The sequence below is a fragment of the Thunnus albacares genome, chromosome 4 (assembly GCF_914725855.1).
Source record: "Thunnus albacares chromosome 4, fThuAlb1.1, whole genome shotgun sequence".
Taxonomy (NCBI): Eukaryota; Metazoa; Chordata; class Actinopteri; order Scombriformes; family Scombridae; genus Thunnus; species Thunnus albacares.
The window spans coordinates 30879066-31023244 of record NC_058109.1 but is presented as its reverse complement, the minus strand read 5'-3'; the positions used below and the strand labels follow the sequence as shown (position 1 = coordinate 31023244).

At 39.4% G+C, this 144179-nt stretch overlaps 1 protein-coding gene and 3 long non-coding RNA genes across 7 annotated transcripts in view; all 4 read left to right on the top strand.

The window, feature by feature from the left end:
• The window catches only part of LOC122981312, a 15797-nt gene extending 1006 nt beyond the window's left edge, over positions 1-14791 (top strand). The window contains exons 2-4 of the long non-coding RNA XR_006403211.1: positions 3100-3141; positions 3262-3342; positions 14630-14791. This is a non-coding gene — a long non-coding RNA (uncharacterized LOC122981312). The remainder of the gene's footprint in view (positions 1-3099; positions 3142-3261; positions 3343-14629) is intronic.
• An 8032-nt stretch (positions 14792-22823) lies between these two features.
• Positions 22824-77869, top strand: cntn3b (contactin 3b). The gene is made up of 23 exons (XM_044350150.1): positions 22824-23226; positions 29695-29830; positions 32181-32316; positions 41526-41701; positions 45509-45607; positions 48208-48411; positions 52872-52974; positions 53299-53483; positions 53962-54098; positions 56673-56802; positions 57455-57605; positions 60595-60722; positions 62254-62429; positions 66139-66256; positions 67662-67820; positions 67947-68096; positions 69914-69984; positions 70380-70614; positions 71025-71134; positions 72429-72615; positions 73320-73432; positions 73533-73698; positions 74238-77869. The coding sequence occupies exons 2-23, from the start codon at positions 29776-29778 to the stop codon at positions 74327-74329; spliced, it is 3081 nt and encodes a 1026-aa protein (XP_044206085.1). The 5' UTR covers positions 22824-23226; positions 29695-29775; the 3' UTR covers positions 74330-77869.
• An 8302-nt stretch (positions 77870-86171) lies between these two features.
• Positions 86172-91290, top strand: LOC122980062. Its single transcript, XR_006402987.1, has 2 exons — positions 86172-90589; positions 90852-91290. It is a non-coding gene; the product is annotated as an uncharacterized LOC122980062 (long non-coding RNA).
• A 3392-nt stretch (positions 91291-94682) lies between these two features.
• Positions 94683-112312, top strand: LOC122980957. 4 transcript variants are annotated; one of them, XR_006403126.1, is made up of 7 exons: positions 94683-95370; positions 95497-95596; positions 104470-104517; positions 106341-106497; positions 108536-108625; positions 108820-110658; positions 111334-112312. It is a non-coding gene; the product is annotated as an uncharacterized LOC122980957 (long non-coding RNA). The 4 variants fall into 4 exon arrangements; XR_006403125.1 differs by having other exon boundaries at positions 95183-95370; positions 108788-112312; XR_006403124.1 differs by having other exon boundaries at positions 95185-95370; positions 108820-112312.
• The last annotated feature ends 31867 nt before the right edge of the window (positions 112313-144179 follow it).

The following is a 144179-nucleotide window of genomic DNA, read 5'->3' as shown; positions in this document are numbered from 1 at the left end:
TGTTTTCTGCTGATTTCCAACTTGCTGCTGCCAACAAACTTACTAACCATCCACCTGCCCCTCCTTCTCCTATATAGGAAAGATAAACTCATATAGATCACATGTGAACTACGTCACCTTAGAAATGTTGAGATGATAATATTTTGGAAATGTTGATATAATACGTTTTGTTGACATTTTGATATGATACGTATTGTTGACATGTTAATATGCAACGTATTTCATGTGTTGAAACATAGATATTCAACGTTTCTGTGGTTTGCAGAAACGTACAATGCCAAAATTTTATTCTGGCGACCAGGCTGGAACTCAACAATGAGCACTGGTGACATTGTTACCTTTGGAGGACGTAAGACTTTATTGATACACTTTATTTCTTTGAAACTATGTAACCTCAGAAACCACTGAGACACATGTTGTTCAGAAGCTAATTGAGGAGGTCTGAGGTTGCTCCAGAGTTGTGTTGAGAAGCTTGTTCTGGTTTTAATTAATACCGGTGGGCCTCCAAAAGCTTCTGAGTGAGAAGTCATGGATGACGGGTGCTTGATGAACCATAGAGTTTCAGAAGTCTGCAGACAAAAGCCAAGTGTATTGATATTTTGGTAGAATGGACTGCATAGTGGGAATATACTGTATTGATGTTTTGGTTGTTGTTGGTATTGTTTTTTTTTATTTAGCAATGTTACACTGCCCACTGTCAAACACCCATTATCTTTTGATGAATTGCGTAATTGAACACTCTCATTTCAGTAATTACAGCTGAGCCCAAAGCATTTAGCGTTTGAGCTCTGTCTTTGGTCCGTGTTGGTTCCATGTGGTTTCTTAACAGACAAATGTGCTGTTTCCAACACAGTCAGCCATTCCATTAGCCTACCATTATTGAGATTAATGTTGTTGTGATTGTTATTACCTGTAACATTGTTACGGGCTGAGAGTGGATCGGTGTGGTGGGGCAGTCTGGAGTGGAATGCCTGACTTCACTGTGAAGCCTGCGTGAAGTGTTAGAAGACATCTGTGATGGGACTGTTCACTTGTTAACCCTGATGGCTGACCCTGACACCCCACCAGCGAGCCAGGTTTCTACATTTCTACATCACTGGAAAAACCCATTGGCAGAAGAAATAATTAGTTAAATTCGTCATTTGTGTCCAGCTGTGCAATATTGTCTTAGCTGACTTTGGACTAGATCACTCAGCTTTGCTAGAGGAAAATGTTTGAGATGTCTGTCTGATCCGTTTCTCTTTTTCTCTCCTTCTTTGGTTGGACACCCAAATTGTACTTCTAATGGAATTTTTTTTTTCAGATTAAATTCTGATTAGAAACAAGATAATTTAATTGCCACCGCTTATAAGGCTGCCTACTGCTTCTGTATCCTATGTAGGAGAGTGATGTATTGGATTCTTGCAAGATACTCTTTGAATTCTTGTTTCTCAAACTTTCTTGCTGAAGCTACACATACCGAGCTGAGATCGTGGATAAATAGATACTCTCAGCTTACAGAGAGCACTGAGGCCCGGGGGTGCGAATGTGCCTTAATAGATGGGTGGTGATATACATAATATTTCAGTTTTGACAGCAAATCTGTTCTTAAGTTACTGTGACAGCCACTCAAATCTATGCCAGAAAGCTATCAAATGGAATAGATTATTCCCTGCATCCCCCGTCTACAAACCAGACTGAGTGGGGCATGACACAGTTCATCTGGCAGTGGTTTATGGGGTGGCATGCTGCCAGGGAACAAAGGCCCCAGCTTGGCAGGGCCATGTGATGGAACAACGGGAACATCTTCATAGCTCAACCTCAAACCTGCACAGGTAAAGAAAAACAGCTGTGCTCATTCACAGCCTCAGACGATCGCAGTCTCACTCCAACGTGAAAACACAGCTGCTTATTGTGCTCAGCGCTGGACTGAATCATACCAATTAATGTCCTCATGTTCCTTCCTTCCTGGCAAATTTAGATGAATGCTGCCATCGGTTCTCTCTTGGAATCGCTGAACGTCTCCGAATATCAGTATATCAACATCTGCAGAAAAGGCCATGTGTAATCACTGAGAGGCTCTTAGCTTCATGCACTATTTATATTTCTCCCTGAGAGGTCTCTGCTCTTCCTCACCATTCATGGAAATAAACATCCAGTTCATTCCTTTTGTACTGTAGTCATGATTTAACATGTCCTATCATTGCCTGTACAAGGCAGTTTCATTAACATATGACAAGACATGACAAAACTTCTGTTTCATTTGAATTCAGTCCGATTCAATCCAGCTAAAACTTAATTGGCCTCAAAAGAAATCTAGTTTGCAGACAGGGTTTCTGTAGAAGTAGGAAAAACACAGTATAAATAATAAAAAACATGGTCCAAATGCAAGTCAAATTAAACAAAATAACTAAAATTAATGAGAAATGCTGCATACTTAAACAAGCATGGGAAGCCACATCCCTGCATGTTCAAATGAAGCAGTCTACAAGAGCCAGACTGATTCTTTTAGTCCTCTGTTAACACCTACATTTGCACCCAAGAGCTTTCAGTGCAGAAGGGAAAAGCATTAGTTTTCTTCACCATCACCATACTCCTTGAAGACTTACTTACACCAAGTTCCCCAATCTGTTTATTACTGCCTCAGAGAGAAAGCAGCCAAAACATAAACAGGCTACTTATCAAATTCAGATAAAACTAATTTATCATTGTCCCTGTTCCTGCAGAACAGTAGGAATGAAAACATTAGACACAAATGTGATAAAATGTCTATCTAAATATCAAAATATGCAAGGATGTGGGAAGAGCAGAGCCCAAGGGGGAGAGTGAGTCGATGAAATGTGCCGCTATGAGGACACTACTGACCCAGATAGTGAAATGTGTCTGTAAGGAAGCCCAATATCCTGTTCATAACGGTCATATCTACTTGACATGTATCTGATTTATCATTTGAGATAACATCTGGTTTCTCATATACCGCAACTTAAACATTTTATTTATCCCTCAGAATTCGTTTCAGCTCTTGATAAAGTTTGCAAGTTAAAAGCTCTTTTCCAAACTTCACCGACATGTATTTTCTCTCTGCATTCCATCTTTACAATCTCCCTCCTCTAATTCCAGTGTCTGCCTGCAGTGAATTACTTTGTCGAAGGCTGCTTCAAGGTGTGTAACGGCTAATGTTTTCCAGCCAGTCTAATTTGTTCACATTTTATCTCCATCTTTATGCCTCCCTAACCTCCTAGCCCATTTCTCCCTACTTTCTACTCTTTTTGCATTTAATAGGGATGCAGCGTTTGATCAGCATGACTCTGCAGCACTTCTAAAGTTCAGTGGTCATAGAATGTCGCTGAAGTTCATGCACAGGTCAGTGAAGCAACAGTGTTCTTAAATGAGTTGAACACGACTGTACATAGCCTAGAGGCTGAGACAGAATAAACTCAATCCGTTTTGTTTTTTGTTTTTTTTGAGGAAATGTGAAATATCATGAATTATGCTTCCCTACAAAGGAAAAGTGCAGTGACATATTATTTTCACCACTTATCTGGCCAAAATTGAGTTCTTGCAGTGTTTTACTGTACGAAAAATGATGCCATAGAAATGAATAATTTTCATGAAGAAGTATGTAAAATGTGGAGTAACTTTAGCTAAAAAAAACAAGCCAATCTGCACTAAGTGCAGTATAGTGTAGTAACTGCATTCTGTCTTTTTATCGCTGCCCCCACTGCAGTTACTACATGTCTGGCATGGTATTCAATCTGTCACAGAGAGACAGTTGACAAGACAGCTAAAGCAGATGAAAGCTAGCTGTGAGCAGTGTTGCCAGCTTTGCAATTTTCTCACTCAATCAAAAATAACTAGCTTACTGCCGTCTGAGTTTTTTAACTCTAGGATTCATGTAATTTTGTGTAAAGTTTTGTAAATTATATATATTTAAGTGTGTTAAACTGTAGATTAATTTATTCAATTGAAGATTAACATAACTACACCATGAACTTTAAGTACAATCAAAGTTAAAATGGACAGGAAAGCTGAGAGAGAACATATTTTTTTGAGATACAGATTCTCTCCTTGAAGCTTATCCAAAGGCAGAGTGCAGTATCTGCATTTTTTAGGTATCATGTAGGTTCTACAGCTTTTTGGTAAAATAATCTGCCCTAAAAAGCTATAAAATTAACTTTCTATCTCTTATGCACTTTGACAGCCAGCCTGAAACCTTTAAAACCCTTTTTTCAACTTAACTTGCTCTGTAGTCGCTGCTCTCTGCCTTTGCAGGACATGATTTATAATGATTATAATTTGGTGATGCTACAATATTAATATATGGCTGAATAATATTTTGCCATAATAAGTGAGTGGCTGCTAATAACATACATTAAGCATCATGTAATAAAAAAAATAATGAGACTGTGTAATTAAAATAATTAATATATTGACTGCCTGGGGGCACCAGGCCTATGAATTCACTTTGTGTAAGTCCAATCAGTCAGTGCAGCTCCAGTATATAAGATATATAAAAGATATTTACTATATGTCCCCTTTTCAGAAAGTGTGTCTGATTCTGTAGCTGCATAGACTTTCATTCACTTCCTCTTCGTGCTGTATATAGATGTTCTGTATTCCCAAAGATAACTACTGTATTTTACACAATACTGAATTAAATTTTCATGACTACAACATGTTCCAGCATATATTGTGGCCAATTGTTGGCTTAGTAGTGATGAATAATTAATGACAATTAAGCTGTTTGCACAGTATAGTGTTATTTTACAGTTTGGCATCACCTGTTTTTCAAGATGATAAAGATGTGGTTGCTTGTCACATGATTCCCCCTTGTTTTGGCTTTTTCACATTTCTAACTGAGGTCATAATGAAAAAAAAATTGCCAGCAATAATCACATGATAAGCACTGGGGACTGTTGTGTCCCAGATATCCCGGTTGTTTCTATATTACAGGGTTGGAGGGTCATATGCCTCTATCAAAACAAAGTGTAACAATATACAGTAAAGCAGAGGTGATTCATAGCTTCAACTGCACAGATTAAATAATTCAGATGTACTCAAACAAATAAATATGAGGCAGTTCAGTGAGAACTATCAACACTCAACAAGGTTTAACTGAGAGTGGAAAAATACCATAGACACTGATTGCCCAACCACTGCAAACAAAAATGAAATAAAACACATATTCATACATTTTCAGATGCACATATTCACTGACAGAATTGGTTAGTCAATGCAGTATTTGGAAGCACGATGTGAGCATTCAGGCTATTGCAACACCAAACAGAGATTCAGTTTTCTACTAAAGGAAAAAAACCCAATGAGAGGCATTGCAGAATGTGACGGAACAGTTGTCAGACTGTTGTTTTGCACTGAAACAAGAGACTAGACATCACTCACAGCAATATTTCAGTATTTTAAATAGACATCCTGACCATTTTTGCTGCTTTACAGTATATTGCATGCAGTTAAGTGAGTACTTATAGACCAGACATCACAACACAAGACAGTGCTTACCAAATTTCCTCAAATAGTGGCCAGGGCCTTTATTTACTTCAACTACAGAGGGTACCAGGTCTTTATTGGAAGCAGGCTTATATTAGAGACAGGTCTTTATTTCTAATTCCCTCTGTTTGATAAGTATATTTGCTCATATTTTAGTACAAAACTTCCTTGTTTTCTGATTTGCTTCCGTTTGATCTGTTAAAGTTTTGTCACTGCATTACCAGTAATCCACTTACGTCAACATGCAGAACAATAATTCTAGCTCTTGAGTTCCACCCGGGATGTTTTGGCAGTGCGTCACTTAGCTGTTGTTAGCGGTATGTGGGTAGCATGCTCATGGATGTGTGCTTGCCAGCTTAGCCAAGTTACCATAGTTACCCTGATTACCCACGCTCATGTAGTGTCACTGCCGTCATTATTATTGAAGTGTGCCGTTATCACCGTATATAAACAATATCACCCCTCCTCCATCCCTGTCCCCCCTCCCTCTCTGTAACGATCAGCTTGAGCAGTGATTCTCAAAGTGGGGTCTGTGGTGCTCTGCCGGGGGTCTGTGGGTTTTTTTGGGGTTTTTTTTCTATAAAAGGCTTCATAGTTCAACATATAGTATTTTAATTTTTAAATCCGAAGTAGTGGCTGGCTGTGACCAGTGGTCAAAGGAGCGGCTGTAAAACGGCGGATAAACACATTTCATTTCCTATAAATTCTTCATAATAAAAGTCCTCTGTTATTTTGTTATTTAAAAGCTTTTAATATGAAGCAGCAAAAGTAGGAAATGTTGTATTTTCATCAGCAGTAACTTAACATGACACAAACAATAAATAGCACCGCTAACTAAGCAATAAACACCTTTCATTTCCTAAAGGTTCGCAGTAAAAGTCTTCCGTTAGTTTGTCGGTGGAGAGCTTTTAATATGAAGCAGCAGGCCCGACTCTGGAGATGGTCCATCTCGGGCGTAGTTTGGCGAGTTTAAACTGGTAACAGAAACGCAATTCAACACGGCATGGTTTGACTTGCAGCAGCCAAAATTGTCAATGGAAAAGCCCTATTATATGCCTGCAGTGTCTTGCCAATGAGGCAATGAAGTCTTTCAAATTGAAGAGACATCCTGATACCAAGCATCCAGATTACATAAAAAAAAGACTGGTCTTATTTTTTTGGGAGGAAGGGTGAGAACAACTGCCAGCAACAACGTCTGTTCCTGCTAAAGCACAGCGGGCCCCCTACCTGGTAGCACAGAGGATCGCTAAGGCTCAGAATCCCCACATGATAAGGGAGGAGCTGCTGTTCCCTGCTGTGGTGGAGACGTGTGATGTGATGGTGGGGAAAGATATGGCTGCCAAAATGAGACGTGTACCTCTGTCTAATGACACCATCAGATGACGATTTGAAGACATGTCTTCCGATATCAACTCACAACTCCTGGAAAGATTGAGAGTGTCTAAATTTGCGGTTCAATTGGATTCCACTGATGTCTCCAGTTCAGCTCAGCTCATTGAGCTGGTTTGTTACCCGTGGGAAGAAAGGATTCAGGAAGATATTTTATTTTGTCAAGAGCTGACAGGGTGAGCAATGGGTGAGGGGATTTTCAGTGTAATAGATATGTTCATGGAGACTGGCAATGTGAGTTGGGAGAATTGCATTGCAATTTGCACGGATGGGGCAACTGCCATGACTGGACGCAAGAGTGGGGTGGTTGCTTGGGCCAAGGAGCATAATCCAATGATGCTAGCTATCTGCTGCATGGTGCACAGGCAGGCTCTGGCGTCAAAATCATTGAGTCCTGAGCTACACTGTTCAGAACACCGTGGTGACTGTGGTCAACCACATCATATCTAAGCCACTGCAGTCCCGTTTATTCGGCCAGCTCTGCAGGGAGATGGGCAGAGGACAGGACACCCTGCTGTTCCACTCAGAGCTGAGCTGTTTCTCCCATACAAAAGTGCTACAGCAGGTGTACAAACTGCGCTCAGAGCTGTGTGAATTCATCCAGAATGACAAGCCTACTACTGCAGTGCTCTTCTCGGAACCCGAATGGATCGCACAGCTTGCCTGCCTCACAGATGTATTCAAATTCCTGAACAAACTCAATTTATTAATTCAAGACTGATATGCCTCTATCCTGGAGGTAAGCGACAATATCAAGGCAACCTGTGGCAAAACAGAGATCTGGAGAGGGCAAAATGGCATTAACTACATGCTCCCCCAACTCATGGAGTTTTTGGACACAAATCAAATACCAGCTGAGATTGTGAAAAATTTAATCGGTTCACATCTTGCCTCAGTGACTATTTCAATGACTATTTCACTGACGTTGATACAGGTGCCTGTGACTCGGTGCGTGACCCCTTCGTTGCCCGTATATCAGTGCGGAGTCTCAGTGGAAAAGCAGAGGAGGAGCTGCTGAACCTAGCATGTGACTGGACGTTAACAATCTAATTCAGCCTAGGGGCACATGTGGACTTTTGGCCTAGGGTTGAACGGGAGTATCCAGAACTCGTTGCTGTCGCCATGCAGATGTTGCTCCCCTTTCCACCCACATACCTGTGAGTCGTCATTCTCAGCGCTGACCACCATGAAGACCAAGTCCAGGGCTTGGATGGGAGTGGAGATCGACCTATGTGTATGCCTCTCATCTATTTCTCTATGGATGGAGAAGTTGTCGAGCGAGAGACAAGCCCATCCCTCACATTAATGGTAAGAGGGCGCTATCTCTGTCTTTGTCTCTCTTTCTCTCTCTCTGTCTCACTCTGTGTGTGTGTGGGGGGGGGGGGGGGGGGGGGGGGGGACTATGTGTGTGAGCAACAGAGATGTCACATATGTTGCATTTATTGATTTAGTTTGTTATGTGTGTCTTCACTTGCAGAGAGAAGCAATCAGCTTCATGGACAGTCTCTCATTACTTCAATAGTGTCCAGAGCTGGATGCCAAAACAAAATAGTGGTTTGGGATTGTAGAAATGTTGCAGATGTTTTGCAACTACTTGATACATATGTTGCAATGCAGGCATGTGTTCGGTTTGTTATAGCCTGTATTTACTGACTTTTATCATTCATTACTTATTTACACAAAACGATTTCCTCTCTACGAACAATTTCATAGGCCCACTGGCATAGGAATAGGGGGAACAACGAGACTTTTTGTCCCCCCACTTCCAGGTGTTATGGTAATAAAATGCTAACGTCTAAGCCAGGTATTACAGTCACAGCGATAACGTCGAAGCCTACTCCAACATGTTGGACCTTTAAATCCAATCATAATCACAACACGGAGGACCATGAGTAGCCTATTATGGCTGCCAGTTCAGACTAGTTTAAATCATTTGACCACCAAATACAACATTGTGCCCTATTTTTTCGTGATAGCGCAATGACGAGCTCAAGCAGCACACGGACAGTTTGGTATTGTGGTTCCCAGCGCTGCATGCACGGTGAACTGCCAGGAGGAGACGCGCAAATACGCAGCGCTAAGAGAGTTGTTCGTGTTTTTGTAGAAAATGGGTCTTAGAAGTTTCAGAATTACGTCTATTTCTGGAGCAAAGTCACTCCGCTGCCACTTTGTGATTTTATCAACACGAGCAAACTAAATACTTGCTATAAATGTGTCTGTACTGATCTGTAAATGAATGTGAGTGATTCTTACAGTATCTGCCGTCCACAATTGTTTATACTGTATGAAAAGCTTCTTCTTGAGTTCATTAAATCTCTGCAGCATCTGAAGGCAGCAGGACTGAAATGTTGAAAAATCTGCAGCTTCTGAGATGCTGCGTCAGAGCGCAGTGCCGTTACGCACAGCAGTTCACTGTATTTACCTTCATTAAATCGGCTGAAAACCCCCTGGTTTTCAGCCAGATGCATAAATGATGCATATCAACAAAAAACATGTATACACCATTTCCCACACATAAACTGGTATTTATAAAAGCAGAATGTACGGTGAGAATGTGCGCACCTCACACATTCTTCAGACCGTACACATGTTCTTCTGAAGCAATCGGAGGGTGATGTGATGAGGTGGAGAGGAAATATAAGCTGAGACAGAATCTTTTAGACAAACATTGTTTATGTTGATAACCAGCTGCACTGATTGTGTGATTGTTTTTGCGTTTACACTGAGATTTGTAAAATGCCAATCAAAGGCTCATTTATTAAGGTAACACGGATTAATTACTTTGTGTGAGTAATTTTATCATTCTTTTAATTTACCCAGGAGTCAACATTTTATTTTGCTGTTAATATTATTTTTATTTTATCCTTAGTTGTGACGCACCTTGTAAAGTCGGTTTAGAGATGAGCGCTGCAAACTATGATGAGATTGCTCAGATATCACCGATGAGTTAACTGTAAAGAGCCACACGGCTGTGCGTACTGGTCATGCGTAATGACAGCTGTTCCGCTGTTGGAGGACCTAAACTGCACTTTATTTCCAGTTAGTTTCACTGGCAGGTGTACAGACTGGTGGAGCAGGCATCATGTTGATATGAAAACAGCTGGTTCAGGGTGTATCTTCATCCATTTATGGCTCATTGTGGGGGTGGAAATCAGGCTCGTGCACGTGCGCCCAGTTCCCCAATGACTGAGTTTTATAAAACAGAACCATACGTGCGCACAGCTTTATAAATCTAGCTTTGTGCGTACAAACAGTTTTAGTCATAAATCTACACAGTTTTATGCATCTGGTCCCACGCTTCTGCAGAATAACCACACACACCTCTACACACATCAGCTTGGTCAGTTATAACTCATAACACTAACACTAACTGTTTATGAATGACACGTCAGGTTAGCAGCTCATCAGCCTCTTTTCCAACTTTCTTTTCAACAAAAGTAGCGTCTCATATTTTATTCAAACGCTGTTGTGTAACATTATTTGATAAACTATGTGACCATTTACGAGGTGAGATGGGCATCATCCAAAGCTGGATGTCCCCCCACTTCAAAACTCATTCTGGCGCTGCTGCATAGGCCTATCACATTCAAGTCCCAGGCTAGGCCAGTTATTGTTCTTTTTATGTCTTTATTGTTTTATACTATTTATATTTTATATATTTTATATTTTTTACTGCATATTATTTAAAATAGTCATAATCCACATTTTATCTAGTCTATGTATGCACAAAGAGTGAAAGACTTTGTCTTGTGTGTGTATGTTCTGAAATGCACTTCAAATGAACCCTTTCTCTTGATTTGCCTCTGACATTTTGTTTAGGTGCAGTGGTACTTGCAGCTAATTGATTGATTGTTTTATAGGTATTCTATGTTGAGATGGTACAAATATTTTTCTATATGTAATATCTTCGTAATATCTCTCTAATACATTTCTCCTGTGTTGTTCTGTCATATAACTAAGACTACAGAAGTGTAAAAAATAGTCTACATCAGATTAATCTAAGGGACTTACATGTCAAGTCAACCTTTATTTATATAGCCCAAAATCACAAATCAGAATATGCCTCGGGACTTCCATGAGGGGGTCCCTGGCATATTCTCTATCTTGTAAGGGGTCCTTGGCTGAAATGAGAATCCCTAGGCTAGAGGACTACACATGTACTCATAGTTACATCCAGGTAACTACTATTTATTCTTAACCGGCATGATCATGCAGGTGCCAGGAGGTCATCCACCCTTGCTTTTTCCCCGGCCTGTTTTTGGGGCTGGCCTTTATTTGTTTGTGTTGACCACGCCCCCAGTCATTATCAGAGACCTGGCTTTTAATTGACGACTGTCTTTTATTTGAGGAAATACAGTAATATAACATGTTAGAAAAGTTGTTGCGACAACACAAAGTTAGCAGTATATTGTGAGTGCCAAAGTGTTAATGAGGAGGATCGGGACAAATGCTGGTGGGTTTACTTACTGTGGGCTAACTAACATCATTGAGTCTGGCTGTAGCCTGAGTTGATAGAACTGTGCACTTGCAGTCTCTCTGTCTTCCCATACAAATACAAACATATAAGTAGGGGAGTTAATGAGCGGCTCTTCTCCAAAGTGGTTCAGTGCAACCTTGACCTGCATGACATTCCCAAAGTGGGTATCTAATCAAGTTTGGCAGCATTCAACACATCAAGCTGAAAATGGATCACTGGAATAAAAGAGGTGGCAAAAAAACAAAGAAGCAAGATGCAGACAATGATTGTGTTGGTTTTAACAATACTTGTCCACACAAAGAAAGAAAAGGGCACTCATACACACACTCAACGATTCAAAACCAACAGCTGTCAAACAACAACACTGTCTCTCACAGCACAAGTGAATAATCAAAGCAGTAAAAACTGTCCATTTTACGAATTAAATGACTCATTCTCAGTTTTAAATCATTTATATTATAACTTGGACTTCCAGAATTATGCTGCCATGCAACAAAAGAAAGGAACTGAATTAAAAACATTTTCTACCGAGTGTCAAAAGCTTAAACAAAGACAGAAAACTGTCCAGAGCAGCAAAGCAAAGAGGAAAGACCAGGGGCCACATGCATAAAACTCTGTGTAAATTCATGACTAAAACTGTGTGTATGCACAAAGCCAGAAATATGCATAGGCATTCTTTTCGTCAGAATTATAAAGCTGTACTTACACCCTGTTCTGTTTTATACATCTTAGTCATTGTGTAATTGTACGCACGTGCAGCCTGATTTCCACTCCCACTGTAAGCCATATATGGATGTAGACACTAGGGGTGTGCCAGAATACAAATACGTTATTCAGCAAAGCACAAATAGTGGGGTTTTTTTGTTGTTTTTTTTTACAAATATTTGTTTCATACAAATATTTTAAAAATGATTTGTTTTTGGGAAGAAAAAAAAACATGTTAAATACCAGCGCATAGGACGGTTACATCACTATGTCTGTCTCTCTCCTCTGCTCCACTGTTACATCTATCAGCAGGTCTCAATGAGGAGAGTCACATCCACCTGCTACATGACGCACATTTCCTAATTCTGACATCACTCCCAGAGTTGGGGGTGTTCCCCAGAGATAAAGCTGAACTACTGACACAAATGAAGTGCTCCCAAGGGAACACTTCATGAACACTTATTGTAACACTTTAATTTTCTAAAATTAAAAGCGTAATAAAAACAAAAACAAAAACAGGATTTTTAAACCTCTTTCCACTTTTATTCAAATACAAATACAAATAATTTTGCTGCTTCAACAAATACAGATACAAATACAAATACTGGGCCCTCTGCACATCCCTAGTAGACACTCCCTTAAGCAATCATTTGCATATAAAAATGCTGTTTGCGCCACAAGTTATCAGGCATGGCAATGAAAAGAACATCAAAGAAGTGACAGGGACCATCAGCTCTGTAAGTTCTGAGCAAAGAACCCTGGCAGAAGTAAAAAAAAAATGGTTGGATTATAAACAGGAGGCAAAAAAGCCCATCAGTCTACACAAAGAAAGCATGAGGGCAACAGGAGGAGGGCCAATGTTACAAATCAACTGGTTTTCCTGTTAACTTGTTATCTTTGTTTGAAAATGTTGGATGTTTCTCATGGCGACAGCAGATGTTCCAATCATGGAGAGGAAATGTTGCTGACCTTGCAAATGCTTGATTATGATATTATTATTATTATTACATTATTATATCACTCATTATTCCATAGACTAGGCTATCCATCTGATTAATTCAGCTTATTGATGGTTTATGGATCTACCAAAAATGTTTAACTTCAGAGGCACAACAAACTGGGCTTGTGTGGCTGCTATCATTGCAATAACAGTGGTCACAAGTTAATCTAGCAGAGGTACTTTAAAAGCCAAAGATAATATACGGTTGTTTTTGCTTCAAAATAGGCTGTGAGTTTGGGTATATTGGTAGTGCTCAGTGGTGTAGCACAATATACCGTAAGTTTTCCTTTAGATTTAACACCTGGTGTCGAAACCCGGGTGGGGAGTTTTTATTTTGAAGAAAATACATTAAAATATGGTTAAGAATATTTCTGATCCCACAGTTTCATTGAACTCCATTGACCATAAACTGAATTAATCAGATGGATAGTCTGCTGTTGCCATGAGAAACTCCCAAGGTAACCAGTTAACAGGAAAACCAGTTGATTTGTAACACCAGCAACCCCTGCTTTATCTAGTGTGGATAAACACATTGCTCCTAATTTGGGCCATTCAGCTTTGCATGGAATTGTTAATGACCAGGAGGGAGACACAGACACACAGATGGAACATGGTATGTTGGTTGTTTTATTAAGATGGTTAAATTAAGCTCGACAGAACTGTTTATTAAACAAAATGTTCCGCAGCTTCAGGCAATGACCATTAGGGATGGGTATCATTAGGATTTTATTGATACTGATATTGATGCTGATACTGCTTATCGATATTGCTACTTATCGATACTCTTGTTGATACTACTTTCCATAATTTGGTGCAAAAACAAAGACATGATATGAAAAGTTGTGAAGTTGTGAAAAGATTCAAGAGTAATTTTATTATTGCTTTTTTGCAGAAATAAGTTGAATTGTTTCCTGAGTTTCCTGTATGTATAATAACAAAGCTGTGGCTGCTGCTTGACTGATGTTGTCTATGGGATTATTTAGGAACATAAGAAGTGCATAAAACTGATGCTAACTGTGTCTTGATTTAATAACTAAAGACTTATTTTTATAACGATAGTGAGTGTTATCTTGAATTGACAAGGTTGAGACGGCCACATTTTTAGTTTGGCATATCCCATCAGCATCAGAGCCGGAAGGCTGCACTGAGGACGCAGGTGGAGCTGCTTTGCTAAAACAGTCAAACACGCTGCACTGCTTCAGATTTAAAGAAGTATGTGTTTCATAAAGTTTCTGATGTTATCCCCTTTACACGCAACGACCTTTTGCAGATATTGCATTTAGCTGCATTTTCATGAATTTGAGTAAAGTAATGACTGGAGAGCACGGAATGTAAACACACAGTTATGCAACGTCAAATGTAATCACCTGATGCCATCAGCTTTGTCATCATTAGGGGACTAGGGAATTTGAAAATGTCAGCTATGTTAGAATGAATCAATTTTACATAAATTCCACTAGCAGCACTGTTTGTCTGAGAGCTTATCAATATTTCAGTACTGACCAGTCAGGAACCAGTACCAATTTAGTACCGGTTCTTGATACTCATCTCTAATAACCACAGTGGCTCCCCAGGGACACAGGAGATGGAGGGTGAAGAGGCTGCATCTACGGCCGGTGCCAGTGCACATGGGGAGGCTGCTTCCACTGCTTATGCGCCATCTGTGCCATCGCATAACCCTGCAGGTCAGTCTTGGATGCGTGTCCTTCCAGATGCTGTGTTGGAGTAACAGAGAGACATTATAAATGCAATCGACAAGTTAAAGAATAAACTTTTTTATGAGTATTGGATGTTTTCTATATGCTTTGAATTACACACATGAAACTTTACTAACCTATTGTCAATGCATCACATTAAGACACATGTCAATAGGTGTTTGAGCTTGCTCATGTGGGATCCCATGATTCTGATGGTCATCAGGTCATGGGTGCTCAGGGGGGAAGGGAACACCATTCTTTTGTGCCACATTATGCAACACAGCAAAGGCCTGGATAATCTTGCACACCTTTTCTGGCTGATATAATAATCTACAGCTAGATGCATCCAGGCACAGCCACCTTCCCTTAAAAAGGCCAATGAAGCATTCTACAGCAGAGTGAGCACGGCTATGCACTATACTGTAGTGTGATTGTTGCGCCATCTGAGGATTACTAAAGGGGGTCAACAGCCAGGAATGCAGCGGGTAGCTGTTAACCCCCATAAAAGATAAGCACAACAGATTTTATATTGTAGACTGCCAAATCTCAATATTAAGCATGTATTTTCACTGGCACAAACCTTACCGAGAAGCTATCCATCCTTTACTGCACCAGCTTGCTGTTTTCTCCCAATTCTGCTCTGAGAGAGTATAAATGAGTCATGGGCAGGGCCTTGCCATTTAGCTACAGCGTTTGTTAGCACCATTTGCGCATCACATATTATCTGGACATTGACAGAATGAAAGTGCTTTCTGTTCACAAATACATATTCATCCTCCCGAGGTGCCCTTATAGCAACGTGTGTGCAGTCAATTGCTCTGATCACGTTTGGAAAACCGGACATCGCTGCAAATTGCATTTTGATGTCAGCCTGCCCACCCACATCATATGGGAATCTGATGTATCTCTGATTTAGATTAATAATGCCATCCCACACTGTGGGCTTGACACGGCTTAATGTTGACTGAGTTGTTATCCATCAGCTCCCTCTAAAATGTCCCTGTTGAAAGGAGTCCAAGCGCTGATAAAACCTGAAGACAGACAGGATTTGTGTGGTTTCTTTGGGTCTGGTGCTGTAGAGCTGGACCCAGTTCCTCACACAGCTCAAGGAGAACAGCCCTTGGAAGCCTAAAGAAGCACATGAGCCAATTATCATCATTATCCAGAAAATCTGAACAATCTCTAAATACTCGTTCTCATCTTATAGCCGCATTGGCAAGGTCCTCCAACAACACCAGAGCTGCCATCCTTGTCACGACCATTATGCTCGGTTGCAGCTATTTATAACACCCACAGTGTCATCCTCTGCAGTAAAGTCTTAATTATCAGCAAACTGAGCAATTATTAGTTAATTAAAATTGTATCGAAACAGTTTACTAAATGCCTCATAATAAAGGATTAGGATATAGGATAAAACAGTGCTAAAGGAAACAAAATAAGAAGAGGCCTGATCAAATTGAGCACACAAACAATTATTTACAATACAGTTTAAGAATTGAAGTTGGCTATTTTGTTATATGTTAAATTCTGTGTTGCCTTATTTAGCATTTTCACTTCACTGTAACACACTTGGCTTGCTTTAGAAAACCGTATGTATGCACGGTCTAAAGAAAGCATGAAGCGACTCATTCTCACCGTACATTCTGTTGAAATGGTGTATGCATGGTTTTTGTGCGTACACATCGTTTATGCATGTGGCCCCAGGTTGGTAGCTGAATCAAAGTGTTTTTCCTCTGTACATGGGCTATATTAGAACATTTCAGACTCAGCTTGTCAGACTCTGCTTTGCTGTATGAACAGTAGGTAGACTTTTATCAACTTCAGAGGTACTTTGTTAGGTGCAGGTGTTCTTACTGGGAATCCACATCAAAAGCGAGACGTGAGCAGCGTGTAAGTGCAATTGAAGCGTTCTGTCCATTCAATCAACACCATCTCCTAGCTGCGCTCAGCCGTCTCTGCCCACAGCTGTCTGTCAGCAGCAGCTCCTGAAGAGCTGAGAAGACAGCTGAGGGCCGAACCGTCTTCACCAGGCTGACTGGTTTTTATATAGGCTCCACGGGAAGAAATATGCAACGTTTGTATTCATTGATTCATATGTTTTATTTCCCTGCCCGCTGCAGTGAGCGAGGGGAATGTGCCTACTGTGAAACAAGCAAGCTCATAGGCAGACTGGGAATCTTGATCAAACAATATAGATACTGTTAATGGGTTCAGAATAGACTAGGACTTGAAAAACGTGGGGGTCCCGGAGTGACATGCATCCCACGTGTCTGTCTCTGAGTCAGTGTGGATTGTTACATTTGATACAATGTATCTGTCTCTGTGAGATGTGTGAGTGACAGATGTCAAAAACGCTTTTAAAAAAATGGTTTCTATGTGGATTAGGTTAAGCTGCGCTTTGTGCATAATTCTTATAATAGAATTCTGAATGTTAGCATGTTACAGATATGTTAACATATGTTGTGACATCAAGGTCTGCTTAGAAATGTACACATTTTAAAGTAAAAAGCATTTTAGTGGACTTTCAATATGTTTTTTGCCTTGCAATTGTGTCAAACACATGGTTTTCCTGTTAAAACCCAAACTTGTCATGTTGCAGAGAGAAAAACCCATATTTTCATATTGTATTTGATTACTGCATTCACAGATCCCACAAATACAGTATCCAGTCACTGCTCACACTACATGTTTCTCCATCTATTTAACAGCTCAATATTATGTATATATCTATATGTGCATCGATATATTTAAGCCATATTAATTATTTTACATTTTCTTCGTCTGAAACACTATCAACAAATAGTCAGACTAATATCATTCATGGCAAATGTTTCTCTTAAGTTGTTAAAGAAAAGGTCTTTAGCCAACTGTGTCTTTAGTACATTACAGTAATAATAGTTTTGCTATACGTATTACATTGTGATCACATTGTGTTTTATATACAGTATTTGGATTTTCTTCCTCAGCAACCTTTGCACTGTATAGGCACCATCATACAGTGTATAACAATGCGGCCTTCTTTTTCTTTGCATTTCCTTTCTTTTTTTAATCTTTCTACTTCTTCCACTTGTTCCACCTCTGACAAGTTCACTGTAAGGTGCAACCCACATCTCTTCTTTTTTTCTTTGCAACACATACCTAAAGTGCACCAATAAAACAAAGTGTTATTCTCGCCAGTGGATGTTGTTATACCCCTAACTTTAGAGAACTGGCAGTAACAACAATGAGAGCAGTACTGTATGCTGCCAAGCCCGGAGCTTAAAAAACTCTCACTGGGAATCACTGTACAGCTTCAGGTGAATTTCATCTTTCTGATCACTTTCCACTTGTTTTCTTTTCCTCTAACTTCTCTCCTCATGCAGTATCCTTTCATAAGAGCAAATTCAACTCAAAATATGAAAAGAGGGAGAAAGTGTAGAGCAGCATGATCCTTTAATAATTATACATATTTCATTTTCTTTCCATGTGCAGAAGAATGTCAGAGGAGCCAGTCAGTTACAGAGCAGCATGGGAGTCATATTTAAGAGCAGCAAGCTGGATGTTTTCCAGCCTTTTGACCTTAGCCAATTTTCAACTGATTTGCATATGTTTAAGCCAGCATATGGCTTCTTAAAGAATTCCCCAATTTAGTGCAACAGCCCTTATCAACCCAATAGTTTGTACAGCAGTTAGGAACACACGGAGTTAGTATTGGAAATGCACTGCAGAGGAACCACAGTGATGCAATTTGAGTCGAAAATCTCACAGCTTCTTCTCAGAGTCCGAACTGAAACCAAACAGAACACATGTCAATCAAATCAGTGTGACTCACTCTTTCCATCAGTCCCTGTTTCTCCATGTTTATCAAGGATAAGTGTCTGTTATCCTTATCTTAGAAAATCAAGACACTATGTAACTTTGATCTTTCCTCATCATAATCAAATATAGACTTTACTATCAAGTATCAAATATAAGCCAGAGGATTGTTGCACCTCCATGGTTGCATATAATTTAATACAATATTGATTCATCTTTAGGGTAAAAATTGAGGCTCGGGTATTGCCCACAGCTTACTCACTGGGTCTGTCCCAATTGCCACATGTGGTATTTGCCAGTGGGTGCCAGCGTGTTGCTGGTTGCTGCCAACAGTACCCAAGAGGTTTATGAGAGCAGCCTGGGACACGCTTGGGTAATGAGGCCATTCTGTCACTCACCAACATACAAACATGGCTCACTCAAAATTCAGATGCTGTGTTGGTTTCAAAAATTTCTGCACAGAGAAAAAAATAAGTCACATATACCATACAGTATGACATATGATGTGAAAAACACATGTTAAGGAGCTAATAAAGAGATTTAATTATCTAGAAGCATTTGTGTGTACTGTACATAAAATAGAATAATTGAAAAAAGTATTATATTTAATAATTATGTTGATAATATTGATATTCTTATCAGCCTCATCAAGTACAGTATATCTCGATATTACGTGAACCCATCTGGGAATGTTCTGCCCTAACTGTGTAGTGTTTGGACATGAGTAATAATATTTATACTAAATCCAGCATGACATAAACTTCACCTTCTTCATGTCCATTGATTCTCAGCTCTAAAATCAGCTCATAGATGCATCACTGTCAACAACTGGACTACTGTGGCAACAGTACACTAGCAACACATTTTTAAACTGTACTAAGTCATTCAATGTCCAAGAAGGATATGAAAAACTAACACTCGCTTCTATCCATTCATATGCACAGAAGTATTTTAGGTGAGTTTAGTTTTTTGTTTTGACTATTGTATAAATGTTTTTTTTCTTTTCATAAAAACTGCCTGATGATTGACACCAAATGGTTTTAGTAAAATTTCTCTCTTTTTCCTCACAGTTAACCCTGACCACAATCATCTCATAACCTTGTCCATGTGGTTACTATGGTAACCATGATGACAAAGATCTCTCAATCTTGAGGAAGTAATCACAAAGCGAGATCTTTTCCTAAAGCTAACCAAGTGTTTTTGTGCCTAAACCTAACAATACAGGAACTATAGCGTTATCACATCACAAACATTTTTATTTTTCAAGAGTGAATTGTAACAGTTAGTAAAATTTGTAACAGGCATAGACAAATGATGTCCTGGCACTGTTGATAGGGTGTTCAGATCAGAAAAAGCTTGTATGTGTCATTCTGGAGTGCATGTACCAAGGACGTATTCTGTCATTTCATTTGGAGGACTTTGTGATTTGGGGTCCGTTTTTTCTTGGAAGGACTCCTGTTTTCTGTCATTTTCAAATGCTGAAATTTGACATGAATAGGTTTAGAGACAAAATGTTCCCATACTCTTTTGGTATTTAGGTTCAGATTCAACTATAAAGGAGGTCTAGTTCTGGTTGGCCTTCAGCGTCTTTCTTCAGGACTCTGAAACTGGTGCTCACCTGTAATCAGAATGGTCTCATCACTTATTTCACCACTTTAATTACCCATGGATGCAGGTAGATTATTGGCAGTGGCGGTGAATGCAGTTGCCTCATATCTCTGCTGACTTTCAACTGTCATCTTTCCAAATACTCCCCTCCCCCCCTTCCCCCAACCCACCTCTCAACAACCAATAAGATACGAAATGACCTTAATTAATACCATTTCACCTGCTCTATATTTTCCGTCAGTCTCTCTTAAAACCCCTGTGGAGTTCTCCTGTGCCCAGAAACATTAAATATTCATATCTTCATCATTTTACTATTTAAGTCAATCAAATGGATTGCGTCAGATAAAACTAACAGCAATTATCTATGCAGTGATAGGGAGATTTATTTAGTGTGATGAGTGACAGTTGGTGAAACATGAGGCTGAATGTCTGCCGCTCTTCCTCTTCCTAGTGCTTATTTTTTATTTATTTATTGTCTCCTGTGCTTCTTTCAAGGCTCCCCTTAACTTGAAAGAGAATTGCTGTCACAGCTTATGAAGAGTTTTGAAAATGAAATATCCACTTTTAACAAAAAATTACACTTACTCTTTTATGGGGACTGACACTATAAGAATTACAAACTGTAGGGTCATCCATTGGACTGTTGTAGGATAAAATGACTGAAAGAGCCAAAGAGGCAGCTCTAGTTTTTATTGGGATTTAATGATAATGAGTCGCACATGTGTGATTCAACTAGTGCTCAGGTTATTTGGATACACATGCTTCATACACTGCACCAGATCAACCTGAATCCAGGCTATATTATTTCCATTTCTTATATATCAGAAATCAGAGATACAGTGGGTGATTTAATTGTTTGTGCCTCTCCTGCAAGAAGATGTTAGATCTCTCCATTGGGAGAAAATCTTGGTCAGTTTTGTCAATTGACCCCAAAATAAGAGACCTCAATCAATTATTCAGTACAGTGGTGAATTATATTGGTAGTCGGTATCAGATGTTTTTCAGTATTAATGCTGAAAGGTCTGGTTCACTTCCTTATGCATATAGTTCACAAATAAACACAAACATATGATGGATGAAATGAGAAAAGTAAATAATATATAATAATATATACTTCTTGAGGCCTCAATGTTAATGGAGATCATTTGGCAACAACTTTATACATTTCTAGATACACTCCAAAAAAGAAGGTATTATAAGTGGCAACATTGCTCTGAATCGGCTAGTATGACCTGTCTGTATGCTGCTGATTTAAAGCTTAGAAAGGATGTGAACAGGTTCAAAATAAGCCACAAGATACCTTTTAGGTGTAAATAAACTTGCCCTAAACGTGGTTGTGAAAGGCGACGTGCACAGCTTGGGTACCTTGTGAAGTGCATCGGGCTGTTTGTAGGAGCAGACTGTGGAACAGACTGGTTGCAATAAACTGCAGTAGACATGTGCAAGAAACTCCTCATGAGATTTCAAAAAGGACAGGAGGGTGTGAGGTGTATACATTTTTCAAACATGTGGTTGAAGCAAAAGTGAGTTTCATACTGAAAATGATGTGAAATCAAACAGTTTCTGTGTGATCAGCTGGGGTGCGGAATCTTACCACTACATTTGGAAACTGGAGTTTACAGTATCTAACAAGATTTTGTCCGTTATTTGATTTAAATTAGATAGAAAATTGAATGCACTTTGTTTTATATTGTCCTTTATGACATGATCTATAAAAGTTCATTCAGTCGAACTAAAGAAAGATTTGTTTTTGTTGGAAGACTGTGAAATAATACAAAGTCTTTGAAATGGACACTTTTACGCTGTCAGAGGTTTAACAGATGTTTTCCTAGGGTAGCTTTTATGTTGTGTTTCTACTCTGTTTCTTTGTAAAACATTTATTTTCCCTGGTTTAGGAATGTGTAGGCTACAATTATGTGTTCTACAGCAACGATTGGTTGTTGAACATAAAAGTCAGTTGATGGAAGTCTTTTTCAATATGTGTCATAACTGTGTGTCATGTTATCCAGTGTAGATGGGACATTCCAATGGTATTGCACTCATATGCAGTACATACATTTCACAAGACATAGTTTTTTTATGTGTATGTCCACATCCCTGTGTTCAAACAAGAGCCAAACAAAGCTCCCATATATTGAACCATGCTTTTATATAAAGCACCTGTCTAAAGCACTGCAAGCTTCAGAGTGAGGTGGTCCCATTCACACTCTTCAGAAACACTCTATGTGGACTCAGTTGGACATCTAATAAAGATGATTATTGATTATTGATTATTTGATTTTTTTAACCCCATAAAAACATCTTTTGGGATATTTTAAAATAAAAAACAAAAAACAACAACGTTTTTACCGACTAAATATCAGAAATCAGGTTGTTTGGTAATTGTGATAAATGATTGAGTTCATTTTCAGAATGTTCCCCTGACTCTTTCTTTCTTTCTTTTATTCTAACCGGATATGATTTCCAAAATCTTTCTGCAAATTTCCACTTGATCTCTTCTCTCCGTAACACTAAATATCAAGGGAACAAATGTGCACTCACTTAAAGCCGAGGAATGGCAGGTGCCTATAGGCTGGTGGCGCATTACTGTGTGTGTGCTGCGATGGGTGTTTTCACGCGTCACCAGTGGGCGCTTCTTCCTGCGCACAAAGAGAGCAGAGCCCGGGGATGCGCACAATGTGAATCTCCGCTCAGAGGCACCGCTGTCCTCTCTGCTTCTTGGCAGCGTCTCGTGGAGTGTAATACGAGGAGGTCGAGGAACATCCCGGTGCATAGCGCGTATCCTCCTCAGCCAGCAAATTCACCGATTTTGGAATTTACCGAGGCAGAGGTTACTCCTGTTAGTCACATCCTCAAACACCGAGAGACGCACTTAGACGGAGCACAATTAAGTGCAGAGCGCAAACACTACTGGAGCACAGAGCAACCTCTTCTTTTGGCTTGTGAGAGAAGAAGAGTTGCTGTGAAGAATGTTATCCGCTCATTAGAGCCCGAAATAACACATCTAACCGATAGTGGAATTACAATCAAAGCAGTTTAATGAAGAGGAAAAAAACTGCATCCTAGGACAAGTAAGTATCCATCACATCCATCAACTATCCATCCATCATCCAGCATGTTCGCGCGTTATTTTCCTGCTTTTCTTTTTAATATCTACTAAACTGCGTGCTGCTGAGTTTGCTGCCTTTGCTTTTGCAGATAAATGCAACTTAATGTGACTCATGGAGCAATATAATATAACCTATAAAGCTATAACCCCGTGGTGAGATGTCTTTATCTAATTTTCTATAATCGGGGGAAGGGGCACTGAGCAGAGTGTGCATGCTGATAGTGGTCACACATGCATGATGCTGATGATTGCGTTTTTAGTCGAGCCTCAAAAATGGTTCGGAGGGTCCTACTGGGAATATTACTGATGGGGCTAATTTCCCTCATCTAGGACAAAGTCCATATGGTGCTGCTCTGCTCAGTCACACAGAGAAGCACCATCAGGACTGTACGCCTGGAGAAAAGCTCTCCAACTTGTTAAAGGCAATTTTTTTTTGTCTCTGCAGAGTAAAAGAGTTTATGTGGATTATTTAAATACTGGTTTTATGTTACTGAATTGTATTTGTAAGCCATCTAATATCTAACCATGCTGATATTTGTCTAGCATCTTTTTAAAAATCCTCACAGGATTATATAGTTGCAGCCTACAGGGGAGTGTTATTAAAGACATTATCTTAACAGCTGAGCTCCACTCTCATTTCTCTGGAAAACCAAATATTTGGCCACTAGTGGTCTGCACACAACTATTTTTTTTTTCCACGCAGACTGCAAAAGGACAGACCCAGCAGCAGGAGAAAAACACTCAGCCTGCTGCATCTTCAAAGTATCCTGCTATTCAGCAGGGATTGTAATCGTTCCCCCCTTCTATTCATGTTTATTTATAGATCCTTTGCACATATTTGGAGAATAACAAGCAGTAGCCAAATGAGAGGTGAAACGTGTCTTTGAAGCCATGCAGCAAATTATTCTATAACGCAGTAATATCCAGCATGGCAGTGCAGGGATGAGTTTGTAGCACCATTTGCTTTGAAAACCCTTTTGATTGAACTAGAGTGGCAATTACATTGTACAGCCAGTTTCTTTCCGGAAAGGCTGTAAAATTGATTGAATAGCACATAGACACACACAAAAAAAGTAAAGAGCCTGTGTGAGTGTCTCCTGCTCCTCATCCTTGACCTCCAGTTGTGTTTGCAGCTGTATCTAGGATGAGGGTCTGGGGATGTGCCTGGCTGATGATGGGGTTGAGAAATGGATCGTTGCTTCCCTCTCTTTTAAGTGCACTTACTCTCCTGCCCTGCGTTAGGCAGCAGCTGAGGGATGCAGCCGTGTTTAACATCGGAGGGAGTCACTGGGGGCGTCCTGCTGTCTTCCAGGGATTCAGTGATTTTTCGCATGAAAATACACAGCTGTATAAGGTCTGAGGAGCGGCCTGCCCAGATGTTTAGTTGTACTATGGTAAACAGATATTTAATGTATTTTAAAAACGATGTGAAAAGAGGAATTAGAAGTGAATGAGAAATGACAGTTTTTATGTATTTTGTGTGAAAAAACATGTTGAGTGTTAAGTGCTATAATGTCCCTGTTTTTCACTGGAGTGGCACATTTCACACGAATATTTATTTTCATGGAGCCCCGTCCATATTCAGCATTCATACCTTACTACAGCCACAGTCCTAATCATGCTGTCTTATTCATACATGCAGTGTGACATGTCAGTCACACGTGTGAAGTGGTTACTTTTTTTTTTTTTTCAGCCTGGCTGCTTGAAATGAAATAGGAGAAAACACCTCAAGAGAGAATATGCATTCAACCAATTCTTTCATGAATGTTAATGTAACAGCTGTTGAGATTGAGTTGTGGTGGGGTGGGTGGGGTGCAATTGAATGAAATGGCTTCATATTTGAAACCTTAATGCATCATTTGTCATGGGAAGCATCATTCACTCACCTAAGATGATGCGTAGTTATGACACAATCGATACAGAACAATTACTCCTTTGCTCCTCTTTTCATCAAGTATTTCGCTGCAGCCGAAGCCGTGAAATACAGATATTGTATTGTAAGCTGTGCCTTTATTTGTTAATCACTCCAGTTATTTTTTTAATCTTCCCTGGCTCATGTGAAATAGACTTGTGCAGGTCTTCAGTCAGTCAGAGTAAATCAGAGGCATCAGTGCATGGTTAATTGTGAATTCTTCATTCATTGGCAAAACCACAGAGCAGCTGCGTGTTCAGATTGAGTCCGTCCTTGGTGGCAGATCCTTGTCTCCCAGGTTCTCTTGCTGAGTGATTTAATGGAGATGGCAGCACATTGTCATTAAAGACAATAACTCAGTGGGAATGAATGCATCATATACTGTAGTGAATACATCCTGCCACTGGTCTTCAATTTGAAAGGAGTATGAGGGGTTCTTACAATATCTGATATATCTGGTCCCTTCAGCTCTGTGTTGCTTGTGTGCTGCATGTGATCTGAATACAGACTTTGAGTTTGCACACCCCTACGATAGAAACTCTCTCCTTTCCTCCCTCCCTTATTAGATTCTTTTGCAATTATGCTGCCCTAGGGGGGAGAATGGATGCCTTTAACCACCTCTCCTATCAATTATGTGCCAAACAACAGCCCCACTAACCAAGAAGTCATCTCATTTACTCTGGAATGCGTTTAGCCAATGACTTCCATTATGTTTAGCTTCTGTGGAGGTGAAAGTGTGATGCCTCATTACATTTGGCAGAGCAATCTTTTGCTCATCATTTCAGTTGAGAGAGCCAAGAGAGAAAATGCCACCTCACCTTTATCGCCACAAAGCCCAGGAGGAGTTGCTTTCAGTTTTATCAGTGTCCACTGTTTGTTTCTTTCTTTTCCTTTTGAAATTATTAAAGGCTTCAGCTAATGAACATTACTGTAGGGTTTGCCACTGATGCAGGCTTTTCAAGGTCAATAGTGGAATTTTTTCCTTTAATTTGAGCATTTATTCTCCCGAAAAAGACAACTCTTCAGTGTGTTCCCTTGAATTATAACTTTTAACTGTGACTCAGCTGAGAGCCGCTGAATTTCCTGAAAGCAGAGTGACACACCCTTCTTAAACGGCGGCTGGAAAACTGGCATATATTGGGCCCTTTAACAAAGCATTAATTCAGAAATAACAATTATATGAGGAAAATGTTCAAAAAATGAAAATGTCAGTGCAGGTTTTACAGACTGCAGGATAAAGCTGCACTCAGAGAAAAGTATCCATCATATCAGTGGAGACACTGCCATGAACTGTGTAACATCCAACTTGCAGAGAAAGTCTTTTCGAGGAGATTTTCCTCTCAGGATCTTGGAAGCTTTTTGGACTGATGGGTTGGGATGACGAGGTTGGATCCTCCAGAAAGCGGATGGCAGTTAATACTGCACTCGAACTGAAAAATGCAGCACACATTTTTTTTCCTCCAGTAGAATCTCAAACCGTGTAATCCAATGTGATGGGTTTTTAGAGTGGCAAAACGCCCCCTAAATTTTGAGAGACACCAGGAAATCCACTCTGAATCTCGCTGTGCCTGCAATTACACCAGATGAAGAACAATTACTGGCACCAGGACAGTTGAGCTAAGCCAACACTGGCCATTAAGTTATGATCATGCAAATGGGATGATTTATCCTCCCTGTAGATTCTACTGTGTGGCTGCTCAGCACCACGATGCTGCTTCTTACTCCTCCATAAGATTATGTAGCAATGCTTTTCATGTCAGACCACAGCCACAATCCTACAGTTACAAGTTGGTGAAACAAGTGAGTGGTGGTATTTAGGTCTGTTTCAAGTATTCCAAAGATAGCCCTGGGTTAATCCGCACAACAGGGTAGTGTTGTAAGGATGAGGGGTTGGGTTGAATTCTTAATCCTGAGAGGCGTATCAGTTTCCACTTACTGTGATGTAGGTCAGAGCTTGAGCAAAGCCCCTCCTGTGCCACTGATACTACAATTACAGTCTTAATGCTCCTGGTTCCACTTCCATATGAGAGAAGTTTTAAAGGCCATTTAGGTCATTGATCACTGGTTGGATGGGTTATCTGAAAGAACCCATTATCTGAAAATCCTCTACTTCGTTACATTGATTCAGAATTCTAGTATTGCCATGCAACAGCCCAGCTCTTTGATTTGCAACAATGGCTGTATACTAGAGATATTAAAGGGGTGCTCCAGCAAGTTGGTATCATGCTTCCACAAAGTTGGAGAAGTCACAACAGACATAATGAAAAAAAAAAGTCCAAATGGATGCAGCAGAGGTTGAGATATCCCGAGTTTTAGTCCTTTGTATGAGTCAAGCTACACAACCAATGGATTTTAGTTAATGAAGTTATTCAAAAACCGTAATTTAATGACTTGTTACATATCTCATTTAAAGCGTTATTACAACACTTTACAAATTCCTCGACAACTTTTTACATTAGGTTAATAAGTAATGTAATGAAACATTTCTTTACATAGCCCCGTTCCGTCAACAACTCCAAAGCAACCATATCCATATGTTAACATGTGTTGAAAGAGAAAACAAGGCATTGGAGGTTTAAACAAGCAGCCAGCCTATTATTTGAAGGTATTATTTACTAGGGCTGTCACTTTTTCAAAAAGTCAAGTTTGAAAAAATTGAAACATATTTTGTTAAAATTCATATGAATGCAACTCACGTAACTTCGCTGTAGAACTGACGTTACATTCATTTGTGGTGTCTGTGCTGCCTCACTTGAGTGACAGGTTAATGATACTGTTAGGTAGGTGCGTTTTAAAAAGTCAGCAAGTTTCCACATATTACTTCTCAGATGGTTTAGCGTCAAGATTATCCATTGAGCATGACTCTCTAGTAGTGTTTGCAAAGAGAACAAGATCAGTGACTTTTAGGATTTCAGTCAAGTTTGAACTGTAGTTTTGAATTCAGATTATTACAGAGCAAATATTTACTTGATTTCACAGATTTGAATGGTAGTTTGAATTTTGAATAAAAAATGTCCCAGTATTTACTGATCATTACTGACCAACAGCTAGCTTACCCACGGGTGACTGCCCACAAGTCCTGTCCTGACAGTGAAGCTGCGTGAGAACTCCGCTCCATCTCTGAACCTACATACTAAAATATCTCCTCTTTTCATTACTCTCCACTGGCTTACTGTTGCAGTTTGCATTATGTTCAAGTCACTAATGCTCACCCACAGAGTGTTGCACTAGCACGGCACCCACCTACCTGAACTCCCTCATTCAGGTTTATGAGCCTTCACTACGATCTGCAAATGAACCATTACTAGTCCTACCTTCACTGTGAGGCAGGAAATCTAAATCCACACTCTTCTCCTGTGTGCTCCTGATGAGTTACCTAATTGAAATCGGTCAACAGAATCCCTTTCTGTCTTCAAAAATTGCTTGAAGACCTACCTCTTCTCAGAGTACCTTCTCACTTAATATGCCCTCTCTCTTTCTCTCCATCCCTCTCCATCTAGCTTTTTCTTTTTCTAAAAAAAATTAATTTGCCAGGCACTCATGTGTTATTAAGTGTTATGTCACTTATTCTCAAAGGCTTCACCTTGATCCAGTGTGGCTTGGATTATACCTCATTTGTATGTCAGACAAAAATATTGGACAAAAGCATCTGCCAAATGAATAAATGTAAATGTAAAAAATCACTGGGCCAAAATTAAACCAATTTGGGTCAGTATAGCAACAGTTCAATACTGGGTTAACTTTACCCAGTATCCATGGATACCTAATAGGTTTTGACTTAGTATTTGTCCTATTTTATATAACCCTGCTGGGTAATATACCCAAACTAAAATATGGCCTCGGTGCGAACTGTTATAACTGGTCCTCATGTGTAAAACTGGTGGAGCGCCCTTTTAAATAGATAGACAAATTTTTATCATCTTGCAGTATTTTTCATTTATATCGCAGAACCCTATAGGTGAAAATGGCATGTACCATATTTATTGTTTCAGTATGTGACCGTCTCATATGTTCTGTTTATCTAAAGGAATATGTTGCATTTGTACAAAAATGAAAACAGTCATTTTGCTTACATTCAGTCGGCCACCAAATCCTTTGTTGAAGTATGAAGTGGCATTTTGTGGAGTGCCGGTATACACAGTCTGCCAGTTCCTATTATTAGTCAAATGGGGAGAGAGATGTATCTTTTGAGGTCAATCATTTCCTTCCTCACTTTTCTTTAAAGCGGCAGAATTGAGCTTGTTAGGCGGGATGAGAAACACGCAAGGTAGAAGAAAACATACCCATTTAGCAGCTGTTTCTTCTTCTGTGCCACCTGGTTGTATCCTCAGGTTTTTGTCAGCTGTTTTACCCTATCTCTTCTCACTTCCTCAAGATTCACTTCACATAACTCCCAAATAATAAGAACCAATTATGTAACTTAGAAGTGCTATAATCGTGTTTTTTGCTGTTGAATGCTTGTCGTATTTGGATCAAAATGTCATATTTTAATCACATCCATAATTACTTTCCCTTCAGATTAAAATTCTTGTATTCAAGGGGGAGCGTTCCATTCACAAGCAATTGGATGAGAGTCTTATTAGCCCCCAGCAACTAAAGATGATGTTACCATGGAAACAAATTGTTCTGCTATCAATCACTGGATGCCTTGCAGGTAAGATATTTTAACACGTATTATATATGAGACTCACTGCTCTTGTTGTCATGGTTTATGTCAAGATAACATCTCTGCTAATAAATGTGTATTTTCCAAAGCATATTCATTAGTCAAGGATATTAGTGCTCTTCTTTTTTATGTTGTTCCACAGTACCTTAGACTAAATGCACGTCTCTGAGTTTAGATGTTAAAAATAACATCACATTGTTAGTAAGAAGTATGTGTATGCGATATACAATTTTATCCATTAGTGAGGTAGAGACAGAATCAGAACAGTGGTAAATAACCTCAGAAAACCTCTTCTTCTGGACCAAAAAGGTTACACTGATTAAGCTGCAGTCATTACATGTACAGCGTTCTGGTATGATGTCCTTCACCACTCCCTAGAGCAGTGTCCTGCTGCACATTTACAGTACACTGTCAGGGACAACTGGGAGTCCAATCCCATTCCTGTTTATGGCCTGTCCAGATCATTATCGGGATCCATGCAATGAATCCAGCCCTGCATTTTAGCACAATCTACTCGCCTCCGTGCTTCACTCTGCCCTTGTGGCCGCCTGGGATTCAAGCAGCAGAAACACAGACACTCCAGCAGAATGTCAACCCTTGTTCAAATGACATTGTAAATCCCAATGAATGTTATTCAAATTGGCTCATGGGTAATTCACGCCCAGCACTCAAGGGAGCGAGATCCGAGCAATCTCACCTTCCTAACGGACGGCGCATGTTTTTAGCAAGGCTATGGTTACTGTCCATAGGTGCTAGTTCTTATTCAGTGTTCAGTGATCATACACTTGAAAACCCTCAAAAATCACTGCAGCTGATAACACTCATTATGACATCTGAAGTGTCATGTTGTCTGGCTCTGTATCCCGGGACAATGTGTCAACCCCACAAAATACAATGACAACCTTAGATGTTAGCCTGCATGGCATTTTATTCAAATTCACATTAGGGAGAGGCTGTTGAATTAAATAAAGGCTGTAGTGAATTAATTTGATGTTCAAGCCATGATGTGATGCCAGTTGTTTGATCATTTATTAGTTCCACAATAATGTTTTCTGACAGTGTCAGATTTCGCCCAAATTTAACAATATTTAGTTGGAGGGTGGTTTGGAGCTAATTGTAACATCTCCATATTTCTCAACAGCCACCAAGAGTTGCTGTGATTTGTTGTCATATCTGGTTTTTCAATCTATCACACAATGAAATATGTGTTGATTCCTTGACGTATTACGACTGGTTAAAACCATGTGTAGAACTGTTAGCCACATGCTGCAATCTGTTAGCAGTAGATATTAATTAGGCCTACTCTGGCCGTCTGCTGACTCTGCTTTCATTTATACCAGATTGTGTTCCACATCCTTTCCTTTTAAGCTGCTGGCAGATGAGTGCATCCTTATGGCCTCAATTAACCGGTGCATGTGGAGTATGACATAGAGGATCTAAAAAAAGATAACTCTGCTTTATTTATCAGTGCTGTCACTTACAAGGAACCATTCATTACCGAGGAAACGTGAAAATTGACTTTCTACTTCAGTACTCAACTAATTGTAGACTTTAGCCCTCATCTTTAGTCCTCAATTATTATTAACTATTATTAACATTAGGATACTGTTTCTGGCAAGTAATTAACAGGAAACAAGTTTAATTGTATCACTCAGTATATGTGAGCTCTGTGCAACCGCATAAAATTGTCCCAAACTCCCAAGCCAGTTTAATATTTACACAGTAATTACATGCATTGTATGACATATTTGCAGGATTATTTATTTAGTTGCATTTTTACATGGGATATTAATCACTTCTTGCACGCTAGCAACAATATGATGATATATCATTATGATAAAGTGAGAAAGAGTGAGGTCTGGCATCATGGAAATCAGGCTCCGTATGCAAAGCTGGGGTAAATACACATACGTGCCAGTGTTTGTTTGTTTTTTTCTTTACTATTTCAAGTGTCAGGCTCGTTTGAAAAATACAGTAGCATACAATGAAACAGTTACCAAATATATCTGCATTAGCAGTTAATGTCACAGATAAGTGGGATTTACTTTACTCACAGCGAGACAAGCAAATAATGTACACATAACATCATGGGAATAATCCTTTGTATTTATTTGCTTGTCTTTGTAAATAACAAAACTGTTCAGAGAATAAGAGTTGCACATATAGTGTATTAAAACTAATATACACAGAATGTGAGAAAGTTGCTGTATTTCAGCAAGATTAACTATTTCTCCTCCCACTACTTATGATTTTGCTGAATTCTTCCAGTATTTTCTCTTAAGGTCAAACAGACAATTTCCTGGCTTGTACTACTACAGACTTTCTCCCCTTTCCCCAGCCTGTACAGAGGATGTCATATTTCAAGGGCCAAGATGGAGGACAGAGCCAAGTGACCTCATTTTACCGATCAACTCCCCAGACCAGCAAGCTACCATCGCTTGCGAGGCAGAAGGGAGCCCTTCTCCGCAGTACAGGTAAATTACCACATCAAACGTTCCATCCCCCACGAGCTTCAGCTAGCCATCTACCTGCGCTGTGCTCTACATCCGCATCACATGGTGAAAATCCATCGTCTCTTAATTGCTTGTGAATCTTCATTGCTGCTTCCACGGAAATCAAAGATGGCGCTGATAGTGTTGATTGCTATTGATTTGTTAAAGAACAACGTTTCTGGACATAAATGCTCAAGAGAGATTACACACCATCCAGCAAAAAGACAGGCTTCAAAGAGCTACTGCTTAATTGAGCATCCATTTCTAATTGAAAAAAGCTTATCTATTTTCAGCCTGAGCTGTGATGTAGAGTTAGAGTCAGGGGCCTGCTACTGTGGTTGATGAATATGCCAACTCCTCTGATATGAGTGAGGTTAATTTTATTAATGATAAGATTTAAGCCACTGTACAACTAAAGCTGATGATTTATAATATGGTGCATGGCTTAAGAAATTATTAGGAGAGAAAAGGAGATTCCAGCGACTCATTTGCACCGTAGATCCTTTGATATCTCTCTGGCTATTCCTGGGCGGTGCAGGGAGCCTGCCTGAAAATGGCAGCTGGCGGTGTTTTTTGTGGTAGATTGTGTTTCGGAGCTTGGTCAGCACCATGTAGATGCACAGCAAACAGGAGAGAGAGGCAATAACCTTGTGAGTGACATTCTGTTAAATGCTTACATTTCCTATAATGTGTCTGTGCTGAAAACATGGTCCAGGCACAGCAGTTGGGAGGGGGGCTATCATTATACTTGTTGTGCAACCTGAGCTATTCTGAGGATAAAGTAGAAACCATCACTTGCATTATTTCACCCGCAACTTAAGGGATTCTGACATTCACTTGTGTTGCTCAAGAAGTTCTCTTTTCCAGGTTCAAATGGTGATGTTTTCAATATTATCTGCAACTTTCCTTCCAGCTGAGTAAGCTGAAGTCTGACATAATATTACAAGAGCAGTTACAGTATGCACAGATTATTGTCATAATAAAGCTGCATTAACCAATATTTTATATGAACAGTGGATCAGATGATGATGTGTAATGTAGAAGGAGTCACTGGTAGTGACAAACCCACAGAGAATTATCTTCAATAAGTCTCTTTCATCTCATTGTTTTGGTTTTTACGGCCTGCAACTTTAATTTTAAATTTTTTGTTAATGTTTTGGTTGAGAACCGCTCTCATCAACCTCGTTTCCAGCAGCAGGCACCTGTTTTGAGTTAAAAAGCTCTGATAAGCTGACTGATGAACTGCTTTTTGCCCCACACCAACAGCAGACAGACAACATTAGAGAATAGCTGGTGAACATATAGCATTTAGTGGTTAAAGAGTCAACCTGTGGCAACCAAAACAGAGCTAAAAGGAGATCAAATATTTGACTCATTCTAACCTGTAGTTAGACTATCATAGGACATATCACTGGATGTGTAAATAAGCAATAGTTTTGATTTTAAAATCAGAGGACTGCAGTATATAGGTTTAGTTGTTCATTACAACTTAAATATTTCAGTCATACCACGCTACAAATTATGCACCCCTCCTCTTTCCAGAGCTGAAACGATAAGTTCATTAATTGACTAGTCGATTGTCAGATCTGCAACTATACTGATAAGCGATAAATTGTTTCAGCTTCTCAATTGTGAGGATTTTCTTTAACTTATGTGATATTATATAGAATATCATGTTTTGTAGAATATTTGAAAAGAAAACCATTGTAACAACATCACCTTAGCTGTTCGGATATTGTGATCATCATGTTTCACAAAATTCTGACATTTCATAGACTAAATGATTATTTGTTAGATTAATCAATATAAAAAAAAATTGTAGCTCTCACTCTTTCTGTTGCTCTTATTTCAGAGTTGTTGGGGTTTTTTTTTTACCTCATCCTGCTTCTATAGTTAGCCTTATGGCACCTGTCTTATTTTTTTTTTTATTTTCTACCATTTGGGGGAGACCCGGCTGCTGTTTGTAGGACAAAACAACACATATTTCACACTGCTGATATTCATCTAGGTCAGCAGTTCCACTGCTTGGAGTCAGTGCCCTCAATTATGAAGAAAAAATCTGAAACCAGGTTTAAAAGGAAGGCTTGGTGTTTGAGTGAGCAAACTCTCACCACTGTGGATTGACATTTCTGGAAATGCTTTTAAAGACACAAGATTCCTGCCCTTAATTTTACTTAGTTGAAGGAGTTATATTTTGAGCTTTATTTGGGTTGCATCAGTTTTTCTGACACTGATTGTCCTTGACTTGTTTCCCTTCGGGCAAGGACAGGACTGTTTTGTCCTGATGAAAAAATAGAAAGCATACATTCTTGGCAATTTATTTCACTAACACTGAAATTAGAACCTCAAATGTCCTGTGCAGAATGAAAAAAATGCCTTTAGGAAGTGGTCATGCTGTGACTTTCACCAGACTCTGAAAACTATGCATGGGCCTAGACCCTGCAAATGAAGAGTATTTGTATAATTAGATGTTCCAAGAAAGAGGGTATTACATTCAGAGCTTTACACTTAATTTCCTTAGTTACTGCTGCTATTAAGAAAACTTCATCCATTTGGTTTAATATCCATACAGAAAATTGGGCCAGACAATATTGAATTTGTCAGAGCAGTTGATGTTAACCCTTGCTGGGAGCCTCACACATGCCTGCAGCATCTAGCAAGGCAGTTCATTCAGAACGGGCTGTTTCAGCTTTCCTGTATACCCCACAGTTATAGATGTACCATCTTGACATCCATCTTAAAACAGTTACTACTGTTAAAATATGAGTTTAGTCATGCATTATCTGGATCCATTTTATTTTCAGAAGGGCTATATTTTATGAAGTGTACTGCATAGTTGGTAGTAATGCTAAATATGAGTAAGAGTAACCTATAGTACTAGGTAACAGTGTAGTATAGTATAGCATAGTATAGTATGGTAGTGGCGCATTACTTGTTCTGAGAAGTAGTCTAAGACTGACCATGCCAAATGGCTCAATTATAGATCTTTGCATAGATACACTGTGTAGTATATCTTTATAGAAGTGTATACTATTGCATAAAGAAAAAAAGGCTTAAAGGATATCACTGGTGTTATTCTATATGTTTCTTATTGCCAACAAATCCCTTGAAAAGACCAAAACCAACAATATGCCTTGCAATACTTTATGACTTTCTTGCCCTCTCTGTGGCACTCGGCACCAAGCCCATTTGTTCTTACTGAAGACATTTAAAAGGAGTCAAAAATATATAGTTTTATTTTTTTAAAAAAAAAAAAAAAAAAAAAGCTCAGTGAATTTCTCATAGCACTGTAGTTTTTAACAAACATTTTTCAGACAGAAGTAAATAGTGCATTTGTTGATTTGTTGGGGACTATTTTCAGTTGTAGACACATTTGGTGCTCAATAGCGGGCATTTACAGTTTATGTAGGATTGACTCAAAATAAATTACAGTGTGTGTTCATGTTAATGTAGGAATATATCAGCCAGCGTAAAAGTGTGGCTCATACAAAAGTTTTTGGACAATAATGGAGCTCTAGGACATAAAGGAATAAGATATATTAGGTTTTGGATACACAGACAGTACTTGTTTGCAAGATTAATTCATTATTGATTTTTGTAGAATTTTTGCAGGATGTTTTGACAATAAGAAACTCATAGAATATCACCAATCCTATCCTTTAATTGGGGTAAATCATTACTGGTATCTCAGTATTGGACTGTCAATCAAAGAACAAAATGCTTTACTGGCTTTACGGACTCATCAGTTTGCACTAATGCTCAGCAAGCATGGAAAAATCAATCACTGAACAAGATTCAGCAGACCAGAATGCATTGCAGACTAGCATTATGGAAAATTCAGGAAACCACTAACCTAAGAAGGCATGGATGATGAAGAGTGGAAACACCTTAAATTAAACATAAAAACTTCCTTATAAACCTTAGTGATTATTGTTGTATCATAAGCTGCAGTGAATTCAGCTGGCTTTTCTAGACACTGTGATGCTCCCCTCCACCTTCATCTCACTCACTCTGACACGGCAAATATACGAACAGGAAACCTGACAGTTCTCCAGTTGACAAATAGTCCAGTGTAGTGCCAGAGCACACTCCAGGGCTCAGAGCTGTGCGTTATGAATACACCTGTCAATGTGTTTACTATGAATCTGCTGTAACACAGGATCAAGGGCACAGCAGTGATTGGAAAGGGGGAATAAAAAAGTACTCCGGCTGGTGTCTGCTATCATGTAATGTGACTTCAGGCAGATGTATGACTCTACCTTTGTTTAGGGGTCAGTACAGGGTAAAAGGGACATAAATAGAACTGAGAGGATGATTTGAAGATGTAATTTTTTTTGTTATGAATTCAGTGGCAACATAGAGGCAGATAACAGCACTGAATCTAGAAATTGTTTCAAATCAAATAGATTTTTACCTTTTCGGAGGTCATTTGTCCTTTTACAAGGTAGGCTAATGAGATCCTTTTAAAACCAACTGGCTAAACTCTAAATAAAAACTATATTTCTGTTTTTTTTTTACTCATGGATGCATGTGTTTATTTTATTTTACTTTAATGTTAATAAAAGCTTCATATCCAGACTATAAATTGTAGTTATGAAAGGCCTTACCAAAAATGTTTGTGACTGTGTGCATGCAGGTACAAAATGTATGTCTACACTGTGTGCACATGTTCTGTGTCTCTGGTAATGTTTCACTAATTCCATAGGATTTTATAAGCTGATACACACAGATACACATATACACACACACACACACACACACACACACACACACACACACACACACACACACACACACACGCACAAAAACACTCACACTGATACAGGGTGGTTTTAGGAGTATTTATTATGTTACATTTGGCTTGAAAGTCAAATGAACATCAATCTGTTAAAAAGCAGCAGCAATAACCTACTAAACATAATTGAAGAGAGTACCCTGGTCAGCAGTTGAATCTCCATTACCAGCTCTAAGCTCTGCATGTGCGTGTGAAGTGTGTGTGTGTGTGTGTGTGTGTGTGTGTGTGTGCGTGAATGCGAACGGTATGTGGTCTGTGTGGTCACTGCCGTCTCTGTGGGTGTCTGGCCTCAAGGAGAGCCAGGTGAGCCAGTGCTGCAGTACAATCCCCAGTCTATTTGATGAGAAGAACTCATGCAAAATTGATGTGAACCTCAAGGTCACGGAGAGTTCATTCAGAGCATGCTCAGATCAGCCTGCGCCTGCAGCACACCACAGCAAATGGGACTGTTCTCCTGGACTTACTGTAAGCTTCTCTCGTTCTGGTGTGGTGTTAGATTCAATGTGTCAGTTTGGGTTGTGCTGCCATTAAGACCTTTGATCTGCCTGCTGCACCTTACTGGTTTACTGATGCGGCTTGAGTTTGGGAAGGAATAGTAATGTAGACAGAGGATAAATATTGCTAGGATGGTTGGCCACAAGTTGCAGGAAACTAATTAGTGATTATTGTTATAGTTGCTTTAGTTGAATTTCCTTTATCAAAAAGAGTGATGCATCGCCAACCAAGATTTATCAATACCACTTTCCAATAAAGCTCCTCATAATAAAGGGTTTTAAGTTGTGAGTAGCCAGGTTGTGACTGCTGTTTGTCCTCCATCAGCATGACACTTGATTTGTCTCTTTAGTTCTTTAATTCATATGAAGACTCCTCTAAATCCATTATGAATGATTTAACATTAACTTATTAACGTTTATGACTGCAGACTCTGATTGCAGAGAGAATGCTTTATTAATGACTTATTAAGATTTCTGAGTAACTTCTGCTGTCAGCTTATCAGAAAGTGAGAAACTAATAACCCTTTATCAATGACTTATTGACATTTAAAACCACAGACTTGATTGTATTTTATATTTATACCCATTTATTAATTACTATTTATAATTACAAATGTGCAGTTGGCTTATTAGACTTATTATTTTACCTTTTATGAATGACTTATTAACATTTAGGACCGCTTACTTGCATCCCACAAGTCGATGTTATTAATGTTTTATAACTGATCTATAAAGATAGTAGTAAATAATTTATTAACCCTTTATAAAGACTGCCAGATGAAAGCAATGACTTGAGAAGTGTCTCAAATAATTTTTTGATTTTGCCTTCTGACACACAAAATAGTTCTCTACATAGAATACCCTAGTGGGTAGTGAATAGTTAATAGTGAATGATTTCTAGTACGGCTATAATCACTTGGATTCATCATTGAGGCGTTGCAAACAGACTGAGATTGAGACAGATATTGACCCTTTCTTTCCAAATTGAATAACATTGCTGTGTATTATCACTAATGGGAACATTGTACAACCAGTAGAAATGTCAAATTTCAACATATGCACAAAATTCTAACAGTGCACCAAACAGCAGTGAATGACCACTCCTCCAAGAAAAGGTTACATTTCACACCAGTAATGTTAGATTGTTTTCCTTTCTTGTCCCCTTGTTAATAAAGAGATTAAAGTCCACCTGTAAAGATGCTGCAAACAGTTTGTTTTGCTGATGTTTTTTTCACATATTGTGATGGTTCACATTTTTTTCCACTTACCTCACACTGCCACCCTGTGAGAAGTTGCCAAGTGCAGGTTTATTTTTGTGTTCACAAGCGGTCAGTAATGACAAAGACTGAAAAAGTACATTTTACAAGAATTTACAAAAAAAAACTAAAAGGCAAAATGAAACTAGCCCATTAGCTCCTGTTTATGCTTCCTTTTCTGTGTTCATGTGACAGAGGTAAACATGGGCTTTCTGATGACAGGTTCCCTGTGTCTTCTATATCAAAGTCACCATCTGCAGCAAGAGCAGGAAAGTGGTTTACTGATTGTGTCGACGGTGCAGAGACACCATCACACTCAGCCAGCTGTCTGCTCCAGGGGTGTGTGATCTGTCCATGCTACCCACCTTCCTCTCCCATTAAGTTCAATCATGCTGGGTGGCTGCAAGTATAACTAGCTTCCCATCCCTTTCCTTTTAACCTCCTCCCCTCTTGCACATACAATAATCCTCCCTTTGGGACAAACAGAGCAGGAAAAGGACAACTGAGAATTCAAATCAAGACATACAAGAAATACTTCATCTAAAAACACTGTAATAGTAAAATGTGTGTTTTATTTTAAATGCTTACACAGTATGCATGTTCATATACTGTATATTCTTAGAAACATGAGCTTTGTCATGACAAGTATAGAACATTTAAAAGTAATATCACTGTTGGAACAGTGACAAAATCAGTCAGATTAAGTGACTGGCACAGACTGTAAGATGAATAATGCAGGCTACAAGATGAAAGACAGCTTTGTCTTTTGTAGTCTGTCAGGCAGGAAACTAGGGAGAGCCATGACTTGCTTTAAGACTGTGCGAAGCATCATTCTAACTGCCTGTTAGTTTGCCTGGGAGGAAAAAAAAATATATTATTGATTTTCTTCTCCTCCTTATCATTGGAATTGTCATTTCACAGACCTCTCTCTGTGGCAGACTTACACACAGCATTCCAACAATGCTTTGTTTCTCAAACTCTAATAGAAAAAGTTAAAATAATCTTTCATTGTTGCTAATATTCTGAGATAAAATCCTGTTACCCTCTCTGCTCCTATAGGTATCACATCTCCTTCAAATATGTCACCGTCAGACTAGATTTCAGTGAATCACATCACATATAAAGTAGTTTCATTTTTCAGCATAAACATTATTCAGTCTTTTGTCTGTGTTGGTAGCTGTGATTAATAGTTGTCACTTCCTGAACTGAGCTTGCATGACAGAGTATCTTGTGACCTTTCTTTGAAGGAAATGGTCTGTAGACAATGCAATATGAAAGTGTCAGAAAGCAATAAGTCAACAGCACAAAAGCACAAACATAAACTAATTAGAAAGCACTCAGAGAGTGCATAACTCTGCCAAGGCTGTACAATCCTTTCCTTTTAACAATACAAGATATTTAGACATTTTTAATCTGCATTTGGATTCAAATCCACATCAAATTTCATCCAGAAAAGAAATGCAGTTGTGGGATTCATTTTTCATTCAAGTAGTGATTGATGAACACACAGAAAATAGACTTAGAGTCTACAGCCATGCTAGCAGCTCTGTGAGGCTGTACTGAGGCACAGTGATGCTTTGAGCTAAATGACGATGCTAACATGCTAATGTTTACCATGTTCACCATCTTAGTTTAGTGTGCTAACAGTTGCTAATTAGCACTAAACACAAAGTACAGCCGATGCTGATGGAAATTAGTTTTGGTCGCAAACTGAAGTTTTGGACAAATTTAAATGAAGTCCTGACGGTGCTACATAAAATGATCAAAGTTACAATTCATCCTGGCGGGGAGAAAAATGTCTGTCCTGGTAGTCCATACCATAGTTGTTAAGACTTTTTACTCAAAACCTCAAAATGTCCAACTTTTGGTCACCCCAGAGGAAAAGTCAAGGGATCACCAAAGTCATAAGGATTTATCCTCTGGTGATCATGAATGTCTGCACAAAATGTAATCCATACAATACTCATTGAGATATTTCTGTATGGACCAAAGTGGTAGACAGACAGCCCATCCCCTGAGCCATGCTGTTAGCATAGTTAAAAATAAGCAAAAATTTTCAGAAAGCTCACTCTTACTGTGAAACATTATTTCCTTGATATCTACCTGGCCTAAATTTACCCTAACCTTAATGAAATCTATGAACATGTTATTCAGATATCCTCCTGAAATTTCCATCAAATGTCAATAAAATGTGTTAAAAATGTATTTAAAAAAACAGGTTTTTGAAATATCCTTCTTACTTACAAACAGGATCAAAAACATAACCTCTTTGGTGGTGGTAATTAAAACTGCAATGAAATAAAATCCACTTCACTATGCAAGTAGGAAAATCAATGCTCACCACTGCAGATTTCCTCAGTTTTGGAATTTTGCCCAAATTAAAAAAACAAAATACTTAAATCAAGTCAAAGAGGTGAAAACTGGTAGCTATAGCAGTTCTCCATTTCATTTGTCCCCCTAACTTGCTGTAAGGGAAATACACAGCATTCACCTTTCTCTGTTAATATTACAGAACCCTACTCTTATTACTCACCTTTATCTTCTCTGCATGACGTGGGCGGCCTGATCGAATCGATCCCTGTGATAAATACTGTGAGCGTGCATCTCCAGGGGGCTCAGCTACTGATTGTGTTTGCGTTTTTCTAGATGGTCACTAAACGGAACACTCATTGATCTGGGGAATGACTACCGGCGTCACATGTCTGGGGGCAACCTGATCATTAGCAACCTGGACAAGGACCAAGACACCGGGATGTACCAGTGCACGGCCTTCACCAAGTGGGGGTCTATCCTCAGCCGCAGAGCCAGCCTCCAATTTGCATGTAAGTGATCCTACAATTGCTAACATGTTTCTGGCACAACTCTGACACAGTTATGACATTCTGGCATCTCTTTGTATTTGCTCTGTATTGGTCTGACATGCATGTAATATGGTTGTGGCCCAGGCTTTCTTTCTTTCTTTTTTTTTTCATTTACTATTCCGATTTCTCATTTAGATTGCCTGGGAATAGATTTTCGAGAGGGGAAATGGTAATCGAATGAAATGTCAGTTGCAACAAACACAGTGGGTGAGGCAGCTTCTGACTGCCTCTGAACTCCATTGATTCTCATTAGTGGTTCCAGCTCTGACAGCATCTATGCTCAGTCCAAATTGACTCATATTTTGCCAAGTGATATGCCAGCTCCTGTGATCCTGACTTTAAAGGAGACTAACACAAATAATGCTTAAGAAGTGTTTGTATCTTTATAATCATCATCCACTTTTTATTTATAATATATACAGCAGATTGTGAGTGGATCAGACAGTGACAGGCTACTGCTCTGCCAGCCTACCGCTTAAAAGACAAAAGGTGGGTTGGAAAATGCTGTGGAGTGGGGTCCTAACTTTCAGACAGGAACTCTAGAGGCACCTCTCCTCTCTTGATCAAGCTTGCTGACTATTGATCATGTCCCAAGGATAGAGAGCCTTTCACTTCCTCTCAGGAGATGGACTGCCATTATCCCTATAGCCGGTAATGAATCTCACTTGTGGGGACCGGGTGAAGAGCAGAGCTGCTTGACATTTATTGTCTTGCCTAATGCACAATGAGGGAGGTCTCGGAGATCAGTGTGGCTGATACTCTGTTTTTCCTTGTAATGAGGCCGCTGCCCTAAGATAGAAATGCCACGCTTTCTTTCGGGCTTTGTTTGCTTTCAAAATTCAGCTGCACCAACTATAAGCAAATGTCCACCCATAGGTCATATCAGTAATAAAAACAACTGAATAAGATGTAGACTTACACAAACTTGCAAACATCAGCATTGATATACATATTAAAATTGATCTGTTTCACACTGCCTTAAAGTGCAGTGTGTAGAATTTAGTGGCATCAAGAAGAACAGACTTGGCACAAATGGAATATAATATTCATAAGTATGTTTTAATTAGTGAATAATCACCTGAAAATAAAAATCATTGTGTTTTTGTTACCTGAGAATGAGCCCTTTATATCTACATAGGGAGCGGGTCCCCTTCCATGGAGGCTGCCATATTGCACCACCATGTTTCTACAGTAGCCCAGAATGGACAAACCAAACATTGGCTCTAGAGAGGGCCTTTCGTGTTTTTTACGAGTTTCACTGCCACCGTAGGTTGTCCTACACGCTTGGAAGAGGAGGGGGAGGGGAGGGGTATTCAGTTGGTTGCAATCTGCAACCTAATTGCTAGATGCCACTAAATCCTACACACTGTTCCTTTAAAGGGAAATTCTGGTTTCATACAACCTGGTTCTTATCTTCACAGTTTTGACCATTATCCTTAGTTATGATAACATTGTAATCACCATATTAAACTGTGAGATCTGGGAACATGGTGACACTGACACTGACAGTGCAAGAAACTTGACCACTGAAATGATCACACAAGCACTCATTTAGACCGTCAGTAAAATGATTACCCAAACTGTCTGCTTTAATCATACATCACAGTTCAGCTTGGGTTTATTATTAGAACTGAATACCGGACTCCAAGATGGCATCCATTCATTAGAATTAACTACTCGGCCAACACATGAGTCAAAAATGTTTTCTACCTTCTTGGTTTGATTCTGCATTGTGCGGCCCACTGCACATGTGCATTAATGTTTCTCTCCCCAGCCCTGTCCACTCTGCCCATTGACTTTACTTTGGAATAATGTTTCGCATATAAAAATAGCTTTTCCTGGCTATTAGTTTTTATAGTTTTGCAAATTTGAAACGCTCATGGTTTAATATTTTAAAATACAAATATTAACAACTGACCCTGTTTGCAGATAAAGATGTCTTGTCAATAGTTTTACAGACATCTTTTTTTACAATGGCAGTTTATGGGGAAAATGCTTTTTGGGCCACAGTATTGTGGTTGGTCACTGGACCAAATTAGCAACAAGGCTAAGTATCAATGCCACATCCAACTCTGTTTGTACATCCATGCAGTTTACTGACTGACTTCCTGCTTCAACTTTGATCTTGCATAATTACTATAGTTTTGTGAAATATGGAAACTTAGAATAAAGAATAATTGCCAAAGTTACAGTACCAAAATAAGACCCAATAATTTTTATTTAAACTAGCAGATATACATGGACAGCTGCATTTTGTTGCCTCTGGAGCAGGTAAAAGTAGATTTCCTCAGGAACTCTTCTGGACACAATAAATAACAGAGAATGTCTATAGAGTGGCGCCACTGCCCAGACCAATCATCTTCGAGCTGTAATGGTTGCTCTCTGTAATCTCTAGGCCAACCATTCTTATACGGCAGAGACTGATTCTGCTTACAAAGGAATCACTGCAGCTACAGTGAGTTTGGCCTCTAGCTCTCAGAGTTACAGTGTGTGGTCAGTTCACTCCAGTGAAGCCCATTATTCTTCTACTCAGAGGCCAGGGAAAGTATATCCCCTCCAGCACGGAGTCCAGCTACATCTCTGCCCTCCTCTGTGCCATTTTGCGGGATCCGGGTGAAGGAGTCATCCTTTCCTCGTCCCCTAAGTAATTATTAGTAGCTCTCTGATTCACCTCCCACTGCTTCAAAAGCATTGCTGTTATAATTATCAACTGCTGTTATGCTCGGCTTTTTCAATCTGTCAGGTTTGTGAATCTCGCTCCAGCACTGCTTCTCAGAATCATAACTGTCTATAGGAGATGGACCCTGTATTTACTAAGGCAGCCTGGTGAGATCAGAGGGACATCGCCTCTGTCTGTATTTCAAGTCAGCCATCCCCTCCTGTGGCCTCCTCGGTGTCCTGCCATGACTTGGCTCTGTTTGATTCCACTGCGGTCATCAGAGAGCTGCTCATTAATCTTACCAACACTCTGTCCCACTTCTCTCCATAATCTTCCCTCTCCTAATTTCCCTTATCGGTCACACTGACTTTCTTTTGTTTGTGTTTGGAAGGCTTACTCTAGGCTGTTAGCCAGAGGGTGCAGACAGAGTACAGAGCGGACTGCGGCAGCTTTCCTCCATCAGTCATGAAGCCAGGGGTGGTTTATCATCCCAGGTTTAGGTTTTGTCTGCCAGCAACTGCTCATTCATTTGCAGGGGATAGATTGTGCTGAGAGTATTGATGGGGAAGCTAATGCTTTTAAGTGCAAGATTACACCACATTTAATAATGATGTTACTTATTGCTGCTGGCACTGCAAACTGTCATTTGTCATGCACGTTCCCCAGTGTTTGTTCAGTCCACGCACAGCGTTTCCTCTCCCCCCACTCATTTTATCCCATTTCAGCCTAATCTCTTCCTCGTGCAAAAGCGTAGCGTTGCAGGGTAAACGTCACCAAGTCAGATCATCTACAGTATTTCATCAGCACCCTAGATGCCTTTGAAAGCTTCACGGGCTGTCAGGAGGTGTCCCAGGGCAATCAATGATGCCCTATTAAAGTCCCAGCGCTCAAAATGTAACATCAAAAACATGCCTCAGTGAATCAGTGAAGGGAGGGGAGGGAAAACTTATGTCCCTAGTTTCAGAACTATCCTTTTCAAAGAAACCCTTGAGAATATACGCTATACAAAAACAAACTTTCAGCTGTCAGATATTCACCCCTATATTATTAATGATTTAACCTCTTTGAGCTGCAGTCTTATTCTATTTCGACCTTATCTGATTCATCAGATCTCGATACCTTCAAAACCCAAACGGTGAGAAGTGCTGTCAACGTCCGTGAGGGCCAAGGCGTGGTTCTGTTGTGTGGACCACCTGCACATTCTGGAGGTATGTTTACCACATGCCACTTTTGTGCCTGTCATCTACTATTCATGCATGACTCGTAAGAACTAATTTCACTTGTTTCACATTGCATATTTTAATGGAGAAATACTTCCTTACTCCAAACTATGTTTACATATAATCTTAATAATCAACCACGCATTGCTAAACCAATCTCTACTGGGATGTTTTGTTTGTGTTGTTTCTATATTCAAACTACGTTTCTAATTAAAGCAATGTGTTTCTTAAATAAGTCTTAAAGGAATAGTTCAACATTTTGGGATATACATTTATTCACTTTCTTGTGGAGAGTTAGATGAGAAGAAGCTTAGCATAAAGACTGGAAACAGGCGGAAACGGCTAGCCTTTGTCCAAAGGTAACAAAATCTGGCCACTAGCACCTCTAATGCTCAACACAATTAACACGTTATATCGCATTTGTGTATGTTCATACAAAAACTGAAGACTAAAAAACAAGTAGGGGTCATGTGCTGGACTATTTCTTGACCTGTACATAGTGACTTCCAGGGGCCCGTTGCACCAGTTAGACTTACACTGCTAAGTCGTAAGTCATAAGATGTAAAATGCGTCTACGTGGAATTAATACCTGTTGCACCATCTAGGCATAGTGTTACATCTGAGACTAAATCTTATGCCTAGTCAACGGTAGGTGTAAAATGAAGACTCTTGACAAGTCTGCAATATACTCCAGCTTTCATGGTTCTTTCAACTGTTTCGGCAGAGGAGCGTCACCGGGTGTGAAGGAGCAGCATGAACCAGCAGTAAAACTCAAGATTTTATTCAAATCAACTCAGTTTAGTGAATTTAACCTACGCCAAACAGAGTAGTGGTTTAAAAAGCCTCATGCAAATGTCCTAATTCATGTTTTCTTTGGTGTTTGCTTTGCCACTAAACAAGAATATATTAAACTAGCAGAAATTTGAATACAGTCTATCTATCTATCTGTCAAAATATGCTGAATTTAGAGGACTTAAGCTATCCAATTTACTATTTGTTTGTTAAGTTTAAATCAACTGATGCTGTAGGGCAAGATTTTAGGAGGGGGTCCCCCACCCGTTGGGGGGGAAATGCACCTCCACACATTCAAATCGAATGCTTTGATTGTTCAAGCTAAGATTGTATTCTTTAAACAAGAGGCTACAAATAGGAGATAAAGATGCAGACTTCTCAGTCCTGCCTTTCTGAATATCTGCAGAAAGCTTAGGACATGGACAATGGCTGCTGCCTAGCTTGTCTCCCTCTGGATACAGTAGCTTGCACATTGGAACAACCAATTTCCTTTAGAAGAGAACAGTTTGTAGAGCAGTGCATTGTACAGCTGGTCTATGGGATAATGGGTCGGAATACTCTGTGTGAAATACATTTTGACAGCTTTCCTCTCTGACATAGGCTTACACGCGGTTGGCTGCTGTAACCATAACGCTATTGTGTTTTCTCACATTTTCAGAAGTGAATGAAAGTAAAGTAGTGCAAGCCTTCTGTCCCTTTCTTCCTTTTTCGCCCTGATGCTCCCTCTCTGGTTTTCTCTCTCTTTCTATTCCTTTCCACTCTTTCTTTCTCTTTCTCTCTTGCATTTTGAAATAATTGATGTGCTAAACAACCTTGAACTCCACTGAACTTCATCCAACACCTATGAGGCATCCCTTCTGGTTTTTACTGCGCTTCACTGGCTTTGGCTTCTGCAAAAGCCTTCTCCTCCACTACCACGTTAGTTATCACATCATACAGATGACGGGCGAACATACTGTCACATCTGTGCTCAAAAATAGACATTTGTTTACTCTGAAGGATTTTTTGATCACACAAGTCTTTTTTCTATTGCATGTTTTTCTACTCTTCACTTGACTTACAATTGCTTGGCAAAATTCTATCACTGCTCATTACAGCCACATAGTTCAGATGGAGGTTATGCTGACTCTGAACTATGTGGCTCCTGCTTGCCTAATCAGAAGGAGCTTTGTATCTGCATCGCTGCACCCAGCTCAGATGCGTGATCCCATCCAAAGCCACGAGGCTCGCTCCCTCAGGGGGGCATCGGATATGATTGACAGTCACTGCATACACCTTTTGACTTGGAGCCCCCCACCTCCAAAGTGGTAGATTACACAGAGCATCTCACTCCTGCAAATCTGTGCAGTGTGCGCTTCTCAAAATGACACAGTAATTCATCATGGCAGGTCTCTCCTTTTCCTATGGTAGACCTGCTGCTTGTGAGGGGGCATGACAACATATTCCTACTTCTGTAGATCAGTCTGTCCATCCATCCATCCATGTCTCCCACAAACAAAGTCACTCAGGGACCTCGTGAATGGAGGCCATGTGTCAGGGGAGGGCCACTGACGCGCTGTAATCCATTTTGTTTCGCTCCCTTTCCTCAGGTCTCCCATTTCTTCTGCACTGATAGTTATTACATTTACCATGTCTTGGTATCTCATCCCAAGGAAACTGTGATAAGGGGAGGACAGTTGTGTTATATACTAACATTTTAAGTTCTAATAAATCTAATAAGTATGGAATCAGTCGTGCGGAGAACAAGTAATGACAGTGGACCAATGCAAAGTTTAATGGTTTCCTTTATGTTCCAGGGCTGACTTTTGCATGGATCTTCAATGAATATCCATACTTTGTCCAACAAGACAGTCGTCGGTTCATCTCTCAAGAGACCGGGAGTCTGTATATCGCCAAAGTGGAACCCTCAGATGTGGGCAACTATACCTGTGTGGTTAACAATACCGTCACAAGGGAGAAGGTGCTCAGCTCTCCTACACCACTGGTCCTCAGAAATGACGGTAAATGCCTTACACTACAGGGCTCCTTTACTTTCAGTGTTGCCAACTTATCGACTTTGTCGCTAGATGTAGTGACTTTTCAGACCCCTTTACCAATTTTTCTTTTAAAAGCAGCTAGCGGCATATCTAGCACCTTTTTGGACGGACCTTAACTCCTCTCCTTGAAGGGAGTCACCAGTATTTCTCAGTGAATGAGCGCTGATGTGGCTCTCTGGATTGACTGTTCAATGAGTAGGACAGAGCAGCAGCACGTTCAGTGGATCACTCATCAGCCAGATAGAGTTGTCAATGAGCTGTGAATGTGTGAGTCTAATGACAAATCATTGATCCTTGTTTTTATTCTAAATAATTTAACTTAACTAAGTTTGATTTTGTTTTGTCTAAATAGAGAGTTAACAAAAGTGAATTTAATCTAGTGCATGATCATCTCTCTATTCATGATACTTCAGTTAGAGTTGATACAACGGCCTGCATAAATATAATTATTAGAGGGAGATTGAGATGCACATTGGGGAGCTGCTTGAAAAGAAAAATAGCTAATGAAATAGCTACTTGCAGTCAGTTTAGTTTAATTAAATTTAATTTTCTTTAAATGTTTTAAAATCTTGTATGTATGTAATTACGTCTTGATGTCATATGCAAATTAGCATGTGACATCATCTAGCGACATCTAGCGATTTTTCCTGCAGGCTTTAGCTACTTCCATTGAAAATAGTTGGCAACACTGTTTACTTTGTAGCCCACTGGTTCATCCCACTGTGAACTGTAATGTTCATTGAACAACATGTTTTTATGGGTTAGATTCATGTGTAACATGGATTCAAAAGTAATCCAAGTAATTTAACTTTTACGTCATCCATCACTCTTCATGTAAAAAAATATATAAAAGGAATTTAAAAATTCTATCACAGTGCATAGCCATCTGTAGTTGTGAGGCGTTGTTGTCCAGTAAGCACTGATTTGGTGACTGGGAGGTCAAAACTGGACTAAGTTAAAAGTTTGGACACGCTTTCCCATTCACTTGAATGAGGAAGTTTTTACTGCTCAATGATTCCATAAAACAGCTGGTCACTATAGTTTTATAGCAAACATTACTCAGACAAGAGAAAGAGTGCATTTGTTGGGGACTATTTTCAGCTGTGGATTAACACACAACTAGTGTGCAAATGAGTATTTATGGCAGCAGGACAGAGTATGTGGGACTGAATTAAAATAAAATGCAGTGTCCATGTTCGCAGTAATGAAGGCACATGTCACCCAAGGCTCTCTAATGTTTTTTTTTTTTTTTGGATTATTCAGGTTTTTTAATGGAACTGTATTGACCAGAGGAATAAGATGTATCAGGCTTTGGCTACACAGAATACTTGATAGTAGGATCAATTAATTGTTGGTTTTTGTCAGTTCATGGTATATACAGTATGTTGACAGTGAGGAAAATATAGACAATCATCAGACTTTTATCCTTTTAACTTCCTTTTCAGGGGAGTGCATTTAACTTTTAACCTCCTAACGAGTTATCAAGAAAGTTCTTACCTGCATATTGCAAGAATTAGCAATAGTATAAATGAACAGCCTAGTATATATAACTGTAAATAGCATAAACTACATTTTGCATTTAATTACTCTTTAAATGCTGTTGAAATAATGGTTACATATAACCTTGATAAAATATTTGCCCAGTTTTAGCCTGTGTATATGTATGTCTAGATGTTTTTTGACCCGCACTTTACCAATTCAGTGTTTTTATGTTCCTCTTCTCAGTCAAGCAGTGTGGTCAGCACTGTGATATGTTTTTACTTGAGTCTTCGGTTTGCACTTCTATATTTCACCATTGCACCAATCAAACCGATGATTGGAAGCATAAAACCCTAAAATATCAAAGCTTTCATGAGCTGACTTATAGGTTGAATTACTGTCATGCTGTATCAATCAGAGACAGAATGGACCTTTCTATTTGTGAAAATGCCATCAATCATTATTAACCAAACATTGAGATGACCAAAGTGTTGTGTTGAAGATGCATTTCCATATTCTTCATGTTTTCCACTCTCTATGTAAGATGCTCACAGCTTCTCAAAGTCTCTAACCTTTAATCTAAAACATCGTGCAGGACTGAATCAGCTCTTACTGCCAGACTGTGGGGTTGGTAATGGTAAAGGGTACATTAATGTCTCTGCGAAGAAGTCTTTGACCTGTTCTAGTGATGTGAATATAAATAAAGTCATAAATGAAGTCACATTACCACAGGTGATGAATCTCTACTAAGCAAGTCTTTTCCCTGATGTGTTCCTTGAATCTTTTATAAGCCATCTCTGATTTTTTTTCCCTCTTTAGCAGCCCTACGCCCAGGCCACACCACCTACCTGAGCAGCATGTGTACGCCACAGAACCTCTTGATTTTCATTTTGGTGCCCTTGTTAACAGGTTAGAGCAGCCACACAGCCCATGTGAGCAGTGTGGCTCAGTGGTGCGTCATCTAGAGTTTCGGCGTCGAGCCTATTTTCTCTGCGTGAGGCGCGTGGTTCTCAGCAAAAATAGACAGTGAAAATGATCAGTTGATAGTCATACTGACATCATACCAGCAACATTACATAACTGACACATTTCACAATAGTTCCAATTTCTATATCTGTAGAATATGTCACAGACATGAAAAAATATATCATTTTTTATTTTTATTAATTAACCAGGTTACTACTATTTAGGAAATGCAAATAGTCAGGTAGCCTAATCAAAACTATTTAAAGTAAAGTAACATTATATATAAAAAAGTAGAAAATAAATAGATAATAACAAGTTGTGGTAAGATTATTTACTTCATGATCAACATGCTGTTTCACAGAATATTTTTCAATTAAACAAATAACAGAGGAGCGTACTTACCCATTTGTGAGGGTAAAAAATCTTGAACTTGAAGCAAGATATAGTGTCAAGACAAACGCACAGCACTTATGATTCAGCAGAGTATGAACCCAGAAGATTTGCTTATAAAGTTTTAGATTTGGTTTGGCAGCTGTAATGTAAATTAAGGTCCCACTGCTAATGTAAATTTGATAGTTCTCGATAAGCCCACCTCTGAAAATCTGTAGAACAGTAACCCAAAACCCCCCTTGGAAATGGACTGCTGTATATTTTTATTTATTATTATTATTATTATTATTATTATTATTATTGTTATTATTATTTACAATTGAGCACATGCTTCTTAACCTTTTTCAGCTTAAACTAAATATAAATGAAATTTATAATTAAATTAAATGAAACATTCTGTTATTGATGGCCATTGTCAAAGGCAAACTCAATGTAGAGAGATGTCTGTGAAGATTCTCAGTCATCCAGGTTGTGGTTATCCAAGGAGGGTTGAATTGAGTACAACTGGACTTGGAGATAGATAACTTGGAGATAGATAACTTGGAGACGTTTCGCCCCTTATCCCCCAGCTACAATGTTTTCCTTTCATCACTTCCTAGCAGATTTAACAACCATTCACATTTGGCTTGATGGGACAACTCCAACAACTGTCGTTTACACTTGGCCTCAGGTGACCCCAATGACTCTTAACGGCTGTCATTACAACAACCACGAGCACTAACGAACCAAGCTGTATCAATAACCTTGATAATGACCCCACAGAGGTTAAATACCTGTTAGTTAGAACCCAAGAAGCCCCTTGTATGAGAGGTGAAATGTCTTCAAGTATCTACAGCCAAGTCCAGTTGTCTTCAATTCAACCCTCCTTGGATATCAATGTAGAAAGAAGAGGGCTGGCAGTAGCAGCGCTGCAGCAGCAATGCTGTCTTAGTGGACACCAAACACATGTGAGCTGCAGCAGTTCAGTGAGGTATCCATTATGCACAGGTAAAGGTAGGCGGTGTGGCCCAGGCTCTTCATTGGTCACTCTTTCTCTGTACGTACAACATCCCTGGGGAAAGGGATGTCATGGGATGTGGCTCTGTGCAAGGCCAGCTTAGTAGCACCCTTTCCATCAAATGGGGGCATTTAGAATACCTCTAAATGTTTGATATGACATCATCAGACAGGGTGAAGGTAGGGCTGGTATTATAGATTTTTCACATTGTCAACAAATTCCATGACAGCTCCCACACATGACCAGAACCACCAATGTGTAAATACATTTATCAATACTGTCAAACTTCCCTTCCCTCTCTGTGGCTCTCAGTGCCACAAGTACAGTACCAGTTAAAAGTTTGGACACACCTTTCCATTCACTTGAATGAGAAAGTTTTTACTGCTCAATGATTCCGTAAAACAGCTGGTCACTGTAGTTTTATAGCAAACATTACTCAGTCAGGAGAAAGGAGTGCATTTGTTGGGGTACAACGACTTTTGTATTTGCTGTCACACTGTGTTACTGTTCTCTTTTTGATGCAATGTGTGAGCCATGTGTGCAGTTAATCATTGGTGTAAAAAGCTTGTCATCTTTTGTCTCCCTTTTGTAGGAGTAATGGGTGAATATGAACCCAAAATAGAAGTTCATTTCCCTGATTCAGTTCCAGCTGCGAAGGAATCAGTGGTGAAACTGGAATGCTTCGCTCTGGGAAAGTAAGTCAGCCTCATTGTGTATGTGATAAGAGCTGTGGGCTCATTCATGCATGAATTTGTTACTCAAGATGATTTAAGGATGCACAAGCGTAACATTACTCATTCTCACATTCATCAATCCATAGGAGAGCAAGGGCAGCAAAACGAAAAGACAAGGGAGCGGAATTCAAAGCTTCTGAAATCTGAGCAATCCCAGTTTTGATTTGTAGGGAACAATAAATTACGATGCTCTTGCTCCATCTCCTTTTCTTTTGTGCTTAATCACACTTTGATCACTGCGACTGACAGCTGCCATCATGGGAACTTTTGGTCCCTCTCTTGCAGCCCTGTACCAGAAATAAGCTGGAGGAGAACCAGTGGAGTCCCTTTCCCCAGCAAAGTCAAAATGAAGAATTCAAACGCCGTCCTTGAAATCCCCAATTTCCAGCAGGAAGACGCGGGGACGTACGAATGTGTGGCAGAGAATAGGCGAGGCAAAAATGCTGCGCGGGGTCGTATTTCATTCCACGGTTAGTGAACCATTGCAAATTGAATGACAATAGATCCAGAGAGACACAGCAATGAATGTGTGTCTGTAACAGATATACACATTTGTACAGGAAACATGCATGTGACCAGCAGCTTGAATCTCATTTGGTTGACAGAAAACCTATTTGTTCGTAACATGTGGGGCATAATGTCGCTATGAAATTACAGGATAGGCTGTGGATCCTGCCTGTAAAAGTGAATAATATTTTAAAGGCCACAAAAAATTAATTCCCAGTCAATCTTCAAGCTGGCATTGTGTTAAGAACATTGTTCATACTTGTGTTTACCAACCTGTATTTCTCATTATGATGATAATCCACTTGTTGAGTTTAAACTTTGATGATTTAATGCAAGGCTGCTTTTAGAGCTTGTGATTCCTGATACCATTATTTACTAATCCAGAGCTTCTATAATTAAAAACACATGTTTGAAAGAAATAATCCTCTCATTTATTCCAAGCTAAACCTCACTGGCTCCAGACAATGGCGGACACAGCTCTGTCCATCGAGGAAAACCTCTTCTGGGAGTGTAAGGCCAACGGAAAGCCTAAACCGTCCTACAGCTGGTTGAAGAATGGGGAGCAAGTTATGGCCGAGGTATGGAGATCTGCTGGATTTCTCCTACTATCGCAGACAGGAGACAAATTAAAGGATAAACCTGAATAAATTAGCGCAGATACTTGCTTCCGTAAGTATTCACTAAATGAGGGGATATCTTTTAGATGAATGGTGTTCATCCTTCCAGTAGTTTTACAGACTTGTTGAATCTGTGCAAAGGAGCACTGAAGCAGTTCAGAAGGCTTGTAATGACCCAGCACCTCACTAAGACACTTAATGTTGGTTTTTCCTTTAATTTTTTGATGCTGCCTGAGGTAGAAAGCTTGAAACATGCTGCAATCCAGAGTTACCGCTAAGCCTTTTATTATACCTTCTGTCTCTTGGTTCCTGTTTTAGTCCACAATTTTTTCACTTCCCTGCACTGAACAGCTCTCTTCATTTTTTCTATGTAGTTTAATTTGTCATCCATCTGTACATGTGGCTCATCTTCTGTAGTATTCGACTTGTCTCTCTTTTTACACACTTGGTGGGAAAGGCTTAAATTGCCAGTGTCATGTCTTTTTGACAGCTTTGGTATTGTCTGTGCTGTTTTTATGAGCTAACACAACTACTGCCTCAAATAAGGAAAACCGAATCAAATGAAGAGAAAGAACAGAAGTAGTTGCAAGGATTATTTTGACATTTTGGGAATACACATATTCACTTTCAACTGAAGCATAATGCATTCACTTGAAAATGCCCCGTTTTTCTGAATTAACAAGATAACTATGTCAGAATTCTGAGAAAAGTTTTCATGAAAAAAAAAATTCTGCTCTGTTTTTCTGAATTAATGACATACCTCAAAATCCCAAGAGAAGCTCCCATTCCTACTTGAGAGCTTGATTTCATAGAAGCAAACATGCCTGTTTAGTGTAATTCGGTTTTATTTTGGTTTTGGTTTGAAACATTGGGAGATAGTCGTGTCTTTAAGTAATATAGATGGTATTGTTATTAGTTTGACAATTTTGTGCAGGCACTGCAGGACAGGCAAAAATGTTTCATCAAAGCCCAAAAATAGATGAAACAAACACATCAGACTGCCTACAGAGCTGAGAGGTTATTTTAGTTTTCAATTTCCTCAAACCAGTGCAGTGGGATGACTCAACATTAATACTGTTAGAGAGGACATCTGGACCAGCAATCATTAAGATTCATCAAAATGAAACTTATAACCAGTCAAACCTGAGAAAAAAGTGCAAGGAACACGATGGAAAATATGTGTATGTATTTTTCAGGACCTTCGCCTCGCCCAGAAGCCATCCTTACTGTAATTACACTACTTTAGGTGCAACGAAATTCAGATGGCAGTGTTACCGCAGTCAGGATTTCAGGTATCTTGTTAATTCAGAATAACAAATAATAATAAGGGGAAAACAGCTAGTTTGGCTCAGTCAGAAGATAACAAAATTCACTTACCAGCACCTGTAAAACTCACTAATTAACATGTTATATCCTGTTTGTTTAATCCATACAAAAACCAAAGTGTAAAAATGGCAATTTGCCATTCTATGAGGGGTCGTGTCATCAATTCTTGGCTGGGAGCAGTAATTTCTTGCAGTGTCTGCTGGTTGCCTGGTAACTAAGCCAGGCTAGCTGCTTCCCCTGTCTCCATGTCTTTGTGCTGAGGTAAGCTAACCGTCACCTGGCTGTAGCATTATATTCAACGGACAAATCTGAGCAGTATCTCTTTGAATAAGTGTATTTCCCAAAATGTCAAGCTATTGCTTTTAAAAAAGTAAAATAAAAAGCTTATGCACATTCTGTAAGGAAGCTGACTTTTGATGGTTACGTTTCCCACAATGCACCCAATAGCTTATTTTCATTAACCTGGCAAATGCCTACATCTTTCAAACCCCACACTTCCAATTTATAGGCTTTTTTGCCAAGCCCAAGATGACATTATCCTTGCTTATTAAACTTGACAAAACAGAAGACATTATACAGACTGTTTTCACTCCTCATGACAACTAGACAGATCTTTAGTCAGTGGAGAGCCCCTTTAAATCATATGAGAAGCAAAAAAGTGCATAAATACAACTATCTGTTGAAACTTGCAAAATCCATGCATCTTGTTCTTTCTAAAAGTTAGCAATGTTTATGTGGTAAGGTGACTTTGCCTCACTAATGTGTTCTATTTACTAAGCTCCGCCTCTCATCTGCATCTATAATTAAGAGTGCACGGTAAGATACCACGCTCCCTGCAGCATAGAGGATCTCTGAGCAGCTAATCTGGTTAAAAATCTGTCTCATCCGAGTCATCTGAGCTGTCACCACAGTTTTTCCAACTGAACAACCACAGAAAATAAACGACTTTTTAATATGCTACGAGTGCTATTGTCAACATTGCTTCTTTCTGCCTACGTAGGAAGCAGGGTAGCAGTTTTTGCCGATGCCTCCTCATCTTTTCCTCCATTGCAATCTGAATATACCACAAGGCTCTTTAGGCTTTTTTCTTTTTCTCCTCTCCTGCTATCCTCCTCCCCTCATGGTGCATCAGTGATTGCTGCTGTGCCTTTGGACATAATAGACTGGCATTGCAATGGATATGCAGAACTGTTTCTCTTTCCTCTGCAGGGCCGGATACAAATCGAAAACGGGGCCCTTTCAATAGCTGCGTTAAACCTGTCAGATTCTGGGATGTATCAGTGTGTGGCTGAAAACAAACATGGCATTATTTATTCCAGTGCCCAGCTAATGGTATTAGGTAAGACTGCCTCCTTCCCTTTGCTTTTATCTGCTTATCTGTCTGTGCGTTTGATCATCTCCTAAGATAAAAACCAGCAGCCTGCTATAGTTCTCCTCAGCAATCAGTCTGCAGACTCATTTGATGTCACTACAGGCTCTGCCAGCAAAAATATGAATCTGATGGAGTGTCTCATTTTACTTTCAGTCGTTTCATCATATTGATTTGAATACTACAAACACATTGCTTTGTGGCATTGTGCATGTTTTCTCATGTAGATGGGGTATTGATTTATTTGAAAAGCTTTGATGACTTCCATCTGACTGGCTCAATGAGAAATTCAATTCTGTCTTGATATACGTGATGACACTTGGGGGTCCAAACCATGGCTGACAAAATGTGATGATGAGTGTAGACAATGGCTGGAACATCTGCAGGTTGGATGCTTAGTGAAGGTGGATTATGTGTGTGTGTGTGTGTAGTTGAAGGGTGGGGTTGCAGTAGGTCCGTAGCCATGAGCCCAATAGGCATTTCTGCTGAGTTCATGAGATTTTGAGTTGCTCGCATTGAAAGCTCTAGGAGAGTTGATCTTAATACAATAGGCCTGACCTGTAAAGGTTCAGGTTGCCTATATTTTCTAATCTCATGCCTTTCTCTGTTCCCTCACACACAGCTTCACCTCCCAGTTTCTCCAAAAGTCCGTTAAGGGCCTTGCTAAAAGCTCGCTCAGGCAGCGAAGTCATTCTTGAATGCAAGCCTCAGGCCTCGCCCCCAGCAATTAGCCTGTGGAAGAAAGGGAATGAGATCCTGCAGAGAACTGAAAGGTAGGATGAAAGTCCAAAGTGCATATTTCCAGCAGCTTTCATTCACATTCACTGCAAGCGGACATGTTTGAATAGTGTATTTGGCATTTGTGCAGATGCATAGAAGGAAAGGCTAATGAGGAGAATGAGAGCAAGGCACCCACCAGGAAAATTGTGCATGGCTAATATACTGCATGCACCCTCATGTGCAAATAGCTTGGTATGAGAGATGAAGATGCTAGCTGGTCGTATCAAGACTGCATGCATGAAATATTTAAGAAGATAAAAGATTAGCAAATGGGGTTGCTGCTGAAGACACAGCCTGTCTGCTTTTAGATAGAGGAAGGAATTAAAAATCTAACTGAAGCTGTTGCACCTGTAATTATGAGAGGTGGAAGTGTTCTACTTTATCTTGACATACAAATAGAGTTGGATTCATACAATCACCAAGGCTGCAGAAATAAAAGCCTTGTAGATTGGAAAGCAGAGACGTTGCACTAGACGGGAAACTCACACCCACAGACATAATCCAGACAATGAGCAAACTTCAAGCACCTCTTAAAGCAGCATGAAGTGGTGCTTAATTTAGTTTGTTGTCCTTCTGTGTCTGATTACTCATTGAATACACCAAAAGCTGAATTTGAACCACTGAAAAGATTTCACACAATAACAAAGAACCAATTAAAGGTGGAAAGTCTATAAGCAAATCAGCAGCAAGAAATGACAAACTTAAGCAATCCATCGTGATTAGAAGGAGAAGAAAAGCTTAAACAGTAGCTAAACCCTGCTGCAAGTCAGGGCATGCATATCGAGAATTCGTAGCACACACACACATGTGCAAAGGGCAGGACAGACTGAACAAGAATAACTCAAACATAGGCATCTCAAAGCAGTGAGGAAATGCTTAACTTTGTGTTGTTTGAATCACTCTCATGCTGGTTATTCAAAAGGAGGTCTGAAAGAGAACAATACAAGCAAAGCATCTTGTCAAAACAGCACTGCGGCTCCTTAGTTGGCTCCAGACAGGGAGCTGCATCTACAGCTGTAGAAAATTGGTAAAATTCCCAAGTTGACTGACATTTAGCACACTGTATGTGAAGCCCACATAGTCTTTCAAGGTACACAACACTTAATGTATGCAGACACCGGATGGGAAATGTGTTATGCAGGCATGCTGTAAATTGGAGCAGCGTTTAGAAATTGAACTGTATGCACATTTTGTTGCTGAATACCAGACTAGTTAAAGGGTTTGTTTTACCAAAATAATGAAAAACATATTTTTTTCAATTACCCGTCATGGTATCTTGTCATGCAAATAGTTGTGGTTTAATTTACCATGGTTTTGAGATCTCAGAAATATCTGCCTTGTCTCCACTGTCTCCGTTACTGTGGTTAATCTACAGAACACACTGTCAACAGTTCTCTGGATGAAAGTAACTCCAATGAAAACTGTTTACAGTGAGGTCTATGATTTATGCAGACATTGTTCCTGGAAAGACACATTGCTGCTGCTGCTGTTGTTTTTTTTTTTCTTTCAATGTAGCTTTTCAATTCTTTGATCACCACAAAGAAAATTCTATTCAGCTCCATTGTACTGGGGATGGAGGCAGAAATCTCAGAGGCAAATATCTTAGTCCAAAACCTGGACAAATAAAATAGAAAATATCTGTGTGGCTAGATATGGCATGAGGTAAGTCTCAAATTATTTCTTTGCAAGACTATATAACCTTTGAAAGAAAGAAAAAACATTCTTCCTTTGACAACTGAAAAGTTGAATTCATAATCAATCAAAAAACCCAGCTTAATTCAATATACTCACAGGTTTTGTTGCTATAGTCTTACTTGGTCTGGTATGACCAGTAGCTTATATTAGATAATGTTAGCAAACTTAAGATAGATGTTGCTGTATAACAGACATTACCGAGTCAGTTCAACTCTTCTCCATTTGTGCTACTGTTACAGTAGGTTTTAGTATTTAACATTATCCTGTATTTATCACTTGTAGCTGCAGTGGCCGCTGTTCACTTTAACCCTTTAAGATGCCAAAATCTGATGCTGTTTTGAGAAGATGGCTATGGCTATATTTACAGCATACATTTTGACTTGTCAAAGCAGGAAAAGCATGGGTGTAAATAATAACATTAACGATGGCTCCATTCCATTAATTGTCCCAGTAAGCCATGTCAGTGAGTGAGCACACACAATACCAGAGCGCTGGAACTGGCTCTCCTAAATGGAATGCTGCCATCATTCATGTTATTAATTCCACCTGTGCTAAATGTCTAGTGTGAAAAGAGTCTATTTTACAAGCAAAACATTACACTGTTATTATATTTATTGAATGTATAAATAGTAACAAGACAATATATAGTTACATCTAGTTTTATTTCTTTACAATTTTTATGAATTGCCTTTAGAAATGTTGGTTATTCTAAACTTCATAGTCACTACTTTCTTGTGCTTATGCAGCACTGTGTTGTATCATGTCTTTAGCTTACTGAAATATATGTATAAGGCTTTTATTAAATATCTAGCCAGTGACCTCCCAGAATGATAGAGGATTCTTTCTGACCTTTGCAACATAAAGCCTGTAAACCACGATTTATCTATTCATTGAGTTATTCAAGGTGATGCTGTTTGTAAAATATTTCCTCATTTACTAATGTATTTAGTCTACCACTGAGACAGCAAAGGTGGGTCACCCTGCCTGCTACTAACCCCTCTCAAAGAATTTCATTTTCCTGGGCTTTAGTGGAGAGCTTTAAAGTACCACAAGGGTTAAAGTGCTTTTCTGAGGCTTTTCCATTTTGACAAGAATACAATTCCGGTAGAAACACCATACAATAAATTTACTACATGGAGAAAGAAAAAAACCAAAATAGTTACATGCGAAGATATTGACTATCACTGCAAAATAACTACAGGCAGATTCAATACAAAGCTGAGCTCCTATAACCTGTACACTCTCCATTGCAGTCAATACAGTGAAAAGCTGCTCTGTTTTCTGCAGGATTACTCTGCTTCCCAATGGAACATTAAAGATCGCCAATGTAACCAGACGGGATGCAGCCAGCTACACATGTGTCGCTAAGAATCAGTTTGGGACAGCAAGCACAACAGGCAGGCTGCTAATCACTGGTGAGTCTTCTCAATTAACCACCCCCTAAAAACAAATTGCCCCTGATTGACCCTTTGCTAAGCCCCGGCCCCCTTGGTTACTATTGCTTTGCCCTTCCATTCTAGCACTGCACGTACACAGCTTGTAATGGTAATGTAGGATTATTTCCCACTTGAGATTTGTGGTAATATTTGAAACAATGGGCCCTTCACTTCTTGTTTGAATGTTTATTTTGCTGGCTGAAATAACAACTGTCGCTGGCAGATTTAGTTAGCAGGCAGTAGATATAAGCTGTAGCTAGCCTGCTAACTGACATGCATGCAGTGAGATGGTTGAAAAGTCTCCAGGCAGCTTTTTTCATGTTTCTTGCTGTCTGGTATAAAAATGAGAAATACACAAAAGGTAGGGCCTTTTTGTGTGTTTCTCATGCATTTAAGTCAATCAAATGCATTGGTTGGCAACATATATGAAATCATAATAATTTAGTTCCATAATAATACAAAAAAGACAGAAGCTAGAGGAAAAACTTATGGAAAACATGGAAGTAAAAGGAGAACCATTGTTCTTCATATTAACATAGTTTCTGGAATTCGCTAATGATATACTAACTCTTGGCATGTGATGCTAGCTCACTATTGTAGGTAACACCCTTGTTAGTCAGCCATGCTAACGTTTGCAACTTATGGTAGTACAGACAAACTCAAACATTTTTTGCTCTTGTATTTTTGGTTTTGAAAAGTTAAAAAAGACACGCTATTTAAACATCCAGTTTCAGAAATGCCACGCCGGGTTATGGTTGAAAAGCTTTTTGGAGGAGGGGGTTAGCAAATGGTCAACTTTCCCTCACTTCTTTCAACATAGAGGTCAACCATTTCTCATGATTCTATGGCTTGAAAATACCCTAATTTCTGTTCTTTTATATTCACACTATAAGCCATGTGTACCATTTGTACCATTACCCAAGGTTATCGTCAGATTAATGTTGCTAGTATACAATTTGCAGAACAGCAGTTAAGCAAGCAACAAAACGTTATTCTTTATTTAGGTAAAGGTCATTATTTATGAATGCAGTGACATAACACGTTCATGTGCTCCTCCGGTTTAATCCATTGTGTGTGTGTGTAGCCACCTGACTTATTTTTCTCATTAGCTTTTATTCCTCTCATACACTGACAGCTGAACCATTTAATGTCATAGAATTTAATTACTGTGACCTTTCCTCAACATACTCTTAAGGCTTCCAATCCACCACAGTCACCAATGGGAATGCGCTCCCATCTCTGTAATCCTGTTTCATACATTTTCTTCCAAATTGATCCCGGAACATAAAGTGTGAACTGGAGATGTCATTAAATGTTGCTAATGGACAGGCTTGGAATTTAAGTGCTTATTAAAATCAGGAATAGCACACAACTATGGGTAGTTTAATGATGGTGGCTTGATTTAGCCGTGAATTGGAGGGAGATGGCAGTTGCAGGGGTCATGGCGGTGTTAAAGGTTCCCGGGGCAGAGATATTAACATGTGTACACTGTCGTTTGTTGTCTGGCCAGAGCCCACCAGAATCACCATGAGGCCTACTAACATGGAGATTATTGTTGGCGAGAGCATCGTGTTACCCTGCCAGATTGCCTGCGATCCAGCTCTGGATGTCTCTTTCTCGTGGGCATTCAACGGCCAGCTCATCGACTTCCAGCGAGACAGCGATCATTTTGAGAGAGTGGGCGGGGTGAGTCATCTCAAGCATTAAACTCAGCTACTTTCCAGCTATTCTGGAATTAATTGGGACATACTGTGTGATGTGCAAGGGTATGCTCCACTGCCCTGCTGAGGGCCTCTTAGACATCAGTAACACCCAAGCAGAGAAATGTATGCCAAGACATATCCATTGAAAAGTTTCCTTGCAGTCAGTGGTGGATGGAATATAAAAAAAAGTATATATCCATTAAGATCAGTTACATTCTTACATTCATATTCTATAAAAACCTCAACTAATGGCACTATCAGGTCAATAATCGGGATCCTTACCTTTTGAATTGGCTGTGTGAGCTGCCATGTGCTACACTTCTAAAAATATATTGGTGATATGCCATTTCAGTCATACAGAGGGTCCTCATTTTATACTTTTCATCCCTTCAACTTCTAATTTCCTTACCTCAAGGGAGAACATTTTCTTATCATCTCCCTCTGCCATGATTGAATTTGCATACCTATTTATGAATCTTGAGCCCCGAAATAATTAAGTAATGAGCTGGCTGGCATTCACCAAGGGTAGGCCTAGTATGTATAAATCTTCATTTGAAATCCTTATGCCTTGAAATAATGATATGTGATGACTCTTTGAGAATATTTGTTCCTTTTGATGAAGGGCAAAGTCAGTTGTTCAGAGCCTGTCAGTATAAAATTACTTTACACACTCTCTTTTGCTTTTTATAGTGCCAACTTATCATCTAAGGTCAATAGTCTGATCATTGTCATTCACGTTTTAAAGGCTGACATCATGTCTGAATGCCATCCAATGCTCACAGTATTGTGGACATGCCAAATTCATATCTTCATGAATGCAAATGGAAATTACTAATGATGCTGTTCTGTGTGTAGGGATATAATGAGATATAGTTTTCATATAATCTTTTTCCCCTGTCCAGAGAGATTACTGTATTTCTTCAAATAAAAGATTATAGTGTAAGTCTCTAATAATGGCCGGGGGGGGGGGGGGTGATCGACACAAACAAATAAAGGCTGGCCCCAAAAACGGACTGGGGAAAAAAACAAGGGTGGAAAAACTCCTGGTATCTGTTATATAATGTGCATGCCAGTTAAGCATAAATAGTAGTTACCTGGATGTAACCTCAGTTCTGTGAGTCGATGCGTAGCCCTCTAAACGACCATCAGAGAGAGGGGAGGGGGGCAGGGGAGACGCAATATCATTTAAATATGGTGATAACGGTGCATGTTTTAATAATAATGATGGCAGTGACACTACATGAGCATGGGTAACCAGGGTAACCAGGGTAACTTGGCTAAGCCAGAGAGCATGCATCCATGAGCATGTTACCTGTGCGCTACAGCCAAGTGGTGCACTGCCAAAATGTTCCAGGTGGAGATCAGGCGCTAGAATTATTGTTCTGCACATCGGAGTAAGTGGATTACCGGTAATGCACTAACAAAAATTTAACTGAGCAAACGGAAGCAGATCAGAAAACAAGAAGGCTTTGTACTAAAATATTAGCAGATATACTTATCAAACAGAAGGAATTAGAAATAAAGGCCTCTCTCTAATATAAGCCTGCTTGCAATAAAGGCCTGGAACCCTCTGCAGTTGAGATAAATAAAAGTCCCAGCCACTATTTGAGGAAATACGGTACCAGTCCCCTGCTCAACAGCTTCTGATGAATTCATTTACATAATTAAAGCAAGCTCTCGGATCGGCCAGGTGGTTGCTGACACTGGAGAGAGAATCAGACATGGCGAGCTGCGCCTAAAAACTGTCAGGCAAAAGGAGAGGAGATGAAAGGGAGGGGAAAAGAGAGAAGGAGAGGTAGTCTCTTTAGCCGATGGTCGCAAAGAAATGCCATTTGGCTCAGTTCTGCTTTGTCAGGTGCCTCAGAGAGGTGGAGATCCACGGGTGTTCATGTCCAGTTGCTGCAGAGTGGAGCTATGATCACTACCCGCTGGGGGTGATGAAATCTGCTATGACTGCAGCAAGCCTTGCCTGGCTCAGCCCCAGGTGACTCGTTTCTAAAGCAACACATTCCTTTTCACAGGCTGACATTCTTTGTGACGGACTACTTCAAGAGGTGACTTTCAGTAGGCAGATCCCCATGAACAGACAAATGAGAACAGGATAACAGTGTCTGGATAGAATGTGTTAATACAGCATTGTAAATTACTTTTTACCCCTGAATACATACTGCATGTCGTTGAAAAGAATAAAGACGGGAGATTTTCTGTCAATTTTCTGTCACCAAATCTCATGAAAAGACCAAGAGCAACAATGAATTGATCCCACTAAAGGATTAATTCACTGCATATACACAGTGCAGTCTAACAGTTTCATTGCTTGTGACACTGTGTAAAATTGGTCTACTGAAAATCTTTGTTGCAATCCGTGTCAGCCTTTACAATATCAACTTTTCAACATGCCGGGTTGTGAAATGAATATATCATGTTTTGAATGAAATTGAACAAAATACAAGCTTTGGCTATTATAATGCTTTTTAAAAACGTACTATACAGCAATGTAATATCCATGCTTATATTTCTATGGGCACTTACAAAGTGGTGTTGGCCAGTGTATTCATGTCATGCCACATTCTGATTGGTTGGTTTTATACATGTGTCATAGTTAACAATCACACTGTGAGAATTGGGTCCTAAATTTCTGACTCTGTGAGACTTTTTAAACAAGCTGTTTTTTGTTGCCAAAGCTCAAAATCATCTGTTGTGACTGTGTCTCACAGCGCAGAACCAATATTTTGTGTTAGGGCTCCATTGTTGTCCAAAAATTATTAAAATTGCATCAGAGAGTCACACTGTTGCATGGGGTGACATGTTCTTTCATTACAATGACCATGGGCACTGTAGTTTATTTTGAATTTTAATCCCACATACAGTGCTGTAAACACACCAGATGTGTATTAATACATCGGTTAAAATAGTTCCCCAAAACTGACGGTTTATTCCTGCTTTAGTAACTTTTGCTAAAACCTACAGTGCCCAGCTGTTTTAGGAAGTTACTGAGCTTTTTTTTAAAATAATAAACTGTATACTGTGTCTGTTATTTACTTTTAAAGATTTACATCTTCAGTAGAATCACCACAGTAGGAGTGCCACTGAGAGGGTAGGGAAGATGTTAAGAATAACATCTTCATTGTTGGTTTCAGATTTTTCATGGGATTTTTTGACAGCATGAAAAATTCATAATTAAACCATGCCTTATCCTTTAAAATATCTCCTTCATAGAGTTACACATGAAAGTAATGTTCTTACACAGATGAGAAAGTTGTTGTGATGTTTTGTTCTGTTCCCTCATGGCCATAGCATGCATGCTGCTCATGTAAAATAATATTTGTTCTTTACACTGGGAGTTATACTTACATCTTGCTTGATCTTATGTAATTACAGAATAATTAGGATTGTCTTGCCAATTAACAAGACTATGTTTGTTTTGTGTTTCCTGTGTGTAGCTGGTAGGTGTTTGTAGGGGATTGGGGGACTGGTTGGTGGCGTAGCGCCTGAAGGACAGTCGATTTGTGCAGAGTACATCTGCCCATTTCTGTTGTTGGTGTTTGAAGAGATGCAAAACTCAGTGGCCTGGAGAGGCTGTGATCGTGCATTCTAAATGTTAAAACATCCCAGGGCCAAAAGCTAAATGATGAAATGAAACTACATCTCTTACTTTGTCTTATTTTTTCACTGTTCATATTCTCTTCTAGAGTATATCAGGGGATCTGATGATCCGTAACATCCAGCTGAACCATGGAGGGAAATATGTCTGTGTTATTGACACTGATGTGGAGAGCCTGTCCACCTCTGCCATCCTAGTTGTCAAAGGTAAGAGAGCCTATTGATTTTATGAATTCAAACTAGAGTATGAATAGACCAATGTGTGTAGTGTAAAATAATGTGGCATTGAAGCGTCTGTAGAAATAATGAAGATGTAGGGAAGTTTAACAGGGAGGGATGTTAAAAATCTCTGAGACTTGCTGTAAATATACCTTGCAGGACAACGTGATCTCATGGGATGGCGTATAAATAGCCATCCCATGAAGCATCTAAGCATTTTAAGCTTTTCACGTGTCTTTTAACGCTGTTGGTTAGGTTTAGGCACAAAAACCACTTGGTCAGGGTTAGGGAACGATCATGGTTTGGGTTAAATTGGTCAGTAAAATGCAGTAAAAATGTCTGATGTGACGGTAAAAATGTCTGGTTAAAATATCTCGACATGACAGTTAAAATGTCTGGTTAGTCCCACTTCCCCCTAATAAGCCAAAATCACCTTATAAAAGAAAAGAAATGTGTCACTTCCCATGTCACTCAAACATAATTATAGGTTGTTTTTGGCGACTGAATTTACAACCTAAATGGCGTGAAATGACATGCAAAAAGCAAAAAATGCGTTGTCATAACACACAAAATGACTTAAGAAATTGCCGTGTAATTCATACGCCATTTGCTGATACCAGCACCTGCTGCATCATTTGATGTAGATATTTTAAAAGTGAATCAATGATAAACATGATATAACAATGTTAACAAAAATGTGTATTATCAGCTTTTCATTTCCATTTGTTAAATGTAACTAAGCTATTACTAAATTATTAAGCCTTTGCATTTTAGTGTATTTGGACTAAGGTTGGGGACATTTGCACTCTTTTGTTTCTGGGTGCAATTTTGGCGCCTCCCTCTGGGTGGCACCTTAGGTGGCCGCCTATGTTGCCTATAGGAAGCGTCGCCCCCCTGTTGGTATTCATGCTCTTAACAAACTGCAATAGCTGTCCCAGGTGCTTTGAGAAAGCAATGTTTACCACAGAAAATGACTATAATTGGCTCATTTACACATCGGCAAAATATCATGGAAAACATTTGAATAATGGAGCAGTAGAGCAAACAACAGCAACATCGTAACGCCCGAGTGTGTAACAGTCATAAACACACTCCTCTCTCTTTCTCTCACTGTACTTCACTGACTTCTTTTATTCCTCTTCCTGGTGTTCCCTCCTCACTCATTACCCCTTTCATAAATGATCCCCTCCAGTATCTCTTTCCAGTGCTGGTGTTCAGTAATCACTTTGCAGCCCAGCACATCGCCCACATAGTGAATGAAAAGTCCCTGCATGCACACACCAAGGACGTAGCCCTTAATTAAAGGGAGCGTGATGGCCTTGATAAGTTTGATGAGGGGAGGCTTCTTGGAGCGGGAGGGAAGCTCACCTTGCTCATTGTCTCATTGATTTAGGTCCACCAGGTCCTCCGGACAAAGTGGCAGTGGAGGAGATCACAGACAGTACAGCCCAGCTTTCTTGGACTCCCGGAAGAGACAACGGCAGTCCCATCACAGGCTACATCATCCAGGGCCGGACGCCTTTTACTGTGGGCTGGCAGGTTGTTGACACAGGTAGCTTCAAACACTCCACACATCCCCTTGTAGTATTAATGTGGATCCTTTTATTTATTCATCATTCAATTTCTGTCATGTTGTTCACCAGCCTGATTTTCAAAAGATTTAATATCCAACTTGCAGTCCCTGAGGTGGTCAACGGTAACATGCTCACAGCCACAGTGGTGGGTCTGAACGCCTGGGTGGAGTATGAGTTCAGGGTGGTGGCACGGAATAGCGTGGGTCTGGGAGAGCCCAGTCCAGCCTCGGCCAAGACCAGGACAGAGGATGCCAGTATGTAAAACTTAACTCTTAACTGCACACATGTATGCATATAGACAATAGTATTTCAGTGATGGATTACTTAAGCTTTATTTATGATCGCTCAGGGCTAATTCTTACAAAGTTTTGTACATGTTGGAAATCAAATGTGTTCATAGTCACTCAAAGGCGGATTGAAAAGCCGACCATTACAGAGAGGGGAGGGGGATGGGAGAGATGCAATATCGTTTAAATACTAGGATAACAGCGCATATTTTCAGACAGTCTCTCCTGGAAGGCAGTCATAGCATTGCACTCATTTGTTCACATGAAAAGTGAAATAAATAGCTATGTCAAGAATGAAAAAGGAGAGCTAGCGGGAGACGTTGAAACCCTGACTCCTTTCTCACCTCCGCACAGCTGGCCAATCACTGCATGAAGTGGGTGTGAATGTCAGCTTGTCCGTTTTGGAAAGTTACAGAAATGGCCCCTCTTATCCGCCGTTGGAAAGGTGCAAGGGAAGGGGGTATAATGGGCATTTACCACCGTCCAACAAGCATACAGCCATCTTTACCCTGAATATATCACACTCTTCCTGGGCTTGTATGCCATGACAATTTGATTTTAATCACAGAACTGCAGATAAGTAATTAAAAGGATGTTTATTCTTATTTTCTGATTTTTTTCATAATCGTTTGATCCTGCTGTTGTGTAATGGCTACAGGTATTAATAAATTCAAAGGAAAGTGCACAAACAGAACATTACTATTGATGTTTCTGCAAAACCTAGACTTACATTCAGTGAAACGTGACATTATTGGTTATCCAAACCGTTACAGACTCTGCCATAATAGCACTGAAAGACAAATTTTAAACTGTAATACACACAAAATTGTACAGATGCAAAGTGAGAAGCAAAACTCAACATACATGAAGGTATTCATGCCCTTATTTTTGGAAAGGTCTGTGTGTGTACACCTCTGTCAGTGAATTGTGGCTTTTGCACAGCTGTGTACAAGAGGTAGCTTATATAGCTAAATTTTTAATCAAGCATTGGCTTTGTCTCTTTCTTTTATTTGGCACATTTGTTAGGGCAGTGTTAGAGCAGGAGACAGAGCCTGGAATTTGAGCATTAGCAACCGTGCAATGACTCTGATGTATTTAACACTTATATTACCGTAATAATGGCATTTCAAGGTCGGAATAAAGCTACGGCAGTTGTTAACATTAATGACATTAATCTTTGTTTTAGTGCATAGACATCAGTATGCAAACACACAGACACACATACTACAATTCCCAGCTTCTTGCAGGTATTTTTCCTGTGAAACAGGAACAGATTTGGCAAGAATTCCCAGGAAATAACGGGATCTCAGTTCCCGATATTCAGAACTACAGACAACCATACATCGGGAGCTCAACGTCAGAGATAAATGCTGCTTCAACCCTTTGCTGATATGACACATTAAATGTGATGCTCCACTTACTTAAAGATACTATAAGGATATGCGTGAGTGCTCCTCCACCTACACTATCAGTTTTGCCATCACACCTCAGTGCACAAACAGCTGAGTGGGAATAGGAGTGGAGTGGGTTGAATTGAATGTCTTTTGCAAAATATTACAGATCTTGGCCTGCTGTTTATGCATGGTGACATTTCTGCAATATTGGTAATTCACTTTTCTCTGGAATGTTTGTTTTTGCACAGAGTGAGGGATTTGTGGTGTGTAAAATAGAAGACAGTCTCTGCAGCAGACAGCCTTGTCATGGGGCTACAAGTACAGTTGAGGCTTGCCGTTGAGCTTTGTAAACTGTGTTCTAATTGCTCCCCTCTGGGCTTTGCCTCTCAGTTCCTGATACAGCTCCCACTGATGTCGGAGGTGGAGGCGGCACAAAGTCTGAATTAGTGATAACATGGGAGGTAAGTCATCTGTCACATTTTACTGTTCCCTCCATCGCCGAGTAATGGTTTTGCTTAATTGTGCAGAATTGAACGGAGCAATTTTATGACCCACATTAGAGCGAGACACCTCTCCTCTGGCTCAGCCTCCGAGTGCTATTTCTCCCTCCAAATGCAGGGACAGAGAGCACTTCCTTCCACTTCCTTTTTGCACTTAAGCCACAAGTACATAGCCATGCAAGAGGAAAAGATAAGGTAAAAGGTGATTCTGGAATGTTATGAGTGGCTACAGCAAAAAAAAGAGGCTGTGTCTAATCACAGCAGCCCATGGTCGAGGTACAGCGCAGAGAAGGGCCTGTCTGTTTCTTTGTCTGTATGCATTTTAATATCACTATAGTTTTGTGTTTTGCTCCCAGCCTGTGCCTGAGGAACTGCAGAACGGAGAGGGCTTTGGCTACATCATCGCCTTCAGGCCCGTGGGCATGGTCACGTGGACGCGAGCGGTCATCTCCACACCTGGCGTGGCACGTTACGTCTTCCGCAATGACACTATCCCTCCCTTCTCACCTTTCGATGTGAAAGTGGGGGCATACAACAATCGAGGGGAGGGGCCTTTCAGCTCTATTGCCACAGTGTTCTCAGCAGAGGAAGGTACGGTACAAACTTCAGCAGAGAGTGACGCTCAAATAAGCTATAATCTCTCTCCTTACAACTATGACCTTGAATAGTAATGATGAAAAAAAAATTTTCAATGCTGTTATTTCCCTCCCCTCTAAAGCTTGGAATGTCAACTTGATATTAGTTATCGTGCTGGTAGATTACAGGAAATCCTAGCTGACACTTACCACACTGTGCTGTCAGGGAGGTATCCTGTTAATTGAATTTGCTGGGCAGATAGTCTTCCCTTATGTCAGTCACAGATCCCATTAAAAGAGAGCGGGGGAAATAGCTTTTCAGTGAAACTACAGGTCTATTCTGTTCTTCCTTCTTATTGCTATTAGTGTGTGTGTGATAGTGTTGGATGAGTCTCAGGGATTCTCACCAGCGCTCTATTTCTGCAGTCCCCAGTGTGACTCCTAAGAGGGTTAGGGCTCGAAGTGTGTCTGCAGTGCAAATTGAAGTGATCTGGGAAGCTCTCCCTGCCATCCCTGAAAGAGTGCTTGGATATGAGGTATGTTATGACTCACTGCTAAATCTTTTTCTTTTTCTTTTTCTTTTTTTTTTTTTTCCAAATAACATGATAATTGAGCTTTTCCCTATGGCTTGTTTATCACTGCGTAACCATCCTTTATTGTTCTTGAAATTAGTTTTTTTCTCTTTCTTTTTTTTTTACTTCTACTCTATCTTCTTGTGTATCTCTACAGAGATTTTGTTTTAAGAGTAATAATATCATGAGATGACCGCAGCACTTTGGTGCACCAACAGCAAACCCACAAGAGGAGACTAAAATCCCTCATCCTTTCAAGAATGCAAAGAGGGCTTTGCTGTTTTCCTCTCCCCCCGGTGCTCTTTCAATATCTGTCACCTTGAGCCCTCGGCACAAAGCTCTCCAGTTGCCATAGCGCTGGCCACATTGTCCTTTTAGAACAGAGCTCATTTCTCCAAACGCAGTCCTGAAGTGGATTTAAGCCAGTGAATCTCAATAGGCCACCAACAATATGGATCTGCACATGTATGGCGCTCAGCCTTTAATTAGACTGTGTTAGGATTGCAAATGCAATCCACTTTCAGTTTAATGTAATCACTTATTACTGCTCAAAAGATTACATTACTGCAAACTGAATTCTGGTGCTAATCATACACAGCTTTAATTGTTAACAAATTTGAAATACAATAATTTTGGACGATGCAATAGCAAGAGATCCCCGAGGACAGACTTCACATTTCACTTTAATTATTTATTGACTTAACTCTTATGTCACTTAATACCAGATGCATGAATATTGAAGATGACTCAAAGCAAGCGGCAAATTACTCTGTTTGCTTTATCAAATATCGCTTCACCTGCACCCTTAATTTGAGGCTAATAGCCTGAAGGGAAGCAAACTCTGCATCTTGTTTTACAGAGTAAAGAATCCTTTCCTTGCTGTAGAAAGTGGTGATTTAGATAAAACATTTCAAAACACACTTTTTAATATTCAGTTTCCTCAGACAAAAGAGTTATTTTCATGAAGAAAACAGACAATAATGATGATTTTTTTTTCTTCCTGGGTCAGTTATACAGTGTGACCCACTAATGCTCTATTTATATGACCAGGGTGGCTGAGAGGATGTGCATCAGTAATTGAGACTCCACTAGAGAAAAATGTATTATTCATTACCGCTCCCTCCCTCCCTGTCTGTAATACAAACAGCATTTCAGATTTCATGCTGGAATATGAATTTCAATAATGCAGTGAAATGCACCACTGAAATCTGACTGTTTGTGCATGTGATTGGGACTTTTTTTTACCCCGCCCCAACAGGTTGTGTACTGGGAAGACGACACCAAGCCTGACACTGTTGGCAAAGTGCGCATATCTGGAAACTACACACTGGTTAACATCACGGGGCTGAAAGCGAACACAGCATACTACCTCTCTGTGGCAGCTTTCAATACAGCTGGCCCCGGGCCGCAGTCGGCGCCCATCAACACCACCACAAAGAAACCACGTGAGTCCGTCCCCCAAGGGGGACGTTGAAATAATTTCTAAATGGCACTCGTTCATGAACCATGTCAGGCTGCTCAGATGACGTTGTTCTGTCCTCAACATGATGGGCGCAGCATTCTTCAGCTTTGTTGGTTGCGCTAATAAAATTCAATCTGACAAGAAAGCTTTGTATTTACCTTGGGAAAAAAATATGGAGAAAAAAAGGACAGTGGGTTGGGTAGAATGTAGCTGCTGAGGAAAAAGTAGGTGTTTAAAAGGGAAGTTAAAAGTGATGTTAAAGCTAAACTAGACAACTGCTGCACAAGCTACAGTAGATTCTTGAAATTTGGGTATTTCAGCCTTTAGACATACAGAAATATGAGTAAAGAAAATAGACACCAGCATCATTTTGTTTCATAGCACCAAAAGAATCAAAGAATTCAGCTTCCTCTGGCTGTATCTCTTTTTCATTTCCTGTGGTAAGAGATTAGCTACAAGTGACCATCCAGCACTGATGCTAGAATTTTATTTTGGAATATAGCGAGAATGCACTCTGTCTCAATAAATGAGGGTGCATTGCTGCAGCCTCAATGTATTATTCAGACTGATAGGATGATTTTTCTTGTCAAATCTTGGATCTGGGAAGTGTTCTATTTATGTGCATTCCTTTAGAAAGACAATCACAGTATCACAGTCACAATCTTTACTTCTGGATCTTTTTTCTAGCACCAGATCGGGCTCCACTCAACATACAATGGACCATGATTGGCTCCACCCTCACGCTGCACTGGGACCCTGTAGTAGCCATGGAGACAGAGTCAAAGGTCACTGGATATTTGGTAGGTCCCGATTCACTGTGGAGCTCTGATTTATCTACAGTATCAAGGATGACACTCTTTGCATTAGCTCATTTTTATGCGTCACCCTCCCCTGCCTCAGGTGCTGCTGAAGAGACATCGTTACAATGACATCAACACTATCTTGACCAACAAAACCACTGTGGAACTTAGCCTTTCCTCCAATGACAACTATCTCATTCAGATCAAGGCCATGAGTGAAGGGGGTGAAGGTGTGGGCAGTGAACCCATCCACATCCACAAATTAAGTGAGTTTACTGTTGTCTTTCCTTCCTCATACCATTTCCTTTTTGACCACTGATAAAGCTTAAGTGAGGATTCAATAATTCAGAGAGAATTTTTAATTTTGCTTGATTGCATCCCTTTCCAACCATGTGTAATAGACTTATTTCTAGTGCAAGAAAAGCGACCTTTTTAGAAATGCGTGCGCGGTGTCATCCATCTCTGCCATTGGGTTATTATTCCTTGTTGACTGGCTGCACAGCGCTGCAGCATATAAAGCAGTCCTGTGCTCCCATACCACTGCTGTGCAAAACTGTGAGGCGGCCCAGTTTGCCGCTCTCCTCTTTGATGTGATATGAACTTTATCTTCTCAGGATACTTAAATAGCCTCTCCTGTTGAAAGCAGGGAATAATATAGATATGGAAAAGAAATCACAGTTGGCTTTTGATTTATAACGACTTGTCAGAAATTTAGAGGATAGTACAGCAGAGTGCAGGTTTCTTGCTTTTGATCAGAGGGGTGTTTCTGGTTCCTCATGAGCTGCTCTGCTGCTTTTGGTTGCAGGCATGGGAGCGCGGGGCTCAGGAGCGAGCTGTCCCAGCTCATTGTACCTCTCTGCAGTCATCACCAGTGCGCTGCTCTGCTCCGTCTGGTGATCAGAGCCTACAGAGCGCCCTTCCTCCCACCCGTCCCTTCAGTCAGCCTGTCCTATGTTAACCCTTCACTGGACTGGCAGAAAGCCCAGGCTTCAGTGGCAGGACCGGGAGAGACTGGAAAGGCCTGGACTGCGCCAAACTCTTAAGGGACCACACCACTAACTTTAATGGACCATCAGATAGAGACGTGATGATTTGCCTGCATGATATCTTTTGGTATTTCTTCCAGCGTCATAAGTGCCAGCGTGCTCTAGGTTTCATTTTAGAAGTTATGATGTCTACAAGACTTATATTTTTAGTATCTTTTGGAGATACTAATGCCTTAAAATCCATTTTTACACATACAGTCCATACCAAAGTAGTTGACAGAGGCTGCTTGCTTTATGGTTTCTTTAGAACTATTTAAAAATGTTTTGCAAAAAAGTGTACTCAGAAAAACGTATCATCTCAAGGTCAACGTCTCAACATAAAGATTAGCCTGTAATCATTGGTTGCATTCATATTTTATTGTCTCGAAAAGGAATTGTAGAGGTTAAACTAAGTCAATTTATTAACTATTATCAGCACTTATATCATTTTTTGCAGGTTTTCCCAAAAGAGACATCCATTGCATGCTTTGAAGTTTTACCAGGCTTTGTCAAACATACAGTATAAAGGATGCATAGCAAATTGATCAACTGTGTCTCAAACCGACTTATCTCTACATACTGAAATAATATTAGGTCTGTTCGAGAGCCACAGGCTCCTGAGCTAAAGGCTCTCTCTACAATACCCTGATAGATCTTGGCATTTTGTTCTCTATCTCATGCTCCTCTAAATAATAAATGCCCATCACAGTCTGCATTCTCAGTCTAGCGAAAAAGCCGGGATTGCAGAGAACAGAGATGTGTGGTGTTACTATGTCAAGCAGATCCCATGTGTACTGTTCCTCCTCTACATTTAGACAACCTCTGTTCTAGATACGTATATCATATTACAGAACATGTACCATCTACACCCTAGATGACCAGCTGGCCCAGTGCACAATGGACTACAGGATAACAGTGCCTTCACAAGAGCTCACTCTGATTTTTTTCCTCTCCTTTTCAAATAGCTCAGAAAGATTCATGTTGCAGAGGAAGTGTTGTTTGCTTTTCTTTCTGAAGAAATTAGCAACGAAGGACAGGAAACTCTGTGGCAGAATGTAGTGGAAGCCCATTATTGGAAAGGGTATGTTGATTAAATTTTTATTGAGATAAGTACACCGGAGCACCTAGGACAAAAAGGGTTGGAAGCTTTAGGAAAGCCACAATGGATTGAGATATAAGGTGGAAATTTTGGTCCCAGTATTTATGGTCTGTGGTATAATAAATGTATGACTCCATTCATGGCATAATTTATGTGCTATTAAGGCATCAGAATAATTGATGCCAATACCACGGTGAAAGAGCCCTGACTGGAAATGGAGCGAAAGGCACGGCTGTCATTTCACCCTCCTACCCTATCACCGTCTATTGGACACATACCAGACTGAACAGTAACAAAAGAACATTGCTACTCTGCTGAGGGAGCTACTTTTCACGCCCTTTTATCATGTGGATGAGTCTGTCAAAAACCACCCAAGTAAGAGCCGAGGTGTGATTACTGGGGTCCTGACAATGTTCATGTGGATGTGGAAGGATACAGTCAACTGAACTGCTACACATTACTGTGCCTTTGCCGAACATGGGGCTGTGTACGGTCATTAGCTCGGAGGCTGTTGTCGTCTGTATTTTGCACTCCCCCCCCCCCCTCTCCAAAGTCGAATGAAAGCACAAGGAATTGATGCAAGGTGACTGGATGTCCTCACTTAGCCATCTGAACAGGTGTGCAGACCCCAGAGGCCTCGTAAAAAGTCCAAATGGCCGACATAATCAGGCTGTCCTATCTGTTCCTTGACTGGTTACATAAAGCCCTGCGCTTGTTGATTAGACTGCTGCAGACCAATCAATGGGATATTGATTTTCCTGCCCCATTATTACAGCTGTCATAATTCAGCTGCTTGATTGACTGATGGCCACGTTCTTATTGCACTCGTTCTATTGTGTTACAGTCAATGATGTTTCAGATGTCTGCTACTTCTCTCCCTATCAGACGACTTCATTTTTTTTTTTATCAGACGCATTATTTTTTGTGTGTTTTGGTTTGGTTTTGCCAGAAATCTCATTGTATTTGCTCAATTTTTCAGATTTTTAAAGTATTTTGTAGTTTAGTGGTAGATAGTGACTTTGAAATGGAGCAGTGACCTGAAATTGACTGGCTGGTTGATTCTTTTGAGTTACGTCGAACACAACCATTGTCGGGCTGTTGTGCTCCATTGTTAGTGGTACTGTATCTTTCTTTCCAAAAGCATAAAAGCCCAGTCACACCAGCATTTTAAACGGCTAGCTTTCATGCTGAAATCAGTTCATTTTAAAGGTACTGCTGAGATTAGGGGATTCACTTGCAGGGTGAAGCAAATCTGTTATGTTTGTTCAATCTCTTAAATTCAATTTTGGTGAACTTAGATATGCAAATTTGTGCCATTGATTAATAGCAAACCAATGTGACATTGCTTACCTTTGAGGGAGTTTCAGTAGATCTATATAATGCCAGGGGAACAAATGGCACACTACAAAGAAAATATAAAGAAACTTGAAAAGCTATTGGGACTAACTAGTGCTTGCGTGCTCTCAGCTGGCTAGCGTGTTAGCCATTAGCTCGACAACTACAGTAGTTCACCGGTAAGCCCTGCAAGTATTCCTAATGTCACCAAGCCCCTAGCGCCGCCTATTTCATGAGGACATACAGATGAATCTTGCTATGCCACTCTCTGGTGTGACTGGGCCCTAAAGCAGCTTGTGTGTGCAAATACTTGATCCAAGTGGTGTAATAATATTTATGTTAATATCCAAATAAGGTAACCTCATCGCCAAATGGCCAGTTCATAGGTTATTAATTTACAGTGCTTTAATGTGTGGCAGTTTCTCTGAGCTTCTCTATTATTTACATAGTTGTAGTTCAGCCTAATGTTTCTTACCTCTGCTCACGCTCACATAAGAAATCAAAACCACTGTTTCCGACCTTCTGCATACATATTTCAAGCCTTCTGCACACATACTACAAAGTACAATCTAAATAAAAATGAAAGAAGTGATGGAAGCCAACCGCTAGAGTGGTTGAAATACTGATGACAAAACAACAACATATCTATTTATATCCACAAGGTTGATTTGATTGGATTGGTTTCTGTGGTTGTTGTTGCTAGAAAGGAGTGTAACTGGTGCAGTGTAAATAGCTTGCATATATTTTTTAAACATGGCCATCCAAGACAACCTTATTGCTTTTATATAGTGTGTTCTCCGACCTTAATACTGGTGTATTAATCAATGATCTCTGTGAGATACTGACATGTAGAGTTGCATTTTCATATTGAAAAGTAACTGTTTTGTCTTGTATACTAAAATTGTGCATGTTAGTCATTGTTTGTGAATTTGTGTTGGATTTTTCTAAAACTATAACTTAATAAAAATGTTTATTCCAGCCAGCAGTCTGTTTACCTGCTTCTGCCAAACTCACTGACACACAACCAGTCCTCTTCCACTGAAGATATGAAGTATTTCCTCATGCTTATTTTTTGATCTGAAGTGGGGCTATAAGGCTTGATAACAAAGCGGACAACAACCCCGGGGCCTAGATCCCCAGGGGCTTTTATTTTCCTACTGTATATCAATATATATCACAATATGGCAAAGATATGCTAAATTGCATGAGATACATTTCCATGAGACACAACTCTTAACATATATAAAACAAATCAAATATAGCTTGTTCGGAATCTAAATTTTGATGAAAAATTTGTAAGACCCTAGAATGGATGAACTGAGGCGAACTCAAGACCAACTTTGCTCAAAAAGTGCACATATACCAAATGTAATGACAATTGAGGGATTCCTTAAGGACAAATTGAGATATAGTTCTCTCTGCAGGAGCTCTAGACCATTAAGCATCCAATTATGCATAGAAATTGACCAATTAATGCATGCAAACATACTGAGATTTCTACAGGTGAAAACCCTCACAGTGGTTGTGGTTCTGGGTAGAAATGTTATCAATAATATTAAACCTTTTAAATGCTACATAGTACATTTTAAGTACTAGAGGACCTATAGATCTATACACCCTGCTGTTGAATAATTAATAAAACCATTAATTGCCAATGCATTACAGACATACATTGAAATTTGATGTGTAAATGAGATGAATAAACTAAATGGTAAATGGTGACACCACAGCAATGCCTGATTGAACTAAAGGTGCCTCCTTCCATAATCCAAGGCAGGAATGACAGAAAGCTCCTCTGCTTGTGGGATTCACATATCAATGGCAAGCAGGCCTTTTTAGTCAATGAGATCCAAGCAGGATTACTTTATGCCACAGCAGTTTGTAGAGCAAAGGAGTGTTTCAGAATATAATCACCCGATTCATCAAAGCACAGCCTTGCACTGCCTTCTCTGCTGTGCATTTTACCCATCATTAGCCCCACACAGGCACAGTATCTATGAGGAATAAATGCTTTTTTATTTCTGACCAGAGGTCATCTCTAAGTAATACACAAGCCATGTGATGTGAACTTGTGCTCATGTGTCAGAAAAGGTTGCTTATTTGCTTTCACCCCTTGTTGACCTCCTTGTTTGGGTTTTACAGTACCTGTGAAGAGATGCAATCTATTATGCATGCAAATGATCACCACTGAATGTCCTGTTGTAATGAGAAATATATGAAAGCTTTTCTTTAAAACACCACTGTTCATGCTCTTATGGTCTATTCTAAAAAGTTTAAAAGTGATGCTTCTTTCAGTTTGGAGAAATTCTTTTTAAAGTATGGTGATAAGCACAACAGAAGGGCTGTAAATGATATTTTCATAAGTTTCACAAAATAGTCATTTAATAGGATTTCAAAGTAAAAGTTCACTTAGCTTTTTTGCAAAACATAGCAGCAGAATTGCTGCTGCACCGCACAATTATTCAATTTTCAGTTCAGTTCAATTCAATTCCATTCAATGGGCTTTATTGTTTAAAGAACAATGTTGCTAAAGCATCAAAATACAATTTTTCCAAATATTTGGACAGTACAAAATGACAATAATATGAACATTAACACAAAATTAAGATTGATATATATTAATTATATATATACAGTATATACTATGCACGTGTGTGTGTGTGTGTGTGTGTCTAGGTCATTCTCTGTCCCTCAGGTTGTGGCATGTTGATACATATTCAGCAACAAGATATGACCTGTCTCTTTCTCCTTCGAGTATTTTTAATTTTGAGAGGTCATTAAGCTCTTTGAAATCTGAAATTACAGAGTTGAACTTGTTAAAGTAAATGTTCCTTATTTCATTGAATGTTTTATTTTTTCATAGGAGGCTTATTACAGTTGAGAGCTTTATGAATAACTTCAGGTCATTTTATGCTTTTTATTTATTCCTTTTACATGTGTTTATCAGTGTTTTATAATTAAAGTCTTCTGATCTTTTCACACAGAACGACTGGCGTGCTATTGAAATTGATTACAAATTGCATTTCAGAGACATAATGAAATGGATTTTAATTTTTATGCTATCTCAACAGTTTATTTCCCTCAGAAATGTTTTACTTTTCATAGAAAATCACAAGAGTCTGAATTTGCTCCCATGTAATTGATTTTGATTTTATTCAAAACATCAAGACAGAATGTTGCAGCTGGTGTAAAATACCAAAGCTATGTGTTGACACAATCTGAGAGGTCCATCACTCCTCCTGCTATTTGCTAGAAGTTCAAGTCGTAAATATACATTTGTTCCAAAGGGGAGGGATATAATGTTAATGCAGGATTTTAAGAACATGTTCAAAACTTCAAAACTTGGAAGAAACTATTTTAAACAAAATAGTTCAACATTTTGGGAAAACACTTTCACTTTTTTGTCCAGAGCTAGATGAGAGGAATGATACCACACTCTCATATGAGAGTGGTTTCGATCTTCTCATCTAACTCTCAGCAAGAAAGCAAATTAGTGTTTGCTGCAAAATGTTGAATTATTCCATTAGAAATGTAGGCAATGCTGAGTATTTATCTTTGGATTTAATGGAGTAAAAGTCATAATTAGTTCAAATTATAGTGATGAGAAAATATCCATTCAGTAAGCTCAGTACATTCACATCTGTTAATGGTTATTGTAGTAGTAGGCTAACACAATCAGTAGCAGTAGTGATAGTGAGAGTAGCAGTAACAGTGGTACAACCCTCAAGAAAGTAGAAATGAAATTAGCTGCTATATTTGGCAATTGTACACTACTGTTGAATGGGAATACCATCAAAAGTGAACAATGATTAAAATCTTTCTGTGTGCTGGTGTCTGTTCATCACACTCTTGGAAATTCATGCATATTTGCATGCAACCTCTGTTTTGGGACCAACTCCTTCTTATCACAATGCACCAAATGTCACATAATTAAGTAGGTGAGTGACACTGAGCATTTTACTAATTAAGGGAGAAAATGTCAACTTCATCACAGTGTCCAGTGTGAACTACAGATTTGACTGGAAAACACTAATTATATATATTTATTTTCAACAACTTACAGGCATCACAGAATATTTGATTGTTAAGTCAAATGGCCATAAAAATCTAAAACCCTGAGATAAAGTATATATATTCTCAGGCTACATCCACCAGACTTGCATTATAAGCTACAAACAGATGAATGGTTCTGCCATAGTGACAATTCATGGATTTCTTTTCAACAGCAGCAGTGCTCCTTAGCTTTGTCCGTGGCATTATACTGTAGATGCTCCATCAGTGTTCACTAATTAGGAGGGTGCCTTTTTTTAAAGACGACAAAAGAAGGGACACAGGAGGGAGGTTTGGAAATTAATCATGGAGGTTTATTAATGAGCTGGTATGTGCCCTGTGTGGCTGGAGAACAATATGAGAAGGGGGGATCAGAGGCGAGCTCCATCCATCACTCTGGAAAGTGTGGAGGCACCGACGGCGCAAAGCTTTTAGAGGCACTCTTTAATATGGGCACAAGTGAAGAAAAGAAAATCATCATCTCAAATAGCATATAATTATTTAGTTCAATATGGACCTCTAGTATTAATGTTTGCTATTGTTCAAAAGGCAAATCATCTGTATACATTCGGCTTGAGTGGTCCTGATTTTGAATTTCTGTTTTAAAAGCTCCTGAAAGTCATACTGTGACCTTTCCGGTGCTATTTTCACCCCCGGTGACAGACGTATTTAGAATTTAGTCTTTAGAATTTACTGTTACTGAACTGTTGGATACATCCAGGAGCATCACATTAGGCACAGATGCAATATATTTTTTGAATGGGCTCCTGCTTTTTTATGACATGACAAAATGTCATCTCCCCTGCAAAAATTACATTTTAGATTAATTCTTGCTCAATTCCAGCTCCCACTCTCTGTAACATCCAGATAACACAAAATCCTCAGGATGGTTACATATTACATGATGTGCTATGACCTCATCAGCAGAGTCTGCGTTTGCATAGATTGTCTTCTATTTTGTTAGTTTCACATCAGCAGCTATGTAAAAATGAGTGATCCATGCTCAGTATCTCAGTGACTATTCAGCACACCTAACAATGGTAAAAAAGAGAACTCACCTGTGGTATTTCCGTGTGATTGTACAGCTCAGTTATGCTTTAAGTGTCAAAACAAAAGTGTCTTATCATTGTTACAAGACTGAAGAGTCTGTTCTTTATGCTGTGGGCAGAAAACTTGCTAACATGCTCACAACGAATCAATCACTGTATAAGAAAATTGGCTGAGATTGTCCTTTATAAAAATGTCTATAGTTGAAAAAGTGTCTTCTTTATACAGGGAATGCAAAAGGACTGCTATGGGCAGCAAAATGTCTCTTAACTTCAGTTCCTTACATAAAGCCTGTTCTGAAAATGATTATGTCTTCCCTCTGAAAATCCCTTCCATAACCACATCAAACTATTGTAGTGCTATGTGGATGACATTTTCATGGTTTATTATGGTCATGTTGACAGTTTACTGCAGTTGTATGAGTATGTCAATCGTTGACATGAACACTTAAAGTGTAACTTCACCCCCTGGTCTAAGCCTAACTCCAACCACTGCATAATTTTGAGAGTGGGCAAGGGGCTGAGAGGGGACAGGTGGTGGTGGAGTGGTGGAGCCTTCCAGATGACCCAAGCATTGTACACTAAGATGTCCAAGATGTTGAAAAATATCAAAATATCAGAAGTGGCCAGTGCGTCTTTTGCAGCTGTGGTCAGTCACCATCTTGTCCAAACTGTCCACCCCTTCTTTTGTGGCATTGTAATCCATTATTATTTTGGGTTCTTGCTGCTCCTGGCCACTATGCAGTGTACTCATGGATACCATATTTTTGCCTTTCTTTGCCTCGTAGTACATCAGGGATGTGTCGGCCGTGAACACAAACTTGGATGAATTGACGGCCTGTTCAGTGTAGTCAACAGCGGAGGTGGGAGTTCTGGCTTGTTTTTTGTACTGTTCCTATCATCATCAGCTTCCTCTTTAGGAGCTCCTGTCCCAGCTTGTCTGAAGTAAAAAAGTTATCACCTGTGATGTTGTGGCCACAGAGTCCATGTGTCATGTCCAGGACAGCTTGCATCCCTTGGTTCTTTTCAGGAGCTCCCCCAGCTGGCTTCCCCTTACACACTTGCAAGTTCAACACATATGATCACAGGCAGCACAGATCTTGATTCCATATTTTGCGAGTTAAGACAGTATATACTGCCTGAAGGGGCAGTAGCCCATAAATGACATAAGCTGCTCATCAACAGCAACATTGGGCCCAGGGTTGTAAAACAGGGGAAGGCAGTCCACCCACTTGTCCCACACTGACCTGATGGCAGCTAGCTTGTCTCTCTGCTGCTGAGCTTGTCTAGTGTCTCAGTTATTCGAGCAGATAATCCTGGAAATAATATGGACGTTTTCCAGAGACATTGTTGCACGTAAAAGTTCTCTGCCAGTTTCTGCATCCCACAGGGATTCTGTGGATTCTCCATTGGATCTGAAAACACCAGCACGGATAAGAACCCCAAAGTATGCATGTAAATGGATTTGGTCGATCTCCTTCCACCTCTCTCCAAAAACACGTTTTCCCTCCAAATTAGTGCAGCCCAGTATGATTTTCTGGATGGTGTCTGGGATGAAAAGTTCAAAAGAAGATTTTATGTCCTGCACATGAGTAACTACCATCTGCGTCGGGCCTGGTTGCATCCTTATCACATTGGCAGCTATGCGTGCTGGCTCATTCTTTGGGCAAGAAGACCATTGAATTTCACCGATTTGACATCTATATTTCTCCTCCTGCAGGCTGCTGACGGGCTGGTCCTGGGGCCGGCTGCTGACGGGCTGGTCCTGGGGCCGGCTGCTGACGGGCTCGTCCTGGGGCTGGCTGAGGGTCAATCTCATCCTCTTCTTCAAACTCACTGTCCGACTCTCTTGCAAAGCTTCTCTCTTCTAAAATCATTTCCAAGGCCCCCAAGCAGAGAGTCTTTTTGCCATATTGATCAATTGTGATAAGGAGCCACACGCACAAAGATATGTATTTGTTGTGCCCTGCCCCCAATTTGCAGCTGGGATAGAGTGTAGGAAAATATAGAATGTTTAGAATGTCTTAAAATAATGTTGTACAGGTTCTCGCAAGACATTTTTCACACACTACAGAGGGTAAAGTGTGCGGGAATATGTGGGAGCAGACAAGTTCTTGGTGCTTGAAATATAACAATGTTGCAACCTTGACTGTGTGTGTGTGTAGTTTCACACACTACAGAGCAGAAAGATTCTTGGTGCTGAAACAAAAGTGTCTGTCTGTGTGTGCATGTTGTCCACAAAGAAGCTGGGAGGTGATTTCTGATTTTGAAAAGAAAAGAAATAAGAATCCTTATGGACTGGGAGAGTGTGTGAGGGGGTGTATTGGTGGGGGTGGTGATGGTAATGGGACTAAGCTTGGGACATCTGACAATAATGCCTATAAAATGCTGGAGATCATTCTATGAAACATGCTGCAAATCTAAAGGAACACATTCACACACTGGCACATTCTGAGCTCTGATCCACTACTTAAAAATGAATTCAAAAATCCACCAAAAGTAGTAGGTAAATGTCCCCCTAACATGAGACATATGCTGGTAAAATCTGATTTTATCCCTGCTAAGAATACAACTCTCCTTGTTACTCCACCAGGGAATCATGGGTGTGGTTCATGCACCCAGTGAAATTTTAGATATAAGTACACCAACAATGAAAGTAAGAGGTGCTATATCTTGTTTCACAAGAAATGTAATCTACTATATGTAGGAAAAAGACAAAGGGTTAGGGTTAGGCCGGTTTCACCAGCTGGATGTAAAAAAGTTGGATGTAAGGCCTACACTTGACTTAGCTACGTCCAGCCTTGTGATAAATATTTACACTTGATGCACCATCCAAAACTAAAACTAGGCGCAGCTACGCCCAGTATAGACACGTCCACACTGACGCATTCTACCACAGTGATAGTTGCCACGCCATTCATGTTGCTATGGTTTCAAACTTACATTTACTGGTGCCAAAGAATAGATTAAAAAAATGACTGCTGAGCTGAAGAAACGAAAATGAAATTACTCATTGATTGTGAAACGGGAAATATTATTGAACTATACAGGAAGTACATGCATATTTTAGTATGCAAACAACAAAACAATGCTGTAACTAATAAGAAAAAACAAGACATCTGGCAGATGATGACAGTGGCAGTCAATGAAGCAGAGGGTGGATTAGTAAGTAGGACAGCTGACACAGTGAAGAAAAAATGGAAAGACCTTCTTCAGGCAGCCAGGAGAGACTCTAGCCTGCTCAAAAACCCCCCAATTCGTAGGGGACCCCTTCCTAAAATCTCACCCTACTATCATCATGGATATGTTTGGAGATGACTCGCCAGCTTTCAACGGGCTAAGAGGCTGTGACACTAGTGCCAGCTTTATAGGCCTAATGGAAGAAAAGCAAGTTGAAGCTGGAGAGGCCTCAAATTTTTTTTCCATATAAAATGCAAGTTCATCAGACACCAATCATGAAAATAACATGGCCTCTTGAAAATAGTAATAAATAGTAATAGTAATAAACCTGTTTCCACTGGGTGTATGGTGTACGCTTTATTTATGGAGCAAGTTTTATTTTAATGAAGCTGTATCTCTTGCAGAGGATCCCAACCCGACGTCAGCACCATGGACAGCTCTGGAAAACAAGGCAACGGCACCTGCTCAAAGGGCAGAAGATTTGGACCTTCAATCTGTGTTACTGTAGAAAGAAATTGTAAGAGTGGAGATGGAGACAGAGAAGTTACGGGAGGAAAAGGAGACGGTTGAGCTCAAGAAACAGGAACTTGCCTTAGAAATTGAGCTATTAGAGCGAAGGGCCAGCTACACAATCGAGAAAGACAGTGTGTTTATGGACATCTAAATAATCGTATACATCCCACAAATCTAAATAAACATAAATCTTTGAATAAATACATACATCTAAATCAAGCAATCAGCAATCTTATTTTATTTCTCAACATATATAATTTAATCAATAAAAAATATATTTACAAGCTGTTAACATGTATTTTTTCACAAAGACATAGGCAAGTTGCTATCTCTTCATTTGGAGCATGGGTTGTTTGAGGGAAAAGACAAATGCCAGATTTAGCCACGTTCTTTTATAGGCTGATCAGCTAATATTGCTTCTGATGAGACGAGCCATCACATCCTCCTCTGCAGCTTGTTCTCTAAGTGTTCCACCTAAGTGGCAACCTCCAGAGCTGAAAAATGAAGAAAACACAGAAGTCCCAAAAATTGCAGTTCCTCGAATAGCCACTTGAGGCTGGCTCCAAAAGTGAGTCAATCCCCATAGACCTCTATGTTAAAATGCGTTTAACTTTACAGCAGAAATAAACATGTTTACAGCCTGGTACAAAAAACGGTTTTGGTCTCTATAGCCAATTTCCCTATTCATGCCAACTGTACAGGGGGTGATTTTTTATATAACTTGCCCATTTAAATTTTATTAAAGCTTAAAGTTATGCATAATTACAGGTGAGTGACAGGTGGGTGCCATCACAGGCAAGTTGCTACCACGGCAACAACGTTTATTAGGTAATGTAACCATGGCGTGACCCCGGATTCACAGATATAGATGTAGCCGTCGCTATTTCAGTGTGTTTTCAGTTCATGAAAGTTGATTGTAACATTTTGGATGCCTAAAAAAGTCTTATTCAGTGTTTCGTTGTACTGAAAGACACTCTACGGAGTTGGATGTTCAGTTTTATATGGTAAGCACATTTTTATGGTTTTAAGGCTGTTTTTTGCAAGCGAAAATTAGCATTAGCATTATCACAGTTAACCATAGACTGTAAATGCACTATGATAACCAAGTTAGCAGCTAGCAGTAGGGTCAGCTCCACCCTCTCGTCCAAATATGGTGAGTTCTGGCTTGAAAAATCCAAGATGGCGAAGGTCAAAATGCAAACTCAAGGCTTCAAAACAGGAGTCCACAAACCAATTGGTAACTTCACGGTGGCTATGTCCATGATTTTTTACAGTCTATGGTTCTACCATTGTCTCCACTGGTCCCAGATCATCCACTGGGAGAGGCACTCTCTTGGCTATGCAAATGTTGTGCAGCACTGTCTCCAAGTATTATGCCAGAAAGCCAGCCCTCCTCACACACTCTTGCCAGTGCGCTCTCCCTCAAGATGTGTGCGTCATGGTGATGACCCCTGGTGTCATCTCATGTTTGCTATGCGCTTCACCTGTCTGTCTGCTTTTACAAGTGATCGTTGGAGCAACTGGGAATACCTGAGGGTGTTCCCAGCTTACTTAAGCTTGGATGCAGCATAGCTCTCTCTCTCCTCTGCCACTCAGCTGTTGCTGCATCTCTGCTCTCTTCAGGCACTCCTTGGTTTTGCTTATGTTATTTTACTTATTTGTTTTGCTTTTATACATCTTATAACACTTACACGCACGCACACACTCCATTTATGCATCACATACACCACTGATTTCCACAACCCATACTTTAAACATTTAGTTAACTCTTTAATTTGGTTTATTTTGGTTGAATAAAATATCTTTTCTTAAACTCCCTTTTTCTGTGTCTCCCTTTTGTTGTGGCCACTTGAGCCAGGTCATAACAAATCAGGGATTCCATTAGGGTTAGTTTAGAAGTTTGTTTTGTGCCTCAGGTAGCAGTTGGGTGCATGATGTGATTGCACAGCTGATGAGGTGATTTGGTCCAGTTGCATGCTGGTTTTGTGTTGCGTGTTTGTCACCGGGACTGTTTTGGGTCTTTGGTTTTGTTCTGGTTTTTGGGAGATACATCATGTTTTTTTGCAGGAAGCATTGGTTTCTGACCTGGTGTCGGATTGTTGTGTGCCACTCAGAGGGTAAGTGTTACTGTTGATTTCCTCATTAGGCTGTAGTGGCATTTCCCCTTTGGGTTGCGTGCGCTTGTTTCTTTTGTAGTGTTGTGACTTGGTTAGTGTCAGCTGTTTTCAGACAGCTGTCTTGGGAGCACATCCGCAGGATTTTGTAGGGTTGCCTGCTTGCAGGTCATTTTACAAGTCCGCTGGTTTTTGGTGTGTAAATACCCACTGCAAGCCGCATGACTGGGGATGAGTTTTTAGCAAGTTTTGGTTAGGCAATTAGGGGGGAAATCTCTGTTGAGGGTTGTCATTTGCCCAAGTGCATGTCTGGCAGTGAACACAGTTACTGTCTGTATTGGTAATTTGTAATTATGCCATCTTGTCAGTTTTTTGATGTGCGTACGGTGGCATTTGTAAATGTCTGTAAAAAACAGCAGTTAGTGCAAATAGCTGACCATTATAGCTTTGTTGTTGGAGAGAAAAGTCGTAAAGATGAGGTTAGAAAAGCAGTTTTGTTGTCTTTGTTTGAATGAGGTGTGTTGCGAAAGAGTGAGTTTTGTCTGGTTGCGGCGGAGCTAGCACCTGTGCCAGTGCCTGTGCCAGCAGTTGTGCAGACAGCTGGTTTGACTTTTGAGCAGCAGAAGTTTGAGCAAGAGAAGTTACAGAGATAAATGAACAGGGAAGAGAAGCAACTTGAGGTGGAAAAGCAGCTTGAGTTGGAGAAAATATGGCAAAACACTGAGAAAATGAAATTGGAGTTAGAGCAGTCCAAATTGCAGCTAATCTGAGAAGGCACATTTCCTCCAGGGCAGTCTAGTACAGAGGATTCTGCTTCCATTAGTTTTGCATCAGGCAGCGTTGATGTTATTGCTAAACTGCGTTTGGTGAGTTAGACCCTAAAACTTTTTTCACTCTCTTTGAAAGTGTTGCAAATGCACAAAAATTGGCCAGATTCAGACAGCGTACTCACTGGGAGAGCTCAGTAGGTTTATTCAGCTATTTGTGCTGAGGATGATTTGGATTGTGATAAGGTAAAATTAGCTGTATTTAAAGCATATGAGTTGGTCCCTGAAGGCTATCATGAGAAATTCAGGAATTGGGTAAAGGATGATGAGCAAACAAATGTGGAGCTTGTCCATGATTTGGCTTCCCATTTTCACTGTTCTCAGTCGCTAAAGTTGATACTTTTGACAATCTTTGTGAGCTGATTGTTAAAGTTTAACAGTTTAAAAATCCAACAGCACATTGCTACTTATGTAAATGAGCAGAAGTCCTCCACCACACTTTATGCAGCTGAATTAGCTGATGATTTTGTGTTGACGCGCAAGGGTAGTTTTTCAGGACACACTCCTGGGGTGATTGGAAAAATGCGAATGATAGCTGCAGTAACTCCCATGGTGGTGCTTAGTTTTCGCCTGGTTCCTTGCGTAAGCCTGCATTTAAAGGGTGGCCTGAGGGTGCCAGATTGTGTAATTACTACCATGGGGAGGGTCATTGTAAGTAAAAGTGTCCTTTGTTGAAGTCGAAAGCTAAGCGTCAGCCACCGTCACCTCCTTATTATTTGCCTTTGCACCATTCACTGTCATAGGCTCCAGCTTTGCTGTGCTTTACAGTTTTGGAGCAGAAGCCGTTATGTGTGGATTTAGGTACTGGTTCTGGTTTTGGCCTGATTCCCAAAACTGGTTCTGGTTTCGAGCTGTTCGTTGGCAATGCTGTTGTGTCCTTGGTTGGTAGTGAGGAGCGTGTCCTGAGTAAGCTGTTGTGTGACGCTGGTGCTAAACACTAATTTATTGCGGAGTTGGTGCTGCCTTTTTCACCCGCTACAAAAAAGGGGGATATTGTACTGATGAAGGGTATGGAGCTGGGCTTAATTACTGTGCTGCGCCATTATATTGTGCCGGATTGTGGGCTGGTACAGAGCACTGTTCCTGGATGGTAGTGCTGTCTTGGCAGTCTCCTGTGATTATTTCCAAATCACTAGCATCTGGGGAGCCGGATGAGAGTGGTCAGAGTGTTCCAGGGGTTTTTCCAGCCTGTGCCATGACATGTGCACGGGGCCCTAATGTGTCTGCTCCAGACCCGCCTGATCCAGGTGTTTGCTCAGCCTGCACTGTGATGTGCACACAGAGCTGTGACATGTCTGATCCAGACCTGCCTATTTCGGGCAGTAGTAAAGGTATGGTGAACATGTGGTTTCTCTGCCTAATCTTCCTCCATCAGTTTCGAGGGAGGAATGGGTGAAGAGCAAAAGAGCTGATTCATCTCTGTCTGATTTGTGGGATGACACATAGAAAAAGTAAGAGATGTGGCACATGGATACTTTATCCAGGAGGATTTGCGGGTGAGGAAGTGTTAAGTGAGTTTTCAGGTTGTTTTGCCAAGTGACTTCTGTGATGTGGTGTTGCAAACTATGTATGACGGTTGTGGACATTTTGGGATAAAGAAAACTTGTGTGCTATTTCTTTTGGCCTTGGTTAAAGCGTGATGTTTCTGCTTACATTAAGATGTGCAATACATGCCAGCTCACAGGGAAATCAAGTCAAGCTGTCCCAGTCCAGTCGTTAGCCAGTCGTTCGACTGTGGAGTTGCATGGAAAAATTTAGAAGGTGCACAGGCTAGTTTGAAAAACCTGTATGATCATCAAACTGAGTATCAGCAGTCTAGCCCTAGTGATGTAAGCAATTCTGTAGCTCTAGAAGTAAATGTTACTCCCACACTTGTGATTGTTTCTGTGCTTTCAGATCTTGATGTTCCTGATGAGAGTTTGGACGGTGAAGGGGATGGTAATGTTCCTGATGTTCCTGTCACAAGCGGTAGGCTAAACAACTCTCATTTAGCTCTACAGGGTGGGATCTGACACCAGCTGCTGAAGCCTCAGGTCCCCCCGTTGCTGGCCAAACTCTTTGTTCCAGCTGGGGTTGGGTAGTCGGTCCCAGTGGACTGAGTGAGAGTTTGTTTTTTTGTAAATTGTTTCTGTTTTGTTTTGTAATTTGTTTGGGTTTTGATATAGTTTGCCATTTTATCCTGCTTTTTGCATTGCTGTTGCCACATCTGTTCTCTTAATTAGCTCCTCAGGTACGAGGGTGATGACCCCTGGTGTCAGGTACGAGGGTGATGACCCCTGGTGTCAGGTACGAGGGTGATGACCCCTGGTGTCAGGTACGAGGGTGATGATCCCTGGTGTCAGGTACAAGGGTGATGATCCCTGGTGTCAGGTACGAGGGTGATGACCCCTGGTGTTATCGACGCCTGACGGTGTTCACAGCTTACTTAAGCTTGGATGCAGCTGAATCTCTCTTCTCTTCAGGCACCCCTTGGTTTTGGTTATGTTATTTTTATTTAGTTATTTATTTTACTTTCATGCATCTTACAACACCTACACACACAAACTCTCCACTCATGCATCACATACACCACTGATATTCCTGATTTCCACACCCCAACATTAAACATTTAGTTAACTCCTTAATTTGGTTTATTTTGGCTTAATAAAATATATTTTGTTAAACTTTGACATGGTGTGTCTCCCTTTTGTTGTGACCACTTGAGCTGGGTCATAAGACATGGGCAGATCCACACCACCGTGCCACCACATTAATTAATTTCATGTCTGCATCGCACAAGACCTGAACATTAACTGAGCGACATCCTTCCCTGTTTACAAAAAGGTACTTATAATTAGATGGTGCCTGGATACGCACATGAGTACCATCAATACAGTCAAAAATACCGGGTATGCCGGAGTCTCTGCGAAATCTCCCCCTGTTGTTTGTGGCCTCCTGCTGGGTGGGTAGATGAACATATTGGTGAGCCTGATCTTGAAGGGCCAGAGAAACTCATTGTATCACCAGGCATGCTGTACTTCCTCTTACATTCACCATGTCAGTGACTATATTTTGGAAAGATCCACTGGCATAAAATCAAAGAGAAATTAGCACCTGCTAGGCACATGCATTGACAGACCTCAAAGGGGGCTTGAACACTCACATGTTTGGCCTCCTAGAGAGAAAGTGCCTCTTTTCTGGGGTGTTTTTTTTGATAAATGAATAAATTCCTGTTATTCCTGCCACATCCAGCGTGTCACAACAATATACACAGTACCTCATCTTGTTTCTGAGTGTAGCTGACAGAGAATTTATATTAGTATATCTTAGTGTTGATAGCTTACTGCAAGGTAAAGTGACTGTAGTTGACAGAACTCAGTAGCGTTAAACTGACGTTTGGCAGGACTGTTATTGTCATCGCACATGCAAAGCAGGTATGGATACTGTCAATTAACACGTTTCTCCAAGTTGTTTAAGCTAATTTTAAAGCTCTGAAAAAGGTTTGCATCTTTATCTCCCACAAGCTTCAACATAACAATGATATGATGCACTTAAAAAAAATGATGAAATTAAAGACATTTTGGTCCCTTCTGTAACAAGCAGCCAATAAGGTGTGTTTAGTGTCAACTAAATTAATCCGGGTTTCATTCAATTGTGATTGTCAGACATTAAAGTAACACCTAATGTACAATTATATGTACAGTAAGCATACATATCTCCTGTCTTCGTATTTTGTCATGTTTGCAACAGGTGAACATGTGTATAAGGACAGAGAATGCAACTACATTTGAGTGAATGTTGAATGTTAACTGTTTACTAAATGTCATTATATATTCAAGCAAATATTTAAGTTCAAGCACTGTCTTCAGTATTTTTGGAGGAAGGGAAGGAAGGGATGAAGGAATGTTAACTGTTAAAATCTTTTATAAAGCAGTGTTTAATACACCTTATCTAAAGCTGATGTGTTGCTTTTTCAAATTGTGGCTTAAATGCATGATGTCTTCCGAGCCTCAATATTATGATTTGATATGTCAGTTATATTTAACTAATGTGTCGGCTTTGCATGTATCATTAATTAACTGTCATGTAGCAGTGATTGCACCAACCTCAGTCAAGGGTTTGTTTTAAATACATACATTTTAATATCCCTTTAACAGTGCTGCAGAAGTAGTAATTCCAGGTATATATCTATTTAATTATTCGCAGGGACCTCTAACATCCTCTGCATATCCCTGGCACCTACAGTGCTAGCAACAGTGCTCTGTTCCTATCCGTTACATGTTGCAACTGTGGTGATAACTTGTCAATTAATTCAAATAATTCAATCCCGCTGAAACAAAATTTCTCAATAAGTTCTCTATCTCCGTATATATCCAGTGGATTGGTACTGTCTCTCATTACTCTTTCACATCTGAAAGCCTGCTAATCATATAACCTGTATATTGGATGCGCCATTGTATCAACGTTTTTATTGTCACCTTGGAAACATTGGAGACTTCATTTACACCTACCTTTGACTAGGTGTAAGATTTAGCCTCAGATGTGGCACTTAGCCTAGACAGTGCAACAGGTGTTAATTCTACGTAGGGCTTAAGGCACATTTTACATCCAGCCTTGTCTTACGACCGGGTGTACGTCTAACTGGTGCAACTAGCTCCAAAAACTAGGATAGCAGAACACAGCAGCTGCATTTGAACCCAGGACCACCGGTGGCAGTGCATTTCAGAGAGGCAATTCACCCAGTAGCCTCTCTCAGATACATTGGCACTAAACATGTTAAAAGAGAGGAAAGAAGAGGAGAAGAGGAGGCGATTTGAATAGCCTCTTTCTTCTTCAAAGAGAGAGTTTTTATATTTTCACTCTTCAGACTCTTACACCTAGAGGTCTGAATCAAGAATATGAGATTAAATATTTTCTTTAAAGTATAAAAACTGTCAGTGGCTTCATGATGGATTTATATTTTTACATTTCTAGATCCTGACACACACATTTGAAAATGTAAAAAATTGTCAATTTAACAGGTGTGTCAATTTACTTATGTTGTTTCATCTAGTTAATATTTTATAAAAGGGTGTTAAGACGCCTTTTCTGGATGAGAACATAAGATTTGTTTTTTTCTATCTTACGTTGGTATATTTTTGAACATATGATTCTGATCTGATGTAATGTTTATATTTAAGATGTATGTTTTGACATTTGTGATATTTCTGATGAATTGTTTTTAAAGTAGTTACTGTATGGCCTTTATATACCCACTCTTTTCAGTGTACTTTATTGAAGTATTAATTGCTTTGAGATGTTTATCACCCTGTGTGGGTTGAGTGATTACTCACACCTGTCATTATAGAGCTTGTCAGCCTATTGGTGCACATGAAAAATGGAATAAAAAGGGAAACATCCTTTTTACAAACATTCTGATCTGACGAAGATCCAAGTAGGATTGAAATGTTGTCCAGATTAAATTTTGTGGCTTGGTGTAGGGCAGTGCAGGCATGACCTTTTTTTCATTAAAATGCTCACAATGACAATGTTTACATGCTGATCTTTAGCAGGTGATGTTTATGTTCAACTTTGTTTAGTGTGCTTGCATCCAACCCCTCCAATAGTTACTGAGCTATTCAGTTTGGATCAAAGTGGTGGACTGGAATAGCTTTGTACCTTAGAAAGACTTCAGGAATCCAGAATCACAAGTGCTTTTTCTTGCATGAGGGACAGGTTAGACAAGCAGGTTTTTAACTGAAAGGTTTTCACTTTAAATCCTAGACCAGCAATGAGAATCTGGGCAAGGCAAGGCAAGCTTATTTGTACAGCACATTTCAACAACAAAGCAATTCAAAGTGCTTTAAATACTATAAAACATAAAGGGCAACAAGACAAAATGTAAGATCAACATAAAGCAATATAAAAGACATTTAAATACAATTAAAAAGAGTTAAATAGAAAATAAAAAAATAAGCTAAAATAGGTTAAGACAGATAAAACAGGAGAGTAAGGCCCTGTTTACATCTGGCATTAACATGTGTCTCAGGTGATCCGATCACAAGTGGACAACTCTAAGTACAGGTGTGAACGCACCCAAGACGCATTGAGGACGCATTGAGATCCGATCACTCAGACCACATTCGGAGGTGGTCTAAGCCACATGTGGCCACATTCATCTAGCAGTGTAAATGCAATGCGTCCAGGGCCACATTGAAGGACCGCCTACTTAACTGATATCCTCTATTTTCTGGCAGACTAAGCCCGGGAATTGCATTGCTGCCTCCTGTGTTCAGCTTTTTTGATAACAGGATAAAGAAATGTATTATTTCGGTTTCCGTTTTTCATGTGAATTAAAAAAACCGTAATCCACCTCTCATCTTTTCCTGTTCGCCCCAGTCCGCTAACCTGTTTTCCTCATCAAATCGACAATTGGAATAGAAATTAAACCAAAAACAAATAAGAACTTGTTTTTCGCTTGTCTGTCCAAAAAAAAATTAAGAGGCTAAACTTTGCTGGATAGTCTCTTCTGTCCTGTCAAGTTGATAACGACAGTTTTTAGTTTTACTTCGCTGCTCGCTGTTATATATATATTTATAAGTAGCCGGGTGGGAAAACGTTACTGTAGTTATTAACACCACCAGATGGCACTGTCTAAATTTGGGAAACCCCCTGTGAGCGCAAAGGATGTTGGGAAACGGTTTGGAGAGAGAACCGGAAGAGGAAAGCCATCTTGTTTACCGCGATGTAAGCGTGCAATGTTTTCCGGTTATTATGGACTGTTTCTGAAGGTAAATATCATGTAAAATATGATTGTTGATACGAAATATCAAATGATACACATGTAAGGGTAATGGATACCTACAAATTGTAAGATGTTGTACGCTGACGTTTCTGTATTTGTTGGATGTTTACAGACATGCAGACAGCGTATAGAGCATAGTCGTGTGGGGAACCCGATGTAATTAGTGTCCCGCCATCACGCATCACGCATCATGCTCCTGGACAGATGCACAGGTCAGTATGTATTTTAGTTTACACATTCATCCGTAAAATTTCAAGAACTGTGAATGTATGACTGTTAATTGTGAATTTGTGGGCTCTGTGTGTTATAGGGGTGAGCCACTATAGTTATTTTTGCACTCTTTTGTACTAGCATACTTATTTCTGCAGTTTTTTGTAGTGGGTGGTTTAACTCCAGTGGTTCATGCTTACCGATACTCCGACTATACACAAAACAAGCGACTAGATAGGTTTAAGTGTTACAGTGGATAGAGGAAAGTCCTCCGCTGGTACAAAGATACATGTTAATGCCAGGTGTAAACAGGGCCTAAAAGTTACAGTGCAGTGTAAGATATTAATCAAATCAAAAGCCTCAAATTTTATTTAATAAAAGGGAGCAGCAAACAGAAAAGTCTTCAGCCTTTATTTAAAAGAACTGAGAATTGCAGCATACCTGATGACCAGTTTATGTGGCGCATAAAAACTGAAAGCTGCCTCTCCATGTTTAGTAGTTAGTAGTCTTGACTCTGGAGACAGAAAGCAGACCTGTCTCTGACGACCTGAGAGGTCTGGATGGTTCATAACGTAGCAGAAGATCAGAAATGTATCTTGGGCCTAAACCATTCAGTGCTTTATAAACTAACAGCAGTATTTTAAAATCAATTTTTTGACAGACAGGCAGCCAGTGTAAAGATCTGAGAACTGGAGTGATATGATCCACTTTCTTGGTCTTACTAAGGACTTGAGCAGCAGTGTTCTGAATCAGCTGCAGCTGTCTGATCGATTTTTTTTTTTTAGGGAGACCTGTGAAGACAACATTACAGTAGTTGAGTCTACTGAAGATAAATGCTTGGACAAGTTTTTCCAAATCCTGCTGAGACATAAGTCCTTTAATCCTTGATATATTCTTAAGGTGACAGTTGGCTGACTTTGTAATTATCTGTTGAAATTCAGGTCTGAGTCCATGACTACACCAAGATTTCTGACTTGGTTTGTGGTTTTTAACATTACTGACTGAAGTTGATCGCTGACTTTTAATTGTTCTAACTTGGCTCCAAAAACAATTACTTCAGTTTTAGCTTTGCTTTAAATTTGTGTGTTGTCTGCATAATTATGGTTACATATTTTGTTGTTTTCCATAATCTGAGCTAGTGGGAGCATGTAGATGTTGCTGCAGAATGGAGCCTTGGGGAAGTCCACAGGTCATTTTTGTCGCTCAGACGTGTAATTACCTATAAACACAAAGGAGTCCCTGTCCTTTAAGTAGAATTCAGACCAGTTTAGTACAGTGCCAGAAAGTCCCACCCAGTTTTCCAGACTGAAATTCTGCTGCTATCTATGTTTAAGTAGATGTCACTGAAGACCTTAATAAGAGCAGTCTCAGTGCTGTGTTGTGGTCAAAATCTTGACTGGAAGACATCAAAATAGTTGCTTAGCACCAAGAAGTTGTTCAGCTGTTGAAAAACAGCTTTTTCAATGATTCTACTTAAAAACAGGTCAAAACTTACTTGGTTTTAACCTTTTTTACTCAGAAAAAAAGGTGTGATATGGGCCTATAATTGTTCATTAGTGAGTTGTCTAGATTGTTCTTTTTTAAGCTTGACCACGGCAGTTTCCAGGGCATGTGGAAAGAAACCTGAGAGACATATTTACAATTTGTAGAAGATCTGAGGCCATGCAATTAGAAACATTTTTGAAAAAGCCTCTTGGCAGAATATCAAGGCAGCAGGAGGAGGATTTCAGATGTTGTATAATGTCCTCCAAGTTTTTATGGTTGATCGGATAAAATTGTGTCACACTACTTCAATTGATTTTAAGTGGACACAGTGACAACATATATCCTGTACCTGATATGGAGGCACTGACTGCTTGTCTGATTTCCTGAATTTTGTCAATGAAGAAGGAGGCAAATTCATTGCAAGCCCTGGTGGATAGAAGTTCAGAGGCTACTGACACAGGAGGGTTTGTTAGTCTGTCGACAGCAGCAAACAAGGCGCATGCATTATCATTGTTTTTGGCGATGATGTCAGAGAAGAAGGACTGCTTTGCATTTCTCAGTTCCAAATTGTAAATGCAAAGTCTCTCTTTACAGATGTCATAATGAACCTGGGCATTTGTTTTTCGCCCACCTGTGTTCAGCTTTTCAACTCTTTTTTTTCTATTCTGACCAGTGTGGCATTTCTCCATGGAGACCATTTTCTTACCAGAGACCATCTTCACCTTACTGGGTGCAATGGCATTAATAACATTAATAACATTTGTGATTTTAGAATAGAAATGATCTACAAGCTCATTGACTGAGACCCAAGAGAGGGTTGTGTGGTAGAGAAAGCCTGAATAAATATTTCACTGGTGTTTTCAGTGAACTGTTTTGTGATTACCTCTGTTTGAACATTTGTGTGCATGGAGATAGCATAATCAAAGAAAACACAGGAATGATCAGAGAGAGTAACATCAGTCACCACAGCCTTAGAAATGTTCAGAACTTTGGAGATGATTAAGTCCACAGTGTACTCCTTGTTTTGTGTGGGCTCTGTCACACGCTGAGTCAGTCCATAGTTATCAAGAACACAATACAATTCTTTAGTTCCTCTGTCCTGGGGGTTGTCAACATGGATGTTAAAATTTCCAACAATACAGTCAAAGTCAATACAGATTATAGACATCAGTCCAGCAAAGTCAAGTCAATTTTATTAATACAGCGCCAAATCACAACAGAAGTTATCTCAGGGCACTTTTCACACAGGTCTAGACCGTACTCTTTAATTTACAAAGACCCAACATTACCCCATAAGCAAGCACTTAGCGACAGCGGCGAGGAAAACTCACCTTTAACAGGAAGAAACTTCAAGCAGAACCAGGCTCTAGATGGGCAGCCATCCGCCTTGACCGGTTGGGTTGAGAGAGGAAGAAGGAGGGGGGAGAGAGAGAAACAGAGAAGCATAGCAACAACAACAACAATAATAATAATAGAAATATGACTTATAATAATAATGGTAGCAGTGGGCATAAAGCTGGACCAAGGGGACAGCAGGCAGTTCCCAGCCAAAGGTCATCTGCAAGACGAGAAAGCACAAAACTCCAGGAAAGATGCCAAGTTAGTAACATGCTGTAATAGGGCATGAATGTGTACATATGGAGAGGGGGAGAAGGAGAGATGAGCTTAGTGCATCATGGGAAGTCACCCTACAGTCTAGGCCTATAGCAGCATAACTAGGGGCTGGTCCAAGGCAAGCCTGGGCCGGCCCCATTCTACTTTGGAGACTCTAAGAACCATAAGTAAGCCTGCACTCTGGGAACACAGTGTTCTAGTGGGGTAAAGGGGTACTATGAGCTCTTTAAGATATGATGGTGCCTGACCATTAAGGGATTTGTAGGTGAGGAGAAAGATTTTAAATTCTATTCTGGATTTTATAGGGAGCCAGTGCAGAGAAGCTAAAATGGGAGAAATATGAGTGAAGTCATCAAAAAAGTTTGCACAGTATGTAGGTGGCCTATAGATATTTAGAAATACAGCTTGAGAACAGAAATTTAACTGAAGAGCCACATATTCAAAAGAAGCAAAGTTTCAAAAAAGATATCTTCTTGCATTGGAGAGAATCATTAAACAAAATGGCAACTCCACCTCCTTTTCTTATGCACTCTAGCTTCACTCATAAAACTGAAGTTGGTACCCGGCTAGAAATTGTTTGTTCTAAAAACGTTCTGAGTAGAATGCGCTAGGATAATGTTCTCTAAAAACATCCTAAAATGCTTAGTGATAACATTGTTAAAACAATATTCCCAAACGCTCTTTGTGAAACATTTTCAGCAGGAAGTTTTCTTTTGGTTCCTGGTACGTTCTAGGATGACGTTCTCTAAAAACATCCTAAAAATGCTTGGTGACAACCTTCTTAACATGTTTAGTGATAATATTGTCATAACATTACATTAAACTGTTATAATTACTCAATTTAGGACCCAAAATGCAGGACACAGACTCAGACAGAAGCAGTTTAGAAAAGGGTTTATTGCAGACAGTGTGGTTGAAATCACCAGAGTCCAATATCGGAGTGGGGCAGAGAGTGGCAGCTGGGGTGGAGCAGGTGAGGGGTTCGGTGTTGTAAAAGCAGGTTGGAGACAAGAGGGTTTCTTAGTAGAGCAGGGCAGGCAATGAGTTGAGGGTCCAAACCAGAGACAGGTGATGAACATGACGCTGTTCGTGGCTGGAAACTGAGGCAAACTGGAGTGTAAACTGCATGGTAGACTGAACAATCTGGCAGGGTCTTGATGGATGAGTCGGGGTTTTATGCTGCAGTGGCTTGTTGAGTTGATTAGGTGGTCAGCTGCAGGTGCACTGGTTGAAGAGTGGGAGATGGAGTCAAGGGCTGTATCCCAAGTCTCTTAAATTGCATCCACGTTTCCCTCACTTGCGTCTTTTCTTTGCGTCTTAGTCCCTCCCACTGTGGATGCATGGAGAGACGCAAGGAAAGGAGGAGGGGAGAGGAAACGAGGAAATTTGTTTTAAGAGACATGAGACGTGCTTTCCTCTGAAGCGTCATGTGAAGCGATGTCCGTTTCTGATGACAGCGACAGCTGATCACGTCAGTCGGCTTTAACAGCTGTAGAAACTTTTGATGGAGTTTGTGTCTTTACACATGTGCACTGTGCTGACACTAATAAAGGTGCACAGTAATTACGGCTAGAGCAGCTGTTTTCTCTCTGCAGCCTGTTACCTGTTAAACAAACACCTAAATAAAAACCTGCATTCTGCATTTATACTGTGTCCTGCTCAGACGCACAAGAACCGTTTCTACTCGCAGAATGCGTTTATACTATTTATTGATTAATTGCATCTGTATTTTTTGATAATCCTGATAGTGAATTCATTATTCAATAACCCAGAATATGATCAGGGTGTCTTCTGAACACTGAAAAATATGTATTTGGCTAAATGTTTCAGGGAAAATGGAAATTATGTAACTCATATCAAACCTGACACTCAGGAATTTTCAGCCTCACATGTGACTGAATGGAAATGACGATAAATCATGTAAAATATAAATGTGTTTAACTGTTATTATGGATAAAAATAAAGTCAGAAAGAGTCTGTCAGCAAGAAACAGTATAATGGAGGAAAAAACATCATGAAAAGAAAAATCTTTCTAATAAATAAAGAAAGTTGTTTATGGTTCTTTTGTTGATCAGACCGACAATTATATATGATGAATCAGAAAACAAGTAAAGCATAAAACTTGGGAGTTATACACTTAAATTTGATCTGTAATCTGTCTCCACTTCGGTATGAAACTGCAGTGATGTATCAGATCAGTCTGATCAGCTGCAGTGTCCAATCAATAATTGATATCCAATAAGGGGGCGTGTCGGCTGGTAAAAGACTTCCGTGAAGGCTTCTCTCATGTTTCCTCGCTCCTCAGAGACTTGGGACGCCAAGGTTGCCACGCCCAGCATAGACACATAAACAGAGACAAACTGGGGACAAACCCACGCACAAGGGAGGGAAAAACAGAGGTGAGTACAGGGAATATGGGAGACCTAACCCAGCTAGAGGGGAACGTTCCCACAACATTGGCTAATGTTACCTACAAGTTCTAATCATTTTTCAAAGAAAATGTTTCAAAGAACATTTTAAGGATGTTTATCATTTCAAATAATGTTCCTATAAGGTTAAATGTTATCTAAGACATAATGTTTTAACTGCTCTTCTGAGGATGTTTTGAGGACGTTGTTGAGGTAACATATTATAGAATGGTCTTTTATAAAACATTCCCACAATATTACATGGTAACAAAGGAAGAACATTCTCACTGCAACATTCGGAAAATGTCGATGAGAGTGAATGAGAATGTTAGGGCATAATGTTCTAACAATGTTATCACCAAACATTTTAGAATGTTTTTAGAGAACGTTAACCTAGAACATTCTGAGAACCAAAATAAAATTTCCTGCTGATTTAGCATTTAACCTTATTAGAACATTATTTGAATTGATAAACATGCTTAAAATGCTTTTGAACATTAGATTAAAATTCTTAAAAACATTATTAGAACTTGTAGATAATGTTAGCCAATGTTGTGGAAACGTTTCCTGCCAGCTGGGGAGGGGTTGATTCAATAAGAACAGCTGCACTGTTTCAGTTAAAAAAGTCAAATTAAGTGTGCTTGATGATAAAATCATTGATTAAAAATGTTCTTCCTGCCAAAGACCGGACATTTAATAATGCTAAAGTTAGTGTGTTAAAAGCATTGTCTGCCCAATTTTTTGTGGCAGGCTGTGGCTGATGAGGAATGGATGCTCAATTTGATAAATTTGCAGAATTGGTTGAGTGCTACCTGTTTCTTAGCAGTTTCCATTCTTTTTCTATTACCTATCAAGACAGGAATTGAGGAAGCAACCAACACACTGGGCCCCGGCTTGTCCTGGGAAGGAATATTCATGACCATCAGCCTTGTAGTCTGGACCCAGCAGATATCAGTTAGATCTTGCTGTATTTTAAATTTCATTTTAACAAATAATTGGAAGTGCTGTGCTTTTATCACGCTGGGGAGACAGAGGATGATTCTGATGCATGCCGTGGATGGGAGGGAAGGGCAGGGGGATGGGAGGATGGAGGGGGGGGGGGCGTAACTGTGACAAATGTGTCAAAACTGGCTGAGGACTTAAAGCCAATGATGGAGGTGGATGCAGAGGGGGGGTTTAGGGCAGACAAAATGGGAGTAGGGCGGGGAAGGGATGGGATGTAAGTTTGGGGGGAGGAGGGAGACAGAGTGACTGGAGAGGAGGGTGACCTGGTTGGGATTTGGGGGGTTGAAGAAGATGAATCCTTACAGGTAGTTGTTGGTGAGGGGGTGGAGACTCTTCTTCTCAGCTCTGATAACTCTCATGTTTGAAGCTCTCTTCAGGCGGGGGCTCAGGTGGCTTTGTCAAGGTTTCTGCCGTGTTGTGTTCTGTCTTCTTCTTGTTTTGATTCCTCTTGTCTCTTGTCCTTGGCGGAGGGAACACGTGGGTGTCACAGGAAGTAAAACAAGAAATACGGAAAGTGAATGAGGAATGTTTTTTTCTTCCCTCAACCACTACCATATAACTGCTCTTGATGTAGGAACTTAACCGCCATTTGCCCTTGTGGAGCTGCTCTGTGGCCAACAGCAGAGAACTGTGATTCTGCTGGGCAGCTCCCAGCTGTGAATGTAAGTGAATGAGTGGGAAGCAGTGCATCTACCATCTACATAGATAAGGGATATCAAATTAGAAAAACAAGGTTACTCTATGCTTCTGAATGCTAACAGCGTTTTACTTTCAAAGGGTGACCTTGATCAGATAAATTGAGTTTTTCAAGCTCAGAATGTGACCAAACAAGGACTTGAATGTTAAAGGGATTAAAAACCACCTCTGTAACCTTCTTTTATGAATTTCTAATGTGATAGAAATTTCAAGAAAACTTAAAATCACAGGCAGCAACTAACATTTGAACTCAACTTGTACTTTAGAGAATAATTCCACTTTATTAAAAGTTGGATCTTGGGGCTGAAAATTAATTCTGGACCTCCAGTTCACTCAGTAGCTGCTCTGAAGCTTTTGATTGTGTTAGAAATTTTAAAAATCCAACTGTTTAGTCTGATTGTCTAAAACACTTTATTAAAGGGGAACTGCTCCAATTTTACTCATCAAGGTCAGTTTCCAGCTCTTGGGAAGTACTACTGCATACGTGAATAAAGTTGTATAAAGGAGCTCTGTGAAATCTGATCAATTGACTTAAGTGACATGTCAGTTGGGACTGAAGACTAAAAGTTTGAAATGAAAAAGTTAGTGGAGTTAGGAAGAAGTGAGGTTAACAGGCCTCTGTAGTACACTTTTTATCTCTGCTTGAGGCTAGTGGCTTGAAGCTACTTTAGCCGCTACTAGCATAACACACATGGATCTCCATTTAAACTGATGGCAATATCTCTGGTGCTGCTGCATTGATTTTGATCCTTTTTTAAATGTCTGTCATGAGAGCGACAATGTTAGAAGTGCAATGCTAAATCTGTGGAGTACTCTATCAATGGGTAAAACCGAATGCAAGTGCACCCAAAATGTTGGTAGTAATCCCTCATTGCATAGAAAGTATGTGTGTGTGTGCACAACTACAATGAGTACAGTGGGTCAGTATAGTGGGATGTCATCTGTAAATTGTGACAGATGTTTAAAAGGGTAATACTTTTACAGTTCATCTTGCTTTTCCTCTCCCTGTATGATTATCTGACTATTTGTGTTACTTTCGCCCCCGCACTTGTTTTTAGCCATGTTGCCACAACTAAACAGTCACTTTAACTCGGTGAATAGAACATTATCAACAAGTCCTCCAACCTAAACGACAAAAAAATGTTTGTCATCGCCAAAATGGCCATGTGAGCTATTTCTGATCTGACATCCATACTGGCAGGATTACTTCATTTGTCAATGCCTTGCAAAACTGTTACAAATAACTGTTACTAAAATGATTCATATTAGTGTTTCCTGTTCTGCTACCTCTATGGTTAAAGCTCAGTTAGGTTCAGGCATTAGAGTTAAAAGAAACCATCACTGACTGTCGGTAGGAGACTGGATATGAACAGAGGTCTTAAATATCAAGGTCACCCGCTTTGTTGACCCCAACTATCCACCTGACCTTCTTTTGCAGCACTACAACATCACACTACTCGCACAGCGACAAGAGATCCTTGTCAGGAAAAATGTAAATGCTCGTTGCTCTGTCTTTGCTCAAAACTGCTCTCACATCATGTGTTATCTGAAATTACCTGCTTCACCCTCTCTCAGCATCTCTCGTCTCTTCTCCCTCTTCTCTATTTGAATGGTGTCCTTGAGGTTTGCCTCTTGTGCAGTGTTTGTAGAGTCTGTTCTCTTTTTAGGTCTTCTTGATACAGAGAGGTTTTTGTGGTCCAGGTGCCAATTTTCCTGTAAGTTTCTTGATATTGTCACGCTGTTTCTTCATATTGTAATTTCTTTATACACCCAAACAAAGATATCCTTTAACTCTGTATTCTATGTCAAACTCATTAATATTTATCAGCTCCACTTTTTCCTGGGAAAACAAATATCATTGAGTCTGATCAGTCTGTGAGTGTTTTTTTTAATTTTTTTTTTTTTTTATCAAGATCCACCTGAGAAAAAGAATTAATTAAATAAATCAATTTCATCAGCCATTGTTGCTGTAAGTGTTAATCCTCTGGGTCTGGATTCATTATCACTCCACAGTGAATGAACAGCAGCAGCTGTCATTTACAACTGTTCAAATAACATCTTGGTTATATAATATGTAACAAACAGGTGCACATGAGCATTCTTCCAGATTATACCATAAATGTCACTGAGAGTTGCATAACCATCTGAACATAATGTCAAAGTGTAACTCTAGATGAGCCGTTTTGGAAAGAGCAGCGGTAGAAATGAAGCGGCTGATATTTATAACATATAGCCTATGTGCTCCCTTTTTTGTGAACTTGTCCAATTGCATTTTGGTGAACATTTTTTCATTAATTTTTTTTTCTTTTATTGTCATTTTTATTGCGGAGCATTACATGGCTGTAGATTATACCAGCACATGCACCTTGGTGATCAAGACAGTGATAGATGATCTTTTTCATGCTTTATAATTTGTCCAATAGCATGAAGAATTCTCTGCTAAAACAACTTAAAAGGATTATGCCAAAGCTCAAATAATAAACCTTAATGATAAATCTCTCCCTGGATCCAAGCAATATGTTGCTGAAACTAAATTATAGATAGACTTGTACACCCTAGACACAGCATAGTTGATATACTGATATACTGTTTTCAACTTGAAAGCCTTAAAACAAGAAGGCTCGTTACTGTAGTTTATCCTGCTCTCTCAGCTTGTTAAATCTTAGAAAAGTTCATTAGAGAGGTCGACATTTTATATTTTCAGGAAACTTAGTATCCACAAGTACAATTATAAGTTGTCTTCTCTTTGTTTGGAAGCTAATCAGTGTAATTAAATGTTGATCACATCTACTACAGCAAATGCCAAGAAGTGCTAATCAGGCAAGTGGAGGAATTTGCCAACCATGTAACACTTTTATTGGATTGTGTCACAATATGAATGTTTAAAGTTGTTTGGTACAAATTGGAGCATATGTTCTACATGCAATAGTAATAACTATCATCAACCATCATCACACTTTCTTCATAGGTTTTCTAATAGGATTCAGTGATGTTCTGCAGATTTTCCCAGAAGGGCTCCAATTGAAAATCATTTGTCTCCCTCAAGTTTAGCTGATTATTTCAAATAAGTGATAATGACAGCAACACTTGGGTGAAATTATACATCGGTGTCAAAATGTATAATTTTCACATCATGGATACATTAAGCGTAGGGTTTGATTTCACCTATTGATAGCACCACTGCTACACTAGGGGATGTTGCATATTATCAGGCTGTATCATATACTCCACAATAATTATGGCAAAGTAGTAGTAGTCGATTTTTCAGGACCTGCTGCACAAGCTGTAAACACAAAATTTAGATGATGGCCTTATAAAGATAAAATGGCGAACAGTTGGCTACTTACACAGCCAGCAGACACGGACCAAATATTTACATTCATTTGGCTTTGTGTTACTGGCCACCTGGTTAATGCAAATCCAATACTTACCCTCCATTTAGCTCTGTTTTGGTACTACTCCTTATACAAATATCAGTTCATTTAGCTGCAAATGTAATATTCATCAGCTAACAGCTACCTTTGTCTGTCTGCTGCAGGTGCTGGGCAGATAGTGCACAGTGGGTTTATTAGAGCTTTTTTGTTGAAACCCCCTGCTTGCTGCTGCTGGGAACAAAGCCGATGAGACCAGTGAGCCTGACCCAAAACAGAAGCTGAAAGACGCTAAAACACTGTAGCGCTGAGGAGAACTGTGGAGTTGGGTGACCATGATCTGTGTTTCTGTCATTATGATGAACCCCTTTCACACTACACATTAATCTTTTGATCCATTGTTTATATAAAACTTTGATTTGTGCAGCTTAAAATCCTTTCATTCATGTTGTGATAAAGAGAAGCAGACTGCCAAGCCACATTGACAGCTGAAGTACTCATGTTCTTTCATTCACTTTGATAGTGAGCACCCTTCAAAGCGAGCAGAAGTATTACACATTCGGCTTTGCTTACAGAAAAGGAGAGGACTATAATACTGAGCCTTTCATAAACTTTACTCATGTTTACCAAAAAATCAATATTCAAGTGCACACCAGGATGCTGGGTTGGACACTTTTATTAACAGATTACATTCAAAAGAAAAAAGGCCCTTTTTATTTTTAATGTAATCTGTTAATAAAAGTGTCAATATTAGTATCTTAGTGTGCACTGGAATATTGATTTTTTTTTTTTTGGTTTACTGTGGTTTACTGTGAGCCGGCTGGCACCCAGGAGAGAAGCACTGCTGTGCACGGGGTGCCTTCAGTTTCTCTACTCAAGTTTCTTTATAAACAATCTCCTCTAGCATCAGAACCTTGTAGGAGAAAACACAAACATCCCAAGATGACCTATCAAAGTTCTTGTGGCTTCCATATGGTATTCTGCAGCTGCTGCGGCCCACAGGCGTTGTTACATTTTTGAGAAAAGTCTAGATGCTTATAAATTCCTTTGCTGGCTAGCATTTGCCCTTAATGCACAAGTATAGATCCATCCTGCCTCAATGACACATCCTATTATCTGGCATGTGTAAATCATGACTTCCACCAAGTTATCTACACATGTTGCCTACATTTTGCACTTCTGAAACAGCTTGGTAAATGGGCTGAAATTACATGCTTGTGATTATATACAGCACATACAGTATAGCCCTTTGAGTTGCATGCATCATAAGAAGTCATTTACAGAGTCTGGTACTGCACAAGATGGTCAGAATGGCAGTTTTTAAGAGACGTGAATGGAAAACTTGAACAGGCACTGAGCAGCTAGCATAAAACCAGAGCCTGGCAGATGACATATGTTAATATGTCACTTCTTTTTCTACACTGTAATTTGTTCTCTTGCACACAAGCCTCAAGCAAATTAAATATGTATTTGAATTATTTGAATTATACATTTGTATTAGCGGCACGCCGAAGCAATGGATGGTGTGGCGATTAACATTCCTAAACTGCTGTTATGCTAAATCAACTCGTGTCTACACATGTGCAATTTCATTTATATATTCTTGAATGATAATATGTGTCCAATGATAAATATCTTCCAGGGAAATTTCCATGTCTCAGCAAAGTATTAGCAACAGGATCAAATTATGTAATTTCTCACAGTTTATACATGTGGGGATTTTAGTGTTGCTTGTTGTCCTCTCAAACATAATTTCTTCAGTCTGTTCCTGGTAGTTCATGTTTAGCCTACCTGAGGTTTCCTGAAGACCGAGGTGCCAATCATAGAGCCTAGTGGTATAAATGAGGTCTGACACTGGGCATTAGAAATCCCTGAGCTGGATGTAGCATCCCAGCTTCTTCATTATGCCTTAATTAAACCAATCAGACACAGATGTGGATTCTGTATGCTGATGGTGTTGAAATTCTCAGTTAAATATACTCAAAGGAACTTTTTCGCTGTAAGAGGGACAAGGTGGCTTTGCAGCTTTTGTACGCATCTGCCAAGATGTTTATATCAGCACAAATATCCGGCTGCTGCTGCTGCTGCTGCTGGTAATTGTTGTGAGACCCAGCTACACTGGGTCGGATAAACTCGCATGCCTCTTCAGGCTGTGGCAAAAGGACACTGCAGTGTGATGTTGCGTATCATTACACTAATTTAATCCCCAACAACCCCTCGGAGTTTAATTTCGATATCACTGCAACACAATTTGCACAAGAAAAATGCAGAGAAGAGGTTGTTATATATGTCACACACATCTGCTGCATCCTGAATAAGCCATGAACTGAGAAGATATGTCTTAATTTTCTTTTTTTTACAGTGTAAGAATTCATGCACAGGCACATACTGGAGCGCTGTGGAAGGCGACATACCAATTATTGGTGCCAATATCATGTGATGGGGAGGCAGGGTGAGTCGATCATTGCTAATCTAGTTCATAGCACAGTGGCTCTCCTGTGGTTTCAACACAGGGCTTCCTTGATCAGACGCCAGCGTTTCATGGCGGGACCTGGATTTAGTGAGGCCTGTCGGGGCAGGAGAATGTGAATTACAGCTCAATGTTCCTCGACAGTGCTGAGCCGGTGGCTTCATCTGTTCTGACAGGCTCTTGACTGTGTGTGATGATGAGAGACAGCTCCGGGTTGGCGCTCTGCACAGAGTCTTCAGCTGACAATATGAATTATGGAGACCCGAAGGAGCAAGAGCATGCATCAGCAGACCCCCCACTCCTATTAATCCCTCTCTCAAAAGGTTCCACCGCAGAGACCCCAGACGTACCTCGCTGCGGCTCGCACGCACTTCAAACACTGGCTGAAACATGATGGAGGCAATGGACCCAAGTGCTCCATTGAGTTCTGTTCCAGCAACTTAAATTTCTCTCGTATCTATATATAATTCTTCAATACATTCTGTTTTCTCTGGGATTTAAATACTTACTGTTAATAGTTGTTAAAATAATAAATGTTAAGCTTAGAAATATAATATTCCATCTATTTTTATCCACATATTAATAATTTCAGTGGTTTTTTTATACATCTGCAGCATTATGCAGGCCCGAAGTGTTCAATATCAAATAAAAAAGACATAAAAGAAATTATCACATACATAAATTGTGAAAAGTATATAAACCAATTATAATATACATAATACAGAATTTTAGAACTCATTAAAACTCAACCTCAACACTTTTTAAATGTAATTTTATTGTTCTTATTTTCATGTTACTTGAGTTCATTTTGGGGTTTTTTTTATAGAAAATGTTATTTAAAAATTCAATTAAAAATTCCAGCCAATCACATGCCCCCCTGCCTTTTTTAAGCAAGTTAACTCAACAACTGCAAACAGATTTTAGCTTTAGTTAGCTCCTGTTAACAACCATGTCTAAGTCCTGAATCAAACAACTAAAATAACAGTACAGACACATTATCTTAACAAAAACACACACTACTCAGCCTTCTAACTAGCTACGCTGGGTTGTGCATGAGCTTGGCTTGAGCTGATGCTGTTAACATTCTCCTTAGTTTCATGAAGAGTAATAATCCAGGTTTACAACCAAACCCATAGTTTGCCGGCTAGTTAGGTAGCATGTGCAACATTCTTAAGCTAACTAAAAAGAGAGGTTAGTGATTGTGTGTGTATACTGTGTTTATTTACAGCAGCAACCTCTATTTTTTTTTTTCTCAATTAGCATGCATTGTTGTATTTTTAGCTAACAGGAGTTAACTGGTTAAATATGGTAGCAGTTTTTGAGCTTGCTTGTTTTAGAGAGCTTCCTCTCTATCCGCTATGTGATTGGCTAAAAAGTGAGGGGCAAGGACTTGTGACAACTTCACTGACATGAAAGTGAAATAAAATCATAAAATATATGAAATAAAAAGGCACATAAGGGGAAAATATGGAATAAAAACAGACTTTTGGAAAAGGGCATTTTGAAATAAAATCTATAATTTAAAATAATGAATTCATTTATTCATTCATTCATGTGATTACTTGTTTAATAATGACTTATTTACTCATTTAATATTGAACACTTTGGGATTCCATACACTTCATCAGATTGAAAGCACAATTCGTCCACCTACAAATCTTATATTCCAAGCTCACAAAATCATAATTCACAAAGTCAAGGACTGAGAGGCTGTTTTTTCAGCTAACATCATAAATTAGTGCTCTCTACTGTAGCTCATGTTTTAAATTATATTTGTCATACATTTCCATTTATTTAGGAATCCATTGAAATAACAATCTTGCGATCCCGACCATTTGTTGAACCCTAACATGAGCCTCTGTTGAAGGAGATATGAAAATTGAGCCAGTCTAGAGAAAAGACAAATCTTGTTGCGTGTTCCTCACTAATCCTCCCTTTGGACGGTAAATGCATCGCAGAGCTTAGAAACACACCACCCAGACTGAACCGTGATGTACAAGGAGACAATAGAATTGGTGAGTGTATTTTCTCATCTCATGTCTTTGCCAAGTTCACATGCCCACACACACACAGTCCGGTGCCAACTGCATCCCTCCCCCCCGCCCCCAGCCCTCACAACCCATCCGCCACCGCAAACCACCATAATATGACAGATTTATATGCCGGAAGGTAATGTTAAGAATATATGAAAATAAGTAAACCTTATATGAAGCATCTTACACTTAGTGATAGCTTTCTGCACAAACTGAGCTAGTAAGTGGTCATAAATTCTTAGATCCACTGAGAATGTGTTTGCTCTTATCTCTTAATCCATTGAATCAATTTAAATACCTGTTAATTCAATGATAGTATGAAAGCTAATGGATACTACATTACAATACTGGAAGGCTATTGGAATTGTGCAACAGTAAATCTGACCAGCATGCCGAGTGTGCAAAGAGTGCTTTGCAACAGAGACTATCCTGTTGCACATATGCTGTCAGCTAATCTCATTAGTTACAAAGAGCAGTCTCCACTGTTGGCATGTTGTCTAAGGTTAACACACACACACACACACACACACAGAATGTGTTGTTATTGAATGTATTCATTTCACTTTCAGTACATTTGTACATGTTGATAGAGCTCTTTGCTCCACTCTAATGAAGGTTGCAATTGATTTTACATTCTATGCATTCTGTGTTTTCCAGATGTCAGACTGTGATGTTCCAGCATCAAAATGTATATTGTTGCACTAATCAATGCATTTGTGTGAACAATTCCTACCTGACTGGAATTTGTATGAAGTGTATCACATCATGGAATGTATTCCATTAATATGATTTGTGGTGCATAAGCTATGAGTTTTTACAGTATTGTATGTAACAGCTGAAGTAGAAGCTAATACTTCTTTTTTCATCCAATTCAAACTAGCTCAACACACATTATGAATGTGCATATCTAAAAGCAGCAGGCGTTTATTCTTTTCATTGTTTTGTTATATGTCATTTACAGACAGTCTCTCCTGACTGTCAGGAACAATTAGATTTCTGAGGGAGAATTGTCAAGTCACATCATTGGGATTTAACCTCTGCTAAATTGAATAAGACTCTGCACCAATATTGAATTGACAGCTCCATACTAGTTTGAGCCAAACCTCCTCCCTTTTATACAGCACTATATGCATTTGATTCCACAAAATTAGATTACTTTGATATCAGTCACATTTCTTCCACTCAGTGTTTTCACACAACATCAGCATCATCTTTCATTATCTGCCACTACTTTAGAGGTCCTCCACTGCACTCATAAATTCTGTGGATTATACAATTGCTGTCAAACTGTCTGCTACCTCATAAATTTACTGCCACCACAAGAGGGTCATTGGATTCAAGGGGAGAGCTCCTGAATCTCAGGTTGATTTTTTTGTGCGGGAGAAGGGGTGTGGTACAGTATACTGTATGTGAATCACTCTGCATCTGCAGCCCATGATGCAATGGAGAGGATTCACTTGCCCAGGGCTGTACCTGATCTGTGCAGTGATCACATGGTTGCCACCAGCCTTAAACATGTAACTCCAATGAATTATTAACAACGTAGGTGGGGAGAGATACAAAGGGCAGGCAGTCATAAATGGTTTATAACACATTATAATAAGTTGTAAGCAAATAAAAGTGTTTAAGATGCTTATTAATGTGTTTGTCAAGAATAACTTATTACTATTATTCATTAGAGGGACCTGGTGTATAAACAGTCAGTGAAATATGTATAACAGTTCTAATCATATTTAATAGTTACACACATGAATAAATCCTCACAGTGTTTTATAAACCTTTCATTTTGTACAATTCCCCAAAGCATTAATCATTAACAGTATAAAACTGAATTTTGTATTTCTTTTAAAAAATAAGAAAAAAACATTTTTTTATTTCATTCAACTGATTTAGAAAAAAAAAAAATCACACAGCAAAGCCAAAGCAGGGTTTGGTCTCTGTAACATCAGCTCATGTTTTAAGAGACTGGCTGAATTACTGACTGCCATCATGAGGAGAAAAAGAAAATGCTAGAAGCAAGTTGGGGCTTAAAAAGTATTTGTATGATTGTTTCAGGTTTTGACAGAAAGAAGAGAATGGTTGTTGACCCCCATGAGAAGAAAAGAAGAAACCTTTTACTCACATCAGTTTCTGCCCCTCTGAGTAGTTTATAGTTTTATAGTGCACTTTCATCTAGAAGGCAAATATGATCAAACGGCCTTACTGGTATACACTAAGATGATGCAATGCTTGCAGTGAATATCTGTGTACCTAAAAACTATCCAAGATAGTTGAAGAAAAATACTGTCTCATGCAATTTTTCTCCTGTGATTGTGGCAATCAAACAGATCTTAGCTGCATGCTGGAGGGTTGTGATGTAACGATTTTGTTTTTACAAGGACTATAAACGAGTATATTTGTCTTCAGCACAAAATTCCGACTATTTTCTCATTGTCCTGTCAGTCTACTGTACATGTGAGATACAGATGACAGACATCTTGAATTATGCTGTTAAGTGCTGGCAAACTAAACCTCTGAACCTCTGGTTGATAAATCCCACAGAGCATAATACTGAATGAAAACTGTTTTCTTGCATGTGTACTCTCTTTTAGATATTGAAAACTAGAATATAATGTGGGAGAGTCTGGGTGGAAAAGTAAACAGTTCATCCACAGGTCAGTATGGGCAAATCAACTGTGACACAGATCGGGCTTTTATGTCCGCCAGTCAATTGTCTCTTTCACAAAAGAGTTCCAAGGTCAAATAAAATGGCTGCTGCAGAGACTCAACACAATGTGCTCTATTGTATTGTGCTGCTGTCTGAGTCTGACCTCGAAGGACTTTGCTGCACTCAAATTTATTCCATGTATCATGCTGAAATGCATGTGTCAAAAGTCAAATTTGGAGCTTGAAGACATTTAAGATTATAAACTGAGTTAGATGAAATGGGTGCACTAAACAGCTATAGTATATAGCTCCTTCCCAAAAAAACTACAGCATTTTCTTTGCTGATCACTTCACCTCTCCTTTTTAGGATGTTTTCACACCTGCAATTCTTTGTTTGGTTAAATTGAACTCTGGTTCATTTTCCCCCTTGGTGTGATTCATTTGGGCAGGTGTGAACACAGTAATCACACACAGGTGTGGACCAAAACAACCACACCAAGACCGTTTAGAGGAGGTGGCCTCGGTACAGTTCTAAACTCCAAACTGAACCAAGGGAAAAATGCAAAAGTTCACCAACTCATCAACTGATTTGGACAAGAGCAAATGAATTATAGGTGTGAAAACGTCCTTAGACTGAGCTAAAGACTTTGGGCAAACAGCGGCAGCTCTCAGATTTTTCCAGTGGACTAAAGCTGCGTGTTTGTTTTACCATGGCCTTTCCCCCTTGGCAAACACTGCTGCTGTCACATAGGGTTCCTGAACCTCGCTGAGCTCTGAATACAGACATGGCTTGTCTATCAGAAAGGCTCAGTCAGCACAATTCCTGCAGTGCAAAGAGACTTCATCCAGAGGCATCAATCCCCACCTCCCCCCACCCCTCCTCACCCCAAGTATTCTCTAATAGCACTCCACTTGATGTGTGAGAAGCACAGCTTGTGGTAGACCACAAAGCATTGAATCATTGTTTGCTGATAAAACACTCAACACTGTGAATGCGTACAGGGAGTCCATCTCCAGAGTGCCAGCAATGACTGCAGATGAGACAGAGTAGCCCATGCTGGTCGATTTCATTACAGGCAGATATAATGGCATTGTGTTTACCAGAGAGAATGGCAACTTCACTGGATACTGTTTCCCAGGTTTCATTTCATATTTCTTAAGCCACCACCAGCAGAGGTTATCAACAAATAGGATTGCGGAGGATTTTGGTCCATGACTATAAAAGGATAATCGCTTGACTTCTGTTACAGTTCTCTGTGAAAGGCTCACGTTTAGTAATTGGACTGGCTTCCAAAATGAGACGCAGAAATGCAGTATGAGGGGTGAATGTTTGATGCAATGCCCCGTCTCCATGTATTTAGGTTTTCTCCATCTCTTGAAACACCATTCTCTACTGCATTCACATTATTCAAACTTAAAATGATACAATTGTTGTGACCTTATTTTATTTAACCACATCATTATCGTGCAAAAACATTCCCTCCTCAGCAAGAAAAAAAAGGTTACAATGCCATGCAAGGCTCCCCGACTTTGATGGTGATGCAAAGAAGGGTTTCAACAAGCTTTTACCTATTAACAAGAGATGTGCACTCAGATAAAAATAGCATGCAATACACACAGAGCTTGTTCTGCTGACTGAGAACCTGCAGGCAAAACAGGCTGAAGTGAAGACTGTCAAATTAGGCACCAAATTATGCATTAGATAGCTAAGGCATGTCTGGTGACTGGTGTGCTGCAGAGCAGCACAAGTGCTCCAGGAGGTGAGGTTAGACGGTTGTCTCCCGCTGTAATGGAGCCTGACAATGATCTGTAAAAGAGAAGAGAGAAAAACAAAGCAAATCTTTTTACCTTTAAAACAGGGAATTCCTATATTTTAATTATTTTAGTTCTTTAATCCTCCAATTGTTAGAGTTAAGATTTTAAAAGATCTATTTGCATTTGCTTTTATTTGGTTCTTAAACAGCAGTGATTGTAAACTCTCTCGTAACTCCCATATCAAACTCTATCTACACTAAATTTGCTAGATGTACAATGATGTAATTAATTGATGCCAAATCGATCAAACGTCTTAATGAACGTCTGCAAACTTATAAAAACTTTGGCAGTTGGTAATGGAGGTGAAACCAACCAGAAAATCTTGAATTTCATTCCATCTATGTGGTTTTTCATTATTTCCTACAAATCAAACTTTAACATAACTAAAAGTAGAGCTCATGGTCATAGCATTTTACTGAAATCTGTTGTTCAAATCCATAACTGATATTAAAGAGAAAAAACAATCAAAATGCGACACAGTTTTTTGATTTACATGGGTAAAGATTTTTTATCCAATGTAATGCATGACAATAGAACACAGTTCATTATACACAGTGTACGGTTCATTCTATCATTGGCCACGCTATAGCCACACAACCCAGTCTCACAGCAATTCGTGAAATAGTCACGTAATTTAATCTATTGATTCGTGTACACGGACACGAATTTTCCATTTTTTTCATGACACTCAGCACAACTTTCAAATTAATGTATTTCAATTAGAAGTACCTTTCATGCCTGCAGAATGTTTTTTTTTCTTTTCTTTTCTGTAAGTCGGGACTCAGGAGCACAGAAGCTGTTTTGTTTTTTTTATTTGTAATTCATTTTGAACTATAACTGTTATATTACTCAACATTTAATCACAAGATTTTATCCTTGTTTTGCGGACCGGATGGCACGCTACTGGGAAGTAAGTTATTCTCACTGCTGATCGTTATGATATCCTCAACATTTCTCAACACGAGAACATGAAAGTGACCTTGATAACTAGGCAATATTATGGCGGTTTTAATTATTTCACCTTCAGTTTTGAGAAATCAAGTTTATTTGTCAGTTTTGGACAATAGCGAAAACGGCTGCATTAGCCTACCCATGATCTTCAGCGACTTTACCATGGTGAGGACGCCACCTAAAGCCATGACATAACATATATTGTGTAATTGTAATAATATTGTATATATGTTATATAGTACTGCAGATTGGTGCTTACAATCAGGAACAAAATAGATGGATAGATAGATGCCTACGTTTTTGTTTGTTTTTTATACCTATTCTTTTATTGCTCTGCATCCACATCATGTGACTGTCAAGTTTCTGTCTGCTCAAACAAACAAGATGGCTGCCATTCCTTTTATTCTTTGAGGAAATTGCAATGTTTTAAGATAGTTTCGGCATTAAAATGCATTTTGATAACATTTCAAGTGAGAAATGTGCAATGTATATGATATTTAGTTTGTCACTTATTACGGAGATTCTTGCAGGCTTTCTATAGTTTCTATGGTGGTTGCTATCAACACTGGTATTATAAAACCACATAGTTGTAACTGTTTAATGTTCTAAAAATAAAAAAAAGACATAGATTTTACAGCATCCCCAGTATGAATCAAATTTGAAATCCCATTTTGTTTGAGCAAATAGAAACTTGACAATCACGTGATGTGGATGCAGGCTAATGGAGGAGAGAACCCATGAGACTGGGTTGAGCCACACTATTGCTCTGTTAGGCTACAAAGCTCATTACACTCCTGAGGGAACAGAACTAATGATTTTACAATTTTGTTATATATTTTTCATAAAAAATGGAAAAAAAAATGGTCCAAGAGAAAGGAATTCATACATTATCTCAATTAAAAGGAGTTATTCTCTTAACAGTCTCCATTTTAGGCTATCTCAGATTCAGCTCAACCTTCATCAGTTTAAGATATACTTTGTCAGTAGCATGTGCACTAAGCATTCTTATATGCCAGGCTAATGGTATTGTGTTAACATTCTTACAGATAGCATGATAATGTGCTCAAGTCAGCATGTTTGTGTAACATGCTAATGTTTGCATTTTAGCATGTATTGTGATGTCAGCAGTCCGTTACTCTGTTACTCTGTGATTTTATCCCATAGAGTTCCATGTGCAAAACATAAGATAAGAATCACACCATTAATAATTAGGCTTATCTGTTATCCAGCAGCAGGTTGTGTCTTCAAACGTATTTTAGTGATCTCACAGTCTACAGTCTACCTTGGGCAAAACCAATATACAAATCCAAAATTTCTCTCAATATGGAAATGTTGGATTTAAATGTTGGTTTTGTCCCAAGCAAACTATTTTATCATTCCTGGCATACAGTAGACATGGTTGGGATCACAAAAATACCTTTGAAAATGCAACCCTCTGCTGAGTAACATGTAAAAATAATGTTTCTACTTTTCCCCTAAAGTTTGGGTAGGGAATGCTAAGCACTGAGGGCACAAATGTGGCTATGGAATGTTCACATTGATCACTAAGTATAGCTGAGGCTGAATGAAATTTAAGGAACATTACATGAGAGGGTGTGCTTTACCGTTACTGTTGGCACAATAATGATGCAGAATAAAGTGCTTGCGCCAAGTTCCATAAGCATCACTGAATATCTGTTTACATATATATATATTTTTTTTTTTCCAGGATTGTGACAGTTTTTCTATATAAATTTTAGCCCATCTTATACATTTCTTAATTAAGTTGTGTTGGAAATCTAATACACAAAACACAAATAATATCTTTCAGGGGTAGAGCACAGCAGACTGAATGACAAACAAAATGTTTTTTCAGTAAGTGAAGAAATGCTCTGATCTCTCACGTGTGTGTCCAGCATAGTGAAGTCATATATGCTCCTACAGTATAGTAGAAACAGTCACATAACGTCTAGATGGCGCAGCAGCAGCCAGTTGTTTAGGGGTGCTGATGCATTTAGGGCTATTTGTAGAAACTGAATTGCATATTGTCATTAAAAGAACAGGTATCGAAACAGCTGTCCATAAAGTCCATGCTGGATCTCTGCCGTTTAGCAGGTGATGCTGTAGAGCTGTTTGAGGTGCTCTCCTCCAAAGGCCTGACATTTCCACGGCTGGTGCATAGCATATTGCTCCCCCGTTTTCTATCATCCAGACAAGGTGCCCGGGAGCTGTGTAAGGAACTCTCAGACTTGTGTCCACTAATGGACATGATTTCTCTCGCTTCCAGTCCATCCATGGACAGTTTCTGGATGGTAGTGCTCCTGATGCTGTGATTTGTGTAAATCGCTGATGTGCCTGCCTCTTTAGATACATGTGAGCATGGAGCCCATGTAATTGACACCCACTGGCTCCAAAGAGTACCACAACCCCCCTAACTTTTCTCCTCTATTTGGATGGAGGTAGAAAGCTTTAGCCTCTTGAGGAACTTTAGAAAGGTAAGTTTCAGATGATGAAACTGGGCACAATTCACTCCCTGAGTTTTCAAACATGGCCCCTCTTCTGCTTTGACGATCCCTTTCATGATGGTTTTTGTGTTTTTTAGTTTCCTCGTTGAAGGCGAGTGTCATATATTTGGTACCTTAAGGTAGAAATAAAACAGTAGTCATTAGGCTTGTTTGACCATGTTTCTTCATAACACATACTATTATTATTATTTTGTAATTATTATGCTGGTATGCAAGACTTTTAGTCTGTAGGCTGACCCTTAGTAACAAGCTAGTAACAGAGATGATTTCTACTCCCTGTTGAGTCAGCCAGCCAACTTGAGCTACTGCTTTCTTGAGATTGTAGGATTTCCCAAACTGAATAAATACCACATTTATGAACACAAAACTGCTTTGCTAGCTCAATCTTGTTGTAACAAAGATTTGTTTGTTCTGATTTTTTTTTCCATGGACAGATTTACCTACTACGTCCATGAACTTCACATACATTTTCAAGCTAGTAGCACCATGTCACTTACTCACTTGCACAGCTGATGGAGGATGCCAGAGTGGAAGCTGAGATATACTCATAACTGAAAGGAAAATGGTCTTGTTATGTATTGGGGTTCCGGGTAACAATAAAGAGTGGAGAAAGGTTGAGATTTTTCAGTGTGTGTGAGTGTGTGTGTAACTCGTTCCACAGCCTCAGAGTTCAATTCACTCCGTAAAGGGTCTGTTTTGTTTTCCCCACAACCGCGAACCAGTTCAGTTCAACTCAGTTTCACAAACATAAAAGAAATGCAACTCAAAAGTCCGCTCTGGATTTTATGGCTGATCCCCACAAAACAAAACAAACCAAAGACACTAGAGAAGCAACAGAGTACATATAATAAGCACAGCAGAAACATCAGATAGGTTGAACCACTGTGTTTAACTATATATCTTCAAATGTCACAGTTACCGTTGAAAATGACAACAGAAATAAACAAGTTTCCCGAGTTTACATAACTCTGGAACTCAAATCAAATGCCAGTTGTCTACCTTGAAGTGACGGTTGTCGTTAGTGTGACGTAGTGGTCAATCGTTCTAATCAATGGTGGAATAATATTTTTAGTGATGAGGCTTTTTTCATTTGAGCACGGCTAGGCGTGCTGTCATGCTGATTTGATCACGTTATAAATGTCTAGTTGACCAATCAGATTGCTTAGTTGGAACTACTTGTTGTATAATCTGTTTTGATAGGACGCCTTGAATAAATGGAAACAGGTCACAGCAGTAATTTGGATTAATTTTCTGAAGACTATGCCCCTTTATGTCGGTATAGCATGGAAATTCACTATCAAGATTATTCCACTCTGGCCTCAAGTGTTTGGACCACACTGCCATCCCTAGAGCACCACTGCTAGTGGCTAAAAATACATGTATGTGATGAAAGCACTGAGTCCACCATTACCACCTCTCTCATCAGTCTTCTGTGTCACTTTTTTTTTTTTTTTAGGTATTTTTGTTGATGTGTCATCACTGCTGTGAATGTGTATGTATCGTGTCAGTGTTACAAAGTCTTGGAGAGGGCATTGTCTGTAGATTTTTGACTGTCAGCTCGATCCATTATTAATACATCTATCGTTGAAGGGGGCATATGATGCACATTTCCAGGTCTATATTTTTAATCTGGGGCTCTACTGCAGTATCTGTGCATGATTTACAGGTTAAAAAACTCCTTATTTATCCTATACTGGCCCTTTATCAACCTGATCTCACGGCAATATGTGAAGTGACCATGACCTCTTAACACTGCATTATGTGGTGGTGACACGTAATGTCTTAACATTATGTGCCGGCACCATGGAAACCATAGCCAATGGAAAGTTAGGATCCTTTGTCGTGGTAGGTTGGTGGTTAATGTTTTCTAGTGTAGAAAACTTTATTTTACTGTTATTTTTATTGTCATTTGACTGAATTTATTATAGTGCCTTAGTTACAAGTTTTTGTTCTCTAAAGAACAGTCTCTCAGAACCGAGGGTGGGAGGACCTGCCTTGACTCGCATATGAACTTATGTGACATCCCATTCATAATCCATAGGGTTTAATATGACGTCGGTCCACGCTTTGCAGCTATAACAGCTTCAACTCTTCTGGGAAGGCTTTCCACAAGGTTTAGGAGTGTGTTTATGGGAATTTTTGACCATTCTTCCAGAAGCGCATTTGTGAGGTCACACACTGATGTTGGACGAGAAGGCCTGGCTCTCAATCTCTGCTCTAATTCATCCCAAAGGTGTTCTGTCGGGTTGAGGTCAGGACTCTGTGCAGGCCAGTCAAGTTCATCCACACCAAACTCTCTCATCCATGTCTTTATGGACTTTGCTTTGTGCACTGGTGCACAGTCATGTTGGAACAGGAAGGGGCCATCCCCAAACTGTTCCCACAAAGTTGGGAGCATAGAATTGTCCAAAATCTCTTGGTATGCTGTAGCATTCAGAGTTCCTTTCACTGGAACTAAGGGGCCAAGCCCAGCTCCTGAAAAACAACCCCACACCATAATCCCCCGTCAACCAAACTTTACACTTGGCACAATGCAGTCAGACAAGTACCATTCTCTTGGCAACCGCCAAACCCAGACTCGTCCATCAGATCGCCAGATGGTGAAGCGCGATTTGTCACTCCAGAAAACGCGTCTCCACTGCTCTAGAGTCCAGTAGCGGTGTGTTTTACACCACTGCATCCAATGCTTTGCATTGCACTTGGTGATGTATGGCTTGGATGCAGCTGCTCAGCCATGGAAACCCATTCCATGAAGCTCTCTATGCACTGTTCTTGAGCTAATCTGAAGGCCACATGAAGTTTGGAGGTCTGTAGTGATTGACTCTGCAGAAAGTTGGAGACCTCTGTGCACTATGCGCCTCAGCATCCGCTGACCCCGCTCCATCTACCCATAGACTGTATAAAAATATGGACGTAGTTACCTTGACGTCACCCGTTGGTTTCTGAAGAGCGGTTTTGAAGCTCAAAGTGAGCCGCTTCGGCCGTCGCCATCTTGGCAGTGCGTGATGCTGCATAACTCCCAGCCAATCAAAAATGGGCAAAGAGGCGGGCCGAATGGCTGAAACAAGCCACCTAGCGGCTGGCAGACCTGTCACTCAAAGCAGCCATGTCCTTCATTATGGATAACTTTATGGTTTAATAAAATTTAAACAGGTGAGTTATAAAAAAAATTCACCCTCCGTACAGTTATCATGAAAGGGGAAATTAGCTATGGAGACCTAAGCCGTTTTTTGTACCAGGCTGTAAACATGTTTATTTCTGTTGTAAAGTTGGGCATTTTAACATGGGGGTCTATGGGGATTGACTCGCTTTTGGAGCCAGCCTCAAGTGGCCATTCAAGGAACTGCAGTTTTTGGCACTTCCACATTGGCTTCATTTTACAGCCCCGGAGGTTGCTGCTTGGGCCTACCACTTCGTGGCTCAGTTGCTGTTGTTACCAATCCCTTCCACTTTGTTGTAATACAACTGACAGTTGACTGTGGAATATTTAGGAGCGAGGAAATTTCCCGACTGGACTTGTTGCACAGGTTGCATCCTATCACAGTACCCCGCTGGAATTCACTGAGCTCCTGAGAGCAACCCATTCTTTCACAAATGTTTGTAGAAAAAGTCTGCATTCCTCGGTGCTTGATTTTATACACCTGTGGTCATGGAAGGGATTGGAACACCTGATTTCAATTATTTGGATGGGTGAGTGAATACTTTTGGCAATATAGTGTATTTTACCTTCTGTCAATTCCCATGTTAAGGTTTTCTTTTACCAATGATAAGACATCCTCAACATTTCTCAACACAAAACACAAAAGTCTACTTCATAATTCATCAATATGATAGGTTAGTGTTATGGTCATCAGTTTTAATTATTTCTCCTTTGATTCTTAGAAATTTTTTTTTGTCAGTTTTGGATAATGAAAGGCTACATTACCCATGATCCTCAGCCACCATTGCTATGGAGAAGAAGCCAGTTTGCTCTGCGTCTCCTGTTAAAAAACATAATTACAGAATTTATTCCAGACTGAATTAGATTTTGTGTGCACCTGGTTCATGGAGCCACCCCTCCCCCCACCACCATTTCACACACACACACACACACAGAACATTAGAGTGCTTTATTGGATGACATGGTTCAATATTAATTGAAGGAGACTATGTTTTAAGAAAGATTATCCCATATTAAATGTCCTCAGCCATATATTCTTGGAAATATGAAATTGAATTAGCAACTTCCCATTTTACGATCACAGGCCTTTTGTGAACAGAGATAGTGGTGTTTGGATTCCTGATTGCAGCTGACCAGCGGCAATTTAAAATGAAATGAAGCCCACCCACAGCAGACAACCCAAAACAGGAGTTGAACATGCCAAGTCCACCCACAACACAATGCCCTTCCCTAACCCTAACCTGTCTTTGCACTAAATTGCATCAAATCTTATACCATTTGTTTTCATATAATTTCAAACCCAAGAATATGATCCAAAAAAAAGATCCAAAAAATCTCCAGGGTTGGAGATAGCCTAGACAGCAATGCATAGCCAGGTAGCCTATGCATTCCTGTCAAAAGCCTACTGGATATGCTTATATACCTAGGCATCTTTGCAGCCTGGTTTCTTCCCTTAATGATAATTAAAGGTGACCTCACAGAGCACACAAGCTATAAACAACAAATTACAAACAACTAGCTGCCATCACTTTATTGGCTGAGGAACTTCAGTTGTGGTGATACCCTTTTATAAACATCTGCAACTCAATATGTACAATTAAGATACAAATCTTGCTTCATAAGCAGCATACTACATTTGTCTGTAATCATACAACACATGAGGATCCATGAGTATTATATTTATATATGATTTGTCTCTTTGTATAACCAATAACTGTGCAAATAAACAAAAGAAAGAAGTATGAATGTATGATTTATTAAAATCTTTTTTGCATAAATAAAGCTAAAGTACAAACCTAAATAAATAATATTTCTAGTTTTAAATTCCAATTTTTTGAATTCCTTTTCAAATTGAAATTAAATTTTGAGGAGAAAAAAAGACACAAAAAGGAAATGAATCAATAAAAGTGTATGAACATTTATTTTTTTAAATTATTAAAAAAAAAAACATTTTGGAAATATGAAATTAACTCCGAATATGTAATCAATGTAATTGTACTGTATATAAACATGATAGGTGACAAATTAAAGGAAGAAACCACCGTTGGGCCCCCGTGAACCATCAGAATAGATGAAGATAGATAGATGATAGAACTTCAGTTTGTATAGTTATTGCTGTGCTGGTTCTCAGTCATCCCACACTTTGCCACTGCCAGGAAAATGAAAGAAAAAACACACACACACACACACCAATACAGGTTAAAAGGATAACCTCAGTTGTGACATGGGAGAATTTCTAGGTTGAAACGTGTCCTCTGTATTCATTTGCTATGCCACAGACAATTTCACCTTAAAAGTGAAAAAAGTTTCCACATTATGGACTGGCTTCTGCACCATAGCAACAGTGGCTGTGGCTCATGGATATTGTAGAGCCTTCTGCTGTCCAAAACTGACAAACCTGTTTTATGAACTGGAACACGGTATGTGTAATTAAGATAAAAATTTACTTCTAATTGTAAATGTGTGCAAATAAACAAAATCAAGCAGTATGAATGAATGATTTGTGCATGAACTTTACTTTTATTATTTATCATTATGAACTTTATTAGCAGCTTTGCCTGTACCATGGCCACTTGTCAACAAAATGCCATAGGCTATATTAGCAAATATGAAACATCAGTATCAGTGTATATGGCGTTATGATCACTTTAATTATTGTTAAGGGAAGAAACCAGGCTGCAAATTATATAAGCATGTCCAGCAGGCTTCTTACAGGAATGAATAGGCTATTCACACAACCCTGGAGATTTTTGTTTGATTTTATAACTTTATGATTCTTGGTTTTGGGATTTTATGTCATCATGACATACAGTAGCCCATTCAATCAGAATCTGTTTTATCAGCCAATGCAAGCATACAATGAATGTGTCTTGGCGTTGGCTCCCACAAATGCAACACAGAATAATAAAAATAGACAAAAGTAAGGTAACAATAATAATGAAATAAACGTAAAGTAAAGTAATATTAAAATTAAATTGAAATGTTAAAATCTATTTACAGAATGGAATAGTGGAAAAATGGGATATAAAACTTGAAATGAAATATTGTTTGTACAAATGAAATATGGTCTGTGCTGTGGACAAAGAACTGAATTGTATGAAATATATGAAGGTAGCAAAAGCAAAAATTAAACGTGACATGTGCATAAATAATGAAATGATGTAATCGTGGCTGTTGAATGCAATGCACAATCTAAAGTCCAGTTTGATGAAATATATGAAAGTGATAAGTGCAGAGATTAAAGGAGGGATGTGAAATGTGAATCCAGTTTGATAACACTGTCTTCATCCCGTTTATATGGCCATGGTATAGGATTTGATGCAATTTGGTGCAAAGACAGGTTAGGGTTAGGGAAGGGCATTGTGTTGTGGGTGGACTTGGCATGTTTGACTCCTGTTTTGGGTTGTCTGCTGTGGGTGGGCTTCATTTCATTTTAAATTGCCGCTGGTCGGACACAATCACAAATCCAAACACCACTATCTCTGTTAACAAAAGACATTTTATAGCCTGTGATCGTAAAATGGGAAGTTGTTAATTTAATTTTATATTTCCAGGAATATGTAGCTGAGGATATTTAATATGAAATCATCTTTCCTAAAACATACAGTCTTGTGTGTGTGTGTGTGTGTGTGTGTGTGTGTGTGTGTGTGTGTGTGTGTGTGTGTGTGTGTGTGTGTGTGTGTGAAGGGGAGGGTCGACTCCATGAACCAGATGCATACAAAGTCTTAATCAGTCTGGAATAAATTCTGTAATTATGGTGTTGTAACAGGAAACACAGAGCAGACTTGCTTCTTCTCCTTAGCAATGGTGGCTGAGGATCAAGGGTAATGTAGCCTTCCCTTAGCCAAAACTGACAAAAAAAAACTTGATTTTTAAGAATCAAAGGAGAAATAATTAAAACTGATGACATTAACCTATCGTATCGCTGAATTATGAAGTAGACTTTCGTGTTTTTGTGTTATGAAATGTTGAGGATGTCTTATCATTGGTAAAAGAAAACCTTAACATGGGAATTGACAGCGGTCCTCCCACCCTCAGTTCTCCAATGAACCAAAATTAAATTATTATTATTAAAGGAAAAATGATAAAAGAAGAATATAATTGCCTTTTTAGTAACAAAAAAAAGGGAACAACATATTTGACACAGCTGAAGCTCTGGCATTCCTTCAAACCTACCTCATTATATAAAAATGAAAGTAAATAAAATTTTATAGTCTAGACAACAACATTAACTACTGACCATTGCATGACATTGTTGAACCAGGGCATTCGTGTGTTTACCATGACAAAGGATCCTAATTGACTTTCCTTTGGTATTGTTTCCATGGTACTGGCATGTAATTTTAACACATTACGTGTCACCACCATGTAATGCAGTGTTAAGAGATTGTGGTCATGTCACATATTTCTGTGAGAACAGGTTGCCCTTACTCAGTTCAGCCTCTGTCTGAAACAGGCTGTTTTAGCTCCAGTCTCTTTAAGCCCCCCCTCCTGAAGAGCTCTGTTTGTTCTGATTGGTTAGCTTCTAGACGCGGCATCATGGCCAACTTCCAGCCACTCTAGAGGCTACATAAAAAAACCATGAAACAAACTATAGTAGCAGGATTTCACTACTTATTATCATTCTTTACTTGAAACGTCAACTTCTTAAATACATCTGTACATGATCAAGCCAAAATCCAATCTGAAATATGAGAGTGGACAACGCGAAGACATGGAAAAACCTTAGCAACATCCTTAGCAACCAAGGCTACGGAACTGATGTCATCTCGTCAGGAAGATAGAAAAAACTGTTGCAAACAAAGTGTTCAGCAGAGGTTGAAGCCCTGGCTTTTGACTTGCAGGGAGCATTTCTGCATATGTTAACCTCAAGTTTTGGAACTTTAACAACATTTAACATAGATATCCGACATCATAACAGTGTATAGATAACAGAAAATCAAAAAAAGCATAATATGTTCCCTTTAACCAATGGTATAGCTTTCATGTAATCTTTAACAATGGTATCACTATTCTGTACCTCTGCTTTAGAAATACTTGACCCTTATTTTCTAAGCAGCTACTGACTACTGCCATTCCTGCCCAAGGTTCATAAAAAAAGAAGCAAACTGATTAGTTTACTCTTTTGAGCAGTAATAGTCTCTGAAGAAATTTCAAACTGCCTTTCATGCACCTCATAGCAGCAAGACAGCTTCTCTCAAGGTGATGAATGACTTGCTTTTAGTAACTAAGGTGGAAAATCCTGTTTTAGTTCTCCTAGATCTTAGTTCAGGTTTTGACACAGACGATCATTCACTCCTACTCTTTGGGTTGGCAGAGAGTAGGAGTCACTGCTTTAGGCTGCTTTCTCTCTATCTGCAGCACAGAACTTTATCTGATACCATTGGAGAGTTCAGGTCATCACTGTAGTATCGTCCTTGGGTCCATTCCAGATTCAGTTCCTCTCCCAATATATATGTTTACATTATGTTGCATGCCCTCAGGATCTAGAACAACCTGATTTCTCAACATGTGCTTTGAAAATATTTAAAAAAGCAGCGTAGAACTGCTTTTATTTGTGTATGTTTTTAGCAGTATGTTGAGGGTTAGGTTAAAAGAATGCCTAATGTGGCACTCAATTCCAAGTTACATATCATTTCTATTGCCAACTATCATAGTTACAGTCTCAACAGGCATGTCCACATCACAGATGCATTTAATCAGACACCAAAAATCAAGTGTTTTGTTCCTTTTTATTATTACATTTATTCAATCAAACCAGCAGTAACATTTTTCTTGGTCACAACACTGACATGTATCTTGTTAGCAGTCATCTGTTTACACATCCAACAGATATGGAGGAACATGTGATCGGATTAATATAATTCCAATATTCATCGTCAATGTAACTTTCTCCTAAATTCCTAAATCCAGAAAAATACAGAAGACATGACCTTAGTGACAATTAATTGAGTTACTCTGATTTAGCCTGCAAAACAGAAAAAAGTATCTTTAGTAAAGGTTTTCTTCTAAAATTGTTTTTGAGAAAAAAAATTACTATATCATAGCAAACAGTACTTTCTTGCAGTCTATCTTGCACCTCACATTGTGCTCTATACAACTGAATACAAAAGATAAAAATGCTGTGCAAGGTGTCTCATTAAATTTTTTACACAAAGTCACATCAAGCTCCTTTGACACGGAGAACAATATTCTTAGCTCATGATGCCATCAGCAGTCAGCTTAATGGTTTCCCATCATTGTCTCTTTCTGTGCATAAGAATTGACATTGCAATACACAGAGAGCTGTGGTATATTTATTGAATCACCCCGCCTTCGTGTTCAAATCAATACTCAGATTTATGAGCAAGTCAGTGACCTATTTTTACTCTCACCTCCAGACTGGAGGGCACTTTAATTGGTGAAATCTATTCCTCTGATTAGACATAATTCACATTGGGCATTGTTTAATTCACTTGTAATTAAAGAGCCAAGTAAAGAGACAGGGCTGTTTAATTAATTAACACTCGGATGCCTCACATGTAGATAAAATCAGTGGCACATTACTCCATTTATAATTCAGAGCCAAAAGTGAAAAAGTGCTGCATGTCCCTAAAGTGATAACATCAACTCAGACAAGACACAGTGTCTGAGACTGCAGCACATGGGTTTGAGATCATGTGTGAACTTGTCAAGTGTGATGATTGGATATAAGTCACATGAAGAACCAGTCAGCACATTGTTAATTAAAATTAGACAAATTTGCATTATGAAACAATTTAGACATGAACCCCATAACCCAATTCAGACCTGGTATTAACATGCAATCTGTATATGGAGATGTTATCTGGATGAAAGAAAATAGATGATGGATAAGTAAATGCACTCTGAATGCTTTGCAATTGGAATGCAATCGGATTGGTCAGAGCACATCTAGAGGTGGTCCCCAGCACAGGAAAAATAAATACAGCCCTAACAGCAGCAATACTGTAGAAGACTCTTGAGTGACCGTTAATGTGAAAAATGAGAGTCACGTCACCATTGGGGTAGCTGAGCCAGCACTAGGGCTAGCAGGCTTCTTCACTGGCATTTATTACCTTCATACAGGATTAGTAATGTTAGCCTAGTTAACAAAGCTTCCAAAAAGTAGCTAACATATTCCTTTGGCTGTCTTTGCCCGTCATATGACTGATGTTTATTGTGTCCATGAAAATTATGACAAAATATTAATTCACTTAAGACTCAAATTAAATTAAAAGTAACATTTGAAAACTAACGTTACATATATTTGTCCCGAACTGTTTGGTGCAGGATGTTCGGCTCAGGAAGCAACTTTCCTCAATTCGGTATACTCCATGACCCAAACAATATACTGTCACAATAGTTCTACAATCCACTAACTCTGACATGCGGAAGAATAATTCTAGAGTTCCACCCAGAACATTTGGGAAGCGAACCACTTAGCCGTAGCATGCTCATGGATGTATGCTAGCCAGCTTAGCCAAGTTAAACAATATGGTGTCTCCCTGTCCTCCCCCCCTCGCTGTGACAGACAGCTTTCCACTCTGCCTTTGAGTGAAACTGTTCAGAACAACTTTCACTCTGCCTTTGAGTGAAACTGTTCCTAACAACTATAAATACATTTGATTTCTGGTGTGGTTAGACAGCACGCTGTAAGAACCAGTTCTCAGCACCCATGAATCAAGCTTCAGCGTCACAGAAAGTAACCACTGTCAGTAAGTGTCCTGACTCCTTGCAAGAAACAAAAGGGTTTTCTTTTGCAGCATCGTAACTGTTTCAGTAATAGTTTGACCATTGTTGGATGCTTACATTTCTCAAAATAAAGAACCAAAATGTTATTTTCTACCTATCTTTTGTTTTCTTTGCTGTACTGATAACCAAGAATTTTGTTTACCATTACACCCATAATAAACAATGAAATAATGTATTAAAGTTTTAACAAAATGCAGCACGCATCTCCTATCCTCCTATCTATCCTAAACTATTTTCTTCACAAGTGTATGTAGCTGCTTGACCTGTAGCACTAATGAGAGGCATCTTGCTGTTCAGTGATGTTCTGTCTCTGTCAGCAATGTCAATCTGAAACAGCTAGGACACACCATGAAAACATGCACGCCAGCACGTCAACATAAATAAAAAGGTAATCTGATGGTAACATAATGTTACTGTGGATGGAAGTAACACATTGTTACCTTCAGTCTGTTATCTTTCGTGTTTGTAAGCCCAGTAGGTTTGTTTAATTAGGTTTAATGCACCTTATGCTACAATCTACATCTTCACCAAAATGTTCACTAAATGAACAGTTTTGCATTAATGTTATCCAACATTTTTGCTGCTCCTCTCAAGCTAAACCCAGACCACCAACAGTATGTTTAGTGAACAAGTGAGTGAATCCTGCTTCCGAATCATCTCACTACTCTACAGTGGAAAGCACAGGTAGCTGCGATAATGCCATGTGGGAAAGAACGACAGTGAGTGAGCCGGCTCTGTTCAAACAACCAAAATTTGGGAGTAAAAATTAAACTCGCTGAGGAGAGGTAGCCTGTTGTATTACTGCAGAGCAGAGTGACATGTGAGCACTGTGTGTACGAACCATTACAGCCTGGTATAAAAAGGTAAACATCGCATATTCCATAAACCTCATGATTGAATAGAGCAGCACCTGTAATAATGCCTGCAACAATGGTAAGTGTACTTTGCATATTAAAGGTTGCATCAGATGTTTCTTCAGAATTCATAGAAGACATAAAAATGTATGCACAGCAAAAATGAGCCCACAGAATATGCACGTTCACAAAATGTTAACTGACAACAATAATCAAATTACTAAAATGTGACTAAAGCTAATTTGATTTTTTGTTAAAAGACTAAAACTAAAATTAAATCAAAGTCAGGTGCCAAAATGAATGAAAATCAGGTTATAGCAGCCCCTCAAGAGTATCCAGCATCTCCTCCCTTGTCCTCAGATGCACCGTGTGTGTTGTCAAGTATGCTCTGCCCACTTAATTGGCATATTGAGATTGAATCATAATTCAGGCAGAATTGAGATAACAAGAAAGCTTATTGATACCAGGTGTAAATGCAAAGACCCTTTAATTAGATGTTATTACCCAGATAATGTATCCAGATGCAGATTGCATGTTAATATCAAATGGAAATGGATTCTATTTGCAATACAGTCTGTCTCAGACTATTGCAAACATGAGAAAAACGTGAGAAAAACATGCAAGCATTACTGATATTTAAAAAAAAAAGATCACAGCATGCAGCAGAAGCTGCAAAATATGTTAGTTAGAGCAACCCCTGTTGATTTATATTTATGTAGTTTTAAAAATGTTCTGACAGCACACTCAGTACATTAAATGGTGTTGTAGTTTGGAGAAGGGAATGAGAACAATATCATCATTGTCCCTGATCTTAGCATATAAAAAGCTCAGTTATAACAATATGCACTGATTTATATTTATGGGATTTTGAAAAGGTTCTGACAGTGTGCTGAAAACATAAGATGGGACCATACTTCAGAGGACAGGGTGAAAGATTTGCCATTACCTTTGAAAATTGATTTCTTTTTGGCTGTAAATAATTTAATATGAGATAAGCTTCTGGGTTTTAAGTTTGCCTCTGTCAGGTCTCGATATCTGCCTCGGCCTGTTGAAAGGCTCAGTTTGCCCTAGTGCAGTAACAACGCTTATCCAGACACTGATGACAGTCACATTAAAATACTCAGCAAGGTTTTAGATGCCAGAAAGTCTGGCGGAAAAAAAACAAGATCAATCTTCAGATGATTAACTACTAACCATTTTCAGATTCAGTGAACTGAGCAATGTGCAACCAGAAAAACAACTTATGTTAAAATCCTTTTACTCCACCTTAAAGAGACCATTATACAGTATAAAATAAAAAAAAGACTAAATGATGAATGAATGCTCATACCTATGTTCAGGGATGAAGGGGTTAAAATGATGAACGAGGCAAAGCGTAGGTGGCCATGACCTATTAATGACGCATTTGACTGTCCATGCTAAAGCAAGACTTTTCATTACATCATCATTGCTGCTTTAACTGATTACTGTCAAACATGGTCAAGCCCTTTCTCCCAAACACCTCATCTCCATTAGGCCTGTGTAATACTCCAGGGACTGCCTTTTCTAATCACATGTGTCACAGACACCAGCACATATTTGTCATGCATAGTGCACCATAAGCCCAATGTTTGGGCATTATGCTGCTAGCTCCAGCACACATTAGGATAACTGGTATTCCGTAAATATTAGTCTTGCTACACATTTTCAGCTTGAGTGACTCCGTTCATATTAAGAGGTGACAAGCAGATGGGGTGTGCAAGCTACAAAAGGAGGCAGGCTTAGGGCTGTCAAATCAATTCTGGGAGAAGTTGTAATGCTGTCTATGCTAAACGATCCCTTAATCAAATACAAAGACTGATGCAGCTCCAACTTTTCTGCTTTGAGTATCTGAGGAAAAGAATCCATGCAGTTAAAAAGGCTGCTTATTATCACCAATAAGCAAGCTGTGTTGGATAATTCAAATCGAATTTCACTGAACCAACAATTAAAAATTGCCGTAGCAGGTGTGTCAGCATAAAAATTGCTTCTGATTACCACATTGTTAAAGCTGTAGCATTGTATAACTTCAGAAACTAGAGTCCCAAGTAATAATAATAATAACTGTATTTACTTTTCAAGCGAGACTTTCAAAATGTTTTTCAGAGGAAGGGAAATAAAGAGCAATTACAAACTATGAAATACAATAAGAACATCAGTGGCACAAAAGAAGTAAAAAAAAAACAATTTTAGCCATAAAGAAACAAATCTATCAAAAAAGTATCTATATAAAAGATATAAAAGCAAAGCCAAGAGATTGACATGATAACATGACAAAGCACTATCATGCAACAAAAAAACAGCTATTTGTCAAAAACGCAAATCCATGAAAATATGTTTTGAGGCAGGGTTTAAAAACAGACTGCTCCAAGGCTCAATCTGACTTTAACCCAGACTTTAACCTGGAATAGCTAAATGGCCTAAACCACCGGATTTGAAAGACCTTTTGGGACATGAGAGAGTAAAAGGTTTATGAAATAATCCATTGCCAGGCCATGAAAAGTGTGGTCCGTAATTTTAAAGTGGATTCAGAGAGAAATTGGCAAGCACTGCAAAGAAGTCAAGGTGATGTGAGAAAAACATCTTAGTCAGTATCCTGACTGTAGAATTCTGTCAAAATTGGAAGCTGAGCTGCAGCTTGATTGTTGAGGAAGGCAAGCAAGGAGTTACAAAGGTTCAGGTGGAAGAATATAAAAGCATGAATCATTTTATCAGCATTGCCGGATGACACAATTACTGTGATGTTTGAAATATTCCTAAATTTGATACAAACATGACTGGACAAATTTAGGTTTAGACAACCGTCAAAAATAACACCAAAGTCCTTAGATACATGCTTGATGTTAGGAAAAAGAGGAACAAGCAGTTCTTTTATGTAAAAAGGAGGTCAGGGCCAATCATTAGGACCTCTGAGTTGTCAGCGTTCAATGGCAGAGAGTTTAGAAAATTCTGATCTTTACCTTTACAGCAATGCAAATTGTAAAGTGTGTCTTGCTGTAATATGAACAAAAACAAAACTCCTTGGGAAAGCTGTGACTGTGAGTCATCTGCAGAGGAGTAAAAGAGAATATTATGATGATGAATTATATGTCCTAATGGTACAAATCTGTCTCCTAGAAATGATGTTCTCACTATGTACTAATTAATTTAGTCAATTATGTAAATGCTGCCTGGATGTCATAGGGAGGTGGTCAGGTTTGTACAGCAGAAACAGATCAGAACAGTTTCCATTAAGAGAAAACCGAAAATAGTTTCAGCAATTTGTTCATATTGAGGTCTGTGGATTATCTTAAGTATCCAGGACATTACTCTAGGAAGATATGATGCAGATTTTTTCAAAATGTTCCCTCATTTGTGGTGCTGGAGGAAATGTTACATATCAAAACCTGCTATCTAAAGCCTAGTTGTATGAATGTTATTTGTATGTAATTGCTGGAAATTACTGATCAGATCTCTAAAAGTTGGTTCCAGAAGTCTAGAAGAGTTTCCTTCACATTCATTAAAGAAACTACATTGTAGCATGGAGTCAGCCACTTAGTCACTCGATAAGGCTCTTCAAATCTCAGCCTATTCTGATTAGACAGTATGTATTTATCCTCCATAGAGAGCCTAGAGACATTTTGACTTGTCATAGCTAGAAAAGCACAGGTGGAACTAATTACATTAACGATAGCTCTGTCCCAGCTCAGTAAGCCATTATGCACAATAGAAGGGCCCTGGAATTGGCTAAACTGAATGGGATGCCGCAGATATTTATGTTAGTAATTATATCTAACAATGTCCAGTATCCATGTTGAATTGGGCTGCAGAGTTCCCAGACAACAACTAATAACCTGGTGAAGATGTTATCTGTACAGCCTGAATGATTTTTTACAGAAGGTTAGTTAATTGCAAAGGTCTTTTAAATTAAATAGTCTCAGTATATATTTTTTTTTCTGACACCAAAAAGAAACAAAAAAAATCTGTCAAATTAAAACGTTGTCGCAATTGTTTTCTTTTTATATGGGCATATAATTGGGCATGACTCTCGGTACAGTTAAATACAAATTGTAATTACACTATTCCTGACTAAAAAGAAGGCCATGCATATAATCTTGGATTTATTGTAAAAACAACCGGCTGACTGTGAGGTAAACATTCACATAAACCCCCTCTTCATAATTATAAGTAGACCATATTCAAATCCAATCCTTTGCACTCAGATCCTTTTTAATTGGAGCCATCTAATCAGCATCTATTGTGCACCTGGGACCCTAGGTGAATGCAAATTAAATATATGGTAGAATATGAAAAGTAAAACCTGAGTTTACCAGAATATAAATAAAAATAAATATTTATAATATTTACATGAGTATAACCCACTTACTACTTACAAATGCAAGTAAGTTTGCTTGTGCTTCATTTCAGATACAGAAATAAAAGAACATATTTAGCATGTGGGTGTTCCAGCACATTTGACACATGCATGCTTCCAAATCCAAATTATAAGTGGTTTTAAAGCTAGTGGCAAATTGGCTTTGTTACAATGGAATAAAATGCCAGCACTCAGAGCTGTAAAAGTTATTTCATTTTCAACTATAGCAACCAAGTGGTTGTTGATTTAATTGAATGGTCACATCATGTATAAAATCAACTTTAACATATCATTTATTTCACTTTGACAATGTTTGTCCTGTTCCTCTTTCATTCAAGTGAGATACATTAAAGGGATATTAAAGTAGCACTAATTTAACATTATGAAGAATTCAAGTTATACACATACAGTCTACAGCATTTTCAAAAATGAGACTATTGTACCTATGAGCCTACAATCATGCTAGCAGCTCTGTGCTGTACTTAGGCACAGTGGTGCTTTGAGTTAATACTAACGTCAGCATGCTAACATACTCTCAATTCTGATGTTTGGCAGGTACTGTAATATTTACCAGGCTCATTATCTTTCATTATATTAACATTTACTAATTAGCAGTGAACAAAAAGGGGTAGCAGTCACTAAAAATGTAACCTATAAAAAACAATAAAATACCCAAATGTTACTGCCTGAGTGTGAACTTTGAAAGGGGAGTTTCATTGTGCAGTATGCTATTGTGATGTAAAAAAAAAAAAAAAAAAAAAAAAAAACATTTTTGATTTAGTTTGTTTTTCCATTTCATTTGAGGATCACTTTTGATATTGGTTCCTGAAAATTTGGAGACATTTATGTCAAATACAAAGTATAAGTATACAAATATTCTTAACAATGACATTTAAGTTATGTATGATAAAATTACTGGTACTGAGATTAGTCAGTTGGGTCTGTGATTTAGTCCTGAGTAGATACACATTTGTGAGTGACACATTGAAGTGTGAATGTGTACAGTATGTATCACTACTAACCACAACTACTGTTAGTCCTGTAAGTAACTTTAAAATTGTCCATTGTGTAGGCTACTCATCAAAACCCTGCAATCCTGACCAGGATAAGAAGCTTCACAGAATGGATGGATGATTGATGTATAACACACACAATGCAATCTAAGAAATCTCCCTCCTGTTTTCAGATACGGTTGCTTGGTGACAGACAGACAACACATGAAAGAGGTGCTCTCCATTCTGCTAATTATCTGCCTCCTCCTGTCCTTGCTACATCTTAACCCATCTTAATTCTTATTACTATTTTCTTTATGTTGTGTGTTCTATGTCATGAAAAGTGCAGTACAAATTAAATGTATTATTATTATTATTGTTATTATTATCTTCAGGCCCATAAGCTGGAAATTGATTCCCACATTATGGGCAGGCTCCAGGGGGCCATGTCCGCCCCTCCAGGAATTTGGCCCTCCCAGGAGAAATCAGCATTAAGAGCGGGAAGTTTGAAAGCGGCTAGCTGAGGTTATCATGCTGACTGGTGTTTTAGTTTAACCAGTGACCATGTTAACTGATGACACAACAAAAATGGTGCTATCCAACTAGAAACACCCTGCAGATATTAGCTCTCCAGTTCTGTTACCCACCAGCTTGGCTGGTGGCTAGCTGCCTAATGATGCCAGCTATCATTGTCTCTGGCTACAGCACCTTTGTTTTTTGGGGGTGAAACAGCTAGCTGCCTCCGTCGACCACCACACATTCACAACAAAACCTCAGCACGTTGCTCCACACCTCACTGAGCCTACTGGTATTCAGTAAACATGGTTGGTAAACAAAGTTGGCAGTTTCTGGGTCGGGTTTGGATGGTTGATTAACGCATATTTTTGTGGGTTGGGCGGCGCGGATAGGCTTTCGTAACAGGTCAGGTAGGTGCAGCCACAGCACAGCAGGAGCCTCTGTGTGTGTGTCTGTGAGCCTGCACACGTGTAGCTGGGGAGAAGGGGCTGACTGGCTGGGAGTGGGAGATGCTTTGCTGAAGCACTGTGCAAAACAACATGAGATCTTTTATGTTATTATGACAAATGTAAGGGAAAAGACATCACCTGCAATAGTCTCGTGCTGCTGCTCGTTTGCGCTGATGCAATGTGAGCGCGAGCAACAGGATGCTGACTGCAGCTCATTTCCAGTGTCACTAATGAGAAGGAATTTCTGAAACTTACATATAGAAACTTTAAAGAGATACAAAGGTCCACATAAGTGAGAAAGTTGTATTTTGAACCCCTTCTTCTCATTTCCTAGCTTTCTCCTCATTCCATTTCATCACTTTCTTCTTATTCAACTAAAATTCACCAACACATGTCCAACTGATAGATAAAATAAATATATAAATTCCTGGGAGGTGTAAAGGCCCAAGCTTTGGTTCTGTCGCCACAGATGTATCCTCATTCACTCACAGGGATCTGTTTTGGCAGAGGTGGTCTAGTGCTTGGAGGGCTTTGCAAATAGGAGTTCTGAAGTCTCTAATGAGAGACGAGAGAGAGAAACAGAGGGAAGGAGGGCTCTTATCACTATGCTGGCAATTAATCCTTGTGTGCTGCACACCCACATATACAGTACACTGCTCCTGTGTTGCACCCTCTAATTTACAGGCTGAGAGACAGCAGGTGTTCAGGACAAAGTAAACAGAGGGGAAGTTGGAGGGAGGGATCGTTCGACCTGCTCCAGTCTGCTATTATGTGGCTCCCCGCTGGACTGAAAACAAGATGGCACCTCTCTTGGTATGCAAAACCTGTTTAGCCTTCCCTGTCTAAGTACTAGGCCAGGGCCCAAGGTCACACTTCCAGAGTAGGCTTCGCAAATGTTGTTCCACCCCCGAGGCGTCAGCCAGCGAGAAAATTAACAGGCACTTTGTGTTTTGCAGTGTGTTCCTGTGGGAGAGATGGCTGACTGCCACACTGATCCTGTCTTGATCTCCTCAGCCGAACACTCCGGTATTCAAAACAACAGTTTACCCTCTACCCAAAGTTATGTTGCAGTATAAATAACCTACTCCGCAATTAAAGCTCTATGTGACAACTTGGCACAATAACATCATCTTGGGTGAAAGGTCCAAATTCATAAACGCACTTGTTAGACAATAAACAAGTGTGAGCTTCCTGCTGATTGCAGATTATGGTGGATCCAGAAACACGTGCCAAATGGTAACAACATTTTGTTCACTTTTAAAATTGTTTTTTGTCAATTACAGATAAATAAAAGCATAATTTTATGCTGTATGCTGCACTAACATCCAATATACACCATACTATATATTCGATTAGGCCATACGTAAGAGTTTTAAAGGGATACTCCAACATTTTACGATTGCATTTAGGAAGACAGATTAAACAAGACCAAGGAGGATAATTACTTTCATATTTATTTACTTTTTTAGGTGCTCACCAGTCAAATTTAGTTTGTCCTTGTTTTCTAATAGACCACAAAAATTGCATCTGAAATTTAAAATTGTGGTGCCTAAGAGTCCACAGCCTCTTTTAGATCTATCTCATAGTTGAGATATTTCAGTCTGGACCAAAGTTGTGGACCAACTGACCGACCAAGCGACCATCCCACCACTTGTCTGAATAAAAACGAACAGTCAAAATCAATACAGCAGATATCCTGGCTAGTATGGGTTAAGCTCCAAAAACTCAATATTTAGTTAATAAAAAATATTTAGTTGGTAAACACCCAGATCTTTCCATCTCTAATATGGACCCAATTTGAAACACAGACTTTAATTTATATGTATAGTCTAAAGACTTAAACTGAGAAAACCCTGATCACATCTCTAAGATTATTATATCAGACCTGACACAGCTCCTCCACAGCAACACACAGGCTGAGTAGTGCTGAGTAGTGCTCACTATGATGAGTAAATTGATCTCGATGCTTAAGATTGATGGATTTCCCCCTTCAGTTAAATGAAATGCTATGGAGTCATCTACAAAACTGGTGAAAAATGACATGTTAATATCACATTCAGCTTCATTTGTGAAACCCCTTGAGTATAGTAGCTCCATCGAGAGCTGTATGAGAGCACTGCAGTGGTGTTGCAGCCTCAGCTGCAGTAGCAGTATAATTAGCATACTGTCAGATGTCATCCAGTTGGCCTCCAGACTTGTTGCAATGACCTTTAGCACTGTTTGCACTTTCTCTCACTGTTAAACATATTCTACATCGTTGCATGCTGCTATTTCTTTAGGCACATTTTGGCTGACATTTCCAGGCATATCACTCAGATGTCCATTTGACCTTTTTTCTTTTGCTCCTTTATCTTATTCTGGGAAACATACCAGTTCTTCTTGGCATTACTTGTCATACAATGTACCACAGTGATCTACTTTCTGAATCATGCTTCACTTTTTTGATGTATATGCTTTTAGTGTGAAAAACTGGCTTAAAGGATGGCAACGTCGATCTGTCGGTTGGTCCACCACTTTGGTCCAGACTGAAACATCTCAACAATTTTATGGATTGGTGTAAAATTCTGTACATTCATGGTCTCCACAGGATTAATCCTACTTTGGTGATCCTCTGACTCTGGGGGGGGGGGAGGGGGGGGTAAAAAGTCTTGAAAACTATTGAATGAATTGCCACCAAATTTGGTACAGATATTCTTGATGCCCAGAGGATGAATCTTAATGACTTTGTTGACCCCCCTGGCATGTCCCCTGGCACAAGCAGGCCATGTCTCTTATTCCATGAAATATCTCAACATTTACTAAAAAGGACTTACACAAAATATTTACAGGAATTTGTGATTCCCAGATAATGTATCCTCTTGAATTTGGCTGTTTCCCTGAATTTTCTTCTAGCTCCATTAAAAGGTTGACATTTGTGATTTTGAGTGAAATGATTCCTCTGCTATTAAATAGATGTAATTACTTTGGTGATTTCTAAATATTTTCAAGCCATCATCAGGTCAAAATTTCAATTTGTTCAATATTGTTGGTTTATGACTTAATACCTGCAAAACTAATGACATTCCCATCAACCTCCGCTATACTTTGTGTTTAATGCTATTTGACAAATGTTAGCCTGCTGTGCTGAACTATGATGATGAACATCACACCTGCTAAACGTCACCATGTTTGCCGTTAGCGTGGCTATAGACTTTTAGTTGTGAGAGAGAGAACAGTGTGCTTATGATAAAATGCACTGATTGTACAAACCAATCCACATTTTATTTCTGTCTAGTCTTTGACCAGAGTTGTCAAATTATATCACATAGTAAAACGCTAAGAATGCTTTCCAGACCAGCAGCTCTTCTTGTCCAGTGGCCTCATTGTCATTTCCAGCCATTGATGTAGAGGCAACGGACTGTCCAAAGGGATCTTTTGTAAGCCATGGAAATAACAATGGCTGAATGGGAGCATGGGGTTGAACATGACTATGGGGGCTGTGGGCCTGAGCAGTGTAGAAAATACAAGGCTAGCAGAGAGTACTCTATGCTGCTAGCAGATGGTATGAATAGGTTTATAAATGCTTGAGTGGGCTGTCAAAATGATATGATCTGGCATTTAACCATTTGTGATGTATAGAGGAAAAAATATGATGCGATAACCAAGGACAGTGCTATCTGTTCTGTGGCACTGAGCAGGAAGAAATTTGATCTAAAAGTGAGTATTTTTTGGAAATAATGGCTTTCACAGTGCGCTCAGATAAAGCATCTCATTTCGCAGATGTCATGTGTTGTGATCAGTGGAGACTTCTGTATGGTATTTCCACCCGAAGATGCCTTTGAGATATGAAACCCTGCCACACTGCGCTCTCAAGGATCCGTGTGCCTCCACTTAAGCAAACATTTGCATTCGCCACACATCTGTTAGTGTATCAAATTGTCTTCATGCAAAGAGCACTTCTCTGAAAAAATCTGTCAAGGTTGATTTTCCAGCTCAAGGTTGAAAAATGCTTTGACCTCAGTCCACTTACAATAAAGTTCGACTACATCATCCATTTATGAGGTGAGCTGAGCACCCTTTTCTATATCCTGTGCCCAGGATTTTATCAATTATCATCTCATAAGTGCTCTTGCAAACATGCCTTCCCAATATAAATTGGAGCATTAGGGATATGAAAATTCATGTTTAATGGTCTTCATACTTTATGGGGCTTCATTGTAATATTTTGTGTGCTATGGAAATTAAAGTACAATAACAATACTTTTCAAGGTCATTTAAATGCAAGACTCAGTTAATGCATGTTGTATGGCAGCAGAATATTAATCATCTCACAGGAGGGTGTTTTAAAGGCTGGAGCATGACATGGTGTAAAAATGACAGGGTTGCTGTTTACAAGGATGACCTTAAAACTAAAAAAAAAAAAAAAAAGCTATAGTTTCGGTGTTCAAAGCCTCAGCGCTTGTCCCTTTGTCTGTGAGTTAATTGGGTGTCAAGGCCTCTGGACAACAGATTTATGTTCTTTCAGGCTAACGGTTAATCTGGAGAATGACTTTGGCTCTCGTACTGCGCAGCCTGAATGGTGGCATGGCCTCTCCTCGTGTGTCACCACCTCCAGTCTCACCATGCAAAGCAGTTCTGCCTCCCCCGGTGCCATGAGCCCGAACATGCACTCAATCTATCCCACAGAGCAGCTGCACATTTTACCCCACCATCACTCTCTCCAATAGCCAGACTGAGACCTCAAGTAGTTTCTCTGCTTTTATGCCCACTGAGATGCATTTAAATCAGGTATGTGACAGTTATGCGTATATGCATGTTATGAATACAAACACAGTGAGTGAAGCCGCTGAGGAGTGGATGAAAAACAAGAGCCATAGATAGATATGAACTGTAATGTAGAGGGCCGATTTTGCAGGAGCTGTAGCATCTGAGAAATGTCTGCTTGTGGCTCTACAGAAGCAGATGAATATAAATTGATTGGAAGTGAACTCCCACAGTGCAATGTGCTGTAGTGTTTATAGCCAGGTGGAGATGCAGAGTGAAGTGCTGTGGGCCTTCACAGTAACATACAATCTCAAGAGTGGCACCATTCAGAAATGTTTTGGATTGCCTTCTTACAGGATAGTAATAAAACACAGACAAATACAAAGGGGATGATAGCCTGTATTGGCCCAGCTTGTATTTGAAATAATGAAAATCTGACAGGGATGGAAAATACAGAGAACGCTCAACACACCACAGCTTCCAAAATAAATCTTTATCACTTTGGCAATACATACATCACATTTAGAAAAAAACTGCAAGTCCAGCAAGCAAATTAAGAAATACTTGCCAAGAATAACAGCAGGTAAAGAGAAATACAGACAACACAAGCAAATAGGGAAACACTGAAAGTCATGAGGAACTATGAAACTAAGTGAAAACACAGACGTTTGCAAGGGACACTGACAACTGATGAACATGCTGCTAATAAAAGTTTGATGCTAGGTGTATGGCCGATATCTTGATATTTTTTTTATTCGCTTGTGTTTTGTCAGTTTGCATGTGTTTTCTTAAGTAGAGATGATCTGTCACTGTAGCCATGCTTCTGGAGGGGTCAGACTTTAGTTTAACTGGTGCTAAATGGTGTGTATGAGCAGCCTATTTCAGAACATTTATTAAGCTGATTAATATATGCTAAACTTGTGTTATATCCATCTGGTGGTCACAAAGATAATGACTTAATAATAGAATGTATGAAACATATGAGAATCTCCGTCATTAGAATGAAACCCAGGAGAGTGAGATTTTGCAATTCATACTATGCATTCTAGCCCGTAGCCCTACTTGCCTTTATACTGCTATGGACCTCCTCCTCCTTTTGTCCATGTAAGATTAATTTGTAATACGTAGCCTAAATAAATGTGCTGAAATAGGCTGTTCACATATAGAGCCTTCACTGTTCAGCTGGCATTCAATATGCACGACAACATCAGCTCATGCAGCTTTGGCAGGCGTTGGCACAAATCAGTATCAATTGTGCTGCACACAATTTGACACCACTGAACAACTGTTGATATCACAAATCCTCCAGAGACCCTTTCATTAACTTAAAAAACTAGTTAGAGATTTCAGGATATACGGTTATTTAGGTGAAAAGCAGACGCTTAGCATAAAAACTGGAACCAGGGGTAAACCGCTAGCTTTGTATGGATTAAACAAATGAGATGTAATGCATTAATTAGTGAGATTTAGAGGAGCTGGTAGGCCGATTTCTTTAATCTTTGGAGACAACTAGTCCAGCTTTTTCTCCCTGCCTTCAGTCTTAAAGCTAAGCTAAGCTAACCGTCTCCTAGCTCCAGCTTCATTTGGAATGGACTATCAATCCCTTCATTTTACTGTGCAAGAAAGCAAATAAACACAGCAAAAATAGGTAATAACTTCATTTTAATGAGGTTACAATATGGATACTGTATGTGAAATGCTGTCAGAGGTCACCATTGGTTTTAATTCTCATAACTTACTCTCCATGACACTAAAAAGATATGACATTTTTCTCCCTGACCCTAATTAACTCCTGGTGTAAATGAAATTAATCATGATGCATAAGGTTGAAATAAAATCTTCAGACTGGGGAAGCTCAACACATGAATACCAGCTCCTGTTTTAACAGCTGGCTTTATTTCGCTTCAGTGATGACGTCTATGTGAAATACTGAATGCTGAGACTGTTTTAAATAGTTTTGTTATGCTTCATTGTGTCACACACGGCGAGAGTGCCTAGTGTCCCCCTTTTTTTCACTACGAAAGTGTTTCCAATTAGATTTGAAATCTTGTCTCCCCAGGCATTATATGAATAGAAGTCTCCCACGGCTGCAGGTATTATATCTCATTACTGACAGCACTGGTCACCTGGGACTCCAATCAGAATATCTGAACACTTAAGCAATTGGCTTCTCTCTCACTGCCTTGTTGAGATTGATTGGGTTTAGGCTCCCCAAGCACCACTTTAATGTCAAACACATAATGCATTGGCCAGAGTTTACGTAGAAAATATTAAATCTTTTCATAGATTTCAGCTAATGAATCTATTTTTTTTTTTTAAGTAGTGTGCAAATTGAGAAATAGCAAAGCAAGTTGAATTCACATTCCAGCAAGGTATGATTGAGTTATTTTTGATTTGTATTTTTGAATGGTTTTAAAATAACTATCCACAACACAGCTCTCAGCACCAGATGGTTTTCTAATTTGGATAATCTTATCATATGTGAATAGGATAGATCTCAGCACCAGCAGTGTAGAACTTGACCACAGCCATCAGTAAAAAAAAAAAGATGAACAACATGGGTTGTGAAGAGCAACCTTACAATCCCAACTGGAACTTAATACAACAGATTAGTTAACTGATTATAATTGAAACAGGAATTCAATATTCTTTAGTGGGTAGTAGTAGTGATTACATGGTGGCCAAAACATTGCTTTCCCAATCATAGCCATAAATGGTGATAGTTAAAAGGAGTACAAAAGGCTGGCGG

What these genes read in the sequence shown, in the direction of transcription:
- cntn3b (XM_044350150.1), top strand. Translation starts at nt 29,776, where the DNA reads ATGATGTTACCATGGAAACAAATTGTTCTGCTATCAATCACTGGATGC. An exon ending in AGCCAGCCTCCAATTTGCAT is followed by an intron (nt 41,702 to 45,508) that starts GTAAGTGATCCT and finishes CTGATTCATCAG; the next exon opens with ATCTCGATACCTTCAAAACC. An exon ending in ATCCTGCAGAGAACTGAAAG is followed by an intron (nt 57,606 to 60,594) that starts GTAGGATGAAAG and finishes TGTTTTCTGCAG; the next exon opens with GATTACTCTGCTTCCCAATG.